General features: G+C 53.9%; 5 protein-coding genes across 11 annotated transcripts; 2 read left to right on the forward strand and 3 right to left on the reverse strand.

Moving 5' to 3' along the window:
- Nucleotides 1-346: 346 nt before the first annotated feature.
- ALX3 (ALX homeobox 3) lies at nucleotides 347-6776 on the forward strand. Its single transcript, XM_069875858.1, has 4 exons — nucleotides 347-596; nucleotides 4173-4477; nucleotides 5790-5852; nucleotides 6451-6776. Exons 1-4 carry the CDS (start codon nucleotides 359-361, stop codon nucleotides 6766-6768), a joined length of 924 nt encoding a protein of 307 aa, XP_069731959.1. The 5' UTR covers nucleotides 347-358; the 3' UTR covers nucleotides 6769-6776.
- Nucleotides 6777-9431: 2655 nt separating this feature from the next.
- STRIP1 (striatin interacting protein 1) lies at nucleotides 9432-21120 on the reverse strand. Of its 2 annotated transcripts, none has more exons than XM_069875608.1 (21): nucleotides 20892-21120; nucleotides 18946-19015; nucleotides 18585-18659; nucleotides 17618-17752; nucleotides 17130-17250; nucleotides 16715-16783; nucleotides 15848-15954; nucleotides 15293-15420; nucleotides 14621-14803; nucleotides 14282-14499; nucleotides 13784-13849; nucleotides 13524-13587; nucleotides 13073-13144; nucleotides 12746-12820; nucleotides 12471-12568; nucleotides 12055-12181; nucleotides 11862-11962; nucleotides 11569-11635; nucleotides 11171-11275; nucleotides 10695-10899; nucleotides 9432-10385 (listed from the first exon to the last, which is right to left on the reverse strand). In XM_069875608.1, exons 1-21 carry the CDS (start codon nucleotides 20940-20942, stop codon nucleotides 10138-10140), a joined length of 2385 nt encoding a protein of 794 aa, XP_069731709.1. In that variant the 5' UTR covers nucleotides 20943-21120; the 3' UTR covers nucleotides 9432-10137. The 2 variants fall into 2 exon arrangements, with proteins under 2 accessions (XP_069731709.1, XP_069731708.1); XM_069875607.1 differs by lacking the exon at nucleotides 20892-21120 and adding an exon at nucleotides 20743-20884.
- A 1000-nt stretch (nucleotides 21121-22120) lies between these two features.
- AHCYL1 (adenosylhomocysteinase like 1) lies at nucleotides 22121-51547 on the reverse strand. 3 transcript variants are annotated; one of them, XM_069876215.1, is made up of 18 exons: nucleotides 51390-51498; nucleotides 34171-34305; nucleotides 33960-34071; nucleotides 32690-32833; nucleotides 31765-31865; nucleotides 30995-31097; nucleotides 30639-30733; nucleotides 29819-29925; nucleotides 29620-29736; nucleotides 29341-29404; nucleotides 27893-27981; nucleotides 27346-27416; nucleotides 26800-26894; nucleotides 26618-26716; nucleotides 25994-26062; nucleotides 24735-24813; nucleotides 24158-24278; nucleotides 22121-24012 (listed from the first exon to the last, which is right to left on the reverse strand). In XM_069876215.1, exons 2-18 carry the CDS (start codon nucleotides 34210-34212, stop codon nucleotides 24006-24008), a joined length of 1515 nt encoding a protein of 504 aa, XP_069732316.1. In that variant the 5' UTR covers nucleotides 34213-34305; nucleotides 51390-51498; the 3' UTR covers nucleotides 22121-24005. The 3 variants fall into 3 exon arrangements, with proteins under 3 accessions (XP_069732316.1, XP_069732315.1, XP_069732317.1); XM_069876214.1 differs by lacking the exon at nucleotides 34171-34305 and having other exon boundaries at nucleotides 51396-51547; XM_069876216.1 differs by lacking the exons at nucleotides 34171-34305; nucleotides 51390-51498 and adding an exon at nucleotides 48272-48314.
- Nucleotides 51548-56618: 5071 nt separating this feature from the next.
- On the reverse strand, nucleotides 56619-64948 carry CSF1 (colony stimulating factor 1). 4 transcript variants are annotated; one of them, XM_069875854.1, is made up of 9 exons: nucleotides 64826-64948; nucleotides 63648-63779; nucleotides 61685-61747; nucleotides 61181-61360; nucleotides 60747-60924; nucleotides 58976-59103; nucleotides 58651-58706; nucleotides 58501-58553; nucleotides 56619-58168 (listed from the first exon to the last, which is right to left on the reverse strand). In XM_069875854.1, the coding sequence occupies exons 1-8, from the start codon at nucleotides 64844-64846 to the stop codon at nucleotides 58502-58504; spliced, it is 810 nt and encodes a 269-aa protein (XP_069731955.1). In that variant the 5' UTR covers nucleotides 64847-64948; the 3' UTR covers nucleotides 56619-58168; nucleotide 58501. The 4 variants fall into 4 exon arrangements, with proteins under 4 accessions (XP_069731955.1, XP_069731953.1, XP_069731951.1 ...); XM_069875852.1 differs by having other exon boundaries at nucleotides 58976-59799; XM_069875850.1 differs by lacking the exon at nucleotides 64826-64948 and adding an exon at nucleotides 63874-64133 and having other exon boundaries at nucleotides 58976-59799.
- A 25021-nt stretch (nucleotides 64949-89969) lies between these two features.
- Nucleotides 89970-95700, forward strand: EPS8L3 (EPS8 signaling adaptor L3). The gene is made up of 18 exons (XM_069875593.1): nucleotides 89970-89993; nucleotides 90225-90313; nucleotides 90426-90499; nucleotides 90571-90635; nucleotides 90735-90890; nucleotides 91601-91750; nucleotides 91828-91904; nucleotides 92482-92603; nucleotides 92685-92758; nucleotides 92842-92959; nucleotides 93055-93119; nucleotides 93682-93756; nucleotides 94072-94220; nucleotides 94320-94580; nucleotides 94690-94777; nucleotides 94876-95156; nucleotides 95248-95380; nucleotides 95465-95700. The coding sequence occupies exons 2-18, from the start codon at nucleotides 90273-90275 to the stop codon at nucleotides 95480-95482; spliced, it is 1947 nt and encodes a 648-aa protein (XP_069731694.1). The 5' UTR covers nucleotides 89970-89993; nucleotides 90225-90272; the 3' UTR covers nucleotides 95483-95700.
- The last annotated feature ends 43433 nt before the right edge of the window (nucleotides 95701-139133 follow it).

Raw genomic sequence — 139133 nt, forward strand, 5'->3', positions numbered from 1 at the left:
GCTGAAATGAAAGAAGGGCCCTGGGCATTTCCTGTAGCTGGGAGACACTGGGAGCGCTGGGAACGCTGGCGGGGAGGGGGGTCTGGGCTCCCCCCACGGCCCCTGCCCTGGGGATGCAGGGGTTGTGCTGGGGTCCGACCCGCTCGGGACAGGACCTGTGGGTGCTGGGATGGGGGAACCGGGATTAGAGGGTTAACGCAGGGGATGGGAGGGCGCACGTGACTGGCCAGGGAGTGGGGGAAGCGGGCTGGGGGGTGAAGGGGGGGTGCTTGGCCATCCCTCTCTCCCTCCCCATCCCCCCCCATCCCCCCGCACAAAACCCCGCTCCGCGACCCCCCTGCTCCCTCCACCACGCGCCATGGAGTCACGGGGATGCCCGGCCTTCCCCCCTCCTCGCCCGGCAGGACCCCCCCTCCCGGGGCATCCCCGGGCTCCCCTCGCCTTCTCGGTGCGGCCGGCGGGGCCCCCCCGGCAGCCGCCGCCCCGCAGCCCCCGCCCGGCGCGCTGCCCCCCCGCCCGGTACCCGGGGGGCGCCCGCCCGGCACCTCTCGCCGCGGCCGTCGGTGCGAAACCCTCAAGCCCGGCCGGGGCCGCAGGTACCGGGGCGAGCGGCGGGTGGAGGGGGACACCGGGGCTGCCGTCCCCCTCCCCGGTCCCTTCTTCTCTTCCCGACCCCTCCCGGGGGCCGATCCTGCCCTCGGGGAGGCGCCGGGACCCGCATCTCGGGTCCCTCCAGAGCATCCTCATCGCCGACACGTCCCCCGGCCCGGGTCACCGCTATCGCGACACGGGCCGGCTCAGCATCCCCAACGGGAGCCGGGGAGGCCCCCGCGGGTCGGGGCAGCCGGGACCTTGTCGTGACAGAGAGCGAGGGGCTCCCGCATCGTTTGTCCCCCGCGTTTTGCAAGAACCGGGGAGGGAAAGAGGGAGGAAAGGCGAGGGGAGAGACCCGACCCCGCTACCGCGACGGCGGGGACCGTCCCGGGCGGAGGAGCGGCGGCAGGGAGCCAGTTACTGAGGAATGAGCCCGTTACCGGGGATGGAGCCGGTTATTTGGGATGGAGCTGGTTTTTTGGGATGGAACCCGTTAGCGGGGATGGAGCTGGTTGTTTGGGATGGAGCCCGTTACCGGGGATGGAACCCGTTAGCGGGGATGGAGCTGGTTGTTTGGGATGGAGCCCGTTACCGGGGATGGAGTTGGTTGTTTGGGATGGAGCCCATTACCGGGGATGGAGCCGGTTATTTGGGATGGAGCCCGTTACCGGGGATGGAGCTAGTTATTTGGGATGGAGCGCTTTACCAGGGATTGAGCCCGTTGCCGGGGATCTAGCCCTTTACCGAGGGCTGAGCCGGTTACCGGGGATGGAGGCCGTTCCTGGGGAGGGAGCCGGTCTCTGAGGATTCAGCCCGTTACCAGGGATGCAGCCGGTCACCGGGGCTCTCAGAACAGGCTGGAGAGGCGCGTCCCGAGCCTCACCGGGCAGCCCCGGGGGCAGCAACCGGCGGGCCCGCGGCCCAGGGCGGCTCCGACAGCTTCGAGCCGCGGGGCACGCTGAGCACAGAGCTCCCCGGTGCACGGGGCTCCAGGGCTCCCGGTTCACCGGTGCGCGGCCCGGGGCTCCGGCTCTCCCAGCTCCCGGGTCTCCATTGCTCCCGGTTCCCTGGCGCATGTCCCAGAGCTCCCAGTTCTCTTGTGCGTGGGTCTCCAGAGCTCCCAGTTCCCCGGTGCGTGGCCCTGGGTGCAGAGTTCCAGGGCTCCCGGGGCTCACCGCTCCCCAGCTCCCGGGGCTCTGCACCCCTCTCCAGGCTTGGGCAGGACGAGGCCCTTCCCCAGGGCTCTCCCCATCGCTTCCACCGGCCAAGCAACACCCTCCGCTCCCTTGCGCTTCCCCTCCCGGCCGAGACATCAGGGCTGAGGATGCTCGTCCCATCCCTCTGGATCTCTCCGGTCCCATGGGCCTTTGATTTCTCGCCCGCTGCCCCACTCCCAGCCAGAGGGCAACAGGTAGAAAAAGCCCCAGGGGAGGTGGGGACACCAGGCCCATCCCCTCCACCGCGCTTACCTGCTCCTGGTGCAGCAGAGGGGATGCTGCCACCCCTGGGGGTGCCTTTCGTTGGCAGCTGCGGGGTCTGCTCCCATTCCCAGGAGCCTTTTCCATGCCCCTATCCCTTTGCTAATGATCCCTTTGAGTTCTCCATTCCCCTCCCGGTTAACCCAAGAATCGTACAGCTGTTACGCAGCTGCTGCCTTTCCCAGAGCCGCCAAATTTTTCAGGGGGTGTCAGTTTAGGAAGGAAGGGGGGAAGAAATATCTATATCTTCTCTTTTTCCCATCTCTTTTTGTCCTCCTGCAATGCCGTGTTTATTTAGCTAGCCGCCCGCATCCTGCTCCCTTCCTGCCTTCTCTTTTTGGGCATTGATTTATTTGTCTCCTATGCTGAAACCCACTGGTTGCTCGGAAGTACGGCGCATTGCTTTTGGAAAGATGGAAAACCCCTAACCCAATGCATTTATGGGACCGCTTTGTGCAGTGGGATTTTTAATTTCAGTCATTTTTCCTTATTTTCAGTCATATTTGGGGTTTTTTTTGCCTTTGCTATGCTCCTTGGTAGGGCTTGTTTTTCATCGTTAAAACATCCCGGCCCAGAGGCTGAGCCCTTTGGACGACAAAGCGAGGAGGAGATGGCAATTCAGCCTTATCCCTACACCGTTACCCGCTGTCGGGCACGTACATGGGTTGGTACCAAGAGGGATGGGGAGCAATTGCCCCCCACCCAAGCCCCCTGAAATGTTTTCCCCTTAATTCGAAGCAGCTGGACCTCGGCTGTCGGACACGCGCTGTAACCCCCAAATTGCGTTAATGAGGAAACAACCAAAAATCAAAACCAAAAGTCAGGAAAAGGCCACAGCGTGGGCTGGTTTGGAGCGTGTGGAGCCCTGTGTGGGTCTGCAGGGATGGGAACCCCATTGACCTGCTCCATCAGGATGTGATGGTAACAGGCCAGGCAGGAGGATCCATCCTGAAGGAGACAATTTTCTCCCTCGCTGGCCCCAAATGCTGTGCCCAAGGCCTGGCCGTGGGTCTGATCCTGCCCCTCCAAGGGAGCCAGTGGTGTCCACCTGCAGCAAGGTGGAGTCTCTGGAGATGGAGGGGGGGGGTAAACTAGGGCAAAACCCAGCAGTTCCAGGTTGTCCCCTTCCTTGGTGAACCCCCTGTGTCCTCCCTGGCTGCTGGGGGTCCCCAGGCTGTCCCAACTATCTGCTAAGCATCCCCTCAGTCCTTACTTCACTGGTTCAGTTCCTCAGGATCCCAGCAGCACCTGGCATCAGCCAGAGTCACTGAATTCATTATGCCCTGGCACGGGGACAAACAACACTCCCAGGGGACAAAGTTGACCTCTGAAATGTGTGGCAATGACTTTTCTGCTTGAAACCATTTTGTGAGACACCTCAGAAGTGAGGAGAAGGAGGGGAACTCCCACATTTTTTTGCTCTGGCCTCTTGGCCCCATAGGAGGGTGAGGAAAGGGAGCTCTTCTTCAGCTAAAAAGAGGAGGTGGTATTTTTCACTCCTTTTCAAATGGTTTCCTGTGAGCTACAGCTACAGGGAAATGCTGGCCTGAGGGGTAAATAGAGGCTCCCCTTGAACGCAGCTCAGGACAGGGGACTGGATATGGCCTAACGCTGGGGTGGGCTGGGGTTATTGGTGGATCCAAGGCCTTTGTTCCAGATGCAGCCAAGCAGAGTAGAGGCATCAACCATGCTGGAAGAGAGTGGGAGGAGAGAGATAAGGAGAGCTGAGCAAAGCCCTGTCTGTGAGATGATTCTGTGTTCACCTCCTCTGTGCCCCTTGCCCACCGCACATCCCCTGGTGGCAGCACCCAAGACACCCACCACCCCAGCCAGGCTTGCCTCCCACTCTCAGGGAACAGCACTAGCCTGCAGCTCCACAAGAAGTGGGGATTTTTCCCTCCCCAGGGATGGATTTGACCTGCTGCACGCCTGTGCTGAGGCTCTTTCCCCTGGGACTGTACCCCTACATCCCCTCAGGGTGACGGTGCCTGGAGCTTTGGGTCCTGCAGAGGCAGGAGGAAAGGATTGGGGCTGCAAGGATGAAGGACTCCTGACTTCATTAATATTGTTAACCCTGCCTTGTGCCTCTCCCGCTGCCAGGTGGGAAGAAGGGATGCAATGGCGGGTACCAGGTGGTGCCCCCAGCCTGCCAGCTCCCCCCGAAAGCTCCAGGGGAGCTGGGGTACCCACTGACAGCACCCCTGGGCAGCCTGCACAAACACGGGGTCCCTGAACTCCCCGAGTCCCTGGGCAAGAGCAAGAACAAGAAACGGAGGAACAGGACAACCTTTAGCACATTCCAGCTGGAGGAGCTGGAGAAGGTCTTCCAGAAGACGCATTACCCCGACGTCTACACCCGTGAGCAACTGGCACTACGGACAGACCTGACAGAAGCCAGGGTGCAGGTACGAGCATGGGTCCCTGGCTCCCGCAAGGATGGGCACGGCCACCCTGGGTGGTGCTGGGCACAGCTGGAGAGTACTTTCCCCTCCTCTGCTGGGTGATGCTGAGTTAGAAGCTGATTTTCCCAGGAGGATTACGTTAAGCCCCAGAGGGGAAATCCCAGCCTAGGCACTCACTTCACCCACTGCCACTGGGTGGAGATGACGGTTTCCTCTCTGAGGTCTCTACAGTTCTCCCAAGCAGCACCCAAGGAATAGGAAGAGCAAAAATGTAAGAGGTCACCGCCAACCTCCCGTCGCATCACTCCCTGGTGATCCCCACCATTAATCCATCATCCCCAGCCTCCCTCCCTGCCTCAGCCCCCAACTCGGCTCCCTCCAGCCCAGAACTAGCAGTGAGGGATCCAGCCATCCCAGGTAAGGGGACCCTGGGGGCTCAGCGTGGATGGGGGTGGGGGCAATGCCTTGCGGGATGTGGCAGGATGAGGCTTGCCCTCATTGTACTTGTGTCAGGCCAGCAAGCTTCTTTCAGAGGCACCTCCGTGCTGTTTGAGGCTCCCTTCAGGAAAAGATGGCTGGAGGGGGGCACCGGGTGGGGAAGAAAACAAGGACAGGTGGGTAATAGAGAGAGCCAGGATCGCCCAGTTGTGCCAGGTGCCTCAAGCCACCAAATCCTTGGCGATGCCCTCCTTGTGGGGCAGGAGCTGGGGATAAGTCAGAAGCAGGAGATGCACACTCCAAGCCTGCAACCACCCAGCCAGACCGCACCCACTGCAGCCTCTGAGCCCTGATTTGGGGTGGATTTAGACGAAATTACCCATAACCATAAAAGCCCTGTGGTAAGCATCCCAGTACCCCCTCCTCCTCTCCAGGAGACATGTCTGGATCCATCCCTTCCCAGCCAGCACCAGTCCCCAGCTCCACCCAGCAGCAAAGAGGGGACATGCAGATGGGTCATTCTGACCACACAGGACCTGATGAGCCTCATTCTGCATTGAAACCTGGGGTGAATGGGGCCCAGAAACACAAGAGAGAGAAAAGGACCATACACAGAGCAGGACTGCTTTCTTTTTTTTTTTTTTTTTCCAAGAGAGATAGGAGCCAATTCACGCTTTTGGTGAGGGAAAAGGCTGGTGAACTCAGAGCTGTGCACAAGGGCAGCGTTCTCTGTTCATCTCCAGTTTATCGGGATGGGCCATTGTATTACAGCTCTTTTCCTGCTGGGAACATGAGAGTGGATGTGGCCAGAGAGCTGCCTCTCTCACCCCAGGCAGGCAGGGGTCCCTGTGCCTCAGCCCCCTCCTCCATTCCTCAGGTTTGGTTCCAGAACCGACGGGCCAAGTGGCGGAAGCGGGAGCGTTATGGGAAAATCCAGGAGGTAAGAGATGCTGCAGTGGCTGCCTGCCCCAGCCGTGTCCCCCTGGGGCCAGGGTCCAATCCCATTTCACCCAGGGTCCCCATGGGGTGACATTTTTGCCCCTTCCTCCACTGTGGTTCCATCTGCCCTTGGGAAAGCACATGACCCTGCATGGAAAAGATGCAGCATCAGATTTTGCCGCAAGCAAGAAGTTGCTGCTTTATGTCCCCCTCCATCTGCCACAGGAACATCCCTTCGGGGCAGGTTTTGGGGTGCCCCCCACCTTTGTTCCACATCCATCAGTGCTTCCTGCCTCCCTTTTCTGCAAAATTGCCCTTTCTTCCACATTGAAAAGCACAATAATAATTTAAAATTCATCTTCAGGACATTCTGATCCCGAACTTTCCCACAGCTGCCCTGCACCAGGCAGGAGAGGAAGATTTCAATCAGGATTCAACGCCCCCCCCACCGCCCCCCCCCGAAGGAATTCAAATAAGCAAAGGCATCCTTTGCTTTGCACCCTGTGGGTGGGATCCAAGGGGAGGATGTGGTCCTCACCTACATCAGGTCTCCCCTCGCCTCACTTTTGGCTTCTTTTTGTTGTTTTCGGTCCTTCCAGCTGCAGAACAACCTCTGGCCGAGCTCTGGCCCCGGGACCCCCACAGGGCTCCTGCCCCCCGAGAGCGTCCCGTCACCCTGCATGTCTCCGTACTCCCATGTTCACAGCAACATCACTGGCTTCATGGGCATCCCCGCTTCTCCCAGCCCCCACCCCGGCATCAACAGCCTCTACTCCCTGCACAGCCTCCCCGCCCCGGCTCTGGGCACCCACCGCTTCGAAGCAGCACCTGAACATGACTACAATTCACCTGCACTGGTGCCGCTGAGGATGAAGAGCAAAGAAGTGACCAGCACCCTGCTGAACTGGGCTACATGATTCCCCCTCCAAGGAGGGACATGGACTGTTTGTCCCCTCTGTAGTGTGTCTGTCCCCTCCTAGCACCAGGGGTTGGGAGCAGCTTGGTGGGATCACGCTTACCTCCCTCCCCATATACCCTGATCTCTGTGAGCTTTCTGTATCCCAACCCTGCTCCATCACTGCTGTCAGCCCCCTCCCTGTGTGAGGGGGGATCAAAGCAGGACTGCTGGGGGACCCCAAAAGCCTAGCCCACCCCACCAGGGCTGGCTCTGGCAGCTTTGGGCCCCCAAAATTGCTCCCAAAATACCTGAGCTCCCTTGAGTGCCTTCAGAGAATGGGATTTGATGGAGATGCCTGCTAGTCTGCAGTAGGGTGCAGCCTCTTGCCCCCCACCCCCGCCTGCATCGTCCCCCTGCCCGACCCAATCCCGGGAGCACCAGTCTTGGGAATGCCAAGGGAGGGGGCTGTGCCGATGGGGGGTGCCAGGGGCGGAAGGGGCACCGCATTGCTTGGGGACAGTGCTCCCCTCCCCAGCTGAAGTTTAGACACCCCCAGCACAGCCAGCAATGGCAGAAATTGGGTTCTTCATATGCCAGTCCAATGGTACTGGGCAAACCCACACAAGCTGGGACAACTGTGGCGCTCAGGAGGTGTTACTGGGGGCAGGGTAAAACCCCCAGCCGTGCACAAGGAGCCCTCAAAGCCCCCTCCCGCCGCCAAACCACCAGCAGCCCTCTCTGTTCTCCCTCAGACGGGAAACAAGGCTCAGGGTGACCTCCTGAGCATTGTCATCAGCTCCTGCAATGCCCAGAGGCCCCCGGGACAGGCAATAAGCCAGTATGGGGTTGTGGGCTGCAGGGATGCAGACACTTAAACTGAAGCGCTTTGCCCTGGGGGCATCACCATAGCCATCCCATGCCCATTAGCCCTCAGATCAATAACGTGGGAGGTGGTGTGGTCCCAGTGGGTGAGACTCCCCCATCCCAGGTACCATCCCTGGTGCCCCAGCTGGGGTGTTTGGAGAAGAAGTGGTCAGTCCGGAGGATTTTCCCTGGTTCCTGGGGCCTGCGGGAAGCCCAGTGGTGGTGGTACTGGTACAGCCCGTCTTGCATGTCCAGGGGCATCACCCCATCACATTCAACATTATTCATCTGCTCCAGGTGTCCCTCCAAGTGCCAGGCCATGGCAACACACCCCATCCTCCAGCCAGTGTGACCCCCACACACTGCAGGCAAATGGCTCAAATCAAGTCACAAAGGGGATCTCTCTTTGCACCCTCCAGGGCCCCCTTGTGCCCCCAAAACCCCAAAATTGTAATGCCACCCTGCCCACATCTCCTGGTCTCCTGCACCCTGATGCTGGAGGCAGGGAACCTCGGTCAGACACCACGGACCCCCTCCAGGAGGCATCAAATCTGCTGGTCCAGCCCGATTTGGGCCAAAACCCAAGGTTTCCAGCCAAAGGGAGCACAAATGCTCCAAGACCTGTGCAGATGTTGTTCCTCACACACCAGGCTTGGCACCCAATGGGCCCACCCATGTCCAGGCCACCTCACACCCTAGCTCTCACAGCTCCCCTCCCACCAGTGGGGATTTTGTTATTCATTTATAAACAATAAAACACATTTTTAATAAGTTATTTATGGCTCTGCAATGCTATAAAAGCGGTGCTCTGTGATCGCCCAGCACAGCTGGGGAACATTTTGGAGCAGGCAGAGGGGAGCGAGGTGTGATGGAGAGCTTGGCTCAGCTCACACCTCATCTGTGAGCACCCTGTAGTGCTGCCTGGGCCAACTCCTCCACCAGAACCAGATTTCAGGGCCCGGGGTGGGTGCTGGGGGTACCCACATGGAAGGAAAGCACCCTAGGGTGCTCAGCATGCTTTGCAGATACTTCTATCACCCGCTGTGATGGAGGGGTGGTTGTGGCCCAGACAGATCCTGCTCAGGGTACATTCCCCCTGGATCTGTGCTGCTTCCAGAGGGATGAGGACCTTGGAGGCAGTGCTGGACTCCAGCTCAACATCACCTCCCAGCCCTTACCCATGGCTAAGAGGGAGGAGGGCAGGATGGGTCCTCACAGCCATGCAGTCTTTACCATCGACGCCGAGCCAGCGGCTTTTCTGATGTCTACCAAGGGCTGAATTTGCTGCTTCCTGCCTTCAAAGTCCCCAGAGGGTCCCCAGAGCCAGGCTCGCTTCTGGAATGACACGGACTCAGCCCCTGATGCATCCTGACACCAACAGGGAGTAAATCAAGGCTGCTCCTGCCTCCCTCTGCCTACAGCCACCGCCACCTTGGGGCAGGGAAGCAAGGAACCTCCCCTGCCTCTGCCCTGCCTCTCCCCTCCCAAACCAGGGGTGAAGCTCCCAGGATTTCACCCACCCGAGTTGGCTAAGGTGGCTGTTGCCCCTCTGCCAGCAAAACTGAGGCACAGCAAGGTGCAAGGGCGAGCTCTGGCAGGGCCAGGTTCTGGGGATGGGGACTAGATGCCTGGCTCCTCCACTGAGAGCAGCAGCCAAAGTAAATCCCAATGACACCACCAGGCCGGTGTCAGAAGTGTGAGGAAGGCCCAGGGAAGGGGACAGGCACCTCCACACAAGGTCCTGGGCTACCCCAGGCCAATACATCCAGTTGCAACATAACCACTAAATCTCTGGCAAGAAGTAATCCATCCCCAGTGGAACCAGAAAAAGGAGTGGGATCGAGGACTTAAGACATCAAACTGTGGGCACCAGCTCAGCCCCATCACTAGGTTCAGCTGTGGCTGCTTCACAGGGCAGGAGGGATGGGGACACGAGTCCAGACACGCCCAGGTCAGAGATATCGCGAAATATATATATATATGTACAGCTGATCCATCCCACCCAGGGGGATGAGGGGTGACTGCAGGCTCCCACCCTCCCCAGCCCCTCAGGCCCCTGCCAAGCCCCTCCCAGTGCCCCCGACCCCAGGCAGGGGATGGACAGGGTCACAGGCGCTTTTCCTGCTGCAGCAGCCTCTGCTCCCCCGTCCCATGCAGCGCCAGAGGCCCTTTGCTCCCTTTTGTCCCACTCCTCCACCTGCTCCCCCCTTCTCGGCTCCAGCTGGTTGTGGGCAGGGGGAGGATGATGGGGGTGCTGCGTCCCAAAGCATCCATTGCACACAGGTCCCTCCCACCCATCAGGAAACTCCCAGGCACTGAGTCCCTGGCTCGAGGTCGAGCCTGGAAGGAGGCAGAGGCAGGATGGTGTCTCAGCAAGGATGCCACAGCTCCAACCTCTTCCCAAGTCCGCCACAGGGGGTCCACGCACCCACAGAATCTCCAAAGCCTGGCTCCCCTGCCATTCAGCAACAGGCTAGCCTCCAGATCTCCCCTAAAGCATTCCCTCCTGCCTCCCTGTAGTCCATCACTGCAGCAGCTCCTCCCAAGAGATGGGTCGGGAGAAGACCTCCCGCTCCAGCCACAGGTCGTAGTTGACCTGGAAATCCTCGGGCAGGTCCACACGCTGGCCCAGCACGCTCTGCAGGCAGTTGTCCACAGGCAGAAAATCGGGATTGCTGTGTGCCCGGTCATAGCGACGTGAGTTGAAGCGCTCGATGCTAGCACGCAGGGCACATTCCTCGGCCTGGAAGTCCCAGGGACGAGCATCCAGGTCTGGAAAGAGGAGTGTCAAAGGAGAGGTGGGGGACCTTCAGCCAGCCCAAATCCCTCAGGAAAGATCTTTGGAGGTGCTTTCAAAAAGCAACATGTAGGGCACAGTGTGGGCAACCACCAATGGCTCCAACACTGACCACTGCTAGCCTCTACTCCATGATACCACCACCCAAAAGCCCTCCCCCACACCTGAGACCTAAGGGCTGCACAAGCCCTAGGCAGCAAAGGGACACTGACACAGACAGGTCACTGCATGGAGTAAAAAGGACCATGGGTGACAGGATGCTCTGCAGCTGCTGCAAGACATACCATTGCCATAAGCCCAGTCGTCATTGAGACGGTGCCGCACTTTCTGGTAGATGGCCGACATTGTTTTCATGTTGCTCTTCCTCCACTGCCGCCCCAGGTACTTGGTCTGCACCTTGAGCAGCTTCAGCACATAGAGCTGCATCATGGCCTGCTTCACCTTCAGTGCCCGCTTCAGGATGGGCGCCGACTTGAACACCACCAGCATCTGTGAGGAGCAGCCAGGCACAGCAGGATGACACGGCTGGGATGGATACCTGGGCACCTCTCATTCCACGTGTGCCAACCACTCCCTCAGCACACTGAAGTCCTTCCTTGCAGCATGCGTGCTCTCCCTCTCCCCTTCCATCAACCCTCCCTTGCCTGCTGCTCCCCAGCAAGGTCTGGGGTGCAGCACAAAAAGCATCCCAAGGAATCCACAGCCTATTCATCCAGTCTGGGCAGCCTGTGACAGCCCCTGTGGGTTCCCTGGTCCTCACCATGGTGCGGGAGTGCTTCCACTTGGTCAGCTTGTTCAGGATGCGCAGGAGGTTTATGCAGGAGAAGAGGTTTCTCCAGCAGAATTGGTTGTTGTCTCCGGCTTCCTGTGGGAAAGCAGAAACAGGGGTCAGGCAAGAGCTCAGAGTGCAGATGAGGAGAGGCTGTTCTGGTCTGAGGACCCTTGCCCAAAGGGGTATAGCCGAATACACAGGCAGAAGACATATGCCAGCAGCCCCAGTGCACCCACTGGCCCCCCCCAGCAGCACCAGGGCCCGAGCGCAGGAGCACTAAGGGTGCCAAGACTGCGTGCTGGAGCCCCATTGCCTCCCTGCATCCACAATTTCCCCTGGAAAGCACCCTAGGATGCCAGGAGCTGGCAGAGAAGGGAGTGACTCACCAGGCTCTCTGCTGTCAGCTCCGGCAGCTCGTGCACCACACAGTAAGGGTAGTCCAGGACAGAAATGCTGCAGGAAAGAGAAGGCATGTCATGCTGCTCCCCTATATCCCTCTTGGCCTCGGGGCAATGCAGCCCCATACCTCCCACCCACCAGAGATCAGCAGTGGTGGGCACCTCCCCGGCTCTACCTGTGCCCAAGCCACAGCCAGGGAGCAACTGTGGAGAGAGCAAAGTAAGCAGGGATCCCCCCATAACGCCCAGCACAGATGCAGGCAGGCAGCCCCCTCCACTACCTGTTCTTGGCAGTGATGTAGGACATGATGTTCTGATTGAAGAACTTCAGGATAAGTGGGATGCAGTTGGCAAAGACCAGATGCTGGGCCATGTATTCAAACTGGGGAGAAAGGTGGGTGAATAGGGACCCACCCCGGGTCCTGCCCATCCCCAGAGCCCCATGCAGAGCGGCAGGACCCTGGCCCACCTCACCTGGTAGATGTGATTGAGCTTGAAGTGCTTGAGCAGGAGGAGCAGCACAGCAGAAATGGCTTTGACGATGATCTCCTTGTGGCGATTGACATCCACCCCCAGCTTCATGCTTTGCAGCACTGTGGTCCTAAGGGACACAGAGGGATCCTAGGACTGGGGCACTATCCGCACCGGCCAGCCCCAGAGGTGACAGCAGACAGTCCTGTCATCCCCTGGGCTCTCAGCAGCCACATCCAAACAGCAACTCTGGCAACACACAATTCCTGGCATGCCAACCAGCAGAAGACAGTCAGATCTCCCAGGAGGCCTCAGCACGATCCTAGCCCAAATCATGCCACCCTGCCTGGGTCCCTCCCAATCCTCCTTCCCTTCTCACCAACACCCAGCACCTCTGCTTGCCCTCCACAGTCACTCACGGCATCTCCTCTGGCAAGACGTCTGCCAGGATGTTGATGGAGTCTGTCTTGGCTTTGGAGGTAGGGGCTGCAGCGAGGAGGATCTTCAGCAGAGCAATCTGGGGAGAAGGGAGGGATGTAAAGGCGATGGGAATGGGGGGACCAGCCATCACCCCACAACAGCAATGTATAGGTGGAGAGGGAAGAAAACCTGGAGGGTATCACTGGAAACAGATGGAGCAGAGGAAGGAAGCCCCATCCACTGAGCCCCGTGAACCTGCCACTCCCCAGCTCACCATGTACTGCGGTAGGCTGGGCAGGAGGCCCTGGTACAGGATCTCTGCAGGGACTTGCTCCACTTCTTCTTCTCCCTGGTGCCAGGAGAGATCAGAAAACCTCATACCAGGAGCTGCCACCAGCACCAGCAGCCTGGCTCAGCCCCAGGCTCCCCAAACCCAGCTCCTGCCCGAAGCTTCCCCATCCTCTGTCCCAGAGAAATGGCTTCTTCCTTCCTCAGCAGAGTAAACACCCCAGCCCTCCCACAACCCAAAACACCTGGCAGGACTGAGTGCACCCTGCTGCCAAACTTAGGATCTTCATCCCATCCTCATCCCCACACTCACCCCAGAGAGCGGAGAGCGCAGGAACTCTTCCTCCATGTGCACTTGCACCTCCGCAATCGATGTGTATTTGTGCTGCACATGGAGAGAGCAGGGGTTGACACCACAAATCCCCCATCCTTGTCACCAAGCCCCAGCCTGGTATCACCACCTTTTTAAGTCCCTCCCTGTTACTCCTGTCCCAGCGGTGACCAGTGTTGACGGTGGCTGCTGGCCTCACCTCTGAGACAAACCCAGTAAGAAAGGGATGAAGTCAGTGAGGAAAGGGGTTCAGCCAGCCTGGGAGACCAGGGATGGGGATGGAATCCTCATGGCTCTCCCATTACAGGGCTGAGCAAGTGGGAGATGGGTGAGGAAAATGCCCCACTGGTCCCAACCTGTGATCAGTGCTGCGTGCTGGGAAAGGGGCACCCACACGGCGGCAGGCAGTGAAGGAATATGCCAATGTACTCACCAGCTTCAGGGTTCGGATGCTCTCATGGATGGGCCTGGGCAAGCCCACCACAGTGTTGGTGTCACTAGAGAGAAGGGAAAAAGCCAGGCTGGGAGGAAGCAGGAGCGAACCTGAGCAACCCCCACAGGTCAGAAGCCACCACCACAAGAAGGAGCCAGAGAGCTCAGGTCTCTGCAGCCAAGTGGAGGGTGGCAGCAGCCTCTGCTGCAATCCCCCACACTAAATCGGCAGCTCCCCAGGCTGGCTCTGCCGGAACCTACTTGCCCAGAGTGTAGCCAATGAACTTGCTGCGGCTGGACTCCAGGAACATCTCAATATCCTTCTCCCTGCAGCAAACAGACAAGGAGAAGAGTCACATTTTTCTGCCCGCCTGGCTACACCACAGATCCAGGCACAGGGCATCAGGAAAAGCCTCATAGACACATAAAGGAGATGGTGTGGAGCCCACCCCATCAAAAGAACAGCCACCAAAGTGACCATGCCATCTCCAAAAGCTTCCCCAGCAGCGATTCAAACAACAGACCCCCCATCCATGTTGCCAGCCTCAGCCTGGTCCCATCATCTTTTTAAGTCCCTCCTGTTACTCCTCTCCCAGTCGTGACTGATGATGATGGGTAGGGTGGTTAGTTGCTGCTGGCCTCACCTCTGGGACAAGCCCAGTAAGAAAGGGATGAAGTCAGAAGTTCTTGATATTTGACAGCCTCTCATTTCCTCACCCTGCTCCTTCTCTCCCTGTAGATCAGTCCCCACAGACTCACCGGACCTTGGGGGCCCAAGGCAGCCCCTTGGGGCAGGTGATGCGGTCACTGGGAAGATGCTGGGTAGGCGGAGGCATCACTTCATCCCGTTCGAGGGGGAAAGTTTCTCCTTCCAGGCTGTTGTCATCATCATTTTCCTCCTCTTCCTCACGGGAGTCGTCAGCTTTGTAAGGGTCTCGCTCGTTAAAGGCATCAAGGTTATCCTGCTTAATCAAGGCCTGGAGAGGGCAAAACAGGCAAGTGAATACCCTGGGGACAAGCTGCTCCAAGGTTGGTGCCCAGACCTCAACTGTCCCTTCATTAATATGTCACTCCCCCCTGCACCCATCCCATCCTCACCTTGTGGTCCCGGCGGCCACGCTTCTGCTGCTGCTCGATCAGGTCAGAGGCAGAGGCGGGCGGAGAGGCAGCTCGCATGTTGCGGATCACTTTAATGCTGTCCTCTGGGAGTGGTGGGAGGCCCAGGATCTCCCGCTTCTCTGCCTTCATGCTCTGGAGCTCCTCAAAGCCCCCCAGTGTGCACTGCAAGGGAAACCACAGCACCCTCAGCACAGGGGACTCCTCGATGTCCAGCACTAGGGGCTTCTTCCTCTGCCCTCCCCAGATCCAGTGTGTTCCAAATCTCTCCCCAGGATGCAAAACAAGAGCTGTGAGCTGCCTGTCCCCATGCTGCTCCCGTCACTGTGAAAGGCAGAAGGGGCAGGAAGGCGTTCAACCATCTGCAAGTGAAGTGTCTGGACCTTTTATTTCACACAGACCCCAGTCAGGGACCTCACTTGGGGTCTGTCCTTGGTATCCAGCTCCAGACACCGGTATCCAGTGCTCCCCCGTGAGCTGAAAACTGGGCGTGGGGTTTTATAGGATGCAAACTACTCAGCTGAATACCATAAAAAACAAGCAAACAAAAAAAGGAGTATGGAGCAATTACAGTGATCTGAGGGCAGAACTCCCTTCCTCTGCCAAATGAAAACCTGCAAGACACATGTTGGCACCCCTGCGGCCTCTCCTTACCAGCACTGTCTTCCAGAGCAAGAGTAGCACCTTCTTCATGGGGAAGTGTGGAGCATGGCCACTGCAGAACTTGGTCACCATCCCAAAAAGCATGACAGAGAAGGGCTCGTTATTGTACAGAGGGGCTCCTGAAACAACACAGCAGCGATAGTCAGGCTCTCCTCATCCCTGCTCTCAGTCTGACACCACCAGCCCTTTTGCCCTCTCACGGCCTCTGCAGTCTCACACCCCCATCTTCAAGCCTGTAATCCCACCCCAGCAACTTCTCTCTTCCTTTGCAAGGCCTTGTACCTGCCATAATTTCTTACTTCTGTGTCAGGAGGAAACAACAGCCCCAATATTCATTTTTTTTCTCTGGGTAGGGAGAAACCAGACAGCAGAAAAGGCTGGCTGGCTTCCTCTGTTCATCCCTCTCTGCCCCACCAGCAAGATTCAGCCCAGGAGAAACTAACCCAGCCCTGCTAGTCCTGATTAAATGAGGCCTGGAGCCAAATCCTGTCTTGCTCCTCACCCTGGAAACCTCCATCCCATCAGCCCCAAGTGCCTGGTCCTCACCCAGCTCCGCTCGGAAGGTCTGTCTCATGCTCTTCCACTCGGGCTTGTCCCCCTCAGTCTCCTGCCGAACCGTCTCCATGATCAGGTACATGATATTCAGCAGCACCCTGCAAAAAGCAGGTCGGCCATATCACCAGAAGCTCAAAGGTCGGCCAAATCACCAGTTACGGAGGCACCACCAGCACCCAGGGCTCTGGAGGAGGCTGGATCAGCCCAGACCACGTCCAGTTACCATGCACCTGCTTCGCTTCAGGGGACTGGAGACCAGGCACTGGGGAAAAAGGTCTCTGAGTCAAAGCTGGTAAAAAACCTGCTTCGTAATACTTTTGTGCTCCCAGCTTGTGGTGCAGGCCGAGTACAAAGGACACATAGGAGACCTTCAGAAATTACAGGCTCTACAGGAAAGCTGGGAGGGGTTCTTCATCAGGTAGGGCAGGGATGGGATGAGGGGGAACAGTTTCATGCTGATAGAAGGAAGACTGAGATGAGACCTTAGGGAGAAAGGTTTTCCTGGGAGGGTAGGGAGGCCCTGGCTCAGGTTGACCAGTTGTGGCTGCCCCACCCCTAGAGGTGTCCAAGGCCAGGTAGGATGGGGCTTTGATCCCCCTGGTCCAGTGGGAGGGTTGGAATGGCATGGGCTTTGAGGTCTCTTCAACCCAAACCATTCTATCATTCAATGATTATACGACATCTGCAGCTGAGCAGACCTGAGCACAGTTAATGATGGAGCTGGGGCAGAAGCTGGGGCAGCCCTGGGACATGTTCCAGTGCCTGCTGGCCCATCTCAGCTTGCCAAAGAAACCAGCAAACGCTGGATTCCCCTTCCAACCCCTGGTGCGTCCCCTCCTCCCAAGCCCTGCTCCGTACCTCAGGTCCGTGCTGTCAGCCAGGGAGATGGCTGGCTTTCTCACGGCGCTACTGCACGCTGCACTGTTGCTGCAGAGGGAAAACAGCCTCAGAAGTGCCTTTGGAGACATTTTAACTGTGCCAGGAGCAACCTACAGGCCAGAGCCAAACCCTGGGACAGATATTGCTGCAATGAGTCCCCTGTTCACAGAGCAGCTGGGAAGGAGGCACAGACCCATCACTATTTGCTGCTCACAGTGAATAAATCGGGTATAATGCTACATTACATATTCACCCAGAACAACAGGAGCCACTCCAGTAGATGTAGGAATCAAATCAGGGATAGACAGACCAGGAATGGGACCACCGCAAACTGCAAAAACACCTGCCAAGGTGCTCCAGAGCTGTTCCTGAAAGGCTTTCCCCCAGTACTCACTCAATCTCCATGTTCAGCAGCTCCACCAAAGCATTGAACGTCCCCACTTCCAGCAAGAGGAAGATGTTGTACCTCATCCAAGCCTGCACCTCAGCCTCAGAGCTGCACTCCCCAAATGTGCCTGCAACGATAACCTTGCTGGATCCCACCCCCACAGGGATCCCAAAGCCCTCCCACATCACCAGAGCGCTTTGCAGGGGGAATGAAAAACAAAGGCTTAATTTTAAAGCAAAAAGTTGGGTGCAGAGGACAGGACTACCCTCCTGTGGGTACCGCAGCTGGCATAGCACAGGGAACTCAGCCCAATTTTGGACCAAACTCCTATAAATTGTCTGGCTCCTGGGAGAATTAGCTTTGCTCCAAACATTCCAGGTGAAACCAAAGATGTAAGGAAAGAAAATTACTTCAAATATTTTAAACTGATAGCCTCCCATCCATTACCCAGATTTAGCAATGGGAAAAGTAAGGAAGCAGAGGTCCAGTGTCACCTTGGGCAACGTAAAGGATGGCTCGGGCAACCCTTAGCCTCTTCTCCCGTGCGGTGACCTCCAGCCCATCGAGAAGCCGCATGGCATGGGTGCGTTGCTGGTTCTTGTCCAGTTCGGTCCATTTCTTATCCCGCACTGAAAAGGCAAATCAGGCTGAGGGCATGGAGCACCTCTGTCCACCCTGGACACAAATGTCACAGGAACAGCTCAAAAGGATTCAGTGTGGTGGAAAACAGAGCTGTCCCAGGAACACTGTGCTCATGGAAGCAACGACCAGGTGTGACTGGCCCAGAGGGACTGTCTTTCGCCCTCCATCAGATGACTGGATGAATCACATCCATCTGAACCAGCACGTCAGCTGCTGGAAAATGAACTGGATGCTCTTGCTCCTACTAGTCTGTTCCAACATGGCTATCCTGGTGCCAATGAACCACCTCGGACATCAACATCAGTCAATACTGAACATGCTGGGGGCAACCAGCTGTGCTGCAGGGCCAGCCCATACACTCTAACAAGGGCTCCAGGACAAACTGTGTTTGCCTAAAGAAAAGCTGGAGAGGGGCTCTTGATCAGGGTGTGCAGGGATAGGATGAGGGGAATGGTTTTTCAGCTGAAAGAGGGAAGATGGTAATGAGATCTTAGGAAGAAACGTTTTCCTGTGAGGATGGGGAAGCCCTGGCCCAGGTTGTCCAGACCAGTGGTGGCTGCCCCATCCCTGGAGGGTTCAAGGCCAGGTTGGATGGGGCTTGGAGCCCCTGTCCAGTGGGAGGGGTCCCTGACCATAGCAGGGGTTGGAATTGGATGGGGTTTGAGGTGCCTTCTAGCCCAAACCATTCCATGATTCATTCACTGATTCTACGATTATCAGTGCACGGCTGGAGCTTTCTGACACATCAATCCCCATGACTCCTTTAGGAGATTCCTGTCCCTCCTTAGAGGCACAAGAAGTCTGAGAGAAGGGTCTTACCATGGATCCTGAAGTCCTCCTCAAAGCACTTACGGTTGAGCAGGAATTCTGGCCCTTCTGTGTAGCTGTACAGCTCTGCCGAAAGAGCACAAAAGAAAATCTCCAACAGCTTGCACCGAGCTGTCAGAGAAAGCTGCAACTCGGTGACATTAACTGCAGGTTTATCCAAGAGGAGGAAAATGCAAAAAAAATACACCCAGAAGAAGGCTAAAAAAATTAATTTCAGGCTATTACTTCTCTTTTTACACAAACAAGGTGTTTAAGGATGACAATAGGGCAATACAGGAGTAGAAAGAGATCCTCTAATCATTACCAGGAAAGAAAATCATAGCTGACTGGTACATCAGGGCGAGTCTCTTACCAGAGAGTTCTGCTGCCCATTTATCAGTATCTGCATACTCAAACTCCAGGTCCGGGGACTCCGAATAGCCCTGAAGCAGAGGAAGATTTCAGTTAAATTCAGCATTTTTCCAGAACACCAGGACATTCAGAATTCACTTCATCCTTCTGTGAATCCAGGATTGTATCATCTGTTTAAGAAACCAAAATCACACTCGCAGCAGTGTAAATGTTACCAAGGCAACTCCTGCCTACCTCCTGCAGCTCCATTGCAGCTCCACTGCAGTGAGCCACGCTGCGTCCGGGCAGCCACTGCCACTGCACCACCTCAAGAATGCGCTGTGAGCCCCAAATAACCAAAAAATAATGCAGGAGACAGGGCGCGCTTCATCTCAGGGTGGGGATGGGTTTTTGTGCGACCAGGGAGGTCTCAGAGCTCAGGCATTTTACACAGTTGTGTGACAACGTCAGCTCTCGCCCCAGTGCTGACCAGTGCAAAGCAAGAGGATGTGAATAGTGAGAATGAAAGGACTCCAAGCAGCTTTGACGAGCCTGGAAAGGCATCCAGGAGAAGCCTCAGAGTGCAAAACATCCAATCTCTTTAAGCGTCACCAACACAGACCCACAGCAAAACCCTGCGGAGTCTGAGGGCACCTGCTCCCAAGCCAAGGGGCAGATCCAAGCCTCTGACTGCGTGACAGGAGGTAGGGCTGGGCAGCTCTGTGGGGCTGGCAGCACTCCTTGCCACCTGACCCTCGAGCAGACCCCGCTCTGGGTCCTTTGGGAGCGTTCCCCAGCCCGGTGAGGACACCTGTAGAAGTGACAACTCCAGAGCTACCCCAGGTATCAGCGGTCACAATGGGAAAGCCATGGGTTAAACCAGACACATGCAACCCCTCGATCCCTCCTCACTCAGGGGTCCCCATCGAGACGCCGGTGTCTCCTTGGAGGGATCGCTCACCTCTTACCAAAGCCATCCCTGAACCCAGCGTGCCGGTGTCTCCTTGGAGGGATCGCTCACCTCTTACCAAAGCCATCCCTGAACCCAGCGTGATGGTGGGACCGACCCATGCCTGGGGACAGGTCCACCCCCAAGTGGCAAAGGCCAGCCGAACAACACCCCTTCCAGCTGGAGGCCAGCCCCTCGGACCGGTCCCCTGGGAGTCCCATTGGAGAAGAGCCCCCCCTCAAACGCCCTCAAGGGATCCACAACCGCCCCAGACTTGGGGAAGCGTGTCCAGAGAAGAGCAACGAAGCTGGGGAAGGGGCTGGAGAACAGGAGGAGCGGCAAGAGGAGGCTGAGGGGAGACCTCATTGCTCTCTACAACTACCTGAGAGGAGGTTGTGGAGAGGAGGGAGCTGGGCTCTTCTCCCAAGGGACAGGGGACAGGACGAGAGGGAATGGCCTCAAGCTCCGCCAGGGGAGGTTCAGGCTGGACATCAGGAAAAAATTTTTCACGGAAAGGGTGATTGGTCCCTGTCAGAGGCTGCCCAGGGAGGGGGTTGAGTCACCTTCCCTGGAGGGGTTTAAGGGACGGGTGGACGAGGCGCTGAGGGACATGGTTTAGTGATTGATGGGGGTGGCTGGACTCGATGATCCGGTGGATCCTTTCCAACCTGGTGATTCTGTGATTCTGAGAGACAGGCGAGCGGGAAACCTGCACGGGCCGGGGGAGCGCCGGGAGAGCGCGGCGAGAACGTTCCGAGCGTGGGGAGCATCGCCTGATCCCGGAGAGGGCGGGCAGGGCCCGGCAAGCATCACTCGGCCCGGCCCCGGTCCCCACGCAGCCGCCCCCCTCCCCGCCGCGGCGCCGCTGACCTCGGAGTCCTTGCGCGGGGGGCGGCCCAGGTCGCGGGCCTTTCCGGGCGGCGCCGCCGCGCCGCGGGCCTTGTTGTTGCCCGGGACCGGCCCCGCGCCGCCCAGCTCCATGTCGGCCCCGCACGCGCCGAGCTCTCGCGAGGACTCACCCCTTCCTCTCGCGGGATCGGCAGGGACAGCCGGGGCAGCGCCGCCGCCATGTTGGGAGTGGCGCCCGGGGCTCCAGGGAAGAGCTCCGGCCCCTCGGGAGGCTGCGGCGCGGCTTTGTCCGCTCTGCCCGCCGCTCCTCCGAAGAGGCCGAGGTACCGCCCGCCTCCCTCACCGGCCACAGACGCCGCGGCGCCGGCCCGGAAGGCGCGCTCCGCCCCTTCGCCGCCATCTTAGGTGTGGCGAGCCGCCGGGCACCGCCCTGTTGAGAGTGGCGCTTCCGGCCTCCCGCGGCGGGGGGAAGTCGCGCCCGGCCGCTTGAGGCCGCCATGTTGGGAGTGGCGAGGGGGGCTGGGCGGGGCCCTGACAGCATGGGGTTTATAGCATTTTAAGAGCATTTTAATAACATTTTCATAACATTTTACATAATTTTTAGCATTTCTATATAAGTTTTTAGCATTTTTATAGATTTAAAAAAATATAGCTTCGGAGTTTATTGCCTTTTTCTTTAAATAGTGTTTTCCCAGACACCTTGCACTCTTTGTTCTTTTAGAAACATCTTGTGTTTGGGGTGATCTGCGCTGAAAAGATGTTTTCTGCTCTAATCACCTCTGTTTGCATCCTTTCCCCTCTCAAATGCAATGTCAGACAAAGCTGGTGCCAAAGCTCCAAATTAGCAAGAGATTTGGCTTCTGTGAAGTTAATAATATTAAAACGACTCCATGGAAAGCAATAGATTTCTGGGAAAATGTACACATATGCATGTAAAATATACATATATTCTGTCCCCAGCTCTTGTCTCGCTGCAGGAGTGATGCAAGTAACTCCCTCTTGTTGCCCACACCTGATTAAAGGACACTTTGTGTCTAAAACTCCAAAACAAGTCTTAGAGAGTTCATTTACTGGCATTTTTGGTATCACTAGAACAAGTGAATCCTCATATCAAGGAGGTTGTGGGTCTCAGACGCCAAAGAAAGTTTGCCTGATAGGGATCAGAGGGGATCCAGACCCCACCAGAGGGGCCTGATGGGTTTAATCCCAAATGAAAAGGCACAGAAGGGCTTGGAGTGGGTCAGACCCCAAAATCCAGGGTCTTGGAGTTGCTCGTGGGATCCTGGGGGGGAGTGGGGGGGGGCTAAAGCCCCTCTCAAGGGGGCCAAAGGCAGAGCACAGCCCCATTTCTGGGCTCCGACTCAACTCGCTCTTCCAATTAAACTGCCCACAAGTGAAATCACTTCATTTTCCCTAATAGTTTAATTAGACTTTAATGATTTATTGCTCATCTGCAAGGATTAATATTGCATTCATTAAAAATCATTCATATATAAAATAAACCTCTCCCTCCCAGCCCAGCGCTGCCACCACCATCCCCACCCCCCCCCCCCCTCTCTCCACCATGGCTTATACAGAGCTGGAGCCCTTATGCTGGGCATCAACCCTAATGCAGATAGGAAAGGGGGGAGCCCTGACCCCCAAGCAGTGAGATTCCAGCTCATTGAGCCAGGCGTGAGTCCCCCATGAAGTTTAAGGGGTGGTTGCAGGGTCCCAGTGAGGCAGGCAATCCCCAAAATCCATGAGGAAGCAAGCGACCTAACGACAGACCAGGAGGAAACTGGGCAGGGCGAGAAAAAGGGACAGTCAAAGGAGAAAATAGGGTGATCAAAGCCACGAGCATCACCTATAACATATTCTTCCTATCTCACCAAAGGAGATTTGCATTCCCTGGGGAAACAGGAGCAGCCGGTGCCCGGAAGTGAAGGAGCAGCCCCAGTCGTGGGTACCGTGGCATCTCCATTATCCGTGTACCAGGAGATGCAGCAGTGGGGGTCCTCCTTCCCTCCGTGCTCTGGCCTTGGTTGGGGTAAGAAAGAGCCAATTTTGGGAGGAATAAAACAGCCAAGAGAAACCTCACTGGGTTGCAAGGAGCTTCCCCAGTCCTGGGACAAGCTGCAAGTGATGGAAAAGAAAAACAAGTCATGGGTGAGGATGCAGGAAGGGGATGAACGAAGCAACAAGAGTGGCTGAAACGCACTGCAAGAGGGTAGGGAAGGCGACTGAGAAAGCCCAGCTCGAGAGCCAGAGCAACAAGGAGCTGAGGTCTTCGTGCAGGGATCCATGGTGCACAGGCTGGGTACAGGGAAGGCTCATCTCTGTGTTTGTCTCAACAAAACAAAAAGTGAAATGATTCCCAAAAGTAACCCTGGGCACCCTTAAAACCACCCCACACTTCTCAGTGGGAGATGGGGCCACTTGGATGCAGTGGGCAGGCAGCCACATGTCTGACGCTCCTGCCCTGCTTTAAACCATCTCTTTACAGATCAAAAAGCAAAAGAGGAAAAAACAAATTAAAAAAAATGGTTTTAACTCAATTAAGGTGCAGTTTGGCTAAAAAACCTAAGAGAGATGAAATAACACTGGGTAAGCGACCCCCATCTGGATTCAGATTAGCACCCTGAAACAGTGAACTCTCCTGCACCCAGCCAGCCTCCAAACCCAGGCCAGTGGCTACCAAACCTGGGCCACCTCAGCACAGGGCCCTTGGCTGGGCTTGAGGCCAGTCACCCATCTGCGAGGTGGCCAGCAGGCGCCACTTTGCTCCCAAGCAGCACTCGAAGCACTGATCTAGCAGCTAAAACTGGGCTCTTTAAGGCAATTTAGAAGTTGCAGATAATCCACACAAAGAAACAAACATAAGATAAGGTAGAACAGCATCTCCGTATCTGCAAGGATCCCGGCTGTGACTGACATGGGCTGTAAAGGTGGAAAAACCAAAGAATAAAACATCACTGCAGGAATGAACTGCCCTTGGCACTTCAGAAAAGGGAAGCCCTCTCCGGGAGCCAGGGCTGGGAGCCACCAGCAGCTTCAGCCACATGAAAGCAAGAAGCAAATCCCAGGTTGTCTGCCAAGATCAGACAGAGATGTGATCATGTAAAAGGGTGAAACAGAGAGGGGAAAAAAAAGGTGACCCTAAAATCACACTGATAAATGTAAAAACAGGTTTCTTTGTTGGTTTAAAAAAAATAAAAGAATAGATAAACCAAAATAAAACGATATTTAAAAATAATCTCTCTAACGTTGTCTTGTGTGGTCTGGTCCTTCATGGGTATGGTCCATCAGTATCTACAAGAGAAGGAAGGGGACAGTGAGGCCGTGGGTGCTGGGGGACACAGCTCCCAGGAGCTTGTGCTGTCCCAGAGTGAGGAGATGCCCCAGCAGCACTCACTGGGTGGGAAGGCAGTGGCCCCCTGCCCTGGCTGGCACTAACCTGTAGTAATTGGGTTTGAAAGGCCCGTTTTTGTTGAGTCCCAGGTATTTCGCCTGATCGTCCGTCAGTTCTGTCAGGTGGGCATCAAACGAAGGCAGATGCAAGCTGGCAACATACTCGTCTGGGAAGGGGGAGAGGAAAGTGAGGATCAGGGGGTGCCTGTGCCCTACCACACTGTCAAGGAGATGATGCATGGACTCATCATATGGCACAAAACGGGCCAGGGCACTGTGCTGGGTCTGGCCAGGCAGCCCTGGCACCATGGATTCACTGTCAGGTGAGCCTATGGCAGAGCTGAGCTCAAGCCCTGGTGCTGAGCAGGGCTGGATGTGCACCAAAAGACACAGGGGCTGCATGAGAAGCCTTGGAGCAAGAAGTCTGCAGCATAAGGGACACCTGCCACACTGCAGAACATCAAGGACAAGGAACCTAACAACTTGCAGGTGTTGCAAGTTTGCTGCCCCTGAGGGCTTCCTTGAATCCATCCTGTCCCTAGAAGTTCTGTCCAGTCCAGGTTGGTGTTTCTTTTGGTCCACAGCAGCCCAGAGATAAATCAGTCCGAGTTCCCTCCACTCACCCATCTTCTTCGGCAGCAGGTACACGTCCTGTTTGTAACGGCCCTCAGGAGCGTTGTAAAGCTCGATCAGAGCCAGAGCCTGCAAAGGGGACACCCAGGGACAATCAGGGACAGCCACCAATCTGAGCAGCAGAGCACTCGCAGTGACACCAAGCTCTCAGCAGCAGAGATAAGGGCTTGGGAGCCTGAGGGAGGGCGTAATCATTCCCAAAATGCCTTGAAGGACAGGCTTCCACCTAAGGGTACATCCCTCTCTTGGTTTCCATAATCCTGTTGCCACTGGAGCAGAGATAGGAGATGAGATGGACCCAGCATCTTTGCAGCATCTGGGCTTAATGCTCCTGGGAAAACCAGAACATAAGGGTGGAGGAGAGGGGAGCAGCTCTAATTCTCTTAAATCATACAGCTGCCATGTCACGTGGAAATGAAGGGATTGCTCATTTTAAGCTGGTGGCATCACTCCAAAATTCAGAGCCGCTCCTTCAGCGGAAACAAAACTGCATCTCCCTTGAGAGCTTGCTCATGCAGCTGAGAGCCCCAGGTCTAAAACACAGTCCCGGTCCCTGTTGGTTTGGGCTGACAAATGCAAGGGGAAGGACATTCCCCACCGTTGGCACAGCTGTCCTCCCCCACCATCAGACCCCAGCCAGTCCCCTCCATTTCCAGCCCCACGCGTTCCTTCCATCACTCACAGACCCAGGGCTGTGCCGACCTCAGCTGCTGCACAGCATGCGCTGACTGCCAATCACACAGCAGAGCCAAATTTAATAATTGTTTTCCTTGGAAAGGCAGAGTCACAACAAACAGAGACACAGCCGTGTCCACCCAGTTGAGCTGGCACTGATGCCGGGGAGCATTTTAACCCCTGACCTCCAGATCCCCAAAACTCATGCCAGAGGGTTTTTTCAGTGACATAGAAATCAAGACTCCAAAGACAAAGCTAAGCCTGGCTTTGAGGTGAGCTTAAACCTGTGCTAGGGGAGCTCGGCAGTGGCTTACAGCACAGCAGGAGCTCTGCCACAAAGCGTGGCTCATTTAAAAGCTCTCTCCCAGCTGTAACCAAAGCAATAAATTCATGCCATTACTAATTGCATCCTGGCCAAGAGGTGGTTGCTACAGTATCTCTGGCATCAGTGTGATCCCAAGCACCCATCCAACTGTGCATCCCCAGCTTCTTCCAAACTGGCCCCATCCCAAGGCTCACGCAAGTCCTCAGAGCATCCTCCACCCCTCACGACCCAGCCCTGTGGTGTACAGACCTGAGTGGTGGCTGTGATGGAGAGAACGAAGGTGGGAACCGTGGAGCAGCTCAGGTTGAGAAGACGGCCCTAGGAGACAGTAGGAGGAGTTTGCAGAGAGCTAAACTTGCCCCCAAAGCCAAACTGAAGCACTTTGAGATAGGATCCACCCCTACACCCTCCCTGGGACAGGGGCAGCCACAGCACAGTGATTCAGCTGCCACTGACGCAACCAAAGCACTCAAACTGACTCTGTTTCCGCTCTGACCCTTAGCTTTAAGGCAGGGAAGTTTCGTGATTCCTAGGAAGAATAAGTCACTCCTGACTGCCAGGCTTGAGTGGGAAGAGGAGACACCCAGCCAGTTTGCTGCATGGCAAATCTTGCCAAAGCCAGAAGCTGACAATTTTTTGCTGATAGGAATGGCTCCTGGCTCAAAAGAATGGAGCCAGATAGCACCTCTGTGGCTGCATGTGGTACCCGATACCTCCTCTACCTCAAGAAAAGGAAAATAAGTTAGGAAAGCCTTTCCTGAGCCCTGAACTTCCTCCTAGGTATGAAGTGTCCCAGCACCTTCCCATCTGGTTAAACCTCCGTTACAAACTCTGGCCCACAGTTATTTCCCAAAGCAACAGCTCTCAGCACACCTCAGCCAGCAACACCACTCGCTTCCCATCCGGCCAGATGACATGGTCCACTTGGGAGCGGACCCTCTCCCAGGTGAGCTCTGGGGTCCGGAGGCTGGTCTGCAAGAGCAGAAGGAAGAGGCTGGAGTCATCGCAGGAGGATGGTGGGGCAGATGCAACATTGAGACTGCAGGCAGACTCACCACATCAATCTCGGTGTTGGAGTGGCCCATGTTGCAGACGATGCAGCTGTTTTTCATCCGATCCAGGTGTTCTCTGGTCACGACGTTCTTGTTTCCTGCAAAGAGGGAACAGATGAACCCAAAGTGGTGGAAATGGAAACCCTCTGATTTCTCCTTCCCTGCACTAGAGTCAGAGAAGCTCAGTTTGGGGCTACAACAAGTGAACTTGAACCAGAACGAGAGCCCTCTTGGCTGTGACAACACAGATACACAGGGAATGAGTGCCGGTCTTTGGTCCCACGAATTACCTAGGTTCTAGGAGACTCCAAAATACACCTGGGGACACATGGCTGTGACGTCCCTCCTCCCGGCAGCTGAGAAAGACTGTGGTCAAACAGCAGACTCGGGGGAATAGGATGCAAAGCTCTTGCCAGAGCAGAGCTATTGTTGTAAAATGAGCAGCACATGGAAGCAAAGTCTCCTCCATCCCCAGCTCCCCCAGAGCCCTTGAGATACCCACTGGGAGTGACTGCTCCAAGGCTCACCCTCAACTTCCTTCATCCCTACCTGTGCAGGTGATGACGACATCCACCTGACGGATTACTTCACTCAGCTTCACCACCCGAAATCCGTCCATACTGGCAAAAAAGGGGAAAGGGACGACGATGAGGAGGAGAAGCCTGTTCCATCTACTCCAAGCCAGGAGGAGCTCAGTGCTGCATTACTAAGGCAGCTCCCAATCACTCACGCCGCAGCCAGGCTACCCCCTCCACACCCTCAGGGATGCCAGATGTGAGAGGAAGGGCTGTGCAAAGGATGGGATGAGGTGGCAAACCTGCTCTCACAAATGTTGGAGGAGCTGGGGGATGTGTGGGGCAAACAGCCAGCCCTGCGCAAACTCCTGAGCAGCCTTCCTGAACCAACCAGTGCGCCTGTCACCTGCACCCCACAGCTCTGCAAGCTGCCCCAGCACTTTTCTATCACACCTGAATGAGACCCATATTCTCCAAGATGAGGCACAGATCCTCCTGGCTGTTCCTCAGCCTCTGTTAGGGTTTAAAGGAGGGTAGAGAGCAGACAACGAGATGTTCACAAGCAGCATGTAACATCTTACCAAGCTTGGAGAGCACAGATGGGGTCAATCTCCGTGACGTAGACAATTGCTCCCAGGGCTTTCAGAGCAGCACAGCATCCCTTGCCAACCTGCCGAGGCAAAGCATCAGTATGAAGCTGAATACAGAATTCGCTGAGCACTACAATCCCTTCCCTAAAACAGACCCAGCATGTCCCAAGCTGGGAGATGCTTGTCCTGGCCATCTGTCTGATGCCAAGAGCAGCTCAGCAATGTACCTGGTGAGTGGCACTTCTGCCGCAAGCCTAGCTCCCCCTCCAAAGCCACCAGCCCTCCAGCATGGCCACCAGCTGGTGCAGCAGCTTTCCAAAACAAACTTGCTCACAGCCTGCACAGACCCCAGCACTGCAAGAGCCCTTCTGAGCAATTCTCCACGAGGAGATTAAAGCCCACCCAGACAAGCATGTACTTCCCCCACGTGCCTTTAAATGAAAGGGCACTCTGGTATTCAGAGCTGTCTTGCACTGCTCTTCAGCAAAGGGAAAAACAGAGCTCCAGTAGCAGCATCTCTGACTTTACCCCTCTCCTCACCACAAAATTAAACTGAAGTCTGGTCCTCCATGCCATTCACACACCTAACGCCTGGCTGATGTGCACGTACCCACACTTAGCCCCATTTTTTGACCAGCAAGATGCTGCCAGGTCAGAAACATCTCCTGAGGTCCAGCCACAGGTCTACTGAAAACAGCCAAGCAGGGCAAACTGGGACTCCAACCTGCCTCCCAAGGAAAAACCAGTGAGAGTGGAAGAAGTCCAGTAAAACTTGGGACAAGGCCTGGAGACTACAACTCCCCACACAACTCAAGGCTGGAGGTTCAGACGCCACCCTGGAGTGCCTGGGCAAGAGCCAGTGCAGTTCCTTGATCGAGCGGAGCTGGGCTCCACTGGTGTCTAAATAAATTACTAAGAGCGTTCCTGCCAGAAAGAGCATTTGCAGCTACTGCCAGGCCCTTCGCAGCGCAGGAAGATAAACACCCACACAGACAGCACACAGATGGAGGGAAGGTGTTAGCTCCCAGCTCCATGCTCTTCCAGGGTAGAATCACTTACAAGTTCGTGATACAGTTGCTCTCTGCCAGAACATTATCCACTGCGAGATGCAGCCTATCCCTCCGCCTTCTCTGTCACAGGCTCGGTGACAGCCAGGCTGGATGCTGATCTCTGTCCAGGGACAGCAGATGGGAGCACCCATGGGTAGTTATAATTCAGGCCCATGTTCCCAGCAACTGTTGTGTTCACAGCCCAGCTAATCTGGAGGCAAACTGGGAAATCTGATGCTGATTCTCCAGTCTCCCAGCAGGTTCTAGCAATATTTTCCTGGTAATCACTCAGCAGGTTTGATCTACTCCTATATTAAGGGCACATGGTCTTTGCACAGGGAAGATGCAGGATGCTGAGCCCAGGGGATGCTCACCGCTGATGAAACTCACCTCCCCATAACCACAAACCACCACTTGCTTCCCTCCAAACATCACATCCGTGGTCCTCTTCAGGCTGGGGGACAGAGAGAGACCTGTGTTGGAATTAGTCAAGCGTACACCGCTGATGGCACAGGGCAGCGCTGCACTGCAAGAGCCCCCCAAACCAGGTCCTGCAAACACAAAACAAGGGCAAAGCAGCAAAGAGCCTAATATCTGCTGGAGAGAAATCGGAGCCACGTCAACCAGCGTGTGTGTTAAAGCAGCGATGGGGAGAAAGGTTGGACTCACCCATCCAGGATGGATTCCCGGCAGCAATACAGGTTATCAAATTTCTGTTTGGTAACGGAGTCATTCACATTCATGGCTGGGACACACAGCTTCCCGGCCTTGGAGAGCTGGTACAGCCTGGAAGAGGACAGGGGCAGGTCAGAACAGAGAGCAGCAACTCAGTAAGAGATCTCCAGACCAGCCTTCCCAAACGTCCTACCTGTGCACACCAGTCACACTCTCCTCCACAATCCCTCGGATCTTCTTAAATACGTTTGGGTATTTCTTATAAACCCAATGGGTCAGGTCCCCACCGTCATCCAGGATCTAAAGAACAGGCAAGGAAGAACATGGAGCACTCAGGCTTTCCACTGGGAAAAGCTTTTGCTGAGGACAGGACAGGGAAGAAGTGATGGCAAGCATCTTCAGGCACTGACGCGGGGCTCTTTGAGGGCCCAGACTCCTGGGTTCCTCCAGTTGCCAGCAACTCGGGGTGTCCTCCAAAACATAGAGGATTTCTTACCCCCTGCATGAAGCTGATGGATCCTAACAGGGTTTTCTGCCCCTGCTATAGCTGTGCAGCCTGGAAACATGACCGCAGGCAGCACTAACTAAACAGGCTGAGATCAGAAGGGTGCCACAGCATTCATACCCTGAAAGCAAACAGTCAAGAGGAAAGGCTGCGGGAGCTGCCACAGCCCACTGACACATGCTATCGCATCATTAGTGATCACAGACCATGCATCAAGGCAGTGAGAGGCATCATCTGCCTTCAGCAAGGTAGGGGCAGCTCCTGCAGGAGATGCTCCTGTGCCCCTGGGCTGTACCAACTCAAGACACTGTGTGCAACTGTGACCGTGCCCACAGTGACCCCCAACACAGTGCTGGCTGCCATTCTCCAGGATCCCCACTTTAATGGGGGCTCAGCCCCCATTTGCAATGCCAGCAGGTACCAGGAGCAGCCCCATAGAGAAAAGGGTGAGGAGCACCCAGTGACCACTCCATGGAGGAAAAGGAAGGGCTGGGAAAAGGCTCATTACCATGTTGGCCTGCCAGCCATCTACGTTAACACAGCGGTCAATGCACCACCAGAAGTCATCCTCCGACTCCCCCTTCCAGGCAAACACAGCAACACCTAGAAAAAGAGGAGCACCCTTTGAATCAGCTAAGTTTGGCAGAGCTTTCTCTTGCTTTCTCTTCAGGAAAGCCACAGACAGGAAGGGCAAGAGGCCACACAGAGATCAAACCACAGCCCACAACAGCATCAGAATTGTTTATCCCTCCCTAAAAGATACATGGTCCAAGCTATTCCTTTAACCAGCCAGCTGGGGACAAGGTTACAGAGCCATGAGAGGGGTTGGAAAGCCTCTGCGACCCTAGTCTCAGCAGTACTCACCAGCTTCTGCCAAGGCAGCCGCCACTTCGTTCTGGGTGGAGTAGATGTTACAGGCAGACCAGCGGCACTGTGCTCCCAATGCACACAGCGTCTCAATCAGCACCTGCGAGACAGCAGGGTGAGCAGCAGGCCTGGGGCTGTGGTGATGGGCACAATCACAGGGTGCCACACACAACCTTGCGCAATGGGCAGCGAGGAACTGACTAGAGATCAGCTCCAGCAAATATCACTCTGGGGAAATGCAGAACCTCTCCAAGGTGTTTCCAGAAAAGTAAAAGTTCCTTTTCTGAATTCCCAAGGCTGGGAATCATAGAATCATGGAATGGTTTGGGTTGGAAGGGACCTTAAAGCCCATCCAGTTCCATACCCCTGCCATGGGCAGGGGCACCTCCCACTGGATCAGGGGCTCCAAGCCCCATCCAGCCTGGCCTTAAAAACCTCCAGGGACAGGGCAGCCACCACTGCTCTGGGCAACCTGGCCCAGGGCCTCCCCACTCACACAGGAAAACACTTCTTTCTGATATCTAATCCAAATCTCTCCTCTTTCAGGTTAAAACGATTTCCTCTCCTCCTGTCCCTGCACTCCCTGTTCAAGAGCCCCTCCTCAGCTTTCCTGGAGCCCCTTTCAGTACTGGAAGCTTTTCTAAGGTCTCCCTGGAGCCTTCTCTTTTCCAGGCTGAATAACTCAAACACTCACAGCCTGTCTTAAACTTAAGAGACTTAAGAGAGGTCTCTCCCATCCCAGACACCCCAAATAAGTGGCCACTCACCGCAGTCTGTGCTGTAATGTGGGTACAGCCCACGATTTTAGCTCCAGCCAAAGGCTTTTCCCCTTGAGCTCGCTTCCTGAGTGAAATCAGAGCAGACATGTCTGCAAAAGGAACAGAGGGATTTTAATGATATCTAAATCCAGAGAGGCCCCTCTCTGCCAGACCTGCCGTCCTTTCTGGCGTCTCACAGCCTACATGCAGCCCCACAGTTTTTGTTATAGTTGGAGAAAACTCCCCATCCCTGGCTTGGCAGAGATCCCAAAATGGGATCAACACACCCATGTCATTTGTCACTCGACAAAGCCACACAGGACACAGTGTCCTTCTGACCACCTAACAGGAGAGGTCTAGGATGGGGACTGCCCAGGGAAGGCTGTTGATGTGCGCCAGCTCGGGACAGCCACCAGCCCTGCAGCAGAACAGCACCCACGAGAAGCACCTATAGATGACAAAAACAGTTCTGCCACATTTCAGAAGAGCTGCTTTAAACATGCCTGGATTATCTTCCCCCTCTACTGCTCTGGCAGCCTGTGTCTAAAAGGATCCCAAAAGCAAAGTCAGCCACTCTCCCCACTGGAAATGGTAACTCTGCTACCCACAAGCTCCAGGGGAAGGGGTTGGGACTATCAGTTCTTGTGTCTCCAAAGGCATTGCAAGATCCCAGCCCACTGAGGTTTCTCATCCAAAGCTACCAGAACGTTAAACCCTGCAAGAGCTCTGCTGCTGCTTAAAAACAGATTCCACACGTTGTTAATGTCCACTGTTGCATCTAGCTCTTCCCCACATAATTCACTAATTCAGAGGGTAAGGAAAGGGCATCCAAGGATGCAGCAGGAGTGGTAAGAATTGCCTTGGCTCAGCTCCTGGTCTCTAGAGAGCACAGCACCCAGTTGCAAGTCCCATAAACCCCGTGCTCCACTTTTACCTTGTTCAGCGATCTCGATCTCCCGGCGCCCAAACTCTGCCTGCTTGATGTTCTTCACACAGAAGTTGCTGCTCCCCTTGGAGTTGGTTTGTTGTTTCTCTCGGGGGGAAACCTCATCATCAGAGCTGTCTGTGTAGGAGGCAGCTAAAGCCAGGAGAGGAACACACGTTATACCAGGAACTCCCACCCATCAGGTGGGAGTACTCTGAGCACCTCATCAACCTGTCTTTTAAATACCTCCAGGGATGGTGACTCAACCACCTCCCTGGGCAGCCTCTATCAGTGTCCAATGACTCCTGTGAAATTTTTTTCTCTGATGTCCAGCCTGAACCTCCCTTGGGGCAGCTTGAGGCCACTCCCCCTTGTCCTGTCCCCTGTCACTTGGGAGAAGAGCCCAGCTCCCTCCTCTCCACAACCTCCTTTCAGGGAGTTGTAGAGAGCAACAAGGTCTCCCCTCAGCCTCCTCTTCTCCAGGCTAAACAACCCCAGCTCCCTCAGCCACTCCTAGTAGGACTTGTTCTCCAGCCCCCTCACCAGCTTCATCGTTCTTCTCTGGACTCGCTCCAGAGCCTCAACATCCTTCTTGTGGTGAGGGGCCCACAACTGAACACAGGATTCGAGGTGCAGTCTCACCAGGGCCAAGTACGGAGGGAGAAGAACCTCCCTGGATCTGCTGGCCATGCTGTTTCTGATCCAAGCCAAGATGCCATTGGCCTTCTTAGCCACCTGGGCACACTGCTGGCTCATGTTCAGTCGCTGTCAACCAACACCCCCAGGTCCTTCTCCTCCAGGCAGCTTTCCAGCCAGACTTCTCCTAGTCTGTAGCGGCACAGGGTTGTTGTGCCCCAAGTGCAGGACCCGGCATTTGACCTTATCCCATTGGTCTCAGCCCAGCATTCCAGCCTGTTCAGATCCCTTTGGAGCCTCCCTACCCTCCAGCAGATCGACACTTTCACCCACCTTAGTGTCATCCGCAAACTTACTTAGGGTGCAAACTATGAGTCATGGCTCAAACTATGAGTTTCCTACGGAAAGCCAATGTCCAGAGGGAATTTTGCACTCTTAGTCCCTAAGCTAGCCCAGAATTAACCAGGTTATCAACTGGTATCAATGCCTGAGCTTCAGGAATCCCCAGAATTATCCCTTCCACATCTGAGTACAACACAGTAGCATGGAGCCTCCTGACATGTGGGGTGAGCAGCATTTTCACAGCAGCACCACTGCCGGATTTGGGAGAGGACCATGCATGAACAAGAAGCCTGGCACCTACCAGAGCTGTAGCTGTCAGTGGAAGACTGTGAGATGGAGCGGGACAGGGACCGACGGCCCGTCTTGGTTGGGAACTTGGTGAACTCCTGCATGTCATCTGCAAACTGGATTTGCTGAGAAGTGCAAAGGAAGAGAAGTGCTCATTCAGCACCTGCTCCTTACACCACATCCTCTTTCCAGGCTATACAGGTTTGTGGCTCCCTTCAGCCCACCTTAACTGCTGTAGTCGCATAAATGAGCATCACCACGTGCATCAAGGAACAGATCTGTGGCTATAGATACAAAAAATTACCCCCCCTCCTCTGCCCGATCATCTCTGTCACCAGAAGGTTAAAGCAGCTTCGACACTTAACACCTGATGATAAAAAGAGCACCCAGTGAGGCTCAAAACATCCCCTTTAACCCATCTCTGTCTCCCAGAAGCTCCTCCAAGAAAGTCAGCCCAACGCAAACACCGTGCAGCCCTGTATAGGCACAGACCTTGCTCCAACAGACCCTGCCCCAGTTGATCCCAACAGATTTCTGCCCCAAAGCCCAGCAAGCAAGCAAGCTAGGGTGGTCCCAACAGAGACCCAGATCCCTGGTGCTTCCAGGCTCTTCCCCAGGAGCAGGTTAAAAACTGCAGGTTAAAAACACGGCACATCCTTCCAAAACCGATACGAAAAGCAGGGGGAAAAATAACTGCAAGAGAGAACATTTCAACAAAAAGCAGTTGACATTGCATTGGCTTTCAGTCTCCTCTGCGCTACCAATATTTCCACTGTAAGAGAAGCCCTAAAACAGCCATCCTTTATTCTTCTCTCGGCCAGAGGCAACTCATGGCTCCGGCACCTATCACCAGCTCATCAAATTCCAGCGCGTTGGGTTAAAAGGAGAGGAAAAATAGCCCCAAACTGCTCTGCTGCTGCACTCATCCCATGTGACCCACCAGGAAAGAGCCTTATTGCTGCTTCTGCGGGAGAAAGATAATGGAGATGTCAAGGAATTAGGAAAAATGCCAGCAAATCCAGCCTGATGCCCCCCTCCCTGGCACACTGCCAGGCAAGTGACCCTGACAAAGAGCCCTGGCATGGCCTCTTCTTAAATCTGCAGGAATTAGTTTTGCCACTTAACAGAGATGAGATGTTATCACAGGGAGAGGAATCAACAAAGCATCTCCATAGACCCAGGAGAGAGTCCCAAAGAAATCAAATGATGGAAAGAGACAGGCCATGGGGGCCTTAAGGAGCAGTTCTCCAGGCCACAACCATTCCAAAAGCTCCCCAAAAGCTTTGATGTGGGAAGCAGCCTTAAAGGGGAGAAGAATGAAACTATTTAGCACAGATGATCCATCCCAGAGAGGAGGAATCTGCACTGTCTGGGGTGTCCACAGCACTGCTACCGATATTTGGACTGTAAAATAGCCTGTGTGAGGAGAAACCCAGCTGAGGGGTCAAAAGCAGTGTTGGTACTCAGCTCTGGAAGGGAGACAGGGACCTGAAAACTTACTGCAGAGTCCAAGAGAGGGCATGTGGGGTGATGTAGGGCAACAGTGGCTCCAGATCAAGTCCATCATCACACCCAGGCAAGGCATCCCAGGCATTTTTGCAGGTGCTGCTGCTGAAAGGTTGCTACCCAGCTCCTCCATACTGGAAACATCACAGCCTGCTATCTGCTTCCCAGAACAAACTTCCCAGCAGACATTGTGTAATTGTGACGCAAATTATATGAATTTGCATTAGTGGAAGGAATGGGAATGGTAAATGGAGTTTTCAGGTTTGGTTTTGTAACTGATCTAGGTTGTTTGGTGCAGAGGAAGGAACCTGAGTGCATCGTAACCTCCAGCACTTCCAGGAGAGCTGGCACTGAGAGACAAAAGGTGCAGGAGCACTTCCAGCAAGCAACTCCAGGCAGGTAGCAGCAACATCCACAGGGCATGGAGCCAGAGCTGGCAGGCAGAGCAGTTTCCCAACCAAGAAATGATATTGCTGGAATCTGTTCAAGGTCCATTGCTGGGATCAGTCTTTCCTGTTAGCCTGAGAAAAGCTTGTGCCACCTCCGTGCCATGGGCATTGCTGGTGCGGAAGAGAAGATCAGTAATTTCAGACCAACACGATTGCCACCCCATTGCTCCCAGCTCTTCCTCTGGCAACTCATCAAGCCAGAGGGTGTAAACATGCCCCATAAAACAGCTGCTGGCATTAAAACAGCTTAAAGTGTTGGCTGAGGAATTTCAGGGAAAGGTTTCCAGGGAAAGAGGTGAACCCAGGAGGGGAAAAAAAAAACAGATAACCCAGGCTTTGCTGCTTTGGCCCAGGGCACAGGTGGGTGTCTGTCCTTGCTTACAGCATCAGGCCACCACACTTCCCAACAGCAGAACATGCTGCCGAGATGGGCTCATGGAGCAAGGCTCATCTGGGGTGCAATGAGAGGCTGGGGATGGATGGCTGCGGCGCTCCCCAGGTCTACGCCATCACCACACCACCAGCACAACCGACGTCTGCCAGGCACCACCATCCCTCCTGGGGCACCGATCGTGGATGTTGAGCCAGCTCCAAGGCACAGTCGCACTTTTTAGGAGAAAGGGCAGTTCTAGAAATGCAGAGTTTAAATCCCAGAGAAAAAAAAAATCACCATTAAAGAAATCAAGTACTGAATTAACCACTGTAATCCCCACCATGGCTTTACCAGAGCTCACCGGAACTCCACAGCTTAGCAAAATCTGCCCTGGCTAAAATTATCATCTAACATTTCAAGTAGCTTCTGAATCCAATGAGCCATTCGCACATCAAACCCCCTCCGAGCCCTGCAAATTAACACCATGTCAGGCATCCAGCTGAGAGGCAGATGAGGGAGGATGGCGGGTGCAAAGCCACCGAGCCGACTGGTGACGTGCATGACCGTTGGCCGTGTTACCTTCCATGTGCCGGGCTCTCGAGCTGCATTAAGGTGATGGAGAAAATCTCGTAATCCCTCGGCTTGTCGTGGGAATTTGAATGAACAGCATCGCCAGCGGGAGGCTGTGGATGAGTTGGCTGCAGCTGATCAAAGCCGGGCTGGCTGCAGCAAGAGGGGACTGGGATCGGGACTGTCGAGCTGCGGAAAGCATGATCACAAATCACATCCCAAACTTCAGCCTGCTGGAAGCAGCTTTTCCAACCGGGTGGAGCACAAGTTTAAGAGCAAGGAAAATATTTTTTTGTCCCGGCAATTCATGACCAAGGAGGCAAAACAACACAGCACCGAATCCTCTGCACAGAAATGGAGCCGAGCTGTTTCCTAGCATCGCTGCCCCCTTAGAGGAGGAGATGGGGCCGGGGTCCTCATGGAGGCCTGTGCCAAAGGAGCAGCTCCTGGCTTGGCATGGTACAGCAGGGGAGTTTTGGGACGTGCCCTATAGGAAAACCCAAGGATGTGATATTCCCTGCCAAGCTTTCACAAAGCAATGCTGAGCTGCCTGCTCCCAGTCCCACCTGCCAAGCCAGAAGTACATTCGCTCCCCTTGCAAAACCTGGCACGACTGTGCCTACTCCCATGCAGATCTGATGCTTCCCAACACTGGTGGCTGGTTTTCAGCTCAAACCACCCCTCCAGGCACTGGGACTGGCCAGGCAGGAGTTGAAGGAACATCATCCTTGCTGATATAGCACCGAATCCCAAAAAGGGTCAAATGAGGTGCTGGGGCCCCTGGGCTCTTCGTTTGGCTGCAATGCCTGATGCATCCCAAACCCACCCACAATCATCTTCAAATGAGCTTTTCCTACATTATAAGGTACCTGCCCGGATGTGGGCTTATTGGCTGGGCTGTTCCAAACACAGTGGCACACACGTCCCCAGCACGTACAGCCTAGGTTGTTTAATTATTACGACATAGGAAGGGCAAACAGATTCCAGATCTGGATTGCCACCGCCTAAAGGAACCAGCAGCTCGAGACTGCTGGGTGTGCCGACCTTGAGGGCTCAGACTGCGTTTGCCCCCAGCAGTCAGCCAGGAGAGCAGCTCTTTGAACTTACTGAGCAAGGGGAGCTCTCCCCCGACTCTGAGCTCCAGAGGACTTTCTAAACCCAGCTGGATTTACCTCAGGCACAGATGAGGCAGGCACATCACTTTCACACATGATGACCCAACTTTTAAATTAAAAACTCATTCCATCCCCAAATGGCTCCAGAGAGGATGCTTGAGCAACTCTGCTGTGCTATGCATCCCTGACTGCATCTCGTGCAGCCTTGGGGGACAGCAGTGGAACAGGTTGTGGAGGAGGAGGATTTGTAAAGCATGGACCAACTCACAGCCATCCCTGGGGCTGCACGCTGACCCGGTTCACTGAGGCACAGGCTCCATGGAGGAATGGACACGTGCTGGGGAGCAGCTCCAGGCTCCCTTCCTACCACAACCAGGTTTGCCTTACCAGTCTTTTTTATTATTATAACTGCTGTTTTCATTAGGGACAACATCAGCCATGGCACGTCTATAGTGGTGTAAAAAAAGTGTAAGCAGCCACTCCTGGAGTAATTGAGGGGGTTACAAGAGCAGCCTGTCCACACCATCCAGGATAAGAAAGAAGCAGTAAACTATCCTCCAGCCTCCTAAGTTTCCTCCACCACATCCTTGGATGTGACAACAGCACAGTCACCTAGGGAGAAACAGCAAAACCAGAGTAGAACATGTTCTCGCAGCAACACAACCTCCTGGAAAGCAAGGAAGTCTCTGTAAACCAATCCTGCCAGGAGAAACCCTGAAAACATCCAAGGCGCTGGGACCTTTCCTTTGGCTGCTGAAAGCCAGCAGCAGAGATCGAGACTATTCAGGGCAGCTAGTTCCCCTTATTTAACCTTCTGTCCTCAACAAAAACTCTCTGGCAGAGGCTGGGCAAGCGCTGCCGGTTGCCCTCACTGCACAGGCAGCCCTGATGTGACCTGTCTATTAAGTTCATTGTTTCTTTGTCATTCCTGGGTATTCAGCCAGACTAGAGATGCTTCACAGATCCAATCAGCCCTCGTCCTCCTCACCAGCCCCGCTTGCACATGAGACGTGATCAGCAGCTGTACCAGGGTTAGCAGACCTGGAGATGGACAACTTCAGACACCAAGGACACGTTATCTACAGCAGGACGGTTTCCTGCTGGGAAGCTGCCACAGGTTTCTTGTGAGGAGCTGGGTCATGATGAGTTTGGGCATTTTACAGAATCACAGAATGGTTTCGGTCAGAAGGTACCTCAAAACCCATCCAGTTCCAAACCCCCTGCCATGGGAAGGGACACCTCTCACTGGATCAGGAGGCTCTAAGTCCCATCCAGTCTGGGCTTGAACAGCTACTGGCAGCCACAACTTCCCTGGGCAACCTGCGCCGGGGTCTCTCCACACTCAGCATGAAGAATTTCTTCCTAATGTCTAATTTAAATCTTCTGCTCTCCAATTTAAAGCCATTCCTCCTAATCCTATCACTCCATGGCCTCGAAAAAAGTCCCTCCCCAGCTTTCCTGTAGCCCCCTTCAGGTACCAGAAGGCCACTATAAGGCCTCCTCAGAGCTTTCTCTTCTCCAGGCTGAGCTCTCTCAGCCTGTCCTCATAGCAGAAGTGCTCCGGCACCAACTGTCTAAAGGAAAAGTTGGTTTATTCCATTTATTTGCAGAAGCAAGTCATCACATTCAGGCACGGCAGCAGAGAGGGAGGGAAGATGCACTTAGGGGCTGAAGTCCCTTCAAACACCCATTAGCAGAAGGAAAAAGTAAAATAACATAACCAGCACAAGGGTTTTCTTCTATTCTAGGTCAAAAGGAAGAGCCAGGCAGCAGTTTTGCTTGTGGATTCTGCGTTTCTCCTGCTCAGGAAAAGAACCCTTCTTGAAGCCACCCATAGCCTCCTGCCACGCGTGCCCTCCATGTAGTGAGGGACTGAAGCTGCCCCAAGTTGCTCACAGCAGGTTCCCAGCGTTCCCTCCCCTGGGGCTGGCAGCATCTCCCATAGGAATAGGCAAGTGCGGCTGTGCCAGAGCACTCAGATTTTTTTAAGAGGACTTGGCTGCCTTGCTCAGCTCCCCCCAGCCTTCCCTGCTTCCAGCTGGCAGAGCCCACAGCCTTCCGCAGACATCCAGACATGGGACAGGGAAACTGCCGCAGCCCCTAGTCCTCCAGTACAGAGAGGGAGACAGCTGCTGCTCCATGACCCGACAGGATGGGTAGTTTTGGGGTGGAAATCAGCAAGGCAGGCACGGATTGTTTTGAGTTTCCTCTCCTGTAAGGTTACCCAGCTCTGGAGCGGTATTTCTGGACCACAGCATCCCATAAGGCTTGAGGGAAAGGACAAATCAGGTCCTTGGAGCAGAAGGATGGGGCATCAGGGTCAGTAAGGCTCCCACTCACCGTCTTCAACCCCAAACCACCAGCAAAGGGAGGGTTTGACTACATGACTGATAAACCATCCCATTTCACTCCCTTTAAGCTCTGGCCAAGCAAACCAGCACACAGCTAGAGGACAGGCAGCAGCAGGAATTCACACAAGGTGGTGACCAAGCTCACAGGACAGCTAGGTTTCTGATTCCAAGCAGCTCAGCAGCAAAAGACAGCCCAACCCAAGTATGAGGCCAGGCACCAGTAGGAGAGGTTGCATTAGCAATGCCCACAGCTTCAGCCCCACCAGACTGCAGAGATGCTGGAGATCAGGTGCTCCTGATCCTCCAGGGTCACTGGCAGAGCAATAAGGGACTTGGAGAGAGCTGGAAGTAGCACAGCCTCAACTAGAGAAGTTATATCATCAAATCATGGAATCGTTGGGGTTGGAAGGGACCTTAAAGCCCATGCAGTTCCAACCCCTCCCATGGACAGGGACACCTCCCACTGGATCCAGTTGCTCAAAGCCCCATTCAATCTGGTACCTTGAACACCTCCAGGGATGGGGCAGCCATGACTTCCCTGAGCAACCTGGGCCAGGACCTTGCCACCCTCACAGGAAACCATTTCTTCCCAAGATCTGATCTCCTCTCTTTCAGCTGAAAACCATTCAACCTCGCCCTGTCCCAGCACTCCTTGATCAAGAGCTCCTCCCCAGTTTTCCTGGAGCCCCTTTTAGTACTGGAGGCTGCTTTATGGTCTCCCCAGAGCCTGCTCTGCTCCAGGCTGAACAACCCCAACTCTCTCAGCTGGTCCTCATATGGAAGGTGCTCCAGCCTTCAGATATTCTCTGTCCTGTTCTGGACTTGCTCCAACAGCTCCATGTCCTTCCTGTGTTCAGGACTCCAGAACTGAACACAGGGCTCCAGGTGGGGTCTCACCATAGCTGAGCAGAGGGACAGAAGCCCCTCGCTCCCTGCTGGTCCCACTGCTTTGGATGCAGCCCAGGATACGGTTGGCTTTCTGGTATGCAAGCATATGTTGTATGTAAGAACAGGACCTGCTTCTGCTCCAGGTGTGGCTTTGCAACATGAGGGCTTTCTCCTGATGGTTTTCCCCTCAACTCAAATCTTTAGGATAAACCACAAAGTGCTTCGTTCTGACAACACAGCTGGGAAAAGCTGCTTGAGGGCACTTGCCTGCTTTGTGGAGAGAAGCACGACTAGTGCTGAATTTGGTGCTGCTTGGATCTGCATCTCTAGCTCCCAGAGGGCTCACAGGGCAGGTTTTCCTCCACAGGGAGGCAGAGCCTTGCTCGGCACTCTCCTCACTGAGAGAGGATAGGAAGTGCTGCCAGATTTCTGCCTGGAAACCTTTACACCATTCCTGACAAGGAAATAAGGGGCACTGAGGTCCTAGCAAAGTAAACCTGCCAAGCCCTGATACCAGCCTCCATCCTTTGCTGGCAGAGAAGGATAAAGGTAAAGCACCAGAGAGAAAAAACAAGAACCAGTTTCCCTGAGTACAAAAGGAGAATTGAGGACTTTCACACAAATCCCAAAGCTCAGCAGAGAAGAAGCAGCACCAGGAAAGAAATGAACCAATACCAAAGGTTAATAGGCTCGAAACCACTACAAAAATTGCAGTTATCGTGGGAATAATTGTAAATGCTGGTTAAAGGGAAAATAAACAGAAGGCAAGATTAAATAAAATATGATTTTGAGTGCCCAGCTGTTAAATAGTAACTGAAAATAACTGGGAATAGCTACTGCCTTATTAACACCTTGAGGTCAAAGGTGGGCTGCCTTCAGCAGGAGCCAAGGGGAAGCTCCTCAAGCAGATAAGGAATCTTGTCCTTGGACTCCAAGAATTGAGGCAAAGGCTCGCACCCCACTTGAACGAAGAAGGATATCTCTTTCACAGCAGGAACAGCAGAATCTGATATCTGGGATCACTAAGGGCAGCAAATTCCCATCATGTTTCACAGGTTAACCGAAGGAACCCAGCGCAGCTCCCTGGATGGAGCAGGGACACCTCCCACTGGATCAGGGGGCTCAAAGGCCCATCCAGCCTGGCCTTGAACCCCTCCAAGGATGGGGCAGCCACCACTGCTCTGGGCAACCTGGGCCAGGGCCTCCCCACCCTCATCGTGAAGAATTCCTTACTAAAGTAAATCTAAATCTTCCCCTCTCCATTTTAAAGCCATTTGCCCTTGTCCTATCACTCCAGGCCCTTGGAAAAATCCCCTTCCCAGCTTTCCTGGAGCCCAGCTTCTTTGGGCAACCTGGGCCAGGGCCTCCCCACCCCCACTGCAAAACATTTCTTCCTAAGATCTCATCTCAACCTCCCCTCTCTCAGCTGAAAACCGTTTCCCTTCTTCCTCTCCCTGCACTCCCTGATAAAGAGCCCCTCCCCAGCTTTCCTGGAGCCCCTTTCAGAACTGGAAGCTGCTCTAAGATGTTCCTAAAGCCTCTTCTTCTCAAGGCTGAGCAACCCCAACTCTCTCAGCCTGTCCTCATATGGGAGGTGCTTCAGCCCTCAGATCACCTCACAGCCTCCTCTGGACTCACTCCAACAGGTCCACGTCCTTCCTGTGCCAAGGGGTCCAACAGCCTTAAACAGGCTGCTGGCTGCTTCTGAGCTGGAAACCCATGGAAGTGTGTTTGTGTGTCATAGCTGATCAGGAATCATCTTTACTTAGCATTGATTTTTAAGTTAATTAGAAAACTCCTCTAGAACCACAGCTGTCCAAGACCAGGGGAATGCTTGCAAGTGCTGCCAGAGGGTGCATTCGGCTTCACCACAGGGGCCTGAAGCAAGGGTTAGCCACAAACCCCCAAACTGAAACCCCAGACCTCTGCTCTGTAACACTAAAGAAGCCTCTGCGTTGGGGGAGGACAGATCCTACTCCTTCTCCTTTTCTTCCCCAGAACCAGCTTGCAGTGTCCCACCATTTCAAGATCCCTTTTGACCTTCCAAGAGACTGATACAGGAAACACCACTCAGGCAAGGCTCCAGATCCTCTCAGCTACACCTAAAGGACCCTCTGTCCCTATGCCACTGCTGTAAGGGAAAAAAGCCCAGCAGGATCACCATTGAAACAGAGGCAGCCTGTTTGCAATACATTTCAGAGTCAGCAAATACATCTGTGCAACAGGAAAGCTGGAAATACATCCTCCTCCTGCCCAGCTGATGCTCCACAAGCCCTCACAGTGATGTTTCCACAAACGCAGCACTGAGGGCTGTCCATTTCTCATTTACCTATGCAGTCTATTTTCAGTCCTGGAAAAGATTTTGCTTTTGATGCATTTGATTAGAGGCAAGGCAGGACAGAAAGCTCAGGCTTCAGCTTAGGCTGCTCAGGTCTCAGAGGAACCATTATCAGGATGGACAAGCATCACCCTCCTGGACCATATTAGAGCAGATCCAAACCCTTCCTGCAAACAGGATTAATTCAATTCAGGCTTTTTCTTTTCAGTGGGGCAGGAGGGATCAGAAGTAACATTCCTGCATGGATGGCAAGCTCAGAGAACAACTGGAGAAGGGGCTGGTTAATGTAGAGAAACTGTGCTGCCTGCAAGAGGCTGACCTCCAAGGTCAACAGGGATTGGACAGATGTTCGCACTCCAAAACAGGCCCAGGCTGGATGTGAGCCTCTCCCCGCAGTGCAAGAATGTGTGATGTTCAGGGCTTCCTCCTGGGAGGTGAAAGGAGAAGACACAGAAAACAGCAGACACAGGTTGAACCTCACCCCAGGCCATCTGGAACAAGGAAGCCAAAACATGAATTTCAGCAAAGCAAATCCCCAAGGAACCTCCTTTCCTGGCTGCCTACCTTCTCCCTCCTCACAAAAGGCTGGAAGGAGCCATTGCCTACGCCCACACCTTGGAGATAAACCAGGCTCCTACAAACCCCAACCCAAAGCACGGCTCCTGAATTAAGGCAGCTCCTCTGCCAGGCACAAATGGGTCTGCCAGTGAAGTCCTGATCTGTGGGAGGCAGCCGAGGGGAAGCTGTACCCACCTCCAAGGAGCGAGGACCGCGGAAGCCTCACCCGAATTATAATGCAGCCTGTTTGACAAGCTGGAACATCATGTCCTCGGCCACCTAAGTTCTTTGGCTGTCACCAACCTGAAGTAAACAGATTCTGCAGCAGCAATAAGCTCGTTACCAAGGCCACTGTATTGATCCCAAAGTGTAATTAAAATTCACAGTTCAAGCAGCCCAATGCGACAGGGCATCCGGGGCAGCCTCCTAAAGGCATGAATAGTCCCAGCTTCCACATTCTACTTTCTCAGGGGCAGGGAGCCCACTGGGCGAGAGCAAAGAAACACCCCAAGCGGCAGCTTCCTTTTTAGATCATCAGCCAAGATGCCCCAGAGCATCTGTTCCCCATGCCATGCCTGGCTGAGGGTTAGCGGCGCCAGGGGAGTATGTCAAGATGATGCTCAGTTCACTGTTGAGAAGGTTATGTTGTAGACCAGCTTTGGGTGTTGCTGAGGGTGGCCAGCGGCTCTGATAAGGGGCTCTAGTGTTCCCTGATGAGATGGTATGAAGATGTTCCTCCTTGACTGGAACCCCCCACCCTCCTATATCAGCTCCCAGTGCCGCACTCATCCAACCCAGGGTCCCACTGAGAGAGGGAGGTGGGGTCATGCAGGGCAGAAGGGTCCTTTAGTTAGTGCAAGGTCCTTTGCACCCATGGTTCCCCAGGCCCTTGGACAGTGACCCAGAATGTCACCACATCTGCTGAGTTAAGGTGAGTCACAGTCCCCAGATAAGCAGCCCTGATCAAAGGGCTCAGCAGGAAATGCCACAAGCCCTCTGCAAATGCCAGCGTCAACTCCCAACGATAAAAGACTCAGCCAAGCATGAGCAAATCTCTTCAACCAACTGCCGAGTCCCTCACCTCCCCATGTTTAAGTGCCTGGGATGAGGCACTCACCAACTCCTCAGATGAATTATGAGGACACGATCCTCACCTGGAAAGCCCTGCATCGAGCCAGGTGGTTACCCAGAAGGACCATCTCCAACCCAACCTCGAAGAGCTGGTTTCCAGAGCCAAACAAAACCCAGCCTCCAATCTCTTAGGGAGGGAGCACAGGAGCAGGCTCCAAGTTTTGCATGGGCTGGAAAGCACAGTGAAAACTGTCTAGGTCCCAAGGAAAGTATTGTGATAGGCTGGGCCTCAGCAGAAGATAATTCTGGGTTTTGGGAAAGGCCTAAGGAAAACACTGTGCTTCTACTGCCAGCAGACTTCCTACACTCCAGACCTGGAAGAGGTGGAAAGGAGGCTCCCACTAAGCACAGCATGGCTCACAGGTGACCCCACACCCACACCATCCAAAGACAACAAGAGATGCTTCTGAAGACTGTGGAGAACAAATATCCAACTTCTCTCCCAACTCCAAAGGCCAGATATCAGAGTGGAAACCCAGCCTACCTCACAGGACTGCAAGAGGAGAATAGAGAAGCAAAAGCCACATGCCTTGGTGCAGTGTTTTGAAGATAGCTTGTGTCCATCAGGCCCCTCCGCTCCATTCTCATGAGACCTCACCTGGAATCCTGTGTTCAGTTCTGGAGTCCTCAGCACAGGAAGGACTTGGAGCTGTTGGAGCAAGTCCAGAGGAGGCCATGAAGATGATCCAAGGGCTGGAGCACCACCCATATAAGAACAGGCTGAGAGAGTTGGGGCTGTCCAGCTTGAAGAAGGGAAGGCTGCAGGGAGACCTTAGAGCTGCCTCCAGTACTAAAAAGGGTTCCAGGAAAGCTGGGGAGGGGCTCTTGATCAGGGAGTGATGGGACAGGACAAGCAGGAACATTTTTCAGCTGGAAGAGGGGAGATTGAGATGAGATCCTAGGATGAAAGATTTTCCTGTGAGGGTGGGGAGGCCCTGGCCCAGGTTGCCCAGAGGTGATGTGGCTGCCCCATCCCTGGAGGTGTTCAACACCAGCTTGGATGGGCTTGGAGCAGCCTGATCCAGTGGGAGGTGTCCCTGTCCATGGGAGAGGCTGGAACTAGATGGGCATTAAGGTCCCTTCCAACCCAAACTATTCCATGACTCTAGGAAAATCTCCCTTCTTCCTGCACTCCAGGTCAAAAACTTAAATGAAGCATCTTCTGGCCTTGAAGTAGTGCTGGATCACAAAGACAGGGTCACCTCTGGACAGTGATGAGGCCCTCCAAAAAGCCAAAGTGATAAGAAGGACCTAAGAGCAACTTATTACAGAAGTAATTATGAATCCGTCATTTAATACAGCACCACCAGTGCCCCTGGCCCCCAGGTCTGATCCCAGCCCCCAGGCAATCACCATTCACAACACCCTGGTTGTTTGCTCGCCCCATGGGCCAGGGTACAACCAGCTCAGCCTGTGACCATCAAACCACAGCAACATGTTCCCTTATCAGGGCATTTCTGCACCCCAAGGAGGGACAGATCCATCCCAGTTGGTCTGTGCAGAGCAGGATGAGCTGTTTCACTCACCTCAATACTGGCACCTTGTTAGGTGAAGGAAAAACTTCAGTGAGAGGAGAGTGAGAAAGGAAAAGAAGAGAGGATTGGGACAAGGAAAGGATAGTTGAGCGTACAGTGTCTGATGAACATGCAGGAGAGGTGGTGGCACTGCTCTGGACAAGAACACAAAGGCAGAGGAGGATTTATGAGCAGCCAAAGGGATGAAATTAAAGAAAGAGGAAAAATGAGCGATGCCAGGAGCTCTGTCACTACAAACAAGGACAGTCTTCATCCCTGTGGTTTATGAGCACCCAGACTGGCAGGGCTGCAGGGACCTGAGATGACTCTGGACTGAGAAAAACAGAGCAGAAAACCTGGCTCCAGGAAGGGAAGCAGCAGACTGCAGCAAGGTCAACACCGCTCGGGCAGCAGGAGCGCAGCTCCACAGGCAACAGCAAATAGCAGCAGCAGAGACGATGCTCCAGAGAGAGTATCCAGCCCTCCCCAGGGACAGCAGCTCCCCACAGGCTCTGTTCCCCTCTTCCCAGCCTTCCCCTTCCATCTCCGACCACCCCTGTGCCAGTCAGTGTGCAGCTCCGGCTTGCTCACCCTGCAAAGCTGCAGTGCTAGCATTAGCATTCCCTGCTGCACAGCCTCAGCGGGATTCCTCCAGTGCTGGCATCTGCAGGGGCATAGCACCAACCCAAACACACTGGACACTGACTCGCCACCTTCTTGGAGCACAGAGCTGCCATGCAGTTCACCTCCCTGGGAGCAAATCCAAGGCTTTAGCCCATTTCACACTCCAGCCTTGATGCATGATTAAGCAGATCCATCTGCAGAGAGTCCATCTGTCTGTCTGCCAGCACCCAGGGGTGACAGAGCCCACCAGACAGTGATCCCCAGGCAACAAGGATGCAACAGGGATCAGTGAAGGACAGATAGGGGCAACACTTGCCGAGTCCCCTGCCTTGCCACCCATCTCTAAGCACAGAGATGTGTCCTGCCCACTCAAGGGCACCCATGGCCCCGATCAGCCAGGAGTTTAAGGCTCTGCCGACCGGCTGACGGGGATTCAGAAAGTGACTGCTGTCAAGGGCACCTACAGTCTCCAGGCAGGCAGAACAGCAGATGCCCAGAAACAACTGCAATTGCACACAGGGATCTAGAAGAACACAACCTGCATCCTTGAGCACTCCTTTCAGCCCCACACGCGTATTCACCTGGGCAAGGCACAAGCCTCAACATTCCCAAACAAGCCACAGCAACATCAAGGCACACAGTGGAGAAAGTAGAAAGCTCAGCATCACTCACCTCTGCCTTTACACCTCTCCTCGCCAAAGAACTGCCTCACTCTGACCAAAGCTGGTATTATTCTGCTGACAACCCAATTTCCCATCAACTGCAGAAAAAAAAGGAGCTTTGGCAGAGCCAGGCAACCACAGCTTTTTGGGGAAAAGCACCCAGAAAGGCTATACTCTCCTCACTTCAACCGCGCCAGCTCCTACTTAAATCTGGAGTTGATCATATTTAATCTCTTAATCTCTTACCTCCTGCTGTTTCACTTTTTCACCTTAAACAAGTCACTGACAAGAGAGGAAACAGACATCAGCAATGCCCCAGGCTCACTCTGGGGCTTGCGGACAGCAAGGAGGATGCTGACTCCTTCACAGCACCCGCAAGGCCGATGTCCCCAGTCCAAGCTGAGCACGGGACACTGGCAGGCTCCCACCAGCTCTTCCACTGCACACTGGCACTTTCTCCAAGCACCAGCACAAATTAAGGCTTCTCTTTGAAAAGCAAGCACTCACTAAACTTGGCCACATTCCCATGCTCCCCATCTCCAACTGCCTTATGCAAGCCACATTAGCAAAGTTCAAGCAGCCTAAAAACCTTTGGAGGGAACTGCTTCAGCTGCACGCCACAATTCCCTCTACCTGGATGCTGGTAAATCATCTCAACCATCTTCTTTGCTGGCCTCTGACCTGCTGAGTGCTCCCAGGGCAGCAAGCACAAAAGTCGCTTCAACTCACATTGAAACAGAAAGGCCTTTTAATAGTTTAATTGTGATCCTGCTTCAAAGACATCTGAGCTGGAAGCACTCAGCATCTTATCTCAGGAGGGCAATTCTCCCTTCCTCCTCCTTTTATACTCCTGCCAATGCCTCTGCTATTACTGAGTGCCATTCGCAGTAGCCAGCCAGGCAAGGAAAACAGTGGCCCCAAGCATTTTGTTCTTTGACCTCAGACGCATCGCAGGCTCCCCAGGATCTCACTGGCTGCTGCTGTTACCAGCCTCAAATGTCATGCACCGCGCTGTGCACCTTTAGAATCATCACCCAGACAGGAATGGCTGCAACAGCCACCAAGTCCTAACTGTGGCTCCCCATGCTGTGCAATCAGCCTCTGCACACAGCAGCAAATTCTAGGTGATTCAACATCCCGCATACCCTGAGACACGAGCAAACTTTATCTCTGAGGATGCCAGATTGATTCCCCCCTACTCATACATCCCATTTCTTTTTCCGATGCTCATTTTGGCCCTGTAGGACACTTCAGGATTAGTCGTTTGCTCTCCCTTTTCAACCCAGCCTGTTGCAGCCTCGCACTCTTTGCTCCCCAGTTTTGAGAAAGATGGCAATGAAAAGGTAAAAAGAATCCTGGAGTTTGAGCCGTGCTGGGCCACAGCTGGAAGAGGTAGATCCCAGCTCTGCATTCTTCCATTCCTTCCACCAGGCTATGTCCACAGCCTGGATGAACAGGGCCAGGGCACAGGCAGAGCCTCCAGACCCCTGTTACCCTGCAGCAGCCATAAGCCTGGGCAAGGAGAGATGCCAGAAATCATAGAATTCCTAGGCTGAATCGAAGACCTTTGAGATCATCAGGTCCAATTGTACCTGTCCACTACTAAACCAGATCCCTAAGCACTTCATCCACCTGTCTTTTAAATCCCTCCAGGGACAGGGACTCCACCACCTCCCAGCATAGCCTCTGCCAGTGCCTGAGAACCCTTTTGGTAAGGAAATTTTTCCTGAACCTTCCCTGGTACAACTTGAGGCCATTCCCTCTCATCCTATCACCTGCCACCTGGGAGAAGAGACCAGCATCCACCCCACTACAACCTCCTTTCAGACAGTTGTAGACAGTGATGAGGTCTCCCCTCAGCCTCCTTTTCTCAAGGCTAAACCACTCTAGGTCCCTCAGCTGCTCCTCATAACACTTGTTCTCAAGCCCCTTCAACAGCTCCATTGCTTTTCTGCAGGTGCCTGACAGTAGCCCCTCCATGAGGGTTGGATTCTGGCCTAATCCCACCACTGGCCAGAGCAGGCAATCGAGACGTTGTCCCAAAGAAGGATGACATTCCCATTCACTGAAGATGCTCTTTGCTTCCAGTGCTGAGACAGGCGGCCGCAGCCCCATGGGGAACATGATGTCCAGCACAGCAGGGACTTCTGAGCCAATCTGCGTAGTGCTCGGAGCACAAATCTACCTAGGTGGCAGGACTGGGACCTCAGCAACACGTTGTTGCGCCCAGGAGGTTTGCACCAAGCCAGAAGCACATGCACTCACCCATTTAAAAGGCAGTGACTCCAGTGGAGGTTCCACCACCTGCCAGGGCAGCATCACCATTGCTCGCCTGCCCACCGGGCCATCTATAACCCCATGGGCGTTGTGCAAGCACCAATAGAGATCAACACCAGAAGAACTCAGGAGCTCATGTGAAGCCTTCAAGGATGAAGGGTTGAAGGGGTGACTCGGGCAAGCTCAGCACCAGGGGCTACTCTGGCAGCCTCGTCTCCAAGCCCAAATGTTCTCCTCCATCTGTGCCTCCAACAGACCCCAGGTCCAAAAAGAGTGGGGCGCTCCCGACTCCCTCACAGGCTGTTCCTGACCAACCGCCGACCTCCCGGCCACTGTGGTCAGCTCACCTCACATAACAGGTCCTGTCCCCACTGCAGAGCACTGTCACCACCCCTGTCCCCACACAGAGAGAACTGCAACCCCTTTGCCCATCCCCCTGCCTGGGACCCACCCGGGACCCCTAGGGCACAACCAAACCCCGCTTTGCTCCCCAGCTTCTGCCTCTGGTGCCTGCCTGTACCTTGCACCAGCCCCTCCAAACCAGGCTACACCTGTCCCTGGGACCAGTTCCCCCCAGGCAGGGCTGCACCCCTCCCCTTGGGAACAGCCCCCTCCCAGACCAGGCTACAGCTGCCCTCACGACCCCCAAACTGGGCCAGCAGGCTCTGCCAGGCCCCTCCATCCCCAGCACACCCGCTTCCCAGTCTTCACCCAAAACGGACCAGTCCCCGCTTTTTCAGTCTCCCACTCCCTCTGGGAACTGGGGACGGCTTCCCCAGAACCAGAGCCCCCGCCGGTGCCAGCCTCCCCCCCCGTTAACCCATCCTCCTCTCCTGTTGCCCTCCTTGCCGGTACCCCCTCCCTCGTCGCTGTGCCCGCCCCCCGCAGCTGCCAGCCTCCCCTGCCGGTGTCCCCCCCCAGCCCCCGATACTGATTCCCCTCTTCTCCATCGAATGCGGTCCCCCTTCCCTTCCCTTCCCTTCCCAGTTCCACCCCCCTCGAAACTGGACCAGTCTCAGCTTTCCCAGTTACCCGCCCCCGAACCGGGGGGCTGCTCCCCCCGAACCGGGCCGGCCCCCGCCGGTACCGGTACCTTCTTGGGGGCCTTGGTGACGGTGGCCATGAACGAGTACTTCTCGGCGTCCTCCACCTCCTTCGCTCGCTTCCCCTCCCCGCCGCTGGCGGGCTCCGGCACCGACATGGCGAGGACCCGGCGGGGTGGGCCGAGCCCCGCTCCCTGCTCTGCGCCGCGGCGGCCGCTCCGCTCCCGGCTGCGCTGCGGCGGGGACTGCGGCCCGGGGGGCGGCCCCGCCGTGACGTCACCGCGCGGCGACGCGGGCGGCGGCGGGCAGGGGGGCGTCGCCCCCTGGCGGCGGCGAGCGGGAACGGAGGGGGCGGGGCCAGAGGAGGGGGCGGGGAACGGGGACAGCGAGGGGAGGGGCGGGGCCGGGGAAGGGGCGGGGCCTCGGGGAGGCGGAGCCTACGGGAGCGCCCGGGGGCGGAGCCACAGACGGGGCTGGGGCGGGGCTCGTGGGGAGTGGAGAGAGAGGGACCAGGAGATCCGGGGCTGGGGAATCATGGAATCATAGAATCATAGAATAACCAGGTTGGAAGAGACCCACCGGATCATCGAGTCCAACCGTTCCTATCAAACACTAAACCATGTCCCTCAGCACCTCGTCCACCCGTCCCTTAAACCCCTCCAGGGAAGGTGACTCAACCCCCTCCCTGGGCAGCCTCTGCCAGTGCCCAATCACCCTTTCTGTGAAGAATTTTTTCCTAATGTCCAGCCTGAACCTCCCCTGGTGGAGCTTGAGGCCATTCCCTCTTGTCCTGTCCCCTGTCACTTGGGAGAAGAGCCCAGCTCCCTCCTCTCCACAACCTCCTTTCAGGGAGTTGTAGAGAGCAATGAGGTCTCCCCTCAGCCTCCTCTTCTCCAGGCTAAACACTCTCTCAGCCGTTCCTCATAAGGCCTGTTCTCCAGCCCCTTCCCCAGCTTCGTTGCTCTTCTCTGGACTCGCTCCAGAGCCTCAACATCCTTCTTGTGGTGAGGGGCCCAGAACTGAACACAGGATTCGAGGAGCGGTCTCACCAGTGCCGAGTCCAGAGGGAGAGTAACCTCCCTGGCCCTGCTGGTCACGCTGTTTCTGATGCTCAGCCCCGGGTGGGTGCCTCGTTCAGGGTTGGTGCTCAGCCCCGAGTGGGTACCCAGGCCTTGGTGGGTGCTCAGCTCCCCCAGCCCAGCACCCCCTGGCTCAGCTGGTCCGTGACCTCCGGGGCCACATTATCCATTAACGAGCTGCCTGGGGCCCAAGCCCGGGCAGTGGGTGCTGAGCCCTGCCCAGGGGTGCTGGGCCTGGCAGGACTGCCTTCCTCCCCTCCTCCTCCTCCCCGCCCCATGCTGGCCCCTCGGTTTCAGCTAGGGACCCCCTACATGCCATGGGGCCAGGGACGCTGAGGGGTCACATCCTGCGGGCCTTGGGGCTGAGCACCCACCTAGGGCTCTCAAGAGCACCTGCACCACTCTGGCAGCACGCAGTGGGGTGCAAGCGTGGGTCCTGCCCTTGCTGAGGGACATCCATCTGTCCTGCCCATGCCTCTGTCCCACTGGTGGGCATCTGTCTGTCCTGCCAGGCATCATCACGCTCCTGGCCCCTTCCCGATGGCCACAGGATCCCCGCAGTGGCTCTGGGGACCGGCTGCTACCTCTGTACCAGGATGGGGCCCCCCGACCCTGTCCCCATCCACAACGCCACAAACACTGGGGTTTTTGGGCCCCCCTCAGACTTCGCTTTCCCAGTACCATTCCTCTAAAACACAAGTTGGGAAACCCCACATTTGGGTTAAAACCCCGGGGAGTGGGGTGGAGGTGGTTCAGATAATAGTTTGTAACCAAAATCGCTGTGTCTGACCGCAAAATGGCGTCTGGCTACCAAACCCCTCCAACAGCTCCTTGGCCAAACCCCTGTCCCGTGGGCCTGGGCCCTTTCCAGACGCTTCTGCCCCGTCAGCAGCTCTGCGGTGCCCACAGCGACACCGGGGGAGGGTTCCCAGGGTGGACAAAGGCCTCTCCAGGCACCTGGGGGGTCTCAGGGTGCTGTGGGGGTCTTGGGGTGCTTGGGGAAACTTGGGTTTCTGGGGAGTCTTGGGGCGCTTGGAGGGTCTCAGAGTGCTTTAGGTGGTCTTGGGGCACTTGCAGTGTCTTGGGGTGCTTTAGGGGTCTCAGGGCACTTTGGGGGGTCTTGGTGTGCTTGGGGGGATCTTGGGGCACTTGGTAGGTCTCAAGGGTGCTTGGAGGGGTCTTAGGATGCTTTAGGGCGTCTCAGGGTGCTTGAGGGGGTTCTTGGTGGGCTTGCAGGGGTCTTGGGGCACTTGGTAGGGCTCAGGGTGCTTGGGGGGAGCTTTGGGGCATTGGGTGGTCTCAGGGTGCTGGGCGAGGGGATCTTAGGGCAGTCTGGGAGGTTCCAGTCCCCTCCTGATGCCCCTAGCACCAGGGATGCAGGGACCCCCAGGTTCAGTGCTGGGGTGCCTGAGGTGGATGCTAGGGTGCCCCCATTCCGTGCCCCCCCATGCCCATGTGGTGCTGGCACCCAGAGGTCCCAGGAGCCGCTCACCAATGCCTTCCCCTCCCACTAGCCGTCTTCCCCCTTCAAAAAAATAACACATGTATTTTCACCTGGCTGAAGTGGCTTTTTAAGGCACAAACAGCACTTTGCACCCCAGGAGGGACCTCGGGTGCCACCACCCCTGTGCCCCACTCAGTCCAGGGGTGGAGAGGAATTTCTTTTCCACTCTCTCCTCCAAGCAGGAGGGATGGGAACACAGCTCCATGCCCCCCCCCAGTGCTGGGATCCCTGATGTGGGGAGCTATGAGCAGGTTTTTCCTGCTCACATTGAGGGGACTGAGTGGGACCTGGGGGCTATGTGGGGCAGGAAATCCCCTCTCTGCTCACAGCCAGGTCAGAAATAGGGCTGGGAAGAGGCCATCAGCTGGGGACACGAGAAGCAGAGAGACCCTCTCAGCCCAAACTCTGGGATGGGGAGATGGGTTGACTTTGTTATCATATGCCTTCTCAGGTTTGGGCTGCTGGAAGCAGCCAGGAGGTTTGGGGTTAGGGTTTGTTCAGGGGTAAATTCAGAAAGGACGGGTATTGGTGCACCTCACAGTCCCCCTCCAAGTAGCCAGGGACACTCCCACCTCTGCTCCTCCAAGCTCTACCAAAGCAATAAGCTGCTGACATCAAATCATAGAATCACAGAATGGTTTGGGTTAGAAGAGATCTCCAAGCCCATCCAGTTTCAAACCACTGCCATGGGCAGTTGCTCCAATCCCCATGCAACCTGATCTTGAACAGCTCCAGGGATGGGGCAGCCATGCCTTCTCGGGGCAACATGGGCCAGGGCCTCCCCATCCTCAGTGTGAAGAAGTTCTTCCTGATGTCTAATCTAAATCTTCCCCCTTCCAATTTATAGCCATTCCCCCTTGTTCTGTCATTCCATGCCCTTGTGAAAAAGCCCCTCCCCAGCTTTTCTGATGCCCCCTTCCGTACTGGAAGCTGCTCTAAGGTCTCCCTGGAGCTTTCTCTTCTCCAGGCTGAACAACCCCAACCCTTCCAGCACAGCACAGAGGTTCTCCTCATAGCAGATGTTCTCCAGCCCTCAAATCATCTCTGTGGCCTCCTCTGGACCCATTCCAACAATTCCATCTCCTTCTTATGTTGGGGATTCCAGAACCAGATGCAATACTCCAGGTGGGATCCCATGGGAGCAGAGCAGAGGGGCAGAATCCCCCACCCCCTGCTGGCCATGCTGCTTTCGATGCAGCCCAGGATATGGTTGGCTTTCTGGGCTGTGAGCGCACATTGCCGGTTCATACCAAGCTTCTCATCAACCAGCACCCCTAAGTCCTTTTCCTCATGGGCTGCTCTCAATCACATTGTCCCCCATCCTGTGCTGAAAACATGGATTGCCCTGACCCAGGTGTAGGATCTTGCACTTGTCCTTGTTGAGGCCAAGTAGAGCTCTGCCATCACGCAGCTCCAGTGTTAACACCCTCTCCCATGCAGTTGGCTGCCACCTGGAGCTGCCTGCAGGGCAGGGGCTCGCTGCTCTCAGCACCCCCAGTCCCGGGCACCCTGCCCACTCGTAAGCGTAGCCTCTGTCCTTAAATCCCTCCCCGTACCCAACCATAATGATTGTGGCCTGAATCTGATGGGCTATATATAGGTCCCACTTCCCCTGGAAGAGGATGTGGAGCTGGGAAACCCCCGGCCACTGCTGGGGAAAGGAAGGGCTGGGCTGAGTCAGCTCCCCTCGAGGAATTCTGTTTGTCAGCAAATACGCCCTGACACCCGCACAGGGCTCCTGAGTCCCATCTTGCGCTTCCCATCCCCACTGCAAGTGATGGAAGGGCTTAACCCTGCACCCCGAGCACCAACCCCACTCTGTGAGGACACCAGTAGAGGCTCAGGATGGCATTGAAGCCTTCTCATGGTACCTACCCCAGAGATACTGGATCCATGCAAGGGGAGTGGGATGCAGGGCTCCCCCATTCCTGGAAGACAAGAGGAGCTGGGTGAGCTGCTGGGGGTGGGGGGAGGAAATACCTCTTTGAGTGTTGTCTCTCCAAGTGAAGCGTCCACAGGAAGCACACAGGAGTGTGTTTGTGTTAAACAGCTGTTTCCCAGCCCTCCACATGGATTTTGAAGGGCCCCATGGCTGGGAAGGGGACCCCACACCTGGAGCCCCTCAGCCTGGTGATGCTGGGAGCATGCAGTTGGGTGGGGAGCAGGAAGGCTGGATCTGTCCCTCTCTCCTCACCAGTGACCACGAACTCACGCCAGTGACCATGAACTCCTGTCTGTATCAACAGGAAAGTGGGTCAGAGCAGCATGGACAGCCGGGAGCCTTCACACTCACCACGCTGTCGGCTGCTTCCAGACCTCCACGCCATAGTGCCTGAGCAGGGACTCAGCTGTTTGCCCTGCATCCCCTCAAGCCCTGAGCTGCCCCAGTGGGGACCCCCACATTGCGGGACACAAAAGCAGCGCAGGTGGAGAGGACACAGCCCTGGGTCCTGGACCATCCTGGAGCCAGGAAGGGGGGACTCCATCCACATCTTCCTGGACACCCCAGACATGGCCAAGGATGGGTGGGGCTACTCCAGGACGCTCATGTCTCCCCCAAATGCAGCTGCACTGGGGACAGATCCCCTCTCCATCCCCCCATGCCTTCAGATGTCCCCTCATCTCCCTACCCCATCAGGGACCAGGGGTGTCACAGGCTGCATCCCTCCATCACCTCTGTGCCCCCATGCTTACACAGTGCTACACATCTCTGTTTATTAATAATATTAAATATACAAGCTGTTTTCTATTATTTTCTTTAAATAGACTTCTTTAAATGACTTCATATAAAATATTTTAACATTTCATTGTATCAAAAAACAAACAAACAAACAAACAAAACCGAGGCAAAATAAATCCAACACAGCTTCAAGGCATTTTCTCCCCTAGAAGTGGAGAAAACCATCTCCTCCACAGTGCAAATCAGTGCTGAATTGGTGGTTTACACCAGCAGCAAGCTTGGCCCCAGCCTCCCTGCTGCAGTTAGGGCTTTCCCCGTGATTTACACTAGTTCTTTGCACTGGGAACCCCTCCCTTTGGCAGTCATAAATACACGTGTAAAAATAAAAAAAAAAAAAACCACAAAACCAAACCCCCTCCCCATTAATAGTAATGCTTTGTGTAAAAACAGTTTGGTTTGTCCATAATTTCATCCATCATATAAAAATAATACTTCAAAACCCAAGAGCAGCGCGGACCACGCTTCACATTCAGGGCCGGAGGGATGCTGCAGCAGGGCAAGATGAGGCCCAAGCCCAGGGTGTGGCATATCTGTGGGTCTAGAGCATCCCAGCCTGGGCTCTTCCCAAAGCCAGGAGCGGGGCTGAGCCAAAAAGGTTCTGGGTACTCAGTTGGGGCATCTTCATCTCTTCTCCACCTGTCGATCCAGTCCTTCCCAGGCCCCATTTCCCTTCTCTAAAGCGCAGTCACAAAATAATAATCCAGTCGCAGGCGAGGCCAGCTCGCAGCAATAACCCTGTGAGGGGGCAGGGCAGGCCCCCCGTCAATACTTCGGCAGGATAAAGGCTTTCAGCTGCTATATTAAACTATAACCCTAAGGGCACGATGGCGAGCCGAGGCCAGCTCGGGGGTGGGATCAGAGCCAGATCTCCGGCAGTAGGAGGATGGGGAGCGGGACGGTGCCAAGCATCACCCCGCAAGCCCAGCCCCGCACCAGTGGGCTTTAAATATTCACAGTGTGAGGGTTGACATTGAGAATCGGGGCTGGGGTCATGCAGATTGACTCCCCCACAGCTGGGATGCTCTGGTTGAAGAAAGCCAGGGTGAAGCCAGGAGGCGATGGGTGCTGCTCCAAACCCTGCTGTGCTGGGGCTGGGAAAGAGCCAGGGCATTCAGAGAGCGGTGCCCTCCATCCTCAGCCAGTGCTGGCCACGTCCAGTCAGAATCATCCCACATCCAGCATCTCCAGCATCCTGCTCAGCACCGCAATGTCACATCAACCGCCACCACTGTCCTTGGCAAAGCCCTTTGGTGCTGGTCTGACACCTTCTAGCCCTTCACTTCCCAGTGCCTGGGGTCCCACTCAGGGCGCATCCCCCCATCCTTTCATCCCTGCCGAGGAGGATTTTTGCAGTCTCTGGCCACGGGCAGAGGGCAAGGGAAGAAGGAGCATCAGTATCATGGCAGGACGGCATCGGGGCCAGTGTGCACAGACCCTCCTTCACACAGCGAGGAGCATCCAGATCTGTCCCCTGAGCAGCTTCACGTCCCGCCTCAGGCCCTGGGGAAAGGAGGAATATGAGTGCGAGCCAAGGCTCTGACAAGGAGGTGGTGGAGGAGCAACACAAAAACCACAGGAAAAAATGCTATATATATATATATATATTAAAAAATTGCTCATAATGGATTAATGGGCTGTGAAACCACATGCTGGCAGCACTAGTGTGCAAACCTGCTCCTCCACATGTCTCTCCATCCCATCCACCCCCTGCCAGCAGCCAAATTTTCCTGCCCATGGCTGAGGTCAGTGTTGGTGGGGATGACCCAAGGACTCAAACCGGTCCCCATGGGCCTGGACTGGAGCTCTGCAAGGTCCCATCAACTCCTGCTCACCTTAGAGGTCCTGAGTCTCCAGCTCTGGAGATCCCCTCACTCCCTGCAGCACCCTGTGAGGGAAAGTGGTGGGGAAGGAGGGGCGGTAAGGGAAGGGTGGCCCTGGATAGGGACCCCAACCCCCTCCAGGCAGAATGGTATCACACCCACCTCCTCTCCGTGTCCTCGGAGTCACAGCCTCCATCTTCCAGTGGCCGCTCCAGGACCTGCGTGGAGCAGGGAAAATGGGGAGATGGGCCCTGGGGAAGGGGAGGGGGCTGCAGCAAGGGGGTTCTCCCCCCTCACCCTTCACCAGAGCGGATCTCCCAAATGACATCTTCCCACCCTGCTCAGCACCACTACTTGTTCCCCCATCTCAAAATCATGGGGAAAATGAGGCTTAACACACATGCACTGAGAGATGAGTCAGGAAACTTAGGCAGGAGAGGATGCCTGCACCCAGTGAGAGGGAAGGATAAGGTAGGAGGGGGCTTACCCTGGATTTATACTTGTAGAAGAGCAGCCCTCCCACGGCCAGCAAGACAGCCACCACGCTGGCCACCATGATGTACATTAGGGGCTCCTGGCGGCCCTTCCTGACGGCCGGCTCCTTCCTGCGCTGCTCTGCGCTCAGAACAAAGTCAGAGTCAAAGCTGGGGCCAGCCCTGCCATCCTCGGGCTCCTGTTGCCGGCTCAGCCCCCAGCCTCGTGCCCTTGCCCCATCCCCGGGGCTGCCTGGTGCTCTGCCTCGCATCCCCGAGGCCATCCTGGAGTAACGGAACTGTGTGATGGATTCAGGTGCTTCGCCAGGATGGATCCTGGCTCCACTGCCTGCTGAGCCAGTGCTGGGGGATGCTGCTGGTGTGTTGGTCCTGAGCCCGCTGGGATGGTCCAGGAGGATGGAGGTTGGATCATGTGGCAGGTGGCCAGCCACCACTTCGGTGCCCCCATCCACCAGCTCTCCATCCCTGCGCAGGACAGAGACATCCACGGCTGCCAGGCTAAGGGTCCTGGCTGGATCCAGGAGGGTTTCGGCGCTGTCAGCTGGAGCTGTCTGCTGCATCGCAGGGGATGGCACTGACACTGTGTCACCTACCCCGGCACTCAGGACCTCCTCGGTTCCTGAGCCACCGTCCGTACCACTGGGGTGCTGAGATGGAGTGTCTAAGTCAGCAAGCGTGGCATGGAGGAGGTTGTAAGGGACCTGGGTGCTAGCGGGTGCCACCTCCCTGCTGGCGTGGGTGGCAGCAGAGAGGGAAGGCTGAGTGGCAGAAGGGAGAGCAGGGGACAGGCAATTGCAGTCAGGATCTGTCCCCACACCTGAAAGAAGCAGAGAGAAGAGACGGCTGTGGGGTCACCAGCCTCCAAAAGGGGCACAGTCAACAGACCTGAGGTAAGGGGGAGCATCCCCATCCCTCCCCACAGCCCTGGGCAAGACGGTCAAACAGCTTCCCCCCCAAAAAGGGAGAGCAAAGATGAGGCAGGGGACAGGCAGGGACAGATGTGGCAGCACAAAGGTGACAAGCAGCAGGCAGGATGAAGCAAATGCGAATCACGGGGTCCCCTGAGCCAACGGCAGTGGGTTATCCATGACTGGCAGGAGCCGGACAGCCACATTTAATGTCCCCCAAGGCACAAGGACACAGCACAGCTTCAACACATGGACAACAGCAAGACGTCTCCTCCATGGGCATGCAAACACAGCACGGGTGTTTGTGAAAGCATGGACAGCAACATGGGTTCTTCCACCCCAGCAGGCAATCCTCTCCCAGGGAAACTGAAGCACAGGGCAGCTGAAGTGATGCAGCTGAGGTTATGCAGCACATCAGTGGCAGCAGGGTCCTGGTGCTTCGTTTTCTCCATGTTACGCTCAGCCTGGGCACTGGGGCTTTGAGATGGAGCCAAACCCGATGCCTCCAGCCAGGCCAATGGAGATACCTCCTTATTCCCCCTTGGCATCTCTCTCTGGCCTTGCTTCCAGAGGATTTGGCCCAAACACCACCTCCAAAGGGTGGCCAGCCCCTTCTCCAACCCCAGGTCTCCCCAGACACAGATGCAGAACTTGCTGACACACCATCAACACCAGCCCATGGGGACAGCTGAGCAACAGAGACGGGGATCAACGCAGACACGTGCTGTGCCCATGGTGCCCGTGTGTCACCAGAGATGGGCACACACGGCTTGTCAAGCTGCTCCATGCAGGCGAGCCCAAGACCCTCCAGCTTGACATGACTCTGCCAGGCAGAGGCAAAGCCTCAGCATCTCACCTGATGAGGACCCAGCCTTCCTGGGACCCAAGCAGGTCCTGCGGTAGACCTGACTGCAGTCCTTCTCAAAGGTCTCCTGGTCCTGCAGCAGCTGGTTGATGTCCTGGAAGAACTGCTTTACCAGCACCAGCATCTCATATGGGGAGGTGGTGAACTCCTCAAAGCACATCTGTGAGAGCTGGAGGAAGAGTTGGGCTCAGCATCAGCTCCACAACCATGCCAGGCAGCTGGTGTCACTACATGGTGTACCACAAAGCCCGAGGGCAGGGTTTGACACCCCCCATGTGTCCATGCACACCCCATCTCTGCTTCACTTCAAGGTCCTGGCCATGCACCCACCCAAGATGCTCCATAGACTCCATTTCACCCAAAGATAAGGACTCAGACCCACATTCCCACACATGTGGCACCCCACGAGGCAGAGGACTCCCTACCTTTCTCTCCTCCTCCTCCTCCTCCCTGATGCAGGGGTCGATGTTCTCATCAATGCTATTGTACATCCTGCGCACTGTCTGCATCTTCTTGGCATTAGATGAGTTCTCCTTAAATTCTGTTTGCTTCAGGATCTTGCCCAGCAGTGGAAAAGCTGCTTTCACATAGCAGACGGAGTTGTTCTGCAAGGACATGGACAACACCCCCACCCCAAATATGCGAGACTGATTACTGTATGGGAAGAGGCAGCACCACCTGCCCCACTCTGCCTGGGGGAAACTGAGTCACAGAGCCATAAAATGCCTTTCTGTGGTCCCACAGGCTGCCTGAGGTGGGACTTGACAGCCGCCCAGCCAGGCAGGATGGGTCCTTCCCGAGCTGCCTCCTGCAAAGGGGGCCTGTAGAGTTTGGGGACCCTCCTATGCACCAGCCAGCTCTGGTTCTCTGGAGCTCTCTGGAGCTCTGCTCCCCTTCTGTCTGCCAGCGTTCAGCGAGGAGCCACTCACCAGCTGCGTCTTATTGATGAACTCGAAGGAGACCCTGCCCGGTTGCTGCATCTGGGTGTCAGCCTGGAAGAGAGAGCAGGATGTCACCCCACGGCTCTGAGAGACCAACACAGTGCAGCTGGCATGAGCTCCCCAAGAGGGTGGAGCCAAGCAGCCCCAAGTTGTACCATGCCCTGCACACAAAGGGATATCTGAGCCCCTCAGATCCACAGGGCTGTGTCTGCTCCTACCCCTGCTTCATCCCACACCATGTTCCTCCTCCTATATAGACATTTCCCTATGGTCAAACCTCTGGCAGGGGTGAACCCAGGATCCCCGCTCCCACCAAGACACTGTACTCCCCATACCAGGGACACCTTCCTCCTCCTGCCTGTTCCCACCCCTATTCCTTCTCCTCCTCTGCTTCTTCACGGTGCCACAGCAGAGTCCAGCTCTTCTCAGTTGTTCCCGGGTCTCCCCCACCCTTCTTGTTACAAAAGCCGGGCAGCAAAGGACCATCCTGCCACACAGGAGGTGGCTGCGACATCGAGGTCACATCACCAATGCAGGGGTCACACACAGAGCGCTGCTGGCCCCCCACCCCATGACCCTTTCTGATGCAGGTGAAAACCCACCCCAAACAAGCCCCCCTGCCTTTGGGCCGGCATCCCAGGCTGGGAGGATGAGGGCTGCCAGAATTGCCGGCCGGCCGGCAATTCTGGCAGCCCTCATCCTCCCAGCCTGGGATGCCGGCCTGGAAACAATTGCTCCATTATCCCAGAGGGGTTGGAGCGAGGACTGGCTCCTCTGCCAGCGGGAAGAGGAGAAGGCTGCGATCCCCAGCAGGGAAACCACAACTTCCATTCAAACCTGCTGCATCCCCTTTCTTTCCCCAGCCACGCACCCACTTTTATTCCTGGGGGCTGCAAAGCAAAGGCTCCCAGGGATGTAGGGTGCAGGGGAAGCTCAGGCAGAGGAAGCCGAGCTTGCACAGATGGTATCTGCCAGCTCCTAGCACCACGTCTCAGTGTTTAAAGAGGAAGAGGTAAAGCAAGCCCAGACACAGAGGTTCCACACTGCAGACCAGAGAGCTCAATACAAAGCAAGCAGGCAGCAAGGATTCAGAGGTGCCGTTACCACCTCTCGCCCGTGCACCACATTCGCTGCAACAGCAGAATTTAATCTGCGACAAATACACAAATCCCTGCATGCCCCCGATTCCCATTTCTCCCTTGAACATCCGCGTGATTCCCTGCTCGGAAGTGAGCCAAGGGCCAGGGCAAGATACAGCCCCAGCAGCCAGCATGAGGCCAGGAATTGCCTTCCCATGGGGTGGGTGTGACCACCCGGAGCTGCCCACAGGCCACGCGGGATGAAGGCACCCATCGGGATGAAGGCACCCATCGCCCCAGCCTGGCTGGCTCCAGCGCCTGGCTAGCCCGACCAGTGGCCCCCCTCACTGCCTGCCACCCACCCACAGCCCCACTGCCAGCCCAGCTTCCAGGCAAGCAGCTGGACTCAGGAATGCAGTCGGATTCCTTGGCTTAACCCCTGCACGGCCGCCCGGAAGACGCAGCAGCCTCGCAGCGCCTGCCTCCTTCATCGTTTCCTCATCGCCCCTACACCCGTCCAGCCCCACTTGTGCCAACCTCCTGGCCATGTTCCTGCCAGTTCCCACTTACCCTCTTCCTACATCTCTTCTACCAGCACATTTTCACAGCCACCCCAACTAAAGGCATGATAGAATCTCACTCTTGTCCCCCCATGCCTGTTTGTCCCTCATACCCATGCATGCTCAGCTCCTGGGTACCATCACTTTCCTGGTAGAGGTCCAGCCCTCCCACACAGAGATCAGCCCCTCCTCTTATATAGGACTAAAAATAATAAAATCAGCTTATTTTTATCCCTAAATAAGGGACTATTTGCAATTGCCCAGCCCCAAAAGAGCCCCCATCCTGTAGTGGAGCCCAGGGAGGGCACTCACCAGCTCCTCCAGCTCAGCCAGGTGCTTCTCTGTGATGATCTGCTGGCAGTAGCTGTTCTGCTCCGTTTCATGGATGTTGCAGACCAGGAGGAGGAGGAGGGATGACAGCAGGGTGCAGCGGAGCAGGCACACCTGAGCAAGGCAGAGCAAAGGCTTGGAGCAGGGCTAAAATCCCATCCCAGCCCCAAGCCCCCTGCCCTTCCTCACCACCCCCCAGAGCAGACACCTTTGTGGTGGACAGGGCTTTACCACGGCCTGGCAGGATAACCCCACCGTGGTCCTCCAGCCCCTGTGCCAACCCCATCCTGCTAGTTTTAGCAGCACCAGGGAACTTCCCAGTGCCCAGTGCGGGGGCTACTGGAGCCCAGCTGGCAAAAGTCTGGACACAGCTCTCCACCACCTCCACATTCTCTATCCAGCCCTTGTCCCCTTTCCCACACCATTTCTCCATCTGTCCTGCAAGTCTTCTCCTCCACCCTGGCTCCAGGGAGCTGTCTGACGCACTGACCCACCCATCCCCAAAAATCCTCTTCCCACCCTCTGGACCTCCCCAGGCTCCAGTGCCCACACCCGCCGGGCTCTTTCCATGCAGCAGCTCTGGCATCACCCCAAATTCCCCTCCCAATCCCCCCGCAAAGAAGCGGGAAGGCCCCCAGCTGTGGCAGGATCACAGTGGGCACCAGGGCTCGTCCCAGAGCCGAGATCCCCGCGGTGGGGATGGAGCAGCGCCCTTTGGCGGGGGCACGTGTGCCCCGCGCCGCACCGGCAGCCAGAGGGTGTCCGAGGGGTGGGTGCGGGGGAATTTCCCTTGAAGGGGGTCCAGAAATCCTCCCCTCTTGTGAAACTGCAAGATGCCGCCTGGGCCACGGCCGAGACACGGCCAGGGCTGGCGGGGGCCGGGGATGGGGCCGGGGCTGGGGATCGGGCCGGGGATGGGGATGGAGATGGGGATGGAGATGGGGATGGAGATGGGGATGGAGATGGGGATCGGGGTCGGGATGGGGATGGAGCCGGTGCCTCTCAGCCCCGCGGGTCCTGGAGCGGGGCCGGGTCTGGAGCCTCACCCCGCGGTGCCACGTCCCTCGCCCGGCCGGGGAGGGGGGGTTGGGGGGCGCCCAGGGCTGCCGCGGGGCGGGGGCCGCTCCCCGCACACCGCAGGGGCGGAGGGGCCGCCGTACCTGGGCTCCGGCGCGGGGCATGGGGGCTGCCGCGGGGCGGGGGCTGCGCGGGGCCGGGGCTGCGCGGGGCCGGGCGGAGCGGGCGAGGCGGCGGCGGGGCCGAGCGGGGCCGGGCTGAGCCACCGCCGCCCCGCGCTCCCTTTATAGCGGCGCGGCAGCATGTGGTTTATGAGAAAGGGCTGGCGGGCGGCCAGCGCCCCGGCCCCGAGCGGGGCGGACCCGCGGCTGCGAGCGCGGCGGGACGGCTCGGCTCGGCTCGGATCAGCCCCCCCCGGCCCCGACCGCGTCGGCTCCAATCGGGGCGGATCGGCCCCGGGCAGCTCCCGTCAGCTCGGAGCCGATCGGAACAGATCGGAACAGATCGGTTCCGCTCGAGGCGGCTCGGCTCGGCTCGGCTCAGCCCCCTTGGTTCCGACCAGATCAGAACGGAACAGATTGGCTCTGCTCGTCTCCAACCGGATCAAATTGGATCAGCCCGCTTGGCTCCGATGGGATGGGATTGGATCGGATCAGCCCACTCGGCCCCAGTCAGATCAGCTCTGATCGGATAAGATCACATCAGCCCGCTCGGCTCTGATTAGATTGGATCAGACAGTACCGGATCAGCCGACTCGGCTCCGATCAGATCGACCCCACTCAGATCGGGACACTGGGCGCTGGATCGGGATCAGTGCTGGGCACTGTTGTGGATGATCGCCCCAGCCCCTGCACTATTGCATGTACACACACGTGCGCACACGCATACACATATACACACACACGTGCATGCACACGCACACACATCCATGCACAGTCCTGAGTGCACACACATGCACACACTTACATGCGCATATGTGCACACACCAGGGACAGCCATCCCACTGTATACGTATGCACGCTTCTTGGAACACACACATGTGCACACGTGCACACTATTGCATGTGCAGCACTGGGACTTGCACACGTGTATGTGTGTGCTCTCTTCTGGGCATGGGTACCCATGCACACATACACACACACAGAGCCCTGGGGCTGCACGTGTGCATATGCATATAGACACCTATACGCACGTGCTGACCCCCAGACACACACACACACACGTGTGACACCACATGCGTGCATGCATGGACACCGCACCTGCATGCACAGCCATGCACATATGCGCACACACCCTCAACCTGCATGCACACTCTATGTGTGCACACAAACACGCATGCGAGGTGCACACGCACATGAACCCCATGTCCACACATGTGGCTGTGCGCACACCCCCACATGCTACAAGCACAAAGGGTTACATGTTTGTATTTGTGCACAAGCCACAAACACCCCTTCACATGCAGGCGTACAGCCCTGTACAGCACACACAAACGTGCCCTGGCGCATCAGTGATGCACACACTCAGCCCTACTTGTGACTTCGTGCATTGTTCCTGCTCCACACCATGAGTTTTCCTGTGTGGGTTTGACTCCCTCCCCATGCATCACACACTCACCTCCTGCCGGTGAAGCCCCCCACAACCCTGCTGTCTGCAGCCGGAATGCCCTTGAGAGGTGTTTGTGCCATGCAGAGGATGGCAGGCGATGCAGGACTGAGGTGCCCTAGCATGCCAGGGTGCTGGGAACAACAGCAAAGGGGAATTTAGGGTGTCAGCAGGTTTGATCAGGGCAGGCATGGAGGCATCAGGGACAGAAGGATAGGGAGAGGCCCCAGGGTGTTCCTGCAGTAATTTATTCCAGCTCCCATGGCTGCTTTTCCTGTTGCTGGTGCCAGGCAGTCACTGAGGTGTGTGAATGGGTTCATGGGCATGGGCATGCATGGACACATCCGTGTGCATGGGTGGATCCACATAGGCATGAATGGACCCACATGTAGATATGTACATGGATAGATCCGTGTGTGCACAAACAGATCCATTTGCATGTGTGTGCATGGACAGGTCTGTGTGCACACGTGTGTGTAGATGGACCCCATGTTCACGGAGGGATCCATGTGTGCACGGATGGACCTACATCTGTGTGGATGGATCCACATCTGCGTGGATGCACCTACATGTGCATGGATGGACCCGCAAGTGCACAGGCAGGTCTGTGTGCAGGGGTGTGCACACAGATATCCACGAGTACATGAACAGACCTATCTGGGGCTGGATACAGAAAGGCCACCACTGTTGAGACGCTGGGCATGCAGACAGCCCCAACCTCTGCTTTGTGGATTTACCTGCTTTCTCCCTGCTTGTTTGCAGGCAACTGGAAACAATTGTTTGCCACGAGGTGAACTGTTGCCTTGGAAAGCGTTCATCACCCCGATGTGGAAGCAGAAAGCGAAATCCTCCACAAACAACTGGATGCAAGCAGCGGCCCTGGGCTTCGTCTATGACAAAGGGTATGATGACAATGAGGCCACATATCAGTGACAGCCACCACATCTGAGCTTCAAGGAAGTGGTGGCGCCTGCTCCCTGGGGCCAGAAATGCCAGGTTTCAGAATCTGCTGAGGGTTTCTCTTGGAGGTGAGAGAGTGACAGCCCCGAAATGGCATCACATCTGCATTGGTTTATAACTGCCACATCTGTCCTTATCACCCATGGGTGGCCCTTAGCAACTGCAGATAAACATCGATGCTGAGGGCGATGCGGATAGGGGAAGGAAGGACGCTGGGGTTAAAAATGAGCCATACTCACAAAACACCCCCTTTCTCCCCACAAAAGCGGAGACGTTATCTTCATTTTCCATGACGAGCTGTCCTGGGAGCCCCAGCAGCACCCAGCAGTGGGAGGACGCCGGGGTGGGCACCCAAGGGACACAGCCAGGTGACGTCAGCCTCTGGGGGTGACTCAGAGGAACCCCGTGCCAGCGCGTGAGGCCCATTTACAATGGCTGAGGACCACGCTCCTTCTTATCTCCATCGCACTCATCATCCCCTCCTTCTTTTAAGTGACAGGAAAAGTGTCACATCCCCAGTCATGAGACAAGTGAGCATGGACAGGGGGACAGAGGGATGGAAGGACAGAGGGACAGTGGGATGGAAGGACAGAGGGATGGCAGCAGAGTGTTGCGCCCGGGTTAATAATCCACCTCCTGCAGCAGCAGCTGCCTCATAGTTTTTGGCAGGGAAGTGGCTTTTGCCCCTCCTCCCCTCTCAAACCTGTCGAAATCCCTGAGTCACAGGGCAGAAACAGTGACAACATCAAGAGTGGCACTGGGTGATGGTGGTGGCAGTGCCCCCCCAATCCGTGCTTACAACATGACCAGCAAACTATGGGGTGGAGAGACCTGGCTGTCCCTCTCCCAGTTGCAAACTGGGACCAGTGGCAGTGTTAGCGCTCTGGTACTGCCCAGGGGTTCCTGTCCTCATCTCCCCCACAGCCATATCCAAGCCTTGCGGCTGTCACCTTGGGGGAAAAGGTGGGATGAGGCCGTGGAGGGGTTGTGGGCATCCCGGGGGGGCAGAGTGGTCCCCAGGCGGCCCCCAGTGCAGGGGGATGCAGGGATGCAGGCAAGGGGATGGAGGGTGCTCCCAGCTCTGAGGGGCCTAGATGAGACATGGTTACCACCCCACTTGCAGCCACATCTCCACGTCTGAGGTCAGAGTAACCCTAGACCCTGACCCCCATCTCAGGGAGCTGGAGTAACGCTGGTTGGGCAGCTTCAGCCTCAGCGACTCCTCCTCTTCCCATTCCTGATGGAGAAGGAGCAGACCCCAACCCAGCACCTCATTTTAGGAAGTTTTTCAGGCTAGCAAGCACCAAAAAGGAAAGTAAAATCTGTGGCACATCTGAAGCCCCCTGGCTGTGTCAGGGACCAGCTTTGGGCTGCACTTGGTGTCTGCAGAGAAAGTTATTTCCAGCAAGAAAGAGCTGCGAGTTCTTAATCAGTTCCTTCCCAGTGATTCACCGCAGGTCAGCACACTCTCTCCACAAGTGGTGGATGAGTTTCCCCGGGTGCTGCAGCTGAGCCAGGACCACAGGACCCCCACCAGCACGATCCGGGCTGGAGCTGTGTGTGCCCAGGCTGGAAATCCCCGTGGGAAGGTCCCTCATCAGTTCCTTGAGGAGCAGAGGAATGCGGGTGGCAGGCACTTCCCGAGACGCTGCCAGCTCTGAGGACTCAGGATGTCACAAGCAGACAGTAGGATGAGGCTGGAGCATTCATCCTGCAGCAAGCCCTCACTTTTTCCCCTCCAGAATTCCCATGTCACCTGCTCCAGATTAGGAACCTCTTTCCTGCTCTGGATCCCCCATCCAACCCCCATCACCCCCATGCTTGGGGGTCTCCCAGCAGCAGACCCTCCCCATGTAGTGGTCACCCAGGCAAGGAGAGCACTGAATGGGTGGGGGTGCAGGGGAATCCATGGCTGTCAGCTGGCCAGGCCAGGAGCAAGGGAACCACAGGGTCAGGCTGCATCCAGCGCCTGCAGAGGAAGTCCCTTTCTAGAGTTATCATAACCCAGGCTCTGGCTGTCCTCAACCACAGAGACTCCTGGGGGACATGCCACCACGCTGGTGTGCACTGAGGGGTCCCTGGGCAGAGATAAGACTTAGCCCCTTGGGTCAAGGAGCAGTTGCCTATGCCAGGGGTGCATACAAAGCAGCAAGGGAGGACAGAGGATGAGTTATGGCCCCACACAGAATCATGGAAGGATTGGAAGGGACCTCAAAGCCCACCCAGTTCCAAGCCCCTGCCATGGACAGGGACACCTCCCACTGGATCAGGAGCTCCAAGCTCTATCCAGCCTGGCCTTGAACCCTCCAGGGATGGGGCAGCCACCCCTGCTCTGGGCAACCTGGGCCAGGGCCTCCCCACCCTCACTTGAGAACATTTCTTCCCAAGATCTCATTTCAATCTCCCCTCTTTCAGCTTCAGACTGTTCCCCTCCTCCTATCCCTGCTCTCCTTGATCAAGAGCCCCTCCCCAGCTTTCCTGGAGTCCCTTTCAGCACTGGAAGCTGCTCTAAGGGCTCCCTGGAGCCTTCTCTTCTCCAGGCTGAACAACCCCAACTCTCTCAGCCTGTCCTCATAGCAGAGGTGCTCCAGCCCTCAGATCATCTTCATAGTCTCCTCTAGACCCTGGACATACGGGTCACCAGCACGTCTCCAGCCTTCCAGGGCTGAGTCACACTAGGCTCCAGCTCCACTCCTCCCTCCACGAAGGAATGCGGATGGAACCAGAGCCAAAAGCCTTCCTGTGTGGCTGCCCACCAGCACCCATCAAGCCTGGGGGGAAACAAAGAGGGACAGGAGGTGTCATCAGCAGCCCCTTGGCTGCAGAGGTTTCGGGGTGGCGACAGGAGGCTGCCTACTCCGTGGCATCTCCATGTGCCCACATTCTGGGGACTTGCACTCAAGGGTGCCCAGGGGTTCCAGCACCACCAGTATACCATGAACCCGGGTACTGGGTGGGGGGTGCAGCCCCCAGCATGCCCCATCCCCTGCTTGGCCCCACACAGGGAGCACCCACCGGCTTGGCATCACCCGCTGCCCATGGCACAGAGCCGTGCGGGTGCAGCTCCATCACTTTCCAGCTCAGCCTAGTTGGAGCCAAGCGGGTGCCAATGCACGGGAAGGTCCGGGGGCTGTGCTGGGAGCAGCTGGGTGCAAGTGGGGGCGGGTGGCTGAGTGGCAGCGGGGGGGAGCGTGGCTCAGTGCCAGGACCGGGGGCAGGCTGGGCAAAGGGCTCGGGAGCACTGCAGAGAAGCCTGGCCTCAGCACCGTGGCAGGGGGGCAGCAGCAGCCCCTCCAGGAGGGCTGAGGGGTCCCTGCTGTCATCAGGGTCTGGCATGGGCTCCTTCCAAACCCTCGCCAGGATGGCACAGCCTTCAGGCTGCCCTGGTGGATGTAGCCAGCATCATCCCTGACTCAGGCCCATGGTCAGGGGGCTAAATTGCCCCCCAAATTGGGCATCTGCACCCTACATGGATCCAGCTCCAGGCTGATGGGGCGGCATCCCTGTGCCACCCACAAATGTGAGGCTGGAGGGGGGCATTTCAAGCCACTGACCCAAAGCAATGGAGATGCTGCTAGGGCTTCTCAGGGAGGATCCGGAGCCTTCCCGCTTGGGAACAGAGAAGCTATTTGTCCTCCCCAACAGGGCTGGTTGTTTATCTGCAGTCAGAGCTGTTTACATTAGTGACTGGCCCCGATCTTTGCCACGGACACACACACTTGGGGGCTTATCCCTGGCTGTACCCCAGGGTCCCTGGGCACTGTGGGGGCCTTGCAGGAGAAGGAGGGGGAAAGGAGATAGATGGGGGTGTGCAAAAGTCCTGGCATGCCCGAGTCATGGCCTCATCCTGCTCCACACCAGCAGCCCCACTCGTGGTAGCAGCTCTCCACTGCACAGGATCCATCCCTGGGAGCTTCAGAGCTCCTTCCCTGAAATGAGGGGGGACCCCCAGCCCCAAGGGACATCCCTGCCAGCCAAAATTATACCGGTCCCCAGGCTTTGCAGGGTGCAGCGGGGCTCAAACCCTATCACCTTCCTCCTCGTGGATGGAGGGAAACCAAGACAAGCACCTATGGGGCCAGCTCAGTGGACGGACGGGCAGAAGGCTGGGCAGACAGACTGACCATCATCCTCCAGACCCCTGGCAGCTTGCAAACTCTCATAATTGTATTGCCTGACACCAGCTCCTGTTCCCAAGGGATGCCCAGCAGGGTAACTGGTCCCTAAGAGGGCTCAGCCCTGGGGAGAGCTCCGTGTCTTGCAGGGAGGGACACAAAGGGCCCTGCTTGCTGGGAAAGAAGCTCTTGCCTCCCGAAAAGAAGCAGCTCTTGCCAGGAATTCAAGGCATTACTCAGCTCAGCGGCCGCGTATCAGCTGTTTTGGCTGTGCAGAACCTGTTTTTCATTAGCAGCAGAGGTTTTAGTGCCATAAAAACGCCTCCTCCCTACTAACCACAGCTCTGGGACAGCTGCCAAGAGCCTAAGTCCTACCTGGGGGGACAGGATGCTAAAAGCAGGTTGAGGGAAGCCCCAGCAGTGGTTTTATCCTAATGAACCTTGGCTGTGAGAGCTCCCAGTGGCTCCATGCCTGGATCTGGCCCCTTTCATTCACAGGGAAGCATTTTGGGTGCTTGTTTGAAGAAAGCACAGTGCTGATGGAGCCACTGGTGCCAGGTATTGCTGATGGAGTGGCACACACATGCTGCAAGCCCAGCTGTGCTGGCAACCTAGCGCCCTGGCTGAGGGCTGAGTGGTTCATTTTGGGCTGAAAACAGAAGGCTGGGCCCCTCTGTGATGGCAGTTTGGGCTGAAAGTGGCAATAAGGGAGTGAAGGGGATTTTTGGGGTGTTGCAAAAGGCCCTCCAAGCCTCTCACTTCTCCAGCCAAACTATGTACTTGGGAAGGGTCTGGAATCCACTCTGTTTTATTAAAAGCACCTTTCACACTCTGGGAGATGAAATAAACATGTTACAAACACTGACTCCTGTCCCCTGCATCCAGGTGGCCTGGGTTCGGCATCAAGAGAGGTGACATAGAAGGACCAAACACACGCCCAAATGCAATCGGTGTCATGCTGGCATCTCTTGTTGAAAAGCCATCAGCCAGCAAGCACTGCCCACTCCCATGCTCCCCGGCCAATACCAATACCAATACCAATGCCAATGGTAAATCCGGCCTTTCCCATCTCCCTCACAGGTAGCTGAAGTGCTCCTGCCTCCATCCTGGCGGCCTCAGTTTCCCCCCCAGGGGACATTCCTCACCCTCTTCTCGTCACTCATGATAGCCTCCACCACCATCCAAGAGTGGAGCTGAGCAGCGCCCAGTGATGATGCGAACCAGCTCCCGCTGTTTGTACGTGATTGAAGACTCCAATTTTGATGTATTTACTGCTTTTCCCAGGGAAACAAAGAGTCCTTTCAGCAGGTGAACTGTTTCCCTGCTCAACTAGGGAGCAAACACCCCATCCCACTCCGGGGAACATCAGTCATGCCACAGTTGCAATGGAGTGTTTGAGCAGAGCTGGAAAGTGGGGTGCTCCTGTAGGCATGCAGCAAAGCTGCTCAAATATGAGGTCCCACAGTAGATTTTATGCAGCTGCAGCTCACACCTGGAGGAGAAGATACCACGAGGTAGCCCAGCACACCCTCCTCCTAGCCAATAGCACCGTCTGTATCCTGCTACTGGGTCATGCACCTAAGCCAAGATAATTGTATCATCCCCATAACAGCATAAACAACCTTCAGCCGGCACCAGCAAAACACAGGCTGATGCATCTTGGCACACAGTGCTGCGCCTCCACCCATCCTCCCTCCAGCAGCCCTTCGGCCCATGGGACCGCCAGCAAAAACGGCCCCAGCAGCCCCTTTGGAACCTCATGGAGCAACACGCTGTCGCAACAGCAGTGGGAGCGGAAGCGGTACCCGGTGAGGCTGAAGAGCACAAAACCACGATAGGGAGAACCTGCAAGGGCACTTGTGGCCCCAGAGAGAAGGTGATTCTCTGCAGACCCCCTCACCTGGAACCTCACTTTGGGTCATATTCCATGTTCTTGCATGGAGAAGATGGGGGGCCAGGACACCGAGTCCCTCCAAGTCCCTCCAAATCAGCAACCCTCAGCATTATTCCTCCCACCCCAAGCAATGAGGTGGATGTAGGAACCCCAGAGATCTTGGAAAGGCTTAAATTTAGGAGCTGAAATGAGCCAGACAAGTCCTAGCTCAACAAGAAGACCCAGGCATGAGCCAGAGCCAATCCACCTCCAAACTGGCTCCCAGCCATGGGAAAGGTGGTCCATGCTGCTCCCCCTGCCCGGCAAAGCCACAAGGCCAGTCTGCTCCTGCCTCCCCACCCTGCCCCCACTTCAGTGCTCATAATTAAGTATAACCCAGTGGAATTCCATCCTGTGGCCACTGCTGTCGCATCTGGAGGCTGGTGTGGTCTGCTCATAGCCATGCTTCATTTCCAAGCAACTACAAGTTTTTCCATCCTCTTTTGATTAGCGTGCGGTTTCTGCCCCAGAGCCCTCTGCCAGTTTGCCCTGAGCGTGGCTGCCAGCCCCACACTCAGCCAGGGACCTCAGCCACGGGATCTCCAAGGGTCCCCAAACATCCGTGATCTGTTGACATTCATGATGACCTCCTGGTATGGCTGGGCCATCAGATAGGGGCAGAGCCGAGCTCCCTGTGGCTCTGCTAGAAGAGGGTGGTGTCACGGTGATGGGGACCTGCCTCCTACCTGCAAGTGATCCTGCTTCCCAGAAAACAGGCCCAGGATGAGAACTGAGAGCCGACCAAAGAGGGGCTGTCCCACACCCTCCCAAGCCAAGTGCTGCACAGCCAAGCTGGAGGCTCTACCAGGCTCCTACACACAGGATAAATTAAATACTAGGGCTTTGCTCAGCCCAATGCTGGTCACCGAGCAACTGAGCACTGGCCACTACATAGCCAAGTGACTGTCCTCAAGGATGGGGGAGCCCCTGGATACCTCATCACCCCTCCTTGGGGTGCACGAGTCTGCAGAGAAGTCACTGTCACCCTGCCTGTGCTTCTCAATTGGTGGGATAAACCCCTCAAGAGCTCCTGGCTCACAGGTCCCAGACATCCAGCAGGTCCTTTCTGTTGTTCCCATGTTCCCAAGCCCTCCTTGGAGCCTCACCACTGCTCATGGTGCTGGAGCAACAGTGGCTCAGCCACATCTGGGGCTGATTTTCCATGCAAAGCCACATTTGCCTCTGGGATATAGAACCTGTGCTGGGAAAACCAGCGGGAGCAAAGAAAACAGCCCAAGGGCTGCCTCAGGAGGCTGGCTCAGGATGTGGTTGCTTGACCAGGAGGAAAGTGGAGCTGGAGGGGCAGTGAGGAAGAGCTAACTTGGGGCTGGGGGTAGGGAGTAGAAGCAGGAGAAACCTCTCACCAACTGCTCACCCCTTCCCTCCAAGAACAGTCTCGCCGTGGCCCTGGGGATGCGATTATGCAGAGCTGTAAGCATGTCCTGCCACGAGCCCAGGCGCTCCATGACCTCACCGCCACGTGCCTCCGATGAGGAAGGAAAAGAGGAAACATAGTATTTTTTTTTTTTAAAGAATAACCTTTGCAAGAGCTTTTTCTGGGGGAGAGAATGTGACCCACAGCCAGCACCACTCACCCTTTCCACAACAGTGAGCATCACCCCAGGGGAATGGTGAACCCTCCCAGCCCATGTGCTGATCCAGCTCCACTCCCGCATCCCCAGGACATGGGGACAGATACAAGAACATCACTCCCAGCCGTGCTGGAGCTGTGATTCACCTCTCCAAAGCCATCTCTGCCTTGATCCATGAGCCACCCCTTAAACCCACCCCAAGTACTGGATGGGGTCATCACCATGCACCCATGGGTGCTGCATCCTTCCACATTGCGCATCCTTCATGTACGTCAAGCCAAGCTCAAGCAGCTTTGACATGCAGCAGCCAGCATTGGGAAATGAAGCCAGGGGAAGTTGTGCCCAGGCTAATAAATACATCGAAACCGTTTGTGGTTTCCTGGTGGGTTGCATCCTCTCTCTCCCACCCCTGTGGTGGTGGCCTCAAGAGCTCAGCTCCTGGAAGGCAGAGCCACTGCTTGAATCCCCATCCCACCCCAGGGCTGATGGAGCCACACCGCAGGAAGGCAAATGCTAATTAAGAAGAGGGAAGATGGAGCCCACCTCCATCTCTAGGGACGTTAAAATTGCAGCTGGAAGCAGCAGGGACCTGGACAGGATTCGGAGCAGAGATCCCTCAGTTACCCTAAGCTGCTGGAAACACAGTGGCAAAGCAGGACACGAGCTAGAGTCAGCTCCTTGGGAAAAGTCCAAACCACTTGGAAGTGCTAATTCCTCCTGCCCAGCACCAGGTCTCTTGGCTGGAAGGTGCTGGAGTGGTTTGGCTTCACTTCAGCCCTTTCCCTTGCAGATGGAGCTCAATATCGCTATAAGGTACCTGACTCCAAAAGCAGCATCTTCATTTCAGGGCACTGAAAGAGCCAAATCCCAGGAAAGCTTCTGAAGCTGTGGTTGACCCGTGCCTGCCCCCAGCAAGGAAAAATTAACCTGGAGCAGCTCTTGGGTTGAAATCCCATTTGGGGCAGGCAGGAAGGCTTACAGCAAGGAGAGCTGACCAGCATGAAGGGTGCTTCCCTGCAGCCCCAGCCCCTGTCCAGAGGGATCTTGCTTCGCCCACCCCCCCAGGTTAAGCATCTCAGGGTGCAGATGGAGCCCGAGACAACTCCTTCCCGAAACGTGCCAGAAGCTGCCACAGCACCAGCCACTGGGGACAACAGGTGATTCCAGTGACTTGGAGGGAGAGATCCCATCCCCACCTCAGCCCCTCCCCTGTGCCACCACGCTGCCCTCACCCCTGTCCCCAAACCCATGTACAGACCCCAGCCCAGGTGCTGCAAGGACAAACAGCTCCAAGCACCTCTGTCCTATGCAGTACCCACAGCCACCCCTAAAAGACCCCCATGTTTCACTGCAGGAGGCATTGGCAGTAGGATCATCTCCAGGCTGTGGCTTTAAGAAGAAATAAAGCTTAATCCCTTCCTACTAGGGCACAAACAGGACCAGGACCCAAACTGCTATTGCAATAGAAAATGGGTTGGGATTGAGATTGGGATTAGAGTTCAACAGCCTCACTCTGAAATGCTTTTGCTGAGCCAAGGATGCAAATTTATCCTCCTCTGTATTAGAGCCAACACTTGGCAGCTGGTTTCTCTCAGCTCCCAGGGCTCACCTGGCTCAAGGCAGCCATGCAGGATATGGCCCAGCATCAGCCAAGCAGTTTTTTCCCCCTTGGAAAAGGGAAAGTAGATCTGGATTTGCTGTGGGGCTCAGCAGGAAGATTTAGGGAGGGGATTCTGCCCCTCTGCTCTGCTCGCGTGAGACCCCACCTGGAGTCCCATGTCCAGCTCTGTTCTTCCCAACATAAGAAGGAGATGGAACTGGTGGAACAGATTCCAAGGAGGCCATAGAGATGATCTAAGGGCTGGAGCCCCTCTGCTGTGAGGACAGGCTGGGAGAGTTGGGGTTGTTCAGCCTGGAGAAGAGAAGGCTCCAGGGAGACCTTAGAGCAGCTTCCAGTACTGAAATGGGCTCCAGGAAAGCTGGGAAGGGGACTGTTCCAAGAGCCTGGAGTAATAGGACAAGTGGAAATGGCTTTGAATTAGAGAGGGGAAGATTTAGATTAGACATTAGGAAGAAATTTTTCATGCTGAGGGTGGGGAGGCCCTGGCCCAGGTTGCACAGAGAAGCAGTGGCTGCCCCATCCCTGGAGGGGTTCAAGGCCAGGTTGGATGGGGCTTGGAGCCCCTGGTGCAGTCGGAGGTGTCCCTGCCTATGACAGGGGTTTCCAACTGGATGGGATTTGATGTCCCTTCCAATCCCAACCATTCCATGATTCTATGATTTCCTGGGGCAAAGCACAGGAGCAGCATGAGGGGATGAACTCAGCCTCCCCAGTGGCTCCAGGTCTCCCACCACCTTCCTGTGGGCCGGGCGACGAGGCTGTGCATGCAGCAGGCTTGCTGCTGTTACATGGCAGGATATGTCCCCTTAAGGGACTGGGGGGCTGGGTTTGGGGGTGTCTGGGTGGATGCTTCACATGCCCAAGTCACAGCTCAACTCCCACACCTCCAGGATGCTGCTTTTGGGCTCTTTTCCCCAGTCATCACACATTCCAGCCGGGCTCAGCTGCTGAGTCACACTTGGCCGGCAAAGGGAGAAAGGACCTGGCATTGGACACAGGACCTTCCCACCTCCTGCCCCCACCTCGTGGGGAGAGACCCATCAAAACCACTCTGGGGAGGAAAAGCACCAGGCACCCTCATCTCCAGGGCATCCTCCTTGACGGGGCACCCATGTCTCAGGGACACCCTTACTAATAGGGCAGACACATTAATTGGGGGAATCTCACCTCATTTAAAGGGCACTCTTATTAACAGGGCATTCTTGCCTTTGAGCATCTTTCTTTCATAGCACCCTTAGGAATGGGGCACCCCTATTAATAGAGCACCTGCCTTAATAGGGCACCAGTGTATCTGGGACGGCCTCAATAGAAGGGCACGTGCCATCTCAGGACATCCTTATTAATGGGGGAACCTCACCTCTGAGATGTCCTCTTCTCTGAGACACTCCTATTAATGGCAGCACCCTCACCTGTGGGGCACCGTCATCTCCAAGACACCCTCATCTCTGTGGCACCCTTAGTAATGCGGCACGCACATTAATAGGGCACCATCATCTTCAAGACCCTCACCCTGAGGGAGCCCCCCTTTCAAGGGTTGACAGCATCTCTGAGGCACCCTTATTAACTAGGCACCTGCATTGAAAGGCTGAGAGAGTTGGAGTTGTTCATCCTGGAGAAGAGAAGGCTGTGGGGAGACCTTAGAGCAGCTTCCAGTGCTGAAAGGGGCTCCAGGAAAGCTGGGGAGGGGCTCTTGACCAGGGAATGAAGGCATAGGATGAGGGGGAATGGTTTTCAGATGAGAGATTGTGATGAGGTCTTATGAAGAAAGGTTTTGCTGTGAGGATGGGGAGGCCCTGGCTCAGGCTGTCCAGGGACGTGGTGGCTGCCCCATCTCTGGACGTGTTCAAGGCCAGGTTGGATGGGGCTTTGAGCAACTGGATCCAGTGGGAGGTGCCCCTGCCCATGGCAGGGGGTGGAACTGCATGGGCTTTAAGGTCCCTTCTAACCCAAACTGTTCCATGATTCCATTATATTAATAGGGCAACCAGTATTAACTGAGCACCCTCATTAATAGGACACTCCTTTCCAGGGTACCCCTCAGAGCATTCCCCTCTACTCTCATCCACACAAGGGTCCAGGCCCTGCTTTGGCAGTCGCATAGTGCTGCTTCCCTGTGGAGCATCCCATGGGCACCAGGGCCTGGCACCCCAAAGGCAGCCAGGGCAGGCAGGGGCTGGGGAGCATCCATCATGTCTCTGACCCTCCAAGCATATGAGCAGCTCCCAGCTTGGCTTTGTGCTTGCAGAGCCGGAAACCAGCTGTGGTTTGGAATAAAAGAGGAAAATTTGATTTTTTCCTCCTCCGTAGGAATGAGAGTGGGGGAAGGAGAAGTGGCTCTGAGTCCTGGGCTGCCTCAGGAAGCCACTGCTTGACTTTTCCTCCCTGACTGTATGGGGGAGGATTTTATTTAGCTGATACAAATAATAGATGAGGCACTTTTTATTCTGGTTTCCTCCCGGCAACAGGCTGAGATGAGTCAGAAATCCAAAATAAAGAATAATAAATTTAAAAATAAGGGGAAGTAAAACTCCCACCCCTCTTGTAAATAAGAACGATGCAGCTTGGGCTGGAGCTGCTGGATGGAGCTGCAGAGGCAGGAACCAGCAAAGACACTGAGTGCTGGGTGCTGTTCAGGGCCAGATCCTGCAGGATTCTCGGGTGCTGTCATCGCTGGCTCAAGGCCAGGTTATGCTGGGATGCATTCTCTTCTCCATGCCCCTGCAGCCAGTGCATCAGGCACCAAGCATTGCTCCTCGGGCAGAGAAACCCTTTGCTGGATTTCCGTGCCAAGCAAGATTTTGGCAGGGTGATGGGCTTACTTAGGCTGGAAGGAAACCCTTCCCAGGAGCAGGGGAGGGGATTTAACCCCTCCAGCTACCTCCATCTCACCATACTCATCCTGCAGAGGTGGCTGGGAACTGGAGGTAACACCAGCATCCCCCTCCCTGCTGCAATGCAACTGGTTGCTTTCCATGCCCTGAAAAGTCAGGGCCAGGTGGGTGGTCCATGTGAGTATTTGCAAAGAGCCAATATGGTTTGGCCAGACACACTGCCCGGTGCTGCATGGTGCTTCTTGTCCTTGCTGCGGCCACAAATCCCCACCGTCCCTCCAAGGGGTTTTGCCACATGTGACCCCAAAGCCATGACAGGGACAAGACCCCCCCCACCTCCTTCCTGGCTCGTTCCCATGCCAGCCTCTGGGTAGTGCCTCTTGCCAGCTCTTAATTAACGAACGTTATCAAAATACCTTCTGGTTTGAGCGATGCCAGTCCCATGGGTCATGCGGCACCATGGAGCGATGCTGTTTACAGCTGAAAAAACCCCTGCAATGGCTTTCAGCGCTGGGTTTTGGCAGGAGCAGCAGGCTTACTCAGGCTGGAAAGAAGCCGGCTCTTCCTGGGAGCAGAGCTTTAACCCCTCCAGCGAGCCAGGCTCCATCTCAACCACATCTTCTTGAGCACCTTTCTCTTGGTGTGGGGTCACCCTCAGGTGCTGGTGAGTACAAAGCCCCATGCTTTGCGATATGGTGCCCGGCAGGATCTGCAATCCTCATTTTTTCTCTTCTGAGCAGCAGCCACTGCCTGTGTGCCAGGGTTGGGTGTACCTCAATCCTCCCTGGAGCAGTGAGATGAATATTGAAAACAAAAAGCGGAGAAGTTATTAATAATCAAAAGAAATGGCCAAAAAGCCCAAGCTGCAAGGGCAACAGTGAGGATAATGACACATGGAGCATCTCTTCTGGGGTCCAAGCTGATGAGAGCAGGGCTTTCCTTCTGGCTCAGAGCACCCAAGGCCCTAGGTCTTTGCAGTCTCCTCTTGATCATAGAATAGTTTGGGTTGGAAGGGACCTTAAAGATTCCACCACCCCTGCCATGGCCAGGAACACATCCCACCACATCTGGCTGCCCAAGGCCCCATGCAGCCTGGGCTTGAACACCTCCAGGGACGGGGCAGCCACAACATCCTGGGGCAACCTGGGCCAGGGTCTCCCCACTTTCATCATGAAGAAATTCCTCCTAATATTTAGCCTAAATCTGCCCCTCTCCAATCTATAGCCATTGCCCCTAGTCCTACCGCTACAAGCCTCTGTAAAAAGTCCCTCCCCAGCTTTCCTGGAGCCCCCTTCAGTACTGGAAGGTTGCTGTAAGGTCTCTTAAGAGCTTTCTCTTCTCCAGGTTGAACAAACCCAACTCTCTCAGCCTGTCCTTGTATGGGAGATGCTCCAGCCCTCTGATCATCCTTGTAGCCCTCCTCTGGGCCCATTCCAACAGTCCCACATCCCTCTTGTGCTGAGGATTCCAGAACTGAACACAATACTCGAGATGAGGTCTCATAAAAGAGGAATAGAGGGGCAGAATCACCTCCCTCGCCCTGCTGGCCACGCTTCTTTCAATGCAGCCCAGTTGGCCTTCTGGTCTGCGAGTGCACATTGCCAGCTTATATCGAGGTTCTCATCAATCAGCATCCCTGAGTCATCAATCAGCACCCCCAAGATGATGTCTAGGTTTGCACCACCCTGAAAGCCAGAAGCATGCTGCTTTGTTAGTTTATTCTCTTTTTTCTAAATGCAAGCTGAAATTTTCAAGCAGTTGCCTGATTGCAGCATCTGGAGCCTGAAGATCCGTTTTTACATGCTGGGGTGACTACAAGCCTGAACCATCCCAGCTGCTGCACAAGATTCAGCTCTTTGCCATGGCCTTCTCTGAAAAACCTAATGAGCATCCTGCACCACCATTCCAGTCCTCACCTGGAGGGAGCTGAACTCTAGCTCCTGCATTGGCATCTCCGTCTGCCAGACCCTGAGATGGCTCAGGGACACTTGGGTCCCTCATGTCCCATAGACGAGCCTTGGCCAAGACATCTCCAACCAAACCAGCAAATACCAGGGAGGTCTAAATGTGCAGGCACCACCTCAGACCTACCACATCGCTCCAGGACCATCTACATCCTGTATGATCAATGACACCATTCACACAGTGACCCCAGGAAGCTGCTGGAGGTGCTTCAGGAGGCATTAGCCATCTCCCAGCTTCACAGACCTTGGCTGCCTTCTATTACCTGCACCTTAAAAGCCATTTTGGAGGCTCAGATGGCAAAAATCACTTACAGGGAACACAGAGCCCCTTTGCCTTGCAGCTCCTCTCCCCAGCCCCCTGGCTTCTCCAGCCCTTGTTGATGATGGACCTGGGGACTTGTAGGGATGAGTTATTTTCAGAACCATCAGTGAATCACCTGGGCTTGCTGTTCCCTTACCTTTGTCACTTCCATGAGTGGCACAGCCATTGAACACCTTCCAAACCAGGAGAATAAGGCTCCAGATTTTGGCTGGATTCACTCTAAAGATGCCACCTGGGGTTCACAGATAGGAAGACACCAGAGACATGCCGAAGTAAGAGCAATAATCCAAGCCTTCAGATTTGGATACCCTTCTCCTGAAGCTTATATAGCATGTCTAGGACCTGATCAACCCCTTGCCATCCAGCAAGTGGTCTTGGATGCTCATGGCATTCAGGCACACTTCCCTCCCAGCGTCCAGCAGAAGCTGCACTGGGCTGAATAAGACAGGCAGTTTCTCCTCCCTGGCCGGCTTCCCATGGGAGCCAAACAATAGGAAAGATCAAACGTTTTTCATTCTGAGTATTTATCAATGGAAAGACATTTTCTGTCAGGAAACATTTGCCTTTTGGGGGATAAAACTGCCATTTGTTTCCCAGTAAGACCCAGCTGTGTCAGACTGGAAGCAGTCCTGAGGAACTCAGGGTGCCTGGACCAGCCCTGCAACCTCTTGCAACCACCTTTTACCCAGCTTCTCCTATGCCCGAGGGCAGGAAAGATCCAAAGCACCACATCGTGGACACATCCTATGATGTGTGAAAAGGAATCCACCCCATCTGATGCCCTGGGAAGCTCCTGCTGGGGGCTTTCCCCACCTAGCTCACACTGTGTCTCCCACCACCCCACGCAAAGAGCATCTGGTCACCCTTTCACAATTTCCTCCGGAGCTTCTCCATCATGCAAGACACCACGAAACCATGCTCAGCAGCACGCCCCTCGCCTGTCCCCTTCCTGTGACCTCACGGGTGGCTCCCAAATCAATCCCACCACCCACAAGGTCTCTTCAAGCCTTGACTCAGCAGCACACTGCCTTGGGAAGGGAACCACTCATCACAGCCCACCACAGCATTGCCCACTCGCAGCCTTTCTTGGCATCCAGACCAGTTCAGCATCATGTGCTGCCATCCCCCATGTGCCACCTCAATCACTGCCTTCATCACCTTCCCTGGAAAGATGCTAGTGAAAACATTTTCCCTGGAAACATCATTGGTTGCACCACTTGATCCTTCCCCATCATGGCCCCAGGCTCAGTATCTAGAGGTGACTCTCACAGCAGGGCTGCATCGGTCAATGGTGATGGGTCCAGGTGAGAATCTCAGCTCATTTTCTTCAAGGGAAGAGTTGAGGCTCCAGGGCTTTGGCAGAGCTCCTTTGATCACCATGCCAAGACCAGTAGGGACCCTCAACCCACCAGGATGAGGGATTTGATGGCTGAGCTCTGCTCCCCCACGGATTTGTGGGGTTTTAGGGGTGGAGAAAAGTTCCAAGGGCCAGATCCTGCTGCTAGAGAAGGTGCTAGTCAGGGAGGGCATGTTGGGAAGCTTTGGGGTTAAGTTTACCCCCAGTTTGGACAGCAATGATGAGGAGGGAAAGGGTAGGAAGCAAAGTTGAAGAGCAGCACTGGGGCAACGGAGATGCCAGCTGTTCCTATGGGGGCATTCATCTCAAATGCCAAAACTGGAGTAGAATAAACCCCTTTCCAAGCTCTCTTTGGGCTCACTGGGGTCCCCAGGCTGCTTGGGCTTCCCCATGCTTTGCACATGAGGGACCCAGGCAGGGATGATTTTGGAGATCTGACCTCCCTGACCTATCTCCCTCTTCTCTCCAACCCCCAGCCTTGTCTTCCAGACGGTGCTTACCCCAAAACCCATCCTTCCCTGGGCACATGGAGCATGGGAAACACCAAGAAGCACCTCAAAAGCCTCCAAGGATTTGCAGCAGCTTGGCCAACACTAGAAGGGCTGCAACCTGCTCATTTGCGTGCCCTCATCACCGCTAATTAAGCCTATGTGTTGCCAATGCCCTTGTGGCCCCCACCACCTCTGGAAATCCCCAGGCTGTGGCCAGGCTGTGCTGCTGGGATACGGGATGGTGGGGAGCAAAGAAGGATGTGCCCCGCGCATACAGGGGTGGTGATGCGGATGCTGGTTTTCCCGCTTCACCCCAAAACCAAGATGCCTTTTGCAGGTGTATTGTCAAAACCACAGGGCTTGCTGCATCTCTAGAGGTAAGAAAAGCTTTCTATGTGGCCATATGTGTCTTTGCAGGGCTCCTGCCCTGTCCCTGGTCTGGGATGATGGCTCAGGATCTGGGGGCAGCTGAGCAATCCTTGCCTTCAATCCCTGCAGCTCCCTTGCTGCTCTTTTTCATTTCAGCCTCTTCAAAGCAAAATAAACTCAAAGTCCAAAGGTTTCCAGCCTCCAGCCAGTTCCCTGTGCCTCAGCCAGAAGCCACCAGCCATGGGCATCCCTGGCTGATCTGGTCATGGGCGCCTGCTCACCTCATAACCCTCAGCATCATTCACTCATCAGCATCTTCTCCATTACCTTCCAAAAAAAGAGCGTGGGCAGTCACATAGCAGCAGATTAAAAAGCAAAGGATGAGGCTAGCTTCTGGGGTGCTTCTTCTGAAAAGCCTTCAGATATGCTCCTGGAGGGATTTTTGGAAAGCCAATAGGATTCCCTCTGCTCCTCTCTTTCCACTCTGCTCTGCTCTCATGAGACCCCACCTGGACTCCTGTGTCTAGTTCTGGAATCACAGAATCGTGGAATCATAGAATCATAGAATCATAGAATAGTTTGGGTTGGAAGGGACCTCAAAGATCACATAGTTCCAACTCCTCCTGGCTGCCCCGTCCCTGGAGGTGTTGAAGGCCACGTTGGATGGAGCCGTGGGCAGCCTGATCTAGTGGGATGTCCCTGCCCATGGCAGGGGGATTGGAACTAGATGATATTTAAGGTCCCTTCCAACCCAAACTATTCTATGATTCTATGATTTGCCAGCTCTGTTGTGCCCAACATAGTAAGGATACGGAACTGTTGGAATGGGTCCAGAGGAGTACACAGAGATGATCTGAGGGCTGGAGCACCTCTGCTATGAGGACAGGCTGAGAGAGTGGGGATTGTTCAGCCTGGAGAAGGCTCCAGGGAGAACTTAGAGCAGCTTCCAGTACTGAAAGGAGTTCCAGGAAAGCTGAGGAAGGGCTCTTGCAACCCTGGCCTCATGCCTGAAGGAGCATCCAGGCTCCCACCTGTGACTCCCCCTGCTCTGGCTCTTTGGAGAGGGGTCTAATGCCACAGGGACAGGGCAACAGGGTGATTGCGGATGGGAACACAACAAGCAGGGTGCAGGGAGGCAGGATGACAGCAGGGTGTCACTTCCTTCCATCACCGTATTTCACCCCCAAAAAAGTGTCTGAGCTTGGCTGCTGTGGTGGTGGAGACATCGGCCTAACACCATTGCCACCAGGGACACCCCATGGAGGACAGAAGGACTTGTGGATTTCGGCAAGGCCGAGAGGAACATCTCGACCTGGGGGCTGTGCCGGGCAGTGCTGTTCTGTTCCTCCAGCCCAGGGAGAATGATCCAAGCCATTTTCCCAGCCCTCGGAGGGTTAAACCCTCCTCAGGCATCCCCAAAATGACAGGGAGCTGCTGGTCCCCAGCAATTAGGTGGCAGGTCTGGGTACACCACGGTCCATCCCACTCTTGGCCTCGATGACGTGGGGACGGATCCCAGCTGGCCAGTGGTTTGTGCTGCTGGCTGGCACCCAGCAGCCAGAGCCACAGCTGCTTTCTGGCCCCATGGCCCCCGTGGCACCTGGCTGGGGGCAATGTGTCACTAGCAGTTCCAGGAATTGGTGGCCCCAAGGTCTCCCTCTGCCTGGGTATCCCCAAATCCACACCAATGCCATGTTGCCCCTGCGGTAGGATCATTTAGTGCATCCTTGCGGCGACAGGCACAAGGCTGTATCCCCAGCGCTGTCCCCTGGGTGGGAGTGGGTGTCCCCCCACCCAGCAGCTTTGCAGGGTAGAAAATGGGGTGCAGGATGGGGTCGTTTTCCTCTCTAGAATAGTTGTGGTTTGGGGGCCAACTCATGACTTAAATCTTGGGGGAAGATTTAGATTAGACATTAGGAAGAAACTCTTCATGCTGAGGGTGTGAAGGCCCTGGCCTAGGTTGCCCAGAGCAGTGGTGGCTGCCCCATCCCTGGAGGGGTTCAAGCTGCCATCGCAGCTGGATGGCACTTGGAGCAACCTGGTGCAGTGGGAGGCGTCCCTGTCCATGGCAGTGGGTTGGAACTAGATGGTCTTTAAGGTCTCTTTCAATCCAAACCTTTCCATGATTCTACAATTTAGCACATTCTGATGTCAGAGGTTTCTAAACCCAAAATGGCAAAAGACTTGGGCATCACCTGGGTGGGAGAAGCCTCCAAGCTCCCTCCCAGCTCTTCACAAGGAGTTTGGTGGCCCCTGGGGGCTTTCTGAGCCTGGAGAAAGGCGCAGGGAGCCCAGCAGGGCTGGGATGTGCAGGGATATGTCGCTTCTTGTCAGGAATCAAGGGGGAAAAAGAAAACCCAAAATGAGGCTTTTTATATTATTTTTGCGGCTGGCACCATTCCCAGCTTACCCAGTGGGGTGACTGGGAGGAGCTGGGAAAGAGTGAGGCGACAACCCTGTCCCTGCAGAGGGGTGGACATGGATAGGCCATGGTCCTCCCTGCGCTGTACATGAAGCCGAGTGGGGGGGGGATCAGGCCCACCCCACACCCATGGGACCCATAAGGAATCATAGAATAACCAGGTTGGAAGAGACCCACTGGATCATCGAGTCCAACCATTCCTATCTAACACTAAACCATTCCCCATAGAACCTCGTCCACCCGTCCCTTAAACCCCTCCAGGGAAGGTGAATCAACCCCCTCCCTGGGCAGCCTCTGCCACTGCCCAGTGACCCTTTCTGTGAAAAATATTTTCCTAATGTCCAGCCTAAACCTCCCCTGGTGGAGCTTGAGGCCATTCCCTCTTGTCCTGTCCCCTGTCACTTGGGAGAAGAGCCCAGCTCCCTCCTCTCCACAACCTCCTCTCAGGTAGTTGGAGAGAGCAATGAGGTCTCCCCTCAGCCTCCTCTTCTCCAGGCTAAACACCCCCAGCTCTCTCAGCCGTTCCTCATAAGGCCTGTTCTCCAGCCCCCTCACCAGCTTTGTTGCTCTTCTCTGGACTCTCTCCAGAGCCTCAACATCCTTCTTGTGGTGAGGGGCCCAGAACTGAACACAGGATTCGAGGAGCGGTCTCACCAGTGCCGAGTCCAGAGGGAGAAGAACCTCCCTGGACCTGCTGGCCACACCGTTTCTGATACAGGCCAAGATGCCATTGGCCTTCTTGGCCACCTGGGCCCCTGCTGGCTCATGGTCAGTCGCTGTCAACCAACACCCCCAGGTCCTTCTCCTCCAGGCAGCTTTCTAGACAGACTTCTCCTAGTCTGGAGCTGCTCAGGGTTGTTGTGCCCCAAGTGCAGGACCCGGCATTTGGCCTTGTTAAACCTCATGCCATTGGACTCTGCCCAGCGGTCCAGCCTGTTCAGATCCCTTTGGAGCCTCCCTGCCCTCCAGCAGATCCAGCTTCCACCCAGCTTAGTGTCGTCCGCAAACTTGCTGAGGGTGCACTTGATGCCTTCATCCAGGTCATTGATAAAGACATTGAACAGGGCTGGACCCAGCACTGAGCCCTGGGGAACCCCACTTGTCACTGGCCTCCAGCTGGATTTCACACCATTTCCCACCACTCTCTGGGCCCTCCAGCCAACCAGTTTTCCACCCAGGAGAGTGTGCGCCTGGCCAGCCCAGAGGTGACAGTTTCTCAAGCAGAACGCTGTGAGAAACTGTGTCAAAGGCTTTGCTGAAGTCCAGGAAGATACATCCACAGCCTTTCCCTCATCCAGCAGCCGAGTCACTCTGTCACAGAAGGCGATCAGGTTAGGAGCAAGGAAAGGAGCCGGATTCCTCCAGCCTGATAAAGCCTGGAGAGGCAGAGGGATGCGGCTGGGGAAACTGAGCCATGGCTGAGCTTGCAGCAGGTCTTGGGTCAGGGTGCCTTTGTTCAGCCCCTGGGACATGGCTTGGGCTCAGGGGGGAGCTTGGGGAGGCCCAGGGTGCACAATTTGGGGCTGAGCCAGTGCGGTTGACATTCCTGGTTAGCAAGAGCCTGATAGGGTTTGTTTTCCTCATCACATGAACTTTGCTTCCTCCTTACAGCTTGTCACGCCTTTGAGGCCACCCCAGTACTGGGGAGTGTCAGTGGGAAAGACGCAGGCATTGGTGCAAGGAGCCAGCAGCGCTGGGGGTGCTGTGGCACCTCAGTTGCCTGCCCCTTTGGCTCCCAGGAGGGAGCAGGTCCAGGGAGGTTCTTCTCCCTCTGGACTCGGCACTGGTGAGACCGCTCCTCGAATCCTGTGTTCAGTTCTGGGCCCCTCATTGCTCTCTACAACTACCTGAAAGGAGGTTGTAGAGAGGAGGGTGCTGGCCTCTTCTCCCAAGTGACAGGGGACAGGACGAGAGGGAATGGCCTCAAGCTCCCCCAGAGGAGGTTCAGGCTGGACATTAGGAAAATATTTTTCACAGAAAGGGTGATTGGGCACTGGCAGAGGCTGCCCAGGGAGGGGGTTGATTCACCTTCCCTGGAGGGGTTTAAGGCACGGGTGGACGAGGTGCTGAGGGACATGGTTTAGTGTTAGATAGGAACGGTTGGACTCAATGATCCGGTGGGTCTCTTCCAACCTGGTTATTCTATGATTCTATGATTCTATGACTGTGACGCCACTGAGCAGCAGCCACTGAGCAGCAGCCGCTGCGCCCCTCCTTGAGAAGACTCACCCAAACGTTCCCAGTGCCAGGGACCGCAGCGGGGCTGGCGGTGCCAGCAGCATCTGGGGTGGCACTGGGCCCACTTGGGGACCTGTAACTGGGGGCGTCACACACCTCGGGGGGTTGGGGTCACGCACCTGGGCGGCTCACACGGATGGGAACGTGCTGCCGACTGGTGGCCGCAGGTGGGGGCTGCACCCTGCCCCTCCCAGAAACGGGGAGACAGGCATGACCCCAACCCTGCCCCCTGTTCCCTGGGGGGCACACCAAGCCCCCTCCGCTTGGTTCTGCTCGCACCTGTCCACTGCCCGTCTCCGGACGCCCCCAAACAGGTGTCACCCCCAGCCCCGTGCAATGGCCTGGGGCGCGGGGTGCCAAGGTTCTGCTGTGGTGGGGCTGGTTTGGCCTAAAAAACTGGAAAGAAAACGAAGAGAGAGAGGTTCAGTTGGGATGTGACAGCTTATGGGGCTGCAGGGGCATGGATGGGGCCAGGGGGACGCAGTGGCCACAGCCCAGTCGACTAATCACCCCTGTCAAGCTGCATTTGGGTCAGCCCTGAGACTCCAAAAGGATCAAAGTGAGCCCCAAATCCATCTTGCTGGTCAGGAGGGTCACTCTGGTCCCAAGGACACGACCCCTGGCCAGTGCCAACCCCAATGTGGCCACCCAGTGTCCCCTGGCCAAAGGGGACAGATGGGCAGGAGCTCTGCCCAGGGCTCCTGGGGGTGTTAAAGGATGGATTCTGCAAAGGGGACCCTGTGGGACGGAGCAGGGCTGGACATCTGGGGCAAAGGTGGCCCCGTGGTGTTGGGGATGGTGACCCTCTGCCACCAGTCATGGAGCTGCATGTTGGATCCAGTCCCTCCTCGGCATGAACCACCCTGGAAGAGTTCCTCTGGCAGGACTGAGGGTCGCGGTGGGTCTGGGGTGAGGTCCGTTGGACAGGGTTGGGTGCTGCTACACAGGTTGTCAGCAAATCTCAGCCCTGGGGGCATGCCAGGCTGGCTTTGAGGTGGGAAGCACCCTGTCCACCCCACCTGGGTGCTCCCAAGGTCCTCCCAAACCCTGTGGCAATGTGGGCACCCCAGGGTGAGTAGGGTGGTGGCATCACAAGATGAGCAGGTTGGGCACCCCAGGGTGAGCAGGGTGATGGGACCCTAGGGTTAGCAGGGTGGGCACTGGAGGGTGAGCAGGGTGGCAATACTCCAGGGTTAGGAGAGTGGGCACCACAGGATGAGCAGGGTGGTGGCACTGCAGGGTGAGCAGGGTGGTGACAGCCCAGCGTGAGCCCTGGAGGGTGAGCAGGGTGGTGGCAGCCAGTGGTGGCTGTCTCCTCCTGCTGTCATTGTCCCCCCTCCCCCATCCCCTCCCCCACCTTTGCCCTGAAGCAGATGCCATGGGACAAAGAGCAGGCGGGTGTGGTGCAGACGTCAAGCCTTTGCCCTCACCCACATCACCCTCCACTGCGCACTTGGTCTGGGAACCTGGGCTGGCAGCATCAGGACTGAGGTGAGTGGGCACACCCCAGGTGTACCCCCCAGGTCAGGGACCCCATCTGGTGACACAGAGCGGGTAGCTCTGGCTGAATCCCAAGGGGCTGGGCTGGGACAGGATAGCTGGGGAGGGGTAGGAGGGGGGGTCCTGATGGAGACCAGGGCAATGTCCTGGGGTGGTGGATGGCATGGGAAGGGGCCCAAGTGGCTGGGGACACACTGGGAGTGACATGGGGACCATGCCCAGCGCAGGACCCCATAGCAGGACTGAGCTGCTCTTGCTGCCCCCTGCAAGATGGGAGACCCTTTCCATCACCAGAGCAACCCCCCATCCTGGTAAGCAGCCAGCGGGGTGGGGTGTCCCCACCTTGGGGACCCCCAGGGACTGGGGATGGGGAGGGGGGAACCATGGCGCAGGCAATAAATGTCCATCTGTCTGGCCATCCAGGAATGAATATGATGACAGTTCCCCATTCCAACAAACCATCAACTTCACCCGCCCTAGTGGGAGAAGCATCTACAGTGAGTGCACCCCACCCCCCAGCTTGTGTCCCCAACCTATCCCCATCCCCCGACCCTGTGTGTCCCCCCAGACCAGCGCAAGGACTACAGCCAGACCCTGTGCAAACCCCAAAGCGACTTCCAGCACCATGTCGAGGTAGGACACCCCGAAACTGCCCCCAGCCTTGCCAAGGTGTCCCGGTTAGTAGTGGGAGGTGGTGTGCCTGGTGACACCCATTGCCGTGTCCCCCTCCAGCACCTGCTCACAATGCGCCTGGAGAGGAACATGCGCAGCATTGAGGACTGCCTGGCACACCTGAAGGTGCTGGAGGCCCAGGGTCGGGTCTGGGGGCAGTATCTCATCCTGCAAGTCAAGGACCATGAGCTGGTGCTGAGGGATGTGGAGAGCAAGGTACATGGCACCCCTGCCCCTGGCACCCACCAAAACACGGCACCCCCTGCCCACAGCACTCCCTGAAGCCTGGCACCCCCAGAACCATGGCACTCCCTACCCATGGAACCCACTCTTGATGCAGCACCCCCACAAATGCGGTGTTTCTCCTATTCTTGGATCCCCTGCAGCCCTCACACTCCCATGATGCTGGCCTCTTCCACCTACCACCTCCTTTGGTCCCACATCCTCTCTAGCCATGGCACCCTATTAGTCCTGGTGCCCCTCTTGACCTCACTTTGCACACCAGCCTTTCAGCACCCCTATCCCTGGCACTCACCCTGCCCCCCTAACACCAGCACCCCACAACTGTGGCACCCACCTTGGCCATGCCCATGCCCTTCACCCTGGACCCAACCCCCCTAGATCTGGCTTTCCCCCGGCTATGGCACTGCCACAACCCTGGTACTGCCACACCTTCGCACCCCTACAAGCCTGGCACCCCCAAACCTGCCCCACAATGCCCCCCTCCCCAGGCTCAGCACCCCCAAAAACTTGGCATCTTCTGGCTGTGCCACCCTCATAACATTGCCCCCCCATTAACCCTTGCAACCCTACACCCCTTCAATCCCTGCATGCCTTAGCACTCCTATAACCCTTCCACACCATTAGCTCTTCACCCCTACTGGCCATTCTGGGGGGCTGAGCACCCCATTTCCTCCCTGTAATAGGAGGAGCTGGACGCTTTCCCACTGGGCAGTGTGCAGGGGTGTTTGGCTGCGCTGGACATATGCACCTACAACTCGGTGTTGGCCGTGAGTGTGCAGGAGAAGAGCCCCCCAGGAACCAGTGTCCTGCTGTTCCAATGCGAGAACCCAGGGGTGAGCCCTGAGGGGGATCAGGGGGTCGGGGGCAGCACCCCAGGCTGGAGGGTTGATGGTGGGGGGGTCTGTGGCAGGCAGAGACGCTGAAGAGCAGCCTGGAGAAGCTGGTGAAGCAGGGGAAGGAGGAGCAGAGGCGGCCGTATGGGCACAGGTAAGGGGGTGCTTGATTCTTCACCCCCTCCTGGGGGACAGCCAAGCCTGCCCTCCAAGTCCCCTAAAGCTGTGGTGAATCAGCCCCCCACCCCCATCAGCATCCCCCTTCTACCCCTTTCCCATGGGCACAGCCCTGCCTCTTACCCCACACCTATCTGCCCTGTACCCCTAAAGCAGAATATTCCCACACCTAGCCCCAGCTCCACCATCATGGGCACAAAACCCAGGCTCCCCCCAGTATCCATCTCCATGTGCTCAGTGTAACCCCATTCCTATGGGCACAGACCCCCACCCCCCTTCTTCCCCATCTCCAAGGGTTCAGTGCCCTGCTAGCCCCATGGGCACAGATCACCCCCACCCCTCTCCCCCATCTCCAAGGGCTGAACACTCTTCCTACCCCATCCCTATAGGCACAGACCCCCCCAACCTTTTACCCAATCTCCAAGGGCTCAGCTTCTCCCACCCCCATGAACACAGACGCACCCCCCCCCACTCTCATACCCGATCCCTGGGTTCAGCCCCACCTCCCTACCCCATCCCCATGGACTCAGAACCCCCATTCCCTCCTTGCGCAGGAACAGCTTGGATGTGCTGCCGATCCCAGGCCCCCCATACACGAAAGCTCCCTCCCTACCCTCAGAGCAGCGGGCAGAGCCCCCTGAGCCCCTCGACCGCTCGCTGCCCTCCTCGGACTACAGTGAGTCATAGGGAAACACTGCGCCTCAGTTTCCCCAGTGTTACTGGGAGAGACAGAGCTGGGACCCTCTGCTGTCCCTAGGCTTACCAGACACCCAGCAGACCCCATGGACCAACACTCCCAGCCTGGTGATGTCCGTCGTGGACCGAGATGTGGTAAGTCATATCCTACCTCCTGGGATGGGGACCCTCCCAGTTCTCCCCACTGGCACCCACTGGGCCCCATCCTGCTCCCCCAGGAGGTCCTCAACCATGTGCTGGGTGACGTGGACCTCTTCGTTTTTCGACTGAAGACAGCCCTGGGCTTGGCCAGCACCTCCCAGCTGAAGAAGAAGAAAAAGAAGATGAAGAACAAAGGTGGTGAGGGAGGGCTGTGTCCTGAGGGTCTGGGAGGGTTCGGGGCAGGGAGGGCACCCCAGTGCCAGCCCCTCCCCCTCTGCCCCCCTTCCCAGCTCTGCCCCCTCAGGAAGACTACAAGGACTTCTTCCAGAAGGTGAAATATGCCCTCAACCTCCTGGTAGGTCCCGTGGGGCTTTAAGTGACCCCATGGCTCCTGGGCGTCTCTGGCTCGGGGGCGCATTGTTGGGGGGGCTGTGTGAGGATGCGGGGTGCATGGGACAAGGCAGGATGGGTGGGAATGGGGGGCTGTAAGGGGGTTAAGGGGGGCATGGGGAGGGGGAGACATAGGGACAGGGGACCTGTGGGGGACAAGGCGGGGGGTGGGGATGGAGATGGAGGGGTTGCAAGGCGATGGAGGGGGCTGTGTGGAGATGGCAGGGCGTTGAAACATGGTGGGGTACATGTGGATAGGGGGCTTAGGAGGCATGGAGGGATACATGGGGACAAGGAGGATGCACGAGGATGGGGGCTGTGGGGGACAAGATGGGGTGTGTGTGTGGGGAAGGGGGATTTTATGAGGACAGAGGGGGCTGAGTGGGGATGGGGGAGTTGAGTAGGGTCAAAAGGAGCTGTGTGGGGACAAGGAGGGTGCATGGTGTTGGGGGGGTGTGGGGACAAAAAAGGGTCTGTGTGGGGATGGGGGTAGCTGCGTGGGGACCCCCTTTGTTCCCTCCACACAGGGCAGGACCCATCGGCTCGTGCAGGAACCGGACCCCTCAGAGATAGTGCACCTCATATTCACAGCCCTCTCCTTCGTGAGTGCCCCCTAAAGCGGGTCTCAGCCACTCATGTCTGAGCCCATGTGGATGGAGGAGGGGGGGAGCCGAGCCATGGGATGGGGTGTGGGGGTTGGGGGATGAGCTTGGGCATGAGGTCTTGGCGTTCAGGAGGTTTGTGCCCATGGGGATGGGTAGGAGCAGCCCCAAACCATCCTGGGGGGAAGTTGTGGGGGTGCTGCCCACTGCCACCCCCATATCTTGGGGGGCAGTTCCGGGGGTTCTGCCCAATCCCCCCCTCCATCCTGGGGGGCAGTTCTGTGCGTGCTACCTCACCTCCACCCACCTGAGCAGGTCCTGGCCCATTGCCCCATGCCTGGGCTGGGGTCAGCTGTGGAGGCCCCACTGCTGGTGCCGGAGGCGCTGGAGCTGCTGGAGGAGACTCTGTCCCAGGAGCACCGCGAAACCTGGAGGGCCCTGGGCAGTGCCTGGAACCAGAGCAGGTTGGGGGCAGCCCCACTGCACCAAAGAGGGGACCAGCCTGGCACAGGGGCGGGGGGTGGAGTATCACCGGACCCACCTTGGCTTCCTCCCTGCTGCAGGGCTGAGTACCCCAATGGTGACCTGGTGCCCAGCTACATCCCTGTCTTCTCCGATGGGTGGCTTCCCCCTCCAGTGGAGCAGGTACGGCACGAGGGCGCAGGGCACCCTGCTGCCTGCCTCAGTTTCCCCAACTCTGAACCCGCTTCAGTTTCCCCAACTCTGAACCTGCCTGAGTTTCCCCAGCTCACTGAACCACCACCCTTCTCTCTGCTCCACACGCAGCTGCCAACCACTGGCTTAAGAGACAACTCCGGCCAAGCGTAAGTGGTCCCACTGTCCCATGGACCCCCATGGCCGGGGCAGGATCCAGTCCCCAGTTGGCTGCTCATGCCCCCCTCCTTCCCCGCCCCCGCCTCCGCTCATCTCCAGGCACCCCGAGGGCTTGGTCCGAGCCCTGTATGACTTTCAGAGCAGGAATCCACAGGAGCTGAGTGTCAGGATGGGAGACACGCTGCAGGTAGAAAGTGGGGGGAAGATGGAGTGGGGAACCCCACCCTGTTGGGGTGCTGAAAGGGGTGACAGGGTGGTGTGTCCCCCTTCTCCCAACCCTCCTAGGTCCTGGACCAGCAGAAGAAATGGTGGCTGGTGCAGGACGACCGTGGGGACAAGGGCTACATCCCCAGCAACATCCTGGAGCCCCTGGCGCCAGCACAGGGTGTTGGGGGGCACAGAGGCAGCCAGAGGGGTGCACCCCCTCCCCTCCCCTCCTCGCACCCACGCCACCAGGAGGGTATGGCAGGGGGGCCCCCACTCCAGGCCAGCCCCCCCAACCTGCACCCCAACTCCTCACCAACTGAGGTGACAGCATGGCTGAAGGACAAGGGCTTCTCGCGGATGTGAGTAGAGCCTTGAGGCCCTCGTGGCTCCGTTTTGGGGGGCCATTCCCAGTGCACCCCCTTACCGTCCATCTGTCTGTCCTCCCTCCAGCACGGTGCGGTGCCTGGGGGTACTGACAGGGGGACAGCTGCTGCAGATGACCCCGACAGAGCTGCGAGCTGTCTGTCCCGAGGAGTGGCGGCGAGTCCTCTTCAAGCTCTCCGCCATTCGGACGTCCCTGGGGGTGAGGGATCCCCCTGAGCCCCACACCCTGTCCCCACCCTAGGCCCACCACTCCATCCCAAAACTGCTTCTCCTTTCCTTGCAGATGGGCCCCATGGATTGAGCTGAGTCCCAGCCACGCACCCCGCCCAGGATGCAGGAGGGAGGGAGGGGGGCCCTCGGAGCCCACCCCCCCATCTCATCTGCCCCCCCAGCATGGAGAGCCACTCCTTGGGGGCATGAGGACACAGCCCCCACAAAGCTGCTAGGATCACCGCCATCACAGCAGAGGACTCTTGGGGACCTCCCAGTGGGAAGTGGGGGGCAGGCAGCTCTCCCTGGGCAGCCAGGCACTGTGAAACACGGGTGCCCCCCCAAGATGTGAAATAAAAGAGTGACAGCATGGGGGGCACATCAGTCCCCGGGTCACCCTGGTGGGGCGGTGGGGGGAAACAGGGACACGGAAGGGAAAACAGCATGCTACCCCTCAGCGAGGAGCTGCTCAAGGGCCCCGCCATGTCCAGAGGTATGGGGGGAGGCAGTGGGGGGCTGAGGGGACATGGTTGTCCCCAGACCCCTGTCTCTATATCCTGCAGTTGGGAGGTGACAGGACACCAAGCCCCTACTCCTCTAGAGCCCCCCAGGACCCCTCTAGGGAACCCCAGAACCCCTGTAGACCCCCAGGATTCCTCTAGGATCCCAAGGATCCCTCTAGGGTCCCCCAGAACCCCTCTAGAGTCCCCAGGATCCCTACAGGACCTGCAGGACACCTCTAGCACCACCCAGGACCCCTCTAGGAACTCCCAGGACCCTCTAAGGACCCTCAGAACCCCTCTAGGATGCCCCCAGGACTCCTTTAGGAACCCCCAGGACCCATTTAGGGACACTCAGGACTCCTCTAGGGACCCCCAGGACCACTGTAGCGCCCCCAGGATGCCCAGGACAAATCTAGGGACACCCAGGACCCCTCTAGACCCCCCAGACCCTTCTTGGACCACCCAAGATCCCTCAAGGTGCATCAAGGAACCCTTTAGACCCCCCCCAAAGACCCTTCTATTGCCAGCAAGGACCCCTCTAAGACATGCCAGGAGCCCTCTAGAGCCCCCGAGGACCCCTCTAGGGACCCCTATAGAGCTCCACAAGGACCCTTTTAGAGACCACCAGGACCTGTCTAGAGCCCCCTGGACTCCTCTAGTACTCCAAAGACCACTCTAGGGACACCCAGGACCCGTCTAGGAACTCCAGGGCCTTTTAGGGACCCCCAGGACCCCCCTTGGAACCCCAGGGCCTTTTAGAGACCCCCAGGACCCCTCTAGGACCCCCTGGACACATCTAGCATGACCCAGGTCCCCTCTAGAGACCCCTAGAACTCCTTGAGGGAACCCCAGGATCCCACTAGAGCACCCCAAGACTCCTCTAGCATGACCAGGGCCACTCTAGAGCCTCCCCCCCCGGGAACCATTTAGGACCACCCAGGACCCCTTTAACAACAACTGGGACCCCTCTGAGGATCCCCAGGACCCTTCTAGGGCCCCCAAGACCCCACTAGGGACCCCCAGGACTTCTCTAGGACCACCAGGATCCCCCAAACCCCCTCCAGGGGTCCCCAGAACCTCTCTAGGATCACCAGAACCCCTTTAGGAAGCCCCAGAACCCCTCTAGAGGGCCCCAGAACCTCTCTAGGGCCCCCAGGAACACACTAGGTACCCCTCTAGGACCCCCAGGACCCATTTAGGAACACCCAGGACTCCTCTAGGGACCTCCAAGGCATCTCAAGTCACAGCAAGGACCCCTCAAAAGCCCCCCAAGGCCCCTCTAGGGCCACCCAGAACCCCTCTAGAAATCCCCAGGAACGGTCTAGAGCCCCCAGGACCCCTCTAGAGCCCCGCCCCCCGACTTGTCTTGTACCCCAAGGACACTTCTGGGGACACCCAGGACACCTCTAGGAAATCTAGCACTTTTTAGGGACCCCTCATGAACCCTCTACGGACCCAAGGACCCCTCTAAGACTCTGAGGACTCCACTAGGACTCCCAGGAGCCCCCTAGAGACCCCAGAACCCCTCTAGAACCCCCAGGACCCATCTAGGGACCCACAGGACCTCTCTAGGACCCCCAGGGACCCCTTTTGGAAAACCCAGAACACCTGTAGGGACCCCCAGGGTGCCTCTAGGGTCCCCAGGACACCCAAGACCTCTCCATGGACACCCAGGAACTCTCTAGGACACCACAGGACCCCTCTAGAGCCCACCAGGAGTCCTCTAGGCCCAGCAAGACACATAGATCTACCAGGACCTCTCCAGGACCCACCTAAAGCCCCAAGGATCTCTCTGGGGACTACCAGGGCGCCCTCTAGGACCTACCAGAACTCCTATAGGGACTACAGGACCCCTCTAGGAATTCCAGGGAATCCTGTAGAGCCCCACACAACCCCATTAGGGACTCCTCAGGTCCACTCAAGAGAAACCCAGGACTTCTTTAAGGACTCCCAGGGGACTTCTAGAATCCCATGATGACACTAAAGCTGTGCAGGAACACACTAGTAACCTGAAGAAAGCCTCTAGAGCCACTAATGATTCAGAGTTTGGACTTAGGGATAGGGGAAAAAATTAGGGTAAGGGTTAGGGTTAAGGTTAGGGGCCGTTAGGGTTAGTTTAAGGGTTATGGTTAGGGTCATTACGGTTAGGGGTAGGGGTTAGGGCTGAGGGTTACGGTTAGGGTTAAGTTTAGGGCTTTTGTTAGGGTTAGGGTTATGGATAGGGTTTAGGGTTAGGGTTTAGGGGTGAGGATTAGAGTCAGGGCACCATTATGGTTTCTGTTAGGTTTAGGGTTGGGCTTAGGGTTAGGGCACCATTAAGTTTATGGTTAGGTTTAGGGTTAGATTTAGGGTTAGAGTTTGGGTTAGGGTCAAGGAAGTTGAGTCATTTCAATGCTCGAATTAGGGTGACTATTTCGGCATTCTGGGCTGATGTTCCTAGGGGTAATGGTTTGGCCTTGATCACTTCTCTGGTGTTGGTTACAGCATACTCTGTCTTGTGATGCCCTTGCTTCACAGAGCTGCTTCCACCAGTGTACCAGGAATCTTCCACATTCATAAGCAGATCTTCTTTAAGATCTGGATGGCTGGAATAGACTGTCTCCATCACCTTCAGGCAGTCACGTATCACTGGTTCCAAAGTGACTCCACTAAGGAAAGTTGCTGGATTCACAATGTTAGAGGTGAAAATAACCAGAATGGCTTTGAAACATTGAGGAGACCTAAATCTGGGACCTTCATCGATTCTGTCTTTCATTATTCACATGCCCTTCTTGTCTCCCCCATTCCACACCAATTGTCATGATCCCATTGGCTATTCTTTCAACAGTTCATGCAATGGTTTTACTAACAGTCCATAGTTATATATCGATAAATGACACCAACCTGTCATTGCCAGGAAGGTTCTGAGAACCATTACTGTCCCCAGCATGGGTGTGCAGCAAATAGCTTCCTGCTGGGCGTTCCTGAGCTCACACTGTCCTCTGGAGATCTCAAATCCAAGGTAAGTAACTTGTTGCTGCACAGGCTGGGGCTCCTGCTGAGAGACCCAATACCCGCTCAATCCCAGAAAGTTCAATAGATTACGGTCCATTTCACATCATCCTACTTACTTTATGTAACTGTTGGAAGATCATCACATCCTGCAGCAGGGTTCTAGTCCCAGGTTTCCAGGTCTCAAGACAGCTGGTTCCCAAGAATAGTTGGGCTATTCTTAGTATGTTGAGGCAATACTTTCCAGGTTATTTAGGAAGAAATTTCTCACGTTCCACGATTAGATGATTCTGTGCAGGGCTTGCACCCCACATTTCTCCAGAGGATGCAGTGGTCGAGTCCTCGTGCCGCTGTCACGCAGTGCCCTCTCGTGGGTCTGCGATGCAGGCTGGAGTCAAGACAAGGGGGAAAAAGAGGCATTGGAGGGTGTCTAGGTCCAGCAGAGAATCTAGCTCTACCTGTGGCACTGCTGATGCAATTTTGTTCCAGAAAAGCAATTTGAAGGTAGGAGGGGGCTGGGCTGAGGGTGGTGGTGGTCATCATCTGCCCTCAGAATGACCAGGAGCAGTTCAGGAGTTTGTTTTCATACTCATGTTTTTCCCTGAAATGACAAGCACACTTCATTCCTGGCCCCTCATTGCATATCCAGGGGAGATGAGATTGATCCCACCCAGAGTCGTTAAGGTGTGGCCATAGCTCAGGGGTCAATCTCAACAACTCTGGGTGACAAGAAGATAAGGGTCATTATCATTACCCTAGCTGTTAAACTTCGCTTTTAACACATGGCGGTTGACATTCCAGTGGACCTCCTTGCCAGAGCCTGGGCCATCCAGCGAGAGAGCAGCAGCCTGGGGGTTTGCAAGGCTCCCCCTTCTCCTGTCCCCATCCCTGGCTCCCCAGGAGCCCCTGCTGCCCCCGGCTCTGGGCCAGCAGAATGAGCCCGGCTGGCAGCCCAGCCCCAGCCCCTCCCGAGGGGACTTGGCCAGCCCAGGGCTCTGCTCCACAACCCCGCCGGCTGCTCCCCCTGCTCCGCATCCCACAGAGTGGATTCGGCCACAGCCCTGCCCCCAGACCAAGCCAGAACTGCTCTGAGGAGCCTCTCTCCTTGCCATTGTGGGAAGATTGGGCTCCCTCACACACAGGTGACGGTCTGGGAGAGCACAGACAGTCACAAGGAAAAGCCAGTGAGATCAAGTAACTCAGGACAGGTATGGTTCAACTCGATGACCTCAGAGGTCTTTTCCAACCTGGTGATTTTGTGATTCTATATGAAAAAGTCAATCTTTTGTGATTTCTTGGCTTAATAAAAGAGAAGTTGGAAGGAGTGAAGTCTGCCTCCTTCTGAAACTCTGCCTAGGTTTTAATTACCTTAAGCAGTTCAATAGGAATGAATTTTCATCAAGTTCACCATGTAGAAGGCTTTTCATGGAGGAGTTGATTGTGTCTCTGACTTTGACCCTGATGTGAGTCACAGAAAGCCCTCAGCACAGCATGTGGGTTCACCCAAGAACAGACGTGGGAAAAAAAAAAAGAGGAATGCAGCAGGACCTGAGCCTGTCCAGCAGGCAGCTTGCTAGGCTTGTGCTGAGCTTCTTAAACCTTTGGATTTGGGACAAAGCCTCCCACAAGTCAAGGCTTATTGCCAGTGAACCACAAGCAGGATCACAGCCAATAGGTGACACCATGTTTGTCCTGGACTCTACAAACTTGGACACCCCTATGGACTTGACCTCCAGCAGCAGCGCTGAGCTTACCTTCATTGCCCTTGGTGGGGTTTTCCTGCTCTGATGGTGTTGGAGCTTTTCTGAGCGCGTGACATACCCTGCACCCTAAGTGGGATGCCTCTGTAAACATTTGGGAAGAACTGGCTTGTACAATAGACAATAGTATGGGCTTTTGTTTAAATGCTGGTTCTTCAGTACAAAATGTATTTATTCCCCGTGCTTTGGGTATCCCCGCAAGCATTCCAGCCTTGGGAAACTATATGTGGTTGTCAAAACTTTGTCATCTAAAGCTGAAATTACGCTGGCTTCCTTTTAATGGCAGGAGTAGTCATGCCCATGAATTAGAATACTTCAAAGAGATTCATTTGTAGCTATGCAAATTCTACCTCTGGAGCTTCAGTTCTACCTCTGGAGCCTTGGAGGCCTTGAGTCTTGAGACTAGACAACTTCATGCAGCGGTTTCAGAAAATCAAGCTGCAATTGATTATCTGTGTTTAAGGCACCATAAAGGATGCTCTGACTTTGAGGGCATGGGTTGTTTCAATTTGACTGATCAATCTCAGACTGTAGGAACCTCTATAAAATTTGTAGGGCCCTCTTAGCGGGAAGGTAAAGCTATTTCTTAGTTAATTTCTTGTCTCCTAAACTTGTCCTGGTTAAAACAACTTTTTCTTTGCATTGTAGCACATGGACTATTAGTTTTGTTAACCTGTATAGTGTTCGAATGTGCATTTTGGTGCTGTCAGTGACCAGCAGAAGATTGTGAGACATGGAAAAGAAATCAGATCAGACACACAGTAGAATCTGGAAAATATTTTAAGAGAACTCTAAATGAAGACCTGTTGTGACTCTTTTGCAAAAAAAATTTGCAAAGGCCTTGAAAGGGCGGCGATTGAAATGGTGATTTGTAAATGGTGAGGTGGAATGTCAACTGCCATGTGTTAAAAAACAGCTGTGTCCACACCTTAACAGCTCTGGGTGGGATTGAGCAGGGGTGGTGGTGGTCATCGTCTGCCTTCAGAATGACCAGGAGCAGTTCAGGAGCTGGTGTTGTGCCTGGGCTTCCCCGTCTTGAAGAGCTGGGATAACCGTCTCTGACTTTCTTTCCAAAGTGCTTGAGGAATCACAGCAAGATGTTGCCATTAGCAACATCTCGATTCCTGTGTTCAGTTCTGGGCCTCTCACCCCAAGAAGGATGTTGAGGCTCTGGAGCGAGTCCAGAGAAGAGCAACGAAGCTGGTGAGGGGGCTGGAGAACAGGCCTGATGAGGAACGGCTGAGAGAGCTGGGGGTGTTTAGCCTGGAGAAGAGGAGGCTGAGGGGAGACTGCACTGCTCTCTATAACTACCTGAAAGGAGGTTGTGGAGAGGAGGGTGCTGGCCTCTTCTCCCAAGGGACAGGGGACAAGAGGGAATGGCCTCAAGCTCCCCCAGGGGAGGTTTAGACTGGACATTAGGAAAAAATTCTTCACAGAAAGGGTCATTGGTCCCTGGCAGGGGCTGCCCAGGAAGGGTGTTGATTCACCTTCCCTAGAGGTGTTTAAGGCACGGGTGGATGAGGTGCTAAGGGGCATGGTTTAGTGTTTGATAGGAATGGTTGGACTCCATGATCCAGTGGGTCTCTTCCAACCTGGTTATTCTATGATTCTATGTTGCTTACATGTGCAAGGCACATGCGTGGTGTGTGCATGGGGTGAGCATAGCGTGAGCCTAGAATGTGTATGACGTGTGTATGGCTGGTGTGTCATCCTGATGACGTGTGTTTGATGCATATGTATAGCATGTACACAGAATGTACATAACATGCACACGGCATATGTGGCATGTTGCTTGTGTGTGCAAGGTATGTGTGTAGCATGTGCAAGAAATGTGCATGGCTGATGTGTCACCTTCATGGTGTGTGTGTGGCATGTCCATGGCTGGATGTCATCTTGGTGTGTGCTAGTGTGTTGGATGCATGTGTATGGCATGTACACGGCATCTACATAACATGCACATGGCATGTGTGGCATGTTGCTTGCGTGTGCAAGGAATGTGCGTGGCATGTGCTTCACCTTCTTTGAATGTGCTAATGTGTGAGTGGCATGTGGATGGCATGTAAACAGCACATACACAACATGCAAATGTTGTGTGTGCAGTGTGTGGAATCTTGCTTGCATGTGCAAGGCATGTGCATGGATGGTGGGTCACCTTCATGGCGTGTGTGAGCACGTGTGTGGCTTGTGCGTGGTCTGTCCATGGCTGATGTGACATCTTGATGGCATGTGCCAGCATGTGCGTGGCATGGGTATGGTATGTACACAGCATGCACATAACATGCACATGGCGTGTGTATAGCATGTGGCATGTTGCTCACATGTCCATGGTGTGCGTGCGGCCTGTTCATGGATGGTGTGTCACAATCATGGTGTGCGCTAGTGCATGTGGATGATGTGTACACAGCATATACATAACATGCACATGGCATGTTTGCCATGTTGCTTGCATGCGCAAGGTGTGTGTATGGTGTGTGCACGGGTGGTGTGTCATCTTCATGGTGTGTGCTAGCATGTTTATGATATGTGGATGGCGTGTAAAAGGCACGTACATAACATGCGCATGGAGTGTGTGGCATGTTGCTTGCAGGTGCAAGGTGTGCGCATGGGATGTGCATGAGTTGTGGCATGAGCGTAGCATGTACGTGGCGTGTGCATGAGAGCAGTGGCATGTGTGGCATGTGTGTGGTGTGTGCCTAGCATGTGTGTGGCATGTTTATGGCGTGTGGCATGCACATGTTTGGCTGGCCAAGCCCATGGCACCCTAGTATTGTTGTCTCGATCCGGCATTCAGTAAGCGCGATGCCGTCACGTGCTAACCCTAAGCGGATAATGCTCCGGCTCACGCCGTCAACTTGATCGACGGTGATCAGCAAAGACGAGTCCCGAGAAAGCCACGTACCTGAATGCTGCTGGCCTGCAGGGCACCGTCATGTCGCTTCTCCCTCTCTCCCTGTGGAGGGGTCGGGATCCCGCAGGGGCTCTTGTTGACAGTACTCCTGTCAGATTCTCCCTGCTGACAAAGCCAAAGCAAGGAGCTTTTATGACAAAAAACTCCCTCCCCCGCAGCTCTCACCACTACGAGCCACACCCCAACGCCCAGCAAGCTCTAAGTTGTGCCAGACTGGCCCGAGCCTGCCACGGGATCAGGCAGAGCTCCTCTAGCTCTCCCTGCCACGCTGAGGCCCTCGGAGGGAGGACAAGCGACCGAGTTTTCCAAACGGAGGCTTCCCTCGAGGGAGGCAGGTGTACTGCGGTTCACCCGGGTAGAGCAGCCTCTGAAAGGCCGTGCGTCCAACTCCTGACCCCGAGCTCAGCGCCACGGGATACCTTAGCGCTTAAGCTAACGGGAGAAATATTTTAGTGGCCGCTCTTTCCCACCCGACAACCTCCTGAGGCACTGGTTCAGCCACACTTGAAGTAGAGGACAGACACTGAGAAGGCAGCAAGTAGCATGAGAAACTCGAGCTTATTTCACTCACCTTTGCCTCGAGGCAGAGCCCTGCCTTCAGGTCTCACAGCCCTTTCTTCTCCTTCACCAAACCAGGATTGGGAATCGGGTTTCAGTCACCTCCCATGACAGAACCCTCCGGCCATGTGCAAGTTCTCCCCAGAGAAATGGTTCTAGTTCCCTTGCCGGCCCCAAACAGAAGGACGCTCGTGACATCCGTTCTCATCCGTTTCAGCAGTGGAAACTCCCTTGTTCACCAGGCATCAGCGTTTCTCCCCACTCTGAGTCTAGCTGGCCGCTTGTCTCGCTCAGGTTTTCTCGGCCTTGCAGCCCATCCTCTGCCTGCTCTAGAGGGGAAGAGAAAGCAGAGGTCGGCTTTCACATGGCTCCGAGGAGACACACCGCCCGCAGGACACTGTTTATGTCAGCGCGTCACCCGTCTCCCACGTGGCCCCTCCCTGTGCGAAGGGTGTCTTCAGCGCAACAACCCACAGGCAGCAGCAGGGGTTACTGCAGTTGGGGAATCCAAAGACTTCCCTTTCTAGGGGACCTGGGAGCATACGCAGCCTTCTGCGTTCGCTTGAAGGATGAGATCTGCCCAATTTGGGCAGAGAGAGGCAAAAGAAGCCACTTCAGCTGTAGATACCCTCACGCTACGGAGGCTCCTGGTGCTGCCGGCTCTCGTGTGGCGAGGATGCCCAACACCGTGTCACCTTTCCATCCCTAGAGCTCATCCCTCTGGCTTAGCAAGCAGATCAGCAGTCCCAGCACACGGCCTCTGCACTGGAAAAATTCAGACCCATGGGACGACCCCACAACAGCTTCCAGCTGCAGATCCCGACAGCGAAGCTACCTGCTTAGTTGCGCTGTCGTCCGTCTCCACCCCAAGCGAACACGAGCGTTTCACCCTTGCGGGGCCCTGAGGCGCCTCTGTGGGCTCACTGGGGATCTGAGCGCTTTCTGAGGAATCGCGTCGGCCGGCCTGTGCGCATTCCACTTGGCCATCACCTTCCCCATGGCTTTCACCCAACAGCCGTGACGCAACATCAACTCGTGTGTAAGCACACACGTACACACGTGCAAAGGAACGCTAAAACAGCAACAACACGAGGCCTCACTCAGCCACAGTGCTGTTAAAACAGTCCCAAAGAAGCCAGACCAAGGCCTTTTCATTTAGCCGATGGAGAGCAGGTAAAGTTCACCCTCCTCCTCCCTGCCCCGTGCCATGCCAGCTCGCTCACCGTTACTCCTCACAACGGGACAGAACAATACCAGGCTGTGAAAAAGCAGGGCAGTTCTGCAAGACTTTTGCCAGGTTTTCTGCAGCAAGGACATTCTCCAGACTGCCTTTTTGGGCTGCGAGGAAAGAGACACGTGCATGATGTGTTAAGGAATTTTTAACGCCACCTCGAATACCGTCATGATGCTAACAGAGTCATTTGTCCAGTTACAGGTGACAATCAGAGCTTAAGTACGAAAACAGACAAAGCCCCCCCTGCCCGGCACGATGAACGACGATGCGGTCAACGACATGACCACGCCACTGGCACAGAAGCCGGGCCGATACACCGAGCCCTCATCCACAGAGGAACAAACGAAGGAGCCGGAAGCCACTTCCTGAACCAGGAGTCAGCATCACGAATGTCACCCACGCTCAGAGGTACAAATAGGAGGTTTCTCCTCTCACCTGAATGACAACCGCTTCCATTTCACCCATGGGCGCCCTTCTCTTCTTCCGCTGCGAGCGTATGAGAGAGATGGGAAGGCTCCATAGCGCTCTGCAAAGATGAAGGATGTCTAAGAGGTGCATCTGCATATCCCCAAGGCACCTGAAGTACCTTAACTCTACAGTTACTGTTAAGAATGCGACAACTCCCCTTCCGTTATGGGACATAGTTTAACACAAATACTAAAAAGAAGTCTAAAAAGATGTTAAGCCTCAGAATAGAAGAGAAGGCTAAACAGGTATTCTGTGTAACAGGAAACAGAAATGTCCGAACCAAGAGGATCTGCAGCAAGCGTAACGGATGTTGCACCGTTGTAAAATGCTGTGACACAGAAGGGTTTTAAATGCAAAGACGCCTGGTTATAGAAGGGAATCAAAGAAGCAACCTCTCTCCTGGCTCTCTCTACACAAACAACATAAAAGCACTTTCCAAATCTCCCCTTCCCCTCTCAGTGTGTGTGAGGCGTGCTTGCAGTGTGTCTGGCATGTGCGTGGCATGTGCCTGGCTGGCATGTCATCTTCATGGCATGTGCTAGCATGTGCATGGCGTGTGTACGGTATGTACATGGCCCGTACATTACATATGCATGGAGTGTGTGGCGTGCATGGAATGTTGCCTGCATGTGGAAGGCGTGTGCGTGACACGTTCTTGACTCTTGTGGCATGAGCCTGGAATGTGCATGGGAGCAGTGGCATGTGTGGTGTGTGTATGGCATGTACATAACATGTGCTTGGCATGCGTGGCATGTTGCTTGTGTGTGCAATACATGTGTGTGGGGTGTGGTATGTTGCTTGCATGTAAAAGGCATGTGCGTGGCATGTGCATGGGGCAGTGGCATGTGCATGGCATGTGCATGGCTGGTGTGACATCCTCATGGTGTGTGCTAGCGTATGCCTTGTGTGTGGACAGCATGTACACAGCATGTAGATAACGTGTGTGGCCTGTGTGACATGTTGCGATGTGTACAAGGGCTCTGTGGTGTGTGTGGCATGCTGCTTGCATGTTAAAAGCATGTGCATGGGGTGGTTGTGGTGCTAGCCTGGCATGTGCACGGCGTGTGCATGGGGGCAGCACAATGTGCATGGGGGGTGAATTGCATGTGTGTGGCGTGGGCCTGGCATGTGGCATGTTTATGGCATGTGGCGTGCACAGGTTCGGCTGGCGAAGCCCCTGGCACCCTAGCATTGTTGTCTCGATCCAGCGTTCACTAAACGCGATGTCGTCACATGCTAACCCAAAGCGGAGAACGCTCCGGCTCGCGCCGTCAACACAATCGATGGTGATTAGCAAAGAGGAGTGAGTCCCGAGAAAGCCACGTACCCGAATGCTGCTGGCTTGGAGGGCACCGCCACGTCGCTTCTTCCTCTCTCCCTGAGGAGGCGTTGGGATCCCACAGGAGCTCTCTCATCATCAATACTTCTGTCAGATTCGCTCTGCTGACAAAGCAAAAAGAATCATAGAATCCATAGGTTGGAAAGGACACACTGGATCATTGAGTCCAACCATTCCCATCAATCACTAAACGATGCCCCTCAGCACCTCATCCACGCATGCTTTAAACACCTCCAGGGAAGGTGACTCAACCACATCCCTGGGCAGCCTCTGCCAGGGACCAATGACCCTTTCCGTGTAATATTTTATCCTGATGTTCAGCCTGAACTTCCCCTAGCAGAGCTTGAGGCCATTTCCTCTTGTCCTGTCCCCTGTCACTTGGCAGAAGAGCTCAGCACCCTCCTCCCCATAATCTCCTTTCAGGTAGTTGTAGAGAGCAATAAGGTCTCCCCTCAGCCTCCTCCAGGCTAAAAAATACCCACTTCCCTTCAGCCGCTCCTCATCAGGCCTGTTCTCCAGCCCCCTCACCAGCTTTGTTGCTCTTCTCTGGACTCACTCCAGAGCCTCAACATCCTTCTTGTGGTGAGGGGCCCAGAACTGAACACAGGATTCGAGGAGCGGTCTCACCAGTGCCGAGTCCAGAGGGAGAAGAACCTCCCTACACCTGCTGGCCACGCCGTTTCTGATACAGGCCAAGATGCCATTGGCCTTCTTGGCCACCTGGGCCACTGCTGGCTCATGGTCAGTCGCTGTCAACCAGCACCCCGGGTCCCTCTCCTCCAGGCAGCTTTCTAGACAGACTTCTCCTAGTCTGGAGCTGCTCAGGGTTGTTGTGCCCCAAGTGCAGGACCCGGCATTTGGCCTTGTTAAACCTCATGCCATTTGACTCTGCCCAGCGGTCCAGCCTGTTCAGATCCCTTTGCAGAGCCTCTCGACCCTCCAGCAGATCCAGCTTCCAGCCAGCTCCTTCAATATCCTTGCATGAATCCCATCTGGCCCCATAGACTTGTGGCTGTCTAGCTGGGCAAGCAAGGCTCTGACCACCTCCTCTTGGAGCATGGGAGCCTCATTCTGCTCCTCTAACTCCTGGGTATGGACACAGAGGGAACAACCTTCCCTACTATTAAAGACTGAGGCAAAGAAGGCATTAAGTACCTCAGCCTTTTCCTCATCCCCTGTCACTGTTGTCCCTTCTGCATCCAATAGGGACTGTATGGTCTCCCTAGTCCTTCTTTTATTGTTAATGTATTTATAGAAAGATTTTTCATTATCTTTCACAGACTTAGCCAATTTGATTTCTAGTTGGGCCTTACCCCTCCTAATTTCTTCTCTGCACGATCTCGCTTCCTCCCTGCAGTTCACCCAAGATGCCTGTCCCTTCTTCCAAAGCTCATAGACCTCCTCTTTTTGATGTCTCTCAGGATCCCCCTACACAACCAAGCTGTTTATCTCCCCTGTCGGCTCCTTTTCTGGAGCATGGCGATGGCTTTCTCCTGAGCTGCTAGGATTTCCTTTTGGAGGAGCTCCCAGCCCTCCTGGGCTCCCCTGCCCTTAAGGACTGTCTCCCATGAGACTTTGCCAACCAGCCTTCTGAACAGTCCAAAGTCTGCCCTCTGGAAGTTTAATGTGACTGTTCTGCTCATCTCCCTCTTCACCTAGAACTGAAAACCCCATCACCTCGTGCTCGCTTTGTCCCAGGCGTCCTCCTATCACCACATCCCCCACGAGGCCTTCTCTGTTCACAAACAGGAGGCCCAGGAGGGCACCTTCCCCTGTCGGGTCACTCACCAGTTGTGTGAGGAAGGTGTCTCCCACGCACTCCAGGAACCTCCTAGACTGCTTCCCCTCCGCTGTATTGGACTCCCAGCAATTATCCGGAAGATCCCGCCCCCCGGGCGCTCTCCCGGCGCTGATTGGCCGCCGCTCGCTGAGTGACGCGCGGCGCAGCCAATGGGAGCGCTCTGTGCGGGGCCCTGCCCAGGGACAGCCGAGCGCAGCCGGGACACGCGGGGCTCTCGGGGGACACGGGGCCCGCGGGCGCCCCGGGCAGGGACAGGGGACACACGGGGCTCGGGGGGGACGCGGGGGCCCGAGGGGGACATGGGGCGCTGTCCCTCTCCCAGCCCGTGTCCAGCCCTCTCCCAGATCCGTGTTGTTCCAGCTTGTTCCATCTCGTGTTGTTCCATGTCCTTCCGTGTAATTCTGTGTTGTGGTTTTTTGTTGGGTTCCGTGTCATTCCATGTTCTTCCATGTTGTTCCGGGGAGTCACTTATGGGGCAGGGGAGTCAGTTATGGGGCTGGGGAGTCACTTATGGGGCAGGAGAATTCACTTATGGAGCTTGGGAGTAACTTATGGGGAAGGGGAGTCACTTACCGGGCTGGGGAGTCACTTATGGGGCAGGAGGGGTCACTTATGGGGCTGGAGGAGTCACCTATGGGGCTTGGGAGTCCATTATGGGGCTTGAGAGTCACTTATGGGGCTCGAGAGTCACCTATGGGGCAAGAGGAGTAACTTATGGGGCAAGAGGAGTTACGTATGTGGCTGGAGTTACTTATGGCAATGGGGTTTCACTTATGGGGCAGGAGGAGAAACATATGGGTCTGGGGAGTCACTTATGGGGCAGAGGGAGTTACTTATGGGGCTGGGGAGTGTAACTTATGGGGCAGGAGGTGTCCCTTATGGGGCTGGGGATTCACTTATGGGGCTGGGGAGTCACTTTCCGGAAAAAAAGCCGGCAAGGGAGAAAACCAGCTTGGTTGAACAGAGAGATCTTGAGTGATATCAAGAAGAAGAGAAATGTTTATGGGCTCTGGAAGAGGGGACAGGCCTCTTGGGTGGACTACAGGAGGGAAGTGAGACTGTAGAGAAAAAATCAGAAGGGCTAAGGCTCAGCTAGAAATCAGATTGTCAAAGTCTGTGAAAGATAACAAAAAATCCTTCTGTAAATATATAAATAATAGAAGGAGGACTAGGGAGACCATACAGTCCCTATTGGACGCAGAAGGAACTACAGTGACAGGGGATGAGGAAAAGGCTGAGGTACTTAATGCCTTCTTTCCCTCAGTCTTTAATTGTAAAGTCATTCCGTCTGTGTACAAACCCAGGAGCTAGAGGAGCAAAATGAGGCTCCCGTGATCCAAGAGGAGGTGGTCAGAGCCTTGCTAGCCCGACTAGACACCCACAAGTCTATGGGGCCGGACGGGATTCACCCAAGGGTATTGAAGGAGCTGGCGGATGTGCTGGCCAAACCCCTTTCCATCATCTTCCATCAGTCCTGGCTGACTGGGGAAGTCCCACTGGACTGGAGGCTGATGTTGTGCGCATCTACAAGATGGGTCGCAGGGAGGATCCAGGGAATTCCAGGCCTGTCAGTCTGACGTCAGTGCCAGGGAAAGTCATGGAGCAGGTGATCTTGGGTGCTATCATGAAGCACATGCAAGAGAACCGGGTGATCAGGCCCAGTCAACACAGGTTCACAAAAGGCAGGTCTTGCCAAACTAACCTGATTGCCTTCTATGACAAAGTGACTCGGCTGCTGGATGAGGGAAAGGCTGTGGATGTATCTTCCTGGACTTCAGTAAAGCCTTTGACACAGTTTCTCAGCATTCTGCTTTGGAAACTGTCACCTCTGGCCTGGAGAGGTGCACACTCTCCTGGGTGGAAAACTGGTTAAATGGAGGGCCCAGAGAGTAGTGGGAGATGGAGTTAACTGCAGCTGGAGGCCAGTGACAAGTGGTGTCCCCAGGGCTCAGTGCTGGGTCCAGCCCTGTTCAATGTCTTTATCAATGACCTGGATGAAGGCATCGAGTGCACCCTTAGCAAGTTTGCGGACGACACTAAGCTGGGTGGAAGTGTTGACCTGCTGGAGGATAGGGAGGCTCTGCAAAGGGATCTGAACAGGCTGGATCCATGGGCTGAGTCCAATGGCATGAGGTTTAACAAGGCCAAATGCCGGGTCCTGCACTTGGGGCACAACAACCCTGAGCAGCTCCAGACTAGAAGTCTGTCTAGAAAGCTGCCTGGAGGAGAAGGACCTGGGGGTGTTGGTTGACAGCGACTGACCATGAGCCAACAGTGGCCCAGGTGGCCAAGAAGGCCAATGGCATCTTGGCCTGTATCAGAAGCGGTGTGACCAGCAGGTCCAGGGAGGTTCTACTCCCTCTGGACTTGCTTCAGAGCCTCTTTTATTGCCTATTTGCCCATTTCTGTTCAGTTTGCAATATTACGGCTATTGGCTGAGGTTGCCTTGATGTGGTCAATTTGCCGTTCGAGGATTGATTATCCCTTCTAGGGTCAATCTGCGGTTTCCTCACTCAAGGTTGCGGGGCACCCGCCCATGCCCAGGGCCAACACTTGGCCCTGCCTCGAAAGGGCCAACATGGAAAAATATTGAAACCAGTAAAGATGATAAACACAGAAGAGCTAAAGACACAGGACACTCAGCACACGGCAATGGAGACTGGAATCACAGAGGCAGTCAGCCAAGGAAAAACTCGCGACGGTGGGATTTTACTGCTCTAAGACCTAAAGTGGAAACTCAATGACCGTAAAAAGCCACAATGGATAACAGGGACAAGGTAACAACTGCTGTGACCAGTAATAGAGCAAACCTCACTGGTAAGCTCAGGAAAAATCCAAAACACTAATCCAAAACACTAAATAAGGGAGGCTTGTGTGCCCACAGACCAGATGAAGAAGAGTTGCTCAGCTGCTAACTGTTACAAGCCAAAATAAAATCCATCCTTTTCCCCAAGAAATGCAAGGGAAAGGAGGGACAGAATCCTGCACTGCAGACAGGCAGCGAGTCCATACCTATAGGTAGCAAGGTCTCTGGTATTCATAGAATCACCAGGTTGGAAATGACCCACTGGATCAACGAGTCCAACCATTCCTATCAATCACTCACCCATGTCCCTCAGCACCTCATCCACCCGTCCCTCAAACCCCTCCAGGGAAGGTGACTCAACCACCTCCCTGGGCAGCCTCTGCCAGTGCCCAATGACCCTCTCTGTGAAGAATTTTTTCCTGGTGTTCATCCTGAACCTCCCCTGGCGGAGCTTGAGGCCATTCCCTCTCGTTCTGTCCCCTGTCACTTGGGAGAAGAGCCCAGCTCCCTCCTCTCCACAACCTCCTTTCAGGGAGTTGTAGAGAGCAATGAGGTCTCCCCTCAGCCTCCTCTTCTCCAGGCTGAACACCCCCAGCTCTCTCAGCCGTTCCTCATCAGGCCTGTTCTCCAGCCCCCTCACCAGCTTTGTTGCTCTTCTCTGGACTCGCTCCAGAGCCTCAACATCCTTCTTGTGGTGAGGGGCCCAGAACTGAACACAGGATTCGAGGAGCGGTCTCACCAGTGCCGAGTACAGAGGGAGGATAATCTCCCTGGACCTGCTGGCCACGCCACTTCTGATCCAAGCCAAGATGCCATTGGCCTTCTTGGCCACCTGGGCACACTGCTTATTATTTCTGCTTATTATTTCTGCTTATTCCACATTACTAAAATATTTCTGCTTATTCCACAGCTGGCTCCAATCCAAAGGGAAATCAGCAGATGTATTACAAACAGCCGTGATTCCATTTCTATGTCACATTATGATGTGCTGCTCTGCTCCAAAGGATTTAGTAGAGGTTCACGGAAACTGATATAAAAGATGACAAATTGAAGGCAAAGGGAACTTGAAGATTCCTTGAAAGGTGGACAAAATTTTGTTATGTGTGTTGGAAACAAACTAGCTCTCCCCATAGTTTTCCTTTCCAAAAGACTCATTGTTTTGCCAGCTTATGTACTTAAATTAATTACATCCAAGCTGTAGGACAAGTGCACCCTTTGTCAAAACTTTTTTACTCAGCTCTTCTTCCAGCGAACTTCACCTTGATCCTGACAAGCAGACATGTAGAGTGTTCACTCAAGCACACTTCATTCTTTTTATTCTCATTTGTTCTTTTATATTTTTTAATTTGTCTGCAGGAATTAAATGTTATATTTTTAATACCTGGCTCTGCATCTGCTACAGTACAACACTAATATATTCAACCCACAGATGTCACAGTTCAATCTTATTCAAACCCCACTGCTAAATCCTCAAAATAACAACGCTTTCTATATCTGAAAGGTTACAATTTTTCTTTTAGTAATGCTCTCTAATTACTGAAACTTATCCACACGTATAGACAAGTAAAATTCAGACTCTGAACTTCAGTACGTTCTAGGATATTATCTTTACCATTCCATGAGAAATCACTGCAGCTGGGAAATGCACGTTTCCCCACTTAACAGTCGATCAGAACATTTTTGTGAGCTACTTACTTGTGTAAGTGAGCTGAGATCCTTGGTCAGTATCAGATCTGTTGGTATTATACTCTATCCACAAATGGTTAGAGGTGCTATTCAGGATAACTCCCATCAAGTCATTTTTGGTGAAGGCTCCCAGAGAGTGCGCAGAACTGTCTTTTCCATCATACACCTTGTGGAAAACAAATAATAGCATTGAACTGGACATCTTATCTAAATATCTGAAAAATATTAGTTTATCCTTATACAACAGCTCTGTATGGCCAATAGTTTCTCCAAAAGCATCACTTTCCATTGTGTCAGGTACATACGGCTTGGTTACGCAGTTCAGTGAAATATAAAATATTCTGTCACTGTTAAGATGTTTTTCAGTCTTTTTTCCTTTTCAGTTTTGTGAGGTCATTTTGAATGGAATTAGTATTTATAAGCAAGCCTACCTTCTGAGGTTTCATAAAATCAGATTATTTTTCATGATTATTCACAAAGGCTAACAGAAGCATGACCTCTGAAATCACCACAGAAGTAAGTAACTGCTCTGTTTTCTAGTGTCCGGAGATATTAACATCAGAACTGAGGGAGTCAATCTGTCACTGCTTATTTCAGATTCTAAACCTACAGCAACTTTTTGTCTTACTAAAGGTTTTAATAAAGAAAGAAAGGTCTTAATAAAGGTTTGAGTCTATTTCCAGCCTAAGTGTAGAGATGATCTTCTTTACTTATGTTATTTTATTAAAAACTTTCAATGAGAGACAAAATCAACACTATTAACCTCCAGTCACAGAATGAATAAGAGTGTTCTTTAGATTGTTCACCAGTACAGGACAAGCACAAAGAATTGGCTAGGGCTTGAAAATTTATTTTTCCTTATTGCAAAACCTTGAAAGCCATAAAGAACCGAAACAGTCCTCTATGGGTTTTTCTGTTTGTTTGGGTTTGGTTTTTGTTTTTTTTTAATCAAAATGAATTAAAAAAAAAAGATAACTTCTTCTTTAAATTAAATAAATCACCTGTACTTTATCATGGAAAAATAAACAAATATGAAGTGTGTTTCATAATTCCAAGCGTATACCATGCATCATGGGAATGCTTATGGAAAAGCAAATAATCAGTCTGAACAGCTTTCTTCTAATATGAAATTAAAGATAATTTACCCTGATGTCATACATGCGAGAGTGACTGCAGATAACTAGTATAAAAGACACAACTACAGTAAGTATTTTAAGCTCTTAATTCATTTCAAGTGCTGACACTAGCAAAATAAACTAATAAAGCCAGCATGCACAGAGATTTTTTAAGTTAAAATCCTAAATTTAGTTTAATTGACATAAACAAATATAAATAATTGCCCTCCATAAAAGAATCTTTTGAAAAATAATACATGATGCTAGCCATTAATAGAACAATGCATTCTGTCTTTATTACTAAGGAAAGATTGTCTTATATCAGGCCACATGGATGAGCTCTCAGAAGAGACAATTGTATTTAAGATTTGTGCAAGCAGTAACACGTATTTAATGTCTACCTGTAGGCAGAAATATGACTTTAAGCTGTGCTAAGAGCATCTGAAAAAATGCTTCCTGGCTTCTACCATTGTCCTAGGCCAGAACCACAGATCTTTCATGGATTGATTACACTTTATTTATCAGAACTGTAAATCCATTGTACAAAATAAATAAGCATTTGTTCATCATAAGATTTATTGTTTAATAACATTCTGGTCACACATATTATGCAAAAACACAGAGAAAATTTACTTGGATTGAGGGATGGAATAATCTATTTTTAGTAGTCATTAATAAAGTATCACAACTATGTTAAAAATGTGATTTTTCTTCACCTTAAAATAGAAAAGACAAAACACCAAAATCAGCCGATGACTAACACTGTTCCTTAGACATCCTGTTCCAACAGTTTTCTAACACTGCATCCCTCAAGATGAATCCAGACACAAATGAAAACATTGTTTGATGAAGTTAAAATGAGATAAGACGTATCGTATGACAGTAGATGCAAAAACCCTAACAATTTTTAACTGGGGACACTTATCCCGTTGTTAACATTACAGATATAAGTAGGTACATGTCTAGTCTAGTAATTGAAATAATATTGCATTGAAACTCCGTGGACTAAACTGATAACTAGCTTGAATCACCCTTGGGAAAGAAAATTAGACAATTGGAGAACACATTTAACACATTAATCTAGACATTATCACTATTAGATCACACATTTTTAACTCATTTAGGAGGATCCATTTGACATTCACATGTTACGATTACTATTTTCTCTGTCATGACCACATAGAGAAGGTCTATATGGCCAAATAGATGAAAGACATGGAATAACATCCTGGTTTTCCTCTTACCTGTGACAAATTCACAGCGATTGTGTTATAAAGATTTCACTGTAAGTGGCCACTTTAAAGAATTATGAAATTTCGAGTGGGAGTTACAGCAGGGAGATCGGGAAACTGAAGTGTTAGTGATGAGAAAGGATAAGGTTTAAAATAAACAGATAATCCAGGTACTCAGTTTTGCCATATGCCTCAAAATGGTGATTCTGTTTCTATTTCTTTATTTGAGTTCAGATTTCTTCCCTGCTAATTCAAGTTCAGACTTTGCCACAGCTGCAGAAAACTTTGCCTGCTACTCAGTCATTAACCTGCATGAATTCTCCTTGAAAACATGAGTTTTGACTCCCCCTCACATTCCTACTGAGGTCAGAAACACACTTGCAAATGTTATTTTTGATGAACTGAAAGGGAAGTGCTTGCTCTACTGCTGGGATTAAAATATGTAGGCATGAGGACAGTGCTACAATTATTCCTGAGGTAGTAACAGTGCTAATTTATCTGCATCTGCTGTGAGAATATAAAATCAGACACTCATCTGAAGGAGGGGGAAAGGCTGGCTGGATTTTCTTCAATTCCAGTTTCTCATTCTGACAGTAAAGAGAAATTACTTACAAATAAACTTTTCAATTGTCTTTGATTGCAGAGATTTTAATGGCATAAAATCATCCCAAAGGGAAATGTATTTTAAAAGCTTTTATGGTTTGAGGGATAATTCCTGTATAGCCTCCTGACATTTTTATGCACCTTCCTATATATATTCCAAAATCTCTTAATTACATCCTCACGGAATTCTTAGTGCTCCTGTCTCAAACTAATAGCGATATTGTGTACACCATAAGACATTCATGTTGAGTTGACCTTGGCGTTATCAAGATTCTTTCCTCACGCTTCTTTCCTTCACTCCTCTTTCTCATACACTCTTGCACAGCATTTTTTGCCCTTTTACAAATCCCCTTTTCCCAAGGCACCACCACCTTGGCTATGGGGCTCAGCCACCCCTGTGGAAGGCTGGGCACCTGCACCCAATGTGGAACGACGTATGTACCTGTTCTCTTTAAAAACAGAGTAAGGTGGGAAAATGCCCTGCATTTCAGCAGAGGTTTTATAAATATTCTTCATCCTTAGTGCATCCCTTGCAAGTTGCCTGCAAGGTCATCTTGGGACTTTCCCCTGTGCAGACACAAGACAGAAAACTGGGGCTTATAACATATTTTGCTCATATTTAGGATACAAATAGGTAAGGAAGAAAACTTCAGGAGCCCACAGCTCTCCCAAAAGGGAGGGGAGGATTATGTTATGTCAGTTGAGAGTGAACTCGTTCTTGCTGAAAAACTAGGTGCTGTAGTCCATAAGACATTTTCCTTTTTCCTAACTGATATTTAAAAGGCTACTTTCTTTGCAAAAAAAAAATTAAAAAACAAAATGGAGAAGGAATGCAATAGTGACTTCTGATAAATTTCTGAAGAAGAAAAATACATGACCTTGTATGAAGGAGAAAACATCAATTCACACGTGTACAAACAAAATTGACAATTAGTCCTAAAGATGATTTAGCCCTGAAATATGAGAGTTTGTAGAGGAATGAGGTTTAAAAACAAAACGGTGGGCATTTCTTTGCCTCTGTTTATTGCCTTTTAGTGCCCATTTCTTGAGTTTTCTGTCTGTGCAAGTGTGGAAGAACAGAGCAGAGCTGTAGAAATCACAGACACAGGCAATTGTTGAGGGGTTTGTGTTTTAGAAGCAGAGACTCAGTTTGGACAAGAGAAGGCTGAGAAGGGATATGATTGAAGTTTACAAAATCATGAAGGTGTTGGACAGCAAGCTTGCAAAACTATTCATCAAACCAGTACTGTTAGAGCAAAGGGCACTTAATGAAACTAGATGTTTCGTTAATCAATTAAGAATGTGGATTTCAAAGAGATGAAAACAATGACTTCTTCATGCAGTACATAGTGAACTTCCACGATTTGATGGCATCGAGTAAGTTTCTAGCAGCATTAATTAATTTAAAGGACTAGCAGATTTCAAAGACAACACGTTAGGAGGAGGTGGAAGAGATGGTGAAGTGCTGCTTAACTTAACCCATCAGGAGCCTGAGGGACCGTAGGGGCGATGGAGCACAGGCAGTGGCCAAGCTTGCGTGACCTGAATAAATTACCTGTTGCTATAATCAGGGCAAGTGCACTGAGCTACATATGTGCAAATCTACTGGGAGCCAGAGGGACCACAGCCGAGAAGCTCAGTGGGGAGTTGAATTTTTTGTCTGCACTGTCAGACCACGGGAGGGGACAGTATCAACCAAGGGATAATACAGACCTCCTATTTTGCCCACTTACTCAATTCATTTTGATCTAAAGGAAAAACCACAGGCCACGGTCTGGCAGTGTTTAATTCACTGTGTCCACACAAGCCTGGAGGTGTTTATTATCAGCAATTTTGTTGGTAAAGATGGAGAAAATGCTGTTCTTTTGACTGTAACTTTCTAATCCCGTAGGGGATTCTTAAAGGTTTGCTTATTTCATGGTGTAATTCAGTCTTGTTAAAAAGAACAGGTGTAGCAACAAAGTTAGGAATGTCTAGATTAATAAAGTCAATACTTATTGATTTATACTTATAGAGAGGGGTCTCTTATTTTTTTTCCTTCCCACCTTCACTATAAGGAAACTTATAACTTCAAATCGAATTTTCACACTAATCTACATAAAGTGTCTCTTAAGATAACAAAAAGGATAAAAATAGGGCTACCAAAACTGGATTCATAAAACTTGGTATTTTTTCCAGCCCCAGGGTTTTTCCCAGAAAAGAACTATTCGCTGACCTGGAGCTGACTTTGAACAACAAGACATTATGTTTAAATACTGTAGTTCACGACGCTGTATTACATGATTTAAAATGTAAACAAAACAAGCCAAACCAAAACAAGCCAGGTAAGAGTTAAAAGAATGAAAACACAATATGAAAAAGGACCCTTAAAACCAGCCCAGTTGCATTGTGTCAGTATGGAACACTTGGAAAATGTGCATTTCAGAGTTGTCTTCTCTACTGATACTCAGTACTGTTTCTGTGTGTCTTTATGGCTATATCTACGGTAATTAGCTATCTATTGTGTCCCACCAACATTGCATTTATTTTCTTATTTTCTAGGGCTGCAATCAGCTTGTACTGTAAAAGTTTTAATATTTTATCATTTTCTTTAATTATTTATAAGCCTTGTACATAACTCGTGATTCATTTCAACCCCCAAACAGATTTACAAGTGAGAGAGTTAAAAAAAAAAATTATATATGAAGAAAGATGTAACAAAAAGTCAAACGAGTTAAAAAACCAAATTATATATGAAGAAAAATGTAACAAAAAGTCAAATAAAGGGTGAATGAAAAGATATATGACCACATTTTCAAAAAATGTGCTTGAGTTTCCTTAAAAGAGTCATAACAAACATTCTTGTCTATCTGTTCGCCGCCCTATAAAACTTGGCCCATTTTTTACAATAAGGACTATATAATTTATATTGCTCTTTTTTCCCCTGATTCTTCATAATGTTTTTGCCATCTACAACTAAAAATATCTGAAAACAGTTTCTAGACATGTAGCAGAATTGAATTTCTTATCTGAAAATGTGATGCTGAAGCCTTCATGAGAAATTGAAAAATCAGATATAAATCAAAGCTGTGCAGTAAAATTTGCATTTTCAGTAATGAGCAAATTATCATGAGAGCTCTCAAGGTGAAAGGTGTGAAAAAACAGCTGGACACCTTTAAAAATATTAAAAAGGGGGAAAGACAAGCATTAAAAGGGAAGTTCTTTTCCTTTATAAAGTGGTGACGGAGAAAGCAAAACTTACAGTATATGGAAAGAGTTTTAGAAAAAGTCACACACGGAATCCAAACATGACACACAGAAAAGAAAACATGCAGAAAATAAAACTTGCAGAAAGAACTCGGGCTTAACCAATCCAAATGTGCAGTGTGGACGCTTGTTTAGCTCGCTGTAAATCAATCCCTCCCCTCAGAGAACTGACGGAATTCAGAGCTATTTGTATACAGCACTCTGAAAATCAAAATTTGTATGGTACAGATTTTATTCAAGTTCCTCTATGTCTCCTTCATTTATAACCTCTGTGACGGAAGAAAAATATGGCACAACACACAGTGATCAATATGATCCAAGTGAAGCCATTTAATTGAAGTTCACAACACATTTTATACCTTACTTGCTAAAGCAAGCCATTGTTTTGCAAGCTGATTTGACAATTCTCCATTAGCAACAAGTAATCATTAGTTACAATACATTATTGTATTTTCTCATGAGAAATAGCTATGTGAGCATCTCAGTCTACAAATTGATAGACTACAAAGTAACAAGTCAAGGACTACCGAGGAAAGCTTCCCGTGAGAAATGAGAGGAGTATAAGGTAGAACAACTCTCTGTTGTTGCAAAGAGAAACCTTGAAGACTGTGTGTCATTTACCATAGCTGCTGCTTCTGCAAAGTTAGCTTTAATTCTCATGCAAAAGCTGTGAGGCCTTATGCTAAGGTGCCTTTATTTCATTTAGCATAAGCTGCTCTGTGCTTGGGGTGCTCATTAAATGTCCTCTGGTTCGTAACCATCCATCACCTCTGTCATAGTCTTACTATTAAACTAGGAGATGTACATTAATAATTGGCTAAAACTTTGCATTCAGGTTTTATTTTTTGCATTTTTGTCCAACAGAATTCCATCTTTTATTCTAACCTTCGAGGAAGTGCCCACAGATACAAGATTTGTGAACAGTCTTCCATATATAGAGATTCATATTTTCTGGGACCAATCTTTTACTCAAGTCATGCCTGTTTTTTCAATTTTGAATTTCCATTAGGTTTTCAAATACAATTATTTACTGTAGGGAATAACATTCTTCATGGAAAGGCTTCTCGTATGATTTACATTTAAAATGCCATATAAATTTTAAACAAAAACCCAGTCTGTAAGAAGATTCTGTAAGAAGAGGGAAGGGATTCTGCCCCTCTGTTCTGCGCTTGTGACACCCCACCTGGAGTCCTGTGTCCAGTTCTGGAACCCTCAGCATAAGGAGATGGAACTGTTGGAACGGGTCCAGGGGAGGGCTACAAGGATGATCCGAGTGTTGAAGCCTCTGCCATACGAAGACAGGCTGAGAGGGTTGGGCTTCTTCAACCTGGAGAAGAGAAGGCTCTGAGGAGACCTTATAGTGACCCTCCAGAACCTTAAGGGGGCTACAAGAAGTCAGGGGAGGGACTGTTTATAAAGGCATGTAACGATTGATAGGATGAGGGGAAGGGGTACAAACTAGAAAGCACAGATTTAGACTAGACATAAGGAAGAATTTCTTCACTATGAGAGTGGTGAGGCACGGGAACAGGTTGTCCAGGAAAGTTGTGGATACCCCATCCCTGGAGGTGTTCAAGGCCAGGTTGGGATGTGTCCCTGCCCATGGCAGGGGTGTTTTAACTGGATGATCTTTAAGGTCTTTTCCAACCCAAACTATTCGATGATACTATGATTCTATGGTTCTCTGATTCTGTGATTTTCTCTTTCTCTGATTCTGTGTTTCTCTGATTCTATGATCCCAGGCATTTGGGGATGGTGGCACCAGCCCAGATGGTGCTGGAGAATGGGTTGGTGCCAGGAGCTAAATGTGCCAGGCATGGTGCCAGGAATGAATTAAAATGCAGCCAAGCACAGGCTCAGCCAGTGCAACCAATGCCTCCAGGAAGGGCTCTGCTCCCTCCAGCCTCGGGAAGGACGTCTGGGGGCCAGCATGCACAGAGAGGACAACTGAGCTCCTCAGGGGGAGGCACCACTCTCTGCATAGTGAACCTTCCTCAGCAGGCTCCACGGAAGCGTCTTGGTAAAACAAGTGCCGCTAACGAAGAACTCACTGGATCCAGCAGATGCAAGCAGAATGTAGACAATAAGGAGCAATGAAAGAATTCCAAGAGGGAATGAACCTCAGAAGATGGCCAGCCCAGCGACAGAGAAAACCAAGTGACCAGAATGAAGTGATTAGACTTGGGGATGGGGAGATGGGTGGCGCGGGAACAACTGAGGGGTGTGATCAGGCCTAGAGGTCCCTCTCTGGAGGTACTAAGCACCACCTGGAACCTGAGAACGATTAAAAGAGTATTGGAGCCTTCACTCTGACCTTGCCTTTTCAGTAACCAGTGCGTGTAAATCCATAACAGTTTGACCCATAAACACGAGGCTTTGAAGCCTCAAATGAGGCTTCAGAAGCAAAACATAAGACTTTGGAGCCCAAACCAAGACTTTGGAAAGTAATATAAGGCTTTGGACACTAGAAATGTAGTTTTGGAACTTAAAAAGAGGCTTTATGCCAAAAAAATGGGGATTTAGGCCTTCAAAATGAAACTATGGACCCTAAGAAAATGCTCTGGGTAACAGAAGACATGTTAGAAATGATGATTTCAGCCCCAAAGGTGAGGCAGGGATCTCCCAGGGAAGTGCTGGGACCATGCCAGGGACACAGGGCTCTGGGACGAGGGCAGTGGCAGGAGCTGAGGGGACACAGGGGTAGATGGGGCCTGGGGACACCCTGAGAGCCCCCATGGGCCATGATGACCCAGCTCCCACCCCTCCCAGTGGAGCTCCTGCCCCTCCCGGCTGGAGCAGCAGTGGCAGGGGGGCCCTTTGTCAGTGTCTGACCAGGCAGCAACGGGAAAGGGCAGGAGCATGGAGCTGGCAAGGAGACTCCAAGTGCAGCCCACATCTTTCCCTCACGCCCCAGCAGCCCCACAGCGCTGACGCATTTCCCTTCAGCTCATCTCCCCACACCCCCAATTTCCTCCATCCCACAGGATAGCAGAGAGACCCCCCAGCTGCCCCAGGGCGGCCTGGGAGGAGGTGGGGGCACCCCAGAGCAGCTCCCGGCTGGAGCCCATTGCGGTGACCCTGATCCAGCCACTGCAGCACAGTGAGTGAGGGTGGGGTTGGGTTGGAGCTTGGAGAACAAGTCTTAGGAGGAGCAGATGTGGGACCTGGGGTTTAGCCTGGAGAAGAGGAGGCCGAGGGGGAGACCTTATCAGTGTCTAAACTGCCTGAAAGTAGATTGTAGACAGCTGGCTGTTTGTACCTTTTCCCAAGTGATAGGACAAGAGGGAATAGCCTCAAGTTGCATCAGGACAGGTTCAGGTTGGACATTTGGAAACATTTCTTTACCGAAAGTCCTCTCAGGCACTGCAATGGCTCCCAGGGAGGTGGTGGAGTCATCACCCCTGGAGGTTTTTAAAAGCTGGGCCGATGAAGCGCTCAGGGATCTGGTTTAGTAGTGGAAAGGTATGGTTGGGCTTGAGGATCTGAAATTTCTTTTCCAGCCTTGGGATTCTATAATGCCAGGCTCCTGTTTCCTCGGCACAGCAGCAGCCGGAGCCCCACGGGCAGGGGGCACAGCAGGGCTGGGATGCCAGGGTTGCTGGGGGCCAGGAGCCACCCCTGCACAGCCTCCATCCACAGCCATGCCATGCTTAAAGCCCTTTTCCCTGTTTGGGAAGCTCGTTGGCAAGGATGCTGTGTCTCACCAACTCATTTGTGTTTGCCCTCCCTGTAGGCGAGACTCTGCCAGGGAACAATCCAGAGGACCCAGAGCTCCAACCCGGATGGGATTCTGGGAGCGCCTCGTTGCCTTCTGAGCTCGACAGCAGCAACACGAGCAGTTCCCAGGACTCTGATCCACGGCATTGCCAGGAGGATTCCGTAAGCAAAGGGCCCCAGAACCAGTAGGGCTGGCACAGCCTCACTGTCCCCGGGGAGAGGGTTCCTACTGTCCCCAAGCAGGGACAATCTGGGGGCAGCATTCCAGTGTCCCAGCAGCAGCTCCAGACCTCCTGGCCACCAGTGAGCTGTAGGGCCAACAGATGGTGTCCATGAGCCCAGCCCTCCTCCTGCTGCCCTGGGGACCCTCTGCTCTCATCCTTCGCCTGCAGAAACTGCACCCCTGCTCCCTGCCTTCCTGTGGGCTCTGCTGCCAGCACTGCTGGGCGTCTCTTGCATGAGCCACTCGCCTTGCTCAGCCAAGCAGCACCGTCAAGGTGCTCAGCGTGACATGTCTTCCCTCCCTTCCTTCCTCCCACAGGTGTTTGGAAAATCCATCCAGTCTGCCCTGCTGACTGACGTTCTCGTTGAGGCCATCGACGACTTGACTGCAGATGAAATCTCTGTATGGCAGAGGGGCAGGAATATGCTGGAAATGGCCCTGAGGGACACTGACTCCTGTCTGACAGATGTAAGTGCCCAGGGCTGGATTACCCTGCCCACCAGCCCCGTCAGGCCCGGTTCTTCCCTCCTGCTCTAACCCAGCTCTCTGGGGCACCTGGAGCCATTCCAAGGCAGCGGAGGGATGGGAAGGGCAGCAGCTGCAGTGGATGTTTGGGCATGGCTGCACTCCAGTGGCAGCAGCATCCTTCTCTGTGTCTTCTCCAGGTGCCAAAGATCATGAGGAGAATCCACAAAAACATGGAGTACATCCACAGGGAGGAAGCCTGGCAAATTCTGGTCCAGCTCCTTCTCCTGTTTACCCAGTGGAGGCCCAGGGAAGCAGTCAGGAGCCTCTTGGAGATCTCTCCAATGTGTGACAGGTACTGGTCGTGACAGCACGGAGAGCTGCCCAAGCCAGAGCCCCACCACCACGTTTCTCCCTGCCACAGGGGGAACCCCCCTCCTCCCCCTCCTCCCTGCCCAGGCAGGGCCCCCCGGCCCCCCAAGGGATGGGGGTGGGATGGGGCAGGGCTGCAGCAGCGATGCTGAGCCAGCGCTCTGGGTCTGCAGCGCTGCCCTGGCCATATGGGGGGCGATGATCTCCCTGCCGAAGACTTTGTGGAATGTCTTGATGGAGCTGCTTGACGTGCTTCAGGACCAGAGGCTGCGCAGGGTGTTCAGCTGTGTCACGGAGGATGCCTTCATCTTCCTTTTGTCTGTGAGTGACCGTGCTCCCTGCAGGGCTGTGCCTGCATTCCTTGGAAAAAGGCACAGCCCCTCCCCTTCTCCCTGTTTCCAAATGGGCACCTCCTGGGGTACACATGGACACAGCCCCTCTGCTTCCCTCCTGCGGCGTCCCCTGCGCGGATCTGCAGCCTGGACACCTGAGGCCGGGCCAGAGGAAGGGGCAGAGTAATTGATGGGGCCAGGCCTTCAGCACAGCCTGAGGAGGCTTCAAGCCACCGCCCGTGCCTCGCACCTCCTTTGTGCCAGAGAGGTGCAGGGAGCCCAGCAGGCTCTGCTCCTCTCACTGCTCTCTGTGTTTCAGCAGCTGGCCTGCAATGACTTTGGAGCAGAGGAGTTTGCTGCCCTGTATAAAGCCCAGAGATACCTGAGGCATGCGAGCCCGGTGATGCTCTCACCGGTGCTCAGAGCCCTCGGCGTGCTTTCAGAGAATCCCAAGACGGTGAGCGGGGTGCAGCCAAGTGGAGCTGTACTGGTGGCTGGGGCCCGGGGCGGTGGGAATGTGCTGGCTTGGCATGGGCTGGGGGTCAAAATGGTGGGTGGCAGAGGGAAACAAATCCATCTGCCCCTTCTTGCTGGTCAGAAAGTGGGGTGGCTGACAGCTCTCCTGCACTCCCTTCCAGTCCTCGAGCTCTCTCCGCATCCCCATCAGCAGCCACTGCCTGCCAGGAGGTGCTGCAGCCTCTCCTGTCCCACCTGTGGGGAAGCTGAACAGCAGGCAGCTACTCGGGGCTAGTGTTGCCAGTGTGGTCTTTTCCCCCTTCACAACAAGAAAACGGTTTCACACAGGCCAGAAAAATGACAGTCCTGCTTCCAGATGTGATGGAGAACCTGCAGGACACCAGCGGTGATGACAGGATGAAGGCCCTGCAGCTCCTCAGGAACGTGATGGATCCCATGCTGAAGGAGGAGGCCAGGCCCTTGGCTCTTCCACTGGCGGAGAAGCTCCTGCCCCTCTTTGAGGACGTAAGGAGCCGTGGGGGTCTCAGCCCTGCAGGGTGCTCTGCACTGACGCTGCCCCTCAGCGCGGCCCAGGCGGCCGCAGACGGGCAGGAGGACTCTCCTCGCTCCTCCCGTGGTGCCGTTCGGGGCTCAGGGCTGTTCAGCCTCAGCTGCAGCTCTGCCCCACAGCCCTGGTGCTGGGGATCCGGCCACGGAGTGTCCGCCCTTGCAGCCGCCACGCTAACACCCTCGCTCGCCGTGGGCAAGAAGTGGCTGTGGCTGAATTCCCCTGTCCTCCCTTGCAGGAGCACAGCGAGGTGCGGCGGCTGTCCATCATCCTCTTTGGAGATGTTGTGAAGGCAGTGGAGGGGAGACGCAAGAGGAAGATGAAGAAGAATGTGCAGAGGGCCCTGATCCCGCTCTTCTTCCACATGGACGATGAGATGGAGAGCGTGGCCAAGGTGCGGTGAGCAGGGACCGGGGCAGCGGGGAAGGGCATGTGGACACCACAGGGGTGGCCTTGGTGTGCGGGTCAAGGGCTGCTGGATGTCAGAGCCTGGGAATGTGTCCCCCCAGGGTCCCACCGCTCCCCTCATTCCCTGTGCTGGTCCCACCATGGCTGGCTGCTACGGAGGGTGAGGAGCTGCGGTCCCCCCACAGACCCTCTCTCCCCATTCTGCCCTCCCCCAGCCCAAAGCCAGAGTCCCAGCAGCACTGGAGTCCCTGGCACAGACATTTCCCAGCCCTGCCCTGCCTCCTCCAGCAGGGTGAGGAGAGCCAGCTTGTTCCCCAGCCAGGGGCAGAGAGAGCAGTTGGAAGGGAGATAGAGCCAGAGGGGGACCCACCCTGCATCCCAGGATCAAAGCTCGGCCCACTCGGAGCACAGAATGAAGGAGTGGGACAGCCAAGTGTCCTGCTGGAGGATGAGCCAGCAGTGGCCCAGGTGGCTAAGAAAGCCAATAGCATCTTGGCTTGGATCAGAAACTGCTTGGCCAACAGGACCAGGGCAGTGATTCTACCCCTGGACTCAGCACTGGTGAGGCCACCCCTCGAATCCTGGGGTCAGTTCTGGGTCCTGCACTACGAGAATGCCATGAAGGTCCTGGAGCACGTCCAAAGAAGGGCAACAAACTGGTGAAGGTGCTGGAGAACAAATCTTACGAGGAGCAGCTGAGGGACCTGGGGTTAGTTTAGCCTGGAGAAGAGGAGGCTGAGGGGAGGCCTGATCACGGTCTACAACTACCTGAAAGGAGGTTGTAGAGAGGTGGGTGTTGGTCTTTCTCCCAGGTGATAGGATGAGAGGGAATGGCCTCAAGCTGCATCACGGCAGGCTCAGACTAGAGATTAGGAGAAACCTCTTCACTGAAAGGGCTCTCAGGGACTGGAATGGCTCCCAGGGAGGTGGTGGAGTCACCGTCCCTGGAGGTGTTTAAATGCCAGGCAGATGAAGTGCTCAGGGATATTGTTTAGTAGTGGATAGGTACGGTTGGTCCCGGTGATCTCAAAGGTCTTTTCCACCTAGGGATTCTAGGATTCTGTGATACATGGGAGGTGCTGCTGGCTCTGTCCTGCCCTGGTATCTACAGGACTCCAGCCCTGGTCTCACATGGCTCCTCAGCCTGCCCCCACCCCTAGCTGCAGCTCCGCAGCTCTCTAGGATCTCTGTTCCTATGGCCGGCGGTGGGAGATGCCTGAGGTGGCGGCTGCCCCATGTTCCTACCCTGGGCATGGAACCCAGTTCTGGCTCAGACCCTGCTGGCAACAGCTCAGAGCCCAGATGAGAGGAGTAGGAGGATGCCAGGTCTCCTTCCCTGGGCTGTGCCACCATCTTCCAGCTTTTGCTTCTCTGCAGGCTTCCAGGGACACCCTCCTGGTCTGCTCAGAGTTCCTGGGATGGAGGAAGCTCAACTGCCTGGCCCAGACATATCAGAAGCCCCAGATGGGAAAGTGCTTGGTGAGGAGAACCCTGAAGCCCCGGGCTGGGCTGTCCCCCATGCCCGTGAACCCATAGCCCATGCCTGTCTCCTCCTTCCCTGTCCTGGAGCACACAGCCCCCACGGGCTCTTCTCCAGCCCCACTCCCCTTCTTGTCCTGGATGCTGAAGGAGATGCTGGCCCAGCCCAGCTCTGGCAGTGGGATGGGGGCTGGGGGTGGGACGGGGTGGGTGGGGTCTGGGCACACCCAGGCTCCCTCTGAACCTCAGCTGTGGAGCATCTCGAAGAGCCCTGTGTTCTTGTGCTCCACCTAGCTGGAGTGCAAAAGGAGCCGCGTGGAAAAATTCCTGCACCAGAGCCTGCCCTACCTGCAGAACCCTCAGGCCACCTTGCGTGTGACGGCCATCTCATTCCTGGGTGAGCCACAACCCCGGGTCCCTTTCCAATCTTTGTCATCTCTAAGGTCTCTTCTAACCTAAAGCATTCCATGGTTCTAGGACTTTTTCCAAGGGCACAGAGTGATAGGATGAGGGCAATGGCTTTCAATTGGAGGGTGGGGGGGAATGTAGATCATACTTTAGGAAGAGATTCTTCACGATGAGGGTGGGGAGGCCCTGGCTGAGGTTGCCCAGAGAAGTTGTGGCTGCCCCATCCCCGAAGATGTTCAGCGCCAGGTTGCTGGGGCTTTGAGCAGCCTGGTCCTGTGGGAGGTGTCCCTCCCCATGGCAGAGGAGTGGATCTGGATGGGCTTTGTGGTGCCTTTCAAGCCAACTCATTCTATGGCTTCATGATTCTAACTTGCCATCAACTAAACCCCCCAATCTCCAGGTATCCCATCCCTGGAGATACTCAAGGCCAGGTTGGATTTGGCTCCACTTTATCCAGTAGGAGGTGCCCCTTCCCATGGCAGGGGGTTGGAACTGGATAGGCTTTGAAGGGCCTTCCAGCCCAACCCATTCTGTGATTCTCCTGGCAGCCTAGCACCAGTCCCCACCTCTACATTGGCAGCACGGGACAGCCTGATGACTGCCGAGAGCCCTGGTGGCCCCAAGGAGCACCCACCATGCCGGTGGGACTGGGAGGCAAGCTGCATCCCAGCACCTTGGGCACTGCCCTTCCCGGGATCACCCTGCCCTGGGGCTGGGAGCGGGGGGTGCTGGGGAGCAGGAGGTGTGACCAAGTTCTCTTTCCAGGTCTGGCAACATGGTGCCTTAAGAACTGGAGCTCAGAGGATCTGCTGGAGATCTGCGGTGGTGAGGAGGGGCAGGGCTTGGGCTGGTGGGGCAGGAACAGAGCCTGGGAAGAGCTGCCATGCTTGGTTCTGCTCCAGGGAGACGCTTCGGGGCAGAGGAACGTGTCGCGGGCAAATGGGCCATTCCCCAGCACGAGCTTCCAGCTGCCGTCTGTCTCAGCTGCACCTCCTGGCCAAGAAAAGAGATGACCAGGGCTGGGAGGGTCTGGGGAGACTCCTGGGGGTCTCTGCAGGCAGTGGGGTTCATCTCCAAGGAGACCTTAGAGGAACATTCCAGCATGAGAAGGGGCTCCAGGAAAGCTGGGGAGGGGCTCTTGTTCAGGAAGTGCAGGGATAGGATGAAGGAAACAGTTTTGAGCTGAAAGAGGGGAGATTGAGACAAGACCTTAGGAAGAAATGTTTTCCTGTGAGGGTGGAGAGGCCCTGGCCCAGGCTGCCCAGAGTAGTCGTGGCTGCCCCATCCCTGGAGGTGTTCAAGGCTAAGTTGTATGGGGCTGAACCAGCTGGAGGTGTCCCAGCCCATGGCAGGGGGGAGGAACTGGATGGGCTTTAAGGCCCTTTCTGACTCACACCATTTCATGATTCTCTGATTTCTGCTTCCTGTCCTTGCAGCCCTCCTGCCCTTGAAGAAGGACCCAGATCCCTCGATCGGCTCCCTGACAACTGAGACCTTGGGCATCCTGTCGAGAATGAGGCCCACTCGAAGATGGAGGCTGCAGTGGCTGTGCTGGTGGCCCTTCTGAACCTTGGAGAGACCAAGTTGTCCTCCCAGAGTGGATGCGTTCCAATATATGTTGTCTTTAATAAAGCTGGAGGAACAAGCTGTGTCCCATAGTGGCTTCTCATGGGAGCGCCCCAAGTGTCCCTCCTTGAGCACTGCATGCAGGCTTGGGCTCCATGGGATAACAAGGCTCTAAAGCTCCTGGAGAGCATCCAGAGGAAGGCATGGAGTTGGTGAAGGGTTTGGCGAAGAAGCTGTGTGAGGAGCAGCTGAAGTCATTGGGTCTGTTCGGCCTGGAGGAGACTGAGGGGAGAGACCTCATCATGATCTGCAGCTTCCTAAAAAGGTGAGGAGGAGGAGAATCATAGAATCATAGAATCATAGAATAACCAGGTTGGAAGAGACCCACTGGATCATCGAGTCCAACCATTCCTATCAAACACTAAACCATGTCCCTTAGCACCTCGTCCACCCGTCCCTTAAACACCTCCAGGGAAGGTGACTCAACCCCCTCCCTGGGCAGCCTCTGCCAGTACCCAATGACCCTTTCTGAGAAAAATTTTTCCTAATGTCCAGCCTAAACCTCTCCTGGCGGAGCTTGAGGCCATTCCCTCTTGTCCTGTCCCCTGTCACTTGGGAGAAGAGGCCAGCACCCTCCTCTCCACAACCTCCTTTCAGGGAGTTGTAGAGAGCAATGAGGTCTTCCCTCAGCCTCCTCTTCTCCAGGCTAAACAACCCCAGCTCTCTCAGCCGCTCCTCGTAAGACCTGTTCTCCAGCCCCTTCCCCAGCTTTGTTGCTCTTCTCTGGACTCGCTCCAGAGCCTCAACATCCTTCTTGTGGTGAGGGGCCCAGGACTGAACCCAGGATTCGAGGAGCAGTCTCACCAGTGCTGAGTCCAGAGGGAGAATAACCTCCGTGGACCTGCTGGTCACGCCATTTCTGATCCAAGCCAAGATGCCATTGTCCTTCTTGGCCACCTGGGCCACTGCTGGCTCATGTTCAGTCGCTGTCAACCAACACCCCCAGGTCCCTCTCCTCCAGGCAGCTTTCTAGACAGACTTCTCCTAGTCTGTAGCTGCCCAGGGTTGTTGTACCCCAGGTGCAGGACCCGGCATTTGGCCTTGTTAAACCTTGTGCCATTTGACTCTGCCCAGTGGTCCAGCCTGTTCAGATCCCTTTGCAGAGCCTCCCTATCCTCCAGCAGATCGACACTTCCACCCAGCTTAGTGTCGTCTGCAAACTTGCTAAGGGTGCACTCGATGCCTTCATCCAGGTCATTGATAAAGACATTGAACAGGGCTGGACCCAGCCCTGAGCCCTGGGGAACCCCACTTGTCACTGGCCTCCAGCTGGAGTTAACTCCATTTCCCACCACTCTCTGGGCCCTCCATCCAACCAGTTTTCCACTCAGGAGAGTGTGTGCCACTAGTCAGTGGAGTAGAACACAGCCTTTGAAGTAATCTAGGCCCAGGCTTTTGGATATCTTGGTTCAAGAACAGAATAGAGTCTTCTGAGCATCAGCTGTGGCTTTGCTGAGTTACTCTGTTCAGTAAGCAGGCTACAGTCTGCTTCATCAACAACAGTTCCCCAAGGGTCAATCTGTCCAAGGCAGCTTGCTTGGTTTTGCTGCAGCATCACTGTAGTGGGGGGTGGTGGAAGGAAGCAAGTGAGGTTCAATGATGCGAAAGGAGCACCACAGCAAAGCCTTTCTCAGCCTGTGTGAGAAACACCTTAAAATTTTGTGGGGTTAGCATATTGATCACACGTTACTATGCAATTTGTACCCTAAATGCAACACAACAAGCTTTCACACTGCGCCAGAGCAGAAGTCAAGTATGCACATCTGCACAAGCTCATGTTTCCTCAGCAGTGACAAGTAGGGGCTGTGCGTATGTGCTGAAGAGCAAAGGTGACTCTAATAGGGTTTGTTTACCAAACAGGCCATGGAAGTAGCATAATCAAGACCCAGTGAATCCTCATGGAATTAGGGCCCTAATTCCTTTATGCTTTTTTGAGGACACCGAACATTAACAAATTATGCAAGATGACAGCAGCAGCATTCTTAATCAGTGAGTATTCCCACTGTGTTTTTCTATTCTCGCAGATAAATTTTGCCTAGGATGTTACCCGTGCCTTAATTCACTCATGGATTTCCCTCTGGAACAAAATACTTCATTAACATTCTGCATTCTTAAAAACTCCAAAATGAACATCTAGGTGTTTTAAAGCTGATCCCTAAACCAAAACAGACAGACCACAAAGGCAGGACATTTGTAACCAGGGTTTTCCTACACAGTGCAATCCGTCCTTCCCAAGGAAAGCTCGCTGGCTGGCTTAGTACAGCTGTGCCAGCCAGCCCTGGGGAAGGAACACAAGTAGAGTCATACTAGCGTGGCAACGTCTTACTAAGCTCTTTGCATACCTCTGCAGGATGCCGTTTAGATAGCCAGCATTTGTCTTTAGCTCATAAACTTAGATCTTGGGAAGAAATGCTTTCCTGTGAGGGTGGGGAGACACTGGCCCAGGTTGCCCAGAGCAGGGGTGGCTGCCCCATCCCTGGAGGGGTTCAAGGCCAGGTTGGATGGGGCTTTGAGCCCCCTGACCCAGTGGGAGGTGTCCCTGACCATAGCAGGGGGTTGCTACTGGATGAGCTTTAATGTCCTTTCCAACACAAACCATTTTATGATAGTTCTGTGATAAAGGTGCAACTCCAGCCTCAGGAGATTCCTCTGTAGTCACCCAGGCTGTGGTTATAGCACCAAATGGAACAGGGTGAGTCAAAGGGTTTGAGCTCTGGTGGTTACAGTCAGTACCATGCCAGTCTTTGCTGTCTCCCATGCACAGTTGTGGTCTATGCTCCCTAGCAGTCTTCAGAGCAACATCTAGACCCAGTTCTGGGATAAACAAATTCCAGGGCTTATGGGTAACATAGGAAAGAGTGCACCAGCATGGTTTCTTTACCTTACACTGTCCAGGAGACTTTACATCCTCAGAAATTCCCAGTACACATTCATGGTACTTCCCAAGGCATGCAGCATCTTTGTACTCATAACATGAAACCACCATTTTGATGGGCTACAATACAGTTCTTGCACTATTTCCAGCATCTTGAACTGAGAAAAAAACAAGAATGAGAAAACTAATAACTGTGTGTTAAGAGTCACACAAACAGCGCAGAAAACACAGCTACGTGAATGTAGCCAGCCTGCATCCTTTGGCATCTGGATGAGAAAGCTGTCCACGATTTATTTAGCAAGGAAGAACAGGCCCAAAATCCAGGAGTACACTCATACATATCCTGAACCTACAGCCTGGTACTATAGCAAGGTATTCAGGACCCCAGATCAACAGATAAGATTCTGTCCACATGTCCAGCCCCTGTGTTGCTATCCCATGGCTTATGGAAACAGGCTTAGTCAAACAGTAAATATAAATATATATATGTGTGTGTGTGTGTATTTACACTGACGGCACATGTTCGTATCTAAAAATGCACTCAGACTATCCAACCTGTAGTTGTTAACAGAATTCTTACTACAAATGTATGACCAACAAATCCCCAAGCAGACATCCCAGACCCATATGATGATACTGAAATCCCATTAGGAGCAGCTTGACACATTGACAAGAACCACAAGGAGAGCAATGTTCTTTGCACACGTAAAAACAGAATGTATGCGGGATGAAAGAAGGAGAGGGGAATAAAAGAACTTTCTGAATGCATATGAACCCAGTAATAATAATAATATTACTTCACAGGAAAGAATACTTATGATATCAGAAACCACCAAGACATCTGTTTATTTTAATATTAAAGAAGATATTCCCTAAAGGACATGCAAATGTGTTGCAAGGACTCCCAGACCAACTTCAGTGGCAGCAAGATATGGTTACTCAACCACAGGTCGCCTGCAGACAGTGAATCAGACTGCAGAGATTCCCAGTCAGCAACCCAAAGAGCGATGAGCATCAGATCCGCTGGCTACAGTCAAACTGTGCATATGGGAAACATTCTGGGTCTCCGAGGACTCGATATGTCTGGGCTGTGACCTAGACAGAGTGTGGAGCCGTGCATACTAATTCTGATGCCAGAATCTTTGTTGCTAATGCTAAATGAGGATAAATGGATGGTAATTGTAGATTATATGGCTGCAAGCTGGTGATAACTGCCACCTGCACAGATCTATGCTCTGCTGTAGTCTGAAGTGCTCAGATACATTTAGAGTGATCAGAGGGGATCCAGCAGGGCGTAGTCCCACTCAATCTTATGGTACATTAACATCCACATGTCTCTAGTCTGTTCATTCATCTAGCAAAAGCCAAAATTGGACAGTTTATTCCTAGTATGACTTGAATTCAGTCAGGTCATTCCATGAATGAATTTAGCCCTGACCTGCCACAGACACTGGTGCAAACACTCCCTTCAGATACTTAGACAGAACTTTCATTAAAACCCTCACATCACTGGTATTTAATAAAACAGCTGGTAACAGAAAGATTTTAAATCCTTGTCTTTTAGGCAGAAAGTCAGTCCTTAAACTATAAATCTGCCTGTGCTGGCAGTGAATAGTTTTCATGGCCACATTGCCAGGTTAAGTGAAAACTGTGCAGCTCTGAATGTGCAAAACTTGTATGGCACAAGGACGACTTAGTGCTTCAAACATACAGCGATGACAAGCTGTAGCCAGAAGGCACTTCCTCTGTACAGGATGTTACAAAAACATCTTTCTTGTGATCCTAAACAAGAGAATAATTTAAAAAGAGAGATGCTACTAGCAGCATCAATTATTGTTCCTTCTTCACTCCCTGGACATTTAGAAATAACTGTGGTCACGCCTGTGCTCCGAGGCAGACTGACAGAACACAGTCAGACACCCGCTCTGGTGCCTAGCCCAGCTCCACTGGCAGCTGTGGATAGAAAAGGAAGAAAATCTTAAGAAAGTTTTGCTGATTTATGCACGAACTGGAATAGGAAGTAAATATTTAATGGGTAAAGACAGAGAAGAGATGCAATGTTTTGGTCACTGCTGTTCTGTTCTGCTGTTATTGCACTTTCATTTTACAAAACAGTTATTTAAAACAAAACCCACTAAAAGGATTATAATTTGGGGTTTGTTCTTTGAAAATTGTGAAAATTTACTTTGGAAAGAAGAGACAAAACAGATGAAAGAACACACCACAGATATTAGTCAAATTGGTTAATACTACGGCTATGAGCATGACACAGGAGAGTCTGTGATCTCCAGGCTTAGTTCATTAGCTTTGATGTTTCCTGAGGGCAAATAAGCAGAACAAGGCTCACCATTGATATAACTTGAGTTCAGGATGTTAATCTGTTGGATTCTGGAAATACATTTATTTTTGCACGAGACGATACACACACCACAGTCAGCTGTGGTGCGATGTGCAAGATTAAAGTTTGCAAAAAAGTACTTTTTAATTAAAAATGTATTGCCAATATCCTCAGAATTTCCCAGTGGAGAACACTAGACAAATACAGTCATAGGTCTCTGGCAAATGCCTGAGAATTTACATATCCCTTTTGAATTAGCCGGCATCCAGGATTCGCATTATTTTACACAGAGGATTTTTTTTTGTCCAGTATTTCTTATATTTACAGCACTTCAAAACACCCTGTACTGTGGAGATAGAGAGTAAGGCCACACAAACAGCAGGTGTTCTCTTGGCCCCTTCATATACCTTCAGTTTCCTCTTGTGCAGGAGGAATCCAGCCAGGTTTATGCTTTCTATAGGCCACATTTTTTCCATTTGGTCAGCTTAAATATGCAGCTGAGGTTTTTGTTTATTTGACTGTTTTTCAGAAGCATGCAGAACCTGAGCTCAAAAGATGGACAGTTGCATGGTTTTGAATACTAAAGTCTTATTAATCTTTACCTGTCAGGTAGCTGTTGACTCCCTACAATCTCTTTTTGTACTGTAAGAGCTCCACTTCATTCTGGTAGCTTGGTGTTTTAAGTTAACAGATTCAATTTTTCCATAATGCCACTTGCCATACACACATTTGAGCCTATTAACTGTACAATGGTCATGAAGGCTGAGAGGATAAAGTCATCGTTTATGAGGTGCTACTGTGATGAAGGCAACCAACCCAAGGAACCATGAGTGGTTATAAACTGGAGAGGAGCAGATTTAGACTAGACATAAGGAGGAGTTTCTTCATGATGAGAGTGGTGAGGTCCTGGAAGAGGTTGCCCAGGGAAGCTGTGGATGACCCATCCCTGCAGGTGTTCCAATACGATGCAACTTTGGGGTTGTTTTTTTTTTTTACTTTTTGTGGTTTGTCTTCTCTAAAGTGAGCAAGAGTGGGAGAACCCTGAGAGTTTTGATTTCAAAAGTCAAAGTTATTCTTTTTACGGTGGCTTGTAGGTCGGCAGGAGGAGAGAGGACACTTTCATTTAGCCTTACAGCCCTTCTTTCTGAAGGACACAAGCATAACCATTTCACAGCTGAATGTCTAACTCTATGCATGCAGATTTGAGATACAATGTCCACACAGGTCTGCAAGAGCCAGCAATTGTTGTTTTCAAACATAGGTGTATAATTTAGTATTAATCATTTTGATATGCCTGTCTAGTTAATAGAGATCATCCTTTTCCATAAGAGAAATAATAACTTGGAATCCAGGGACATGCTAACGTCTTAATTATTTTCATAGAATCATAGAATGGTTTGGGTTGGAAGGGACCTTAAAGCCCATCCAGTTCCAACCCCCCTGCCATGGTCAGGGACACCTCCCACTCAATCACATTCCTCAAAGCCCCATCCAACCTGGCCTTGAACATCTTTTCAATCTATTTTGTATCAGCCTTGTTCCCTGGTGATGCTGGTCTCCCTGGTATTTTGAAAGACCTTACCAAGACAAGCTGTGGACTCCGGGAAAACAGCTTCTTGTTTCCAAGACAGCAGAAACACGTCCCAGGAGTGTGAAAAAATAAACTCACCTACAAAAAATATCAAACCCAGGTGGAACATGTTTTACTTTAAATGGAGATAATTAAGGCAGGAGTGAAAAGACTACACAGTGGGCTGAGAGTGCTCTGTGTTTTTCTATTGCATCAAAGATGTAGTAACATTTTTGTTTGCTGAAATAATCTAGAAGATCAAAACCCTCACTGAATTCACAGATCTATGACAGATGAGCTGCTGGGACAGCACTGAACTCTGACACCAAAGACTTGCAATCACGTCATTAAAATTGAAGAGGAAGCTGTTATGGGGCAAACCAGTCCATTGCATAATATCCTAAGAAAGAGCTATTCATTATCTTGGAGTCTAGAATCACCTGAAATAAAGGTATTTGTGCCGAAAACATTCAGACATGTAACTATGTCACAGCATTTTTTAGAAGCAACACAGCTCATTCATCCTATCCTTATTTTCATTGATAAAAACCGTCAAATTCATTATGAAGGCTAAAAAGCCTTGTGTTGCAAGGACAAGAGTCATGGTACATGCAGTGAAAGCTTGGGAATGAGGGGGATTTGGACTTAGTGGGGAAAAATGTCAAGAGACAAAAACTGACAATGAAGTGTTGGATAAGAAATGGCACGAGAAGGAGATAGTGGGGCACAAGGGGAGGAAACTGTAAGGAAATATCTCCACATAAACTTTATAGAAGGTTTTAACTAGCAGAAAATGTGAAGCATAAATGAGCACAGCTCCTCTGACTTCAGGGACCTCCTGACACACTACCTGGATTTCATAAATGAAAATGAGGTAAAATGACATGAAATCCTGGCTTCACTCACATCAGTAGAAGTTTTTACATTATCTTCTCCTTGGAGCAGGACTTTCAAGTTTCTTGGTTTTGCATTCACCAGGAGAAAGGGAAATCTGGCAGCAGAACGCACGGCCGGAGTACCCCATAGCCAGATAAATCATCTACGTCCTTTAAAGAATTGACAGATAAGCTTATTCCCAGTGGAGAGGACATGTTGGAATAGAGTTAATAAGCACAGGATTTTAGTCATTGCTTAAGCAGGTAATAAACCCTCTGGGACTTGTTGAAGATGTTGCCAGGTAGAGCATAACAAATATCATCTGCAGAGGCTGTTCAGGATGTTGCTTTGTGAAGAAACATGGTCTGTTCTGAGGGTTATATCTACCAAGTGTGAAAACAAGCAGAGGCATACTGTAAAGAAAATGTGGTTGTTGAATATATATCCAGGGTAGCAGGTAAGATGTTATGGCTGTCACTGTTACAGCTTTCTCGTTTAGATTCCACTAACTGATTGGATTATAGCTAGATTAATCGTGTTTCTCTGTTCATGTTGCAGTTGAATCTCCCAGGTGCCACGTCCTACAGCCAAGCTTACACTGGCTTCATAAAGATGAGAGCAGGAGAGGCTTATCAAGCTTCACTTTCAATTGAAAATGGACTTCTTATAACAGGAATTAATAGAAAAACAAGTGAACAAGAATGTAGCAAACAAGCAAGAGCACATAGTCAGTTCATCACAGCAACCTGAAGCGAGCACTGAGCAGGGCTCACACACTGAGCTCTGGAACACAAAGCGGCAAGAGCACAAAGACCAGAAAAGCAGGGTTATTTTCTAAAGACACAAGGTCAAACATTGCCTTTTATTTGGCTACCAGCTTTACTACTTCCTAAAGGCAGTTCTTTGCTAGCCTGGCTTGGTCAAAAAAAAAGTATCTCTCTAGACAGAGGGATCATCCAAGACTTTATGCACCCAATGAGGACAGTATGTCCCAGAACTACCACAAAAATATTAATTATTGTTTACAATACTACAGTGAAAGGGAATGCAAAGGAAGAAATCTGTGGGCAACTCTCCCACTTTCCAGCCCCAGCAAATTTTTGCCGACCTGTGTTGTGTGTCTCATTCACCTCAGACTGCTTTGCTTTAAAGGTTCTTATAAAAAACACCTTCTGCAGAGGCTGCTCAGGATGCTGCTCCTGGATATGTGATACTGCCTAGACGAGCAGGGCTCCAGGCTAGCCCACACAAAACAGCAATGAGGAATTCTCCCAACTGCAGACACCAAGTTTGGCATGTCAAGATTTGTTACCAAATCTTATAATCATTCTAGGCTGGTAAATAGTTTCCTTTCCAATCTATATTCGGGAATGACTGCAGAGAATTCAAAGACAATGGAGAGATGGGGTAAGGAAAGCAGATGGCAATTAGTTTTGTGTTAAATAAGAATGTGTTTTGAAAGGTATAAGAATAAATGGGCTTCAGATGCAGCTTTAGGAATTGCAATATCAGTAGAAAAATAATCTCTTAAATGTTATTTTCCCTCCAGAAAAGTGAGCATTCATGCTGGCTGCTTCATTTCATTCCTTCCCCTGACTTCCAAGCTGAAATGTCAGCTCGAACTCTATTAACAGTCCCTCACTTTAGACTTTGCTATGTCACTGTTGAAGTAACATTTGATTTTCCATTTCAACAGCTCAAAGAAAAACAACTCCAAACTTTGGATATACAAGATACAGGGATTAAAACTGTAGACTGCTTACATGTCTCCCAGTTGTT

This window comes from Phaenicophaeus curvirostris, chromosome 24, assembly GCF_032191515.1.
Source record: "Phaenicophaeus curvirostris isolate KB17595 chromosome 24, BPBGC_Pcur_1.0, whole genome shotgun sequence".
Lineage (NCBI taxonomy): Eukaryota > Metazoa > Chordata > Aves > Cuculiformes > Cuculidae > Phaenicophaeus > Phaenicophaeus curvirostris.

What these genes read in the sequence shown, in the direction of transcription:
- ALX3 (XM_069875858.1), top strand. Translation starts at nt 359, where the DNA reads ATGGAGTCACGGGGATGCCCGGCCTTCCCCCCTCCTCGCCCGGCAGGA. An exon ending in AAGCCCGGCCGGGGCCGCAG is followed by an intron (nt 597 to 4,172) that starts GTACCGGGGCGA and finishes TCCCGCTGCCAG; the next exon opens with GTGGGAAGAAGGGATGCAAT. An exon ending in TGACAGAAGCCAGGGTGCAG is followed by an intron (nt 4,478 to 5,789) that starts GTACGAGCATGG and finishes TCCATTCCTCAG; the next exon opens with GTTTGGTTCCAGAACCGACG.
- STRIP1 (XM_069875607.1), bottom strand. Translation starts at nt 20,853, where the DNA reads ATGGAGCTGGGCGGCGCGGGGCCGGTCCCGGGCAACAACAAGGCCCGC. An exon ending in GTGGCCGCCGGGACCACAAG is followed by an intron (nt 14,500 to 14,620) that starts GTGAGGATGGGA and finishes TGCCCTCTCCAG; the next exon opens with GCCTTGATTAAGCAGGATAA. An exon ending in GTCTTGCCAGAGGAGATGCC is followed by an intron (nt 12,182 to 12,470) that starts GTGAGTGACTGT and finishes TGTGTCCCTTAG; the next exon opens with GACCACAGTGCTGCAAAGCA.
- AHCYL1 (XM_069876214.1), bottom strand. Translation starts at nt 51,503, where the DNA reads ATGTCGGTGCCGGAGCCCGCCAGCGGCGGGGAGGGGAAGCGAGCGAAG. An exon ending in TGGTTTGTGGTTATGGGGAG is followed by an intron (nt 27,982 to 29,340) that starts GTGAGTTTCATC and finishes TTGCCTCGGCAG; the next exon opens with GTTGGCAAGGGATGCTGTGC. An exon ending in GAGTGGTGTTGCTGGCTGAG is followed by an intron (nt 26,063 to 26,617) that starts GTGTGCTGAGAG and finishes ACTGTCTCCTAG; the next exon opens with GGCCGTCTTCTCAACCTGAG.
- CSF1 (XM_069875850.1), bottom strand. Translation starts at nt 64,098, where the DNA reads ATGGAGAAATGGTGTGGGAAAGGGGACAAGGGCTGGATAGAGAATGTG. An exon ending in AAGCCCTGTCCACCACAAAG is followed by an intron (nt 63,780 to 63,873) that starts GTGTCTGCTCTG and finishes TGCCTTGCTCAG; the next exon opens with GTGTGCCTGCTCCGCTGCAC. An exon ending in TCCGAGGACACGGAGAGGAG is followed by an intron (nt 58,554 to 58,650) that starts GTGGGTGTGATA and finishes TTTCCCTCACAG; the next exon opens with GGTGCTGCAGGGAGTGAGGG.
- EPS8L3 (XM_069875593.1), top strand. Translation starts at nt 90,273, where the DNA reads ATGGGAGACCCTTTCCATCACCAGAGCAACCCCCCATCCTG. An exon ending in TCCAATGCGAGAACCCAGGG is followed by an intron (nt 91,751 to 91,827) that starts GTGAGCCCTGAG and finishes GGTCTGTGGCAG; the next exon opens with GCAGAGACGCTGAAGAGCAG. An exon ending in AAAGAAGATGAAGAACAAAG is followed by an intron (nt 92,960 to 93,054) that starts GTGGTGAGGGAG and finishes CCCCCTTCCCAG; the next exon opens with CTCTGCCCCCTCAGGAAGAC.